We start from the raw sequence: 121896 nt of genomic DNA, 5'->3' as shown, positions 1-121896 counted from the left end.
CTCACGTTGTGGTGATAAAATTCTAATTTTTCCATGAATTAAAAAAAAAAAATTGCAGATCATTGAAGCTGGAAAACAAAGGGAAAAAAACCACCTTCATAACCAGAGAAGTAGAGGTGGAATGCTCCTCTGTAGCTTGCCTAGTTCCACCCCCCCTGCTCCAAGCAGACTGCCAGGTCTGTGGCCACTTGTATCTTGTCTGTCTCCAAGGATGAAGACTCTGCCACCTCTGTGTACAACCTGTGCCAGTGCCTGACCACACTCACAGGGAAAAGCTTATTTCTGCATCCAAATGGAATTGTCCAATACAATGGAATTGTATTGTAAAGACTGATGTAAGCTGTTAAGCATTCCCTTCCTTACAAGAAACTGCCCTTCAATTTTGAGATTTACAGTTTAGCCAGTGTGTCAAAATGGAGCAGCCTTAATAATGGAATGCAAAACAGACAGTGAAAAACAAGTTTGTTTATTGCAGCTGTGTCTGTTCTTCTTAACTCCTACTTTTTAAAATAACTAAATTCAAAGAATATTTTGGAGGGTTTTCTCCAAGTTTCACACTCCATTACTGTGACTCAAAGTTACTGGAACCTCAAGTACACAAGCAAAAGAGACTTAAAATACCTAAAAATATCTTACATATAAAACACCATATCACAGGGCTGTAGGGATGTCTCAAGAATCACTTATCAGGTGCACTCAGGTTCAGTGATTTTTTCTTTTTCCTTGCCAACACTTCCAACCCAGCCTGGGTTTCAAGTCTGAGGCTTGGCTGTTTCTTGCCCTCATGGCTAAGCACCTTCAGCCAAAGGATGCCTCTGCAGCACTATTTCCTGGCTGACTGCAGGGAAATTGTTTCCACTGAGAAGTTTGCAGCTGTGAAGTTTCCAGCTCACTGTTTCTCAGGTGTACTTTCAAGGAGCCTCAGCACTAACAGCTGTATAACAAGCATATACTGAGTCACACCAGGAAAACTGATGTAGCTCAAATCACTTCAGTTCCTCCCTCTTCATCCCAGGGGAAAAAAAAGAAGAGAAAAACAATGAACCAAACCCATCACACACAAGCAGAATCATAACTTTGATACATCGAGAAGAACTGCAGCTACATATTCATAGGGGTGCATTATGGATTTTTAATTGACTTGGTATTATGAAGTGTTAATTGTTTTTCCATGAACATTCACAATAGGAAAAGGATGAGTTAGAACAAAGCAATTACTCAACTATTTTTTCCAAGTAACATTTATTAATAACATTTTTAAGGTGATAACTTAAGAGTCATAAGGAAGGGGGCTGTTGTCAGTAAACATACAATGAAAAGGTAGTAAGATTTTTTCTACTGAAGTATGACTAGCAAGGCTTTCAACAGTGTTTAGCCCAACCAAATTTAATATTAAAACCATTCAAAATTGCTAGAAGTGTTGCAATCAGTTCTATTGAACTTATAAAACCTCATTTCAGTAGTCAATACTAACCTACTATTGATATAAAATTTTAAACTCCATTCATAATTTTTGTAAACAAAGCACCTAAGCATTTGAAAGAAAAACAAGTTAGTTTACATCCCACTAAACGGCAGCACATGTGTGAAACCTCAGGCATGATCAAGCATGGAGCATTATTAGGCACAGAACAAGACAGAGCTTCCACAGCCAGCTGCTGAATACACTTATGTTGCCAAAGATCTTTTTTATTTATACTAATTCTGTTATTACTTATAGCTGAAAATTTAATAAATCCTCCATGTGAAAGATTTCAAAGAGACAAAGAAGTCATCTTACATAGGTTTGTGAAGCTTCTGAGTGCTTTCACTTGTACATGATTTAGAATGAGTTATGACTTCTTTATCTGCTTCAGGAATTTTTAGAAACTTCTCCAGAACCACTGAACTTTGGCAGATACTGGGCTTGTCAAAGAGCATAACACATCAGAAGACACATTTTCAGTCTGCTATTAAAACACTGAGGTATGCTGTAATTTATTATGAAATGCCAGTTAAATAAAACAGAAGATGACCACTGTATTCTGAGGCTGTCAATTCAAGCTCGAGTCAAGTGGGGGGGGAACTACTAACATACAAAAACTGCTTGTTATTTCTGTTTTCTTAGGGAAGCTGCAAACAAGGTGAGTTATCTTACCCGTATCAACTGGCACCACGCTCAATCACTGTGAATGGCAACAACTGATATCCAGGCTGTAGGTCTGTCTGCTCCTGACTCTTGCAAACAAAAGTTTAAACTTGATATAAATTAGGTAAATTTCCAGAAAGCCTTTGTTAACTGCCAATACAGATTTTCAACTGTCTTAATGAACATACTTCCAAAGTAAATCTAGCTAAACTAGATTTAATCAGGGTAATTTTTTTCTGAGCTGACATGCCCCAAACTGACTACAAATGTCTAGAGGTGACCTTCAAACAAAGGAGGCACTTGCACAAGGCACTGCAGGAAAGCCTCCATAGTCACTGCCCTGCATGTGCTTACTCAGTTGTTTTCTCCAGGGTTCTTGAACTTGTACTTGCTATAGGAATGACATTCATTTAAAGAACAGGAAAAATGTTTTAACAACTACCTGACATTAGCACTAAGTGAACTCGGTGGTCTCCCCTTGTTGCCTTCTCCAGTTTTCTTTGGTGTCAAGTGTTAGCATTACAGCTATACAAGTTTTCTATGCCTAATCCCCCTCAATTTGCAGTTTCCTGAAAAAAGAACAGGTGTCAAACAAACTCAAACTCTTCTAAATGCAAACTAATGATTTAAACTATTTATCCTTTTTCCAAGTCTTTAAAAGCAAAAACAAATTAAGATTAAACAAGTTAAACACATGCATTTGCCTTAGCTAACACAGGTACTACTAGCACTATTCAAACCTGTTTTGTCTATCAATTGCAAAGAATTTTCAAAAATACTTCAAAAAAAGGTATGGTGCAGATGCAAAAGGTAAAAAAAACAACAAAAAAAATCTGTCCTGTCTTCCCCCACCCCTCTGAATTGATCCACAGCCAAATGAAGACCACAAATACACATCTACTCTCAACAGGTGAGAGAACCAGGCCAGTGTTAACATTTTATCCCATCCCTTAAAATAGCACTCACTGAGCAAAAAACCTCTTGCTTTTCACACCATCTTGCCTGTCAACTATTCCAGGAGCTGTACAGAAGTTTTCAGGACAACGTGTAAGTACCTCCCCTCTTTTATTATTTTTAAATGTTTGGAAATTTATATAATCCAAAGACTTGCATCAAATCTTAACAATTTTAACAATTAAGGCATAAGCCAGTGATAAATGAGGGGAGTGGGGAGGAAGAGCTTACAACCCCACACTCAATTTCCCCTGTTATTTATTTTATGGCTCACAATGTACATTGACATACACACTTTTTATTGAATTACTTGTAATGGAACTATAGTCACATCCTTCAGTTGCTATAGTTACATCACATCCAACTTTGCATTCAAAATCTGCAAAGAAATCATATGAAGGGTACTTTATTTTTTTCCAAAGAGACCTGATTTTTTTTAATCAAAACTTTTAAGGAACATTTCACTTAAGCTGATATGGGCAAGCAAATTTTATAAAAATATACTGTATAGAAACACAGTTGGAAAATTGCATAGAAAATATCCTTTTATTTAAATCGAAATAAGGCACGGTTTTACTAGCTATGGTTTGGCTGTAAAAATGTGACTATTTTGATTACTTTTATGTTATTAACAGTATTTTCCATAAAAATATAGGTGCAGGAATAAAAAACCCTTTTATACAGAGTGGGAAACACTCTATTGTAAAATTTCACCAAATTTACTGTAATTCAGCTGTCAAAAATTCAAATGCTATTTTAAATCAGGATCCCACATATTATTGTCCTCCGGGCTGTTCAGTGGCTGATGCTGTGCTTTCTTCATTTCCTGTGTAATCCAGGTGTTCCATCATCTAAAAAAGGAGGGAAAAAAAAAAGGGAAAAGGGATGGCTCTTTATAAAGAAATACTGCTTTACCCCATTGATCTAAAGTATTTGTTAGCTAAGAGAAATATAATTAAACAAGTGTTAGAGTGCATTTTAGCAGTGTACGTTTAACAGATCCTCTATAGGTCAGAAAAAATATTTAAGCCAAATAATCAAAGCTCTATTAGCTAATGCTTTCTACTACAAAAAAATTCTCCAACCAAGGACCCGAGTCCTCTACAAGAAAATAAACTCAGCAGTATCTCAATTATTAAATACAGAGAACCAAAAACAATTGGGCTTACACAAATTTTTCAAAAATACAGCTTGCACAACTGGAAGCAGACTCTAGGATCTTACCTGACATTTACTGGTAGCAAGCAATAGCTTGCAAATTTTCTCTTACCATGGCTGTAAAGGCTACCTATATTACAGTTAGTCAAAACTAACTGTAGTGATCACATATCTTTGTAAATTTTCCTTTTATTTTAAAAAGGATAAAGGAAATGGAACTGCATAGTCCTGCAACAGGACAGAATCCAAACCAGGTTATTATAGAGACTGATTGTAGCTGGCATTGATGTAACTGATTAGATTGCCTGAAATAACTCAAGACAAATTTGTAGTTGTCCTGACTACAAAGCAGCCTGTTTCCCTATCCACTATTGTATTGCTGGAGGTAATGAAGGCTCTGCCTCTGGGACAAGGCATTGGATGCATTACAGAAGTAATACACACGCTTGTTAGTGTGACAAACTGAGACCATCAGTTTGAGGGCTTCAGAACTAACTAACAAGAGGCCGAGAACTGGACAGTTTGGGTAGCTGACAGCCAGAGACAGAAGACACAGAAATAGTACAACTAATGCTGAAAAAACAAAATGTGCCAAGGAGCTCATATGCCCAGAGTAGCAGGATTATTAGGACAAGAGATAATGTTTTAAGCATCAAAAGGTGGAAAAGCCTACTTATGTTCTTTCATAGTGGCATATCCTGCCTGTCTTTCTGTGTAACAGCTGCTCACTGTATGGGTTCTGATCTAGGCTGGGCAAATTTCCATACAATTATTTTCTTGTCTTACAAGCACCTGCTCAGAATCCTTGCCAGGACAAAGCCAGGCTCTGAGACTGCTGTGTTGTACACGCTTTAACGTGGTGTAATTCTGTGTACAGGGTAAAAAGACTTGTTCAATTAACTTTTCTATTCTTTAGTTATGACCCAGCTCTGTGCCATTCCTTCTTTTATGCCACCAGAATTGTTTCACTGAAAGTACACAAACATACCTTATCAAAAGCACTTTTGCTTAAACAAGCTGTTTCACAGTCAAGCCACACCAGCATGCTGTGCAGTAACCCAGATGACAATTCCAAAAAACAAGTCAGTGGGATTTGGGTAAGGTTTAGGAGAGCCCAGTGGCCACAGTATCAATCTGACTAAGACCAGAAAAGATCTTTTACAACCCTCCCTTCATGTGCCAGAACCATAGCAGTAAGAACTAAGGCAGGCACCAGTCTTGCCTTGCCCCTTGCCAATAGACTTCAGGACTGAGTTAAGAGCAGCAGCACACTCAGCCCAGTAGTGAATACCCAGCTCTTGTGCTAATGACAATCTTGCATTTATTTCAGTATATCCAGAATTTTCCTCTAAACTGCAACCAAAAATCCACATCAAAAGTCACCAAAAGCGAAACACTCCCTACAATTACAGAACTCAAACCATCCCTTTGAATGAGGATTAAAGTATTCGTTTCCAGGATAAAACAAGAACAACCTTCTCCCAAAGTACCATATTACATCGAGTCATGCCATATCTCCTCCTCCAACCTAGGGAGAATCATCTAATAACTGGCATAGAGAAAGTAATTTTGCTAAGCATTTTTGCACAGTCCTTTCCTATTAAATTGACAAAATGCTTCTAGAAATAGAGTTAAAATTATTTCCAATAATTCAGTGTATTCCAAAGTCAAAAGATTCTTCTGGTAATCTAAGAAGCAAAAGTGTCTGGTAACACTAAGAAGCAAAAAATATACTTTCTTTTGTATAAATGCTGGAGACAGCACCTATATTTAAATTTTAAAGTCTCCACTTAATAATCAGATTTTGAAGTTAACTTTAGAACCAAACGCCTTGTAAAACTCTAAGGGTGTTGGAGGGACGGGAGAGTGTTTATATAAATGTTTCAAGGCTAAAAAAGCCACACCACCCCATTTTTAATTTTTCCTCCACACAGAAGGATAGCCCACAACTTAAAGCTGGGGACAGCAGGTGCCACTCTAAAAGTACAAGATGGCATTTAAGCAGCTTTGTCCACACTGTGGGTTCTCTTGGGACAACCCCTTCCTCAAAGCCTCAGCAGAAGCTGCAGGAATCTTTATGATAACCGCTGCAAGAGGAAGGCACCTTGCTACAATCCCAGACAAAGTTGTTAATTTAAGCTAAGAAGGAGGCAAAGCTAATCTGACTGTACATCATGGAGAGCTCACAAACATTTCTGAAGTGGAAGAGACTTAGAAGCTTTGCTCTCACATCTGATTTTCTGACAGTTTTTAAGGGGGAGGTGTTAGGACAACTTTGTAAGTAAAACATTTCTGTTTAACCTATCTACTAACATGGTGAGCTATTAAGAACTAAAACCAGCAAACTCACCCCCCAAAAAACACTTCCACAGAGCCAAACCAGGAATGGCAGTACAAATCTCTCCCTGTAAGAGCACGTAGTACCTATCCACGCAGTTGCTTGCAAGATTCAAGGCAATAATCTTGCATTCATGAAATTCTTAACAACTCCCAGTTATGATGGATTCAAGTCTCTAAAAATGTGATTATAAAACTTACTAAACAGCAGGTGCATGCTGTGTAACATGCCAGTGACGAATCTGTTGATTTATTATTTCAAAGAGAGATAAGAAGCGCTAAACACTTCAAACTGACAAACTCCAACAAGCTGCAAGACTACTCCATGTAGAAGACTTAAGTTGCATTAGGCCACTAGATTTTCCATGATTTTGCTAAAATTATTTCATAGATTATACTGATACAAAAACAAGTATTCTAAAATTAAATTAATTACTGGAAAATAAGTATGAAATTAGTTTATAATTAAGGCATCTATGAGGAGTATAAGCAATCCAGAAACTTAGATAAACCTTTATTTTACACTTCATACTAGCAATACTGGCCAGTAAGGTGGCAGGAAAATAAGTACATTATTCTTCCAAGAAATCTCTGCAGTTCAGTGAATAGTTAAAATGTTTTCTGTGCAGCAACTCATTATAGCTCAAGACTACACCATAAAAAAGCCACACAGAGCATAACAAGAATTTAAGACTGCATCATTATGCAGAAACAGAAATTACCTCAGCTATGAATTATGGGACCTCAGAGCTATCTTAGGGAGTTGAGCATTTGTCATATGTATAAAGCAGAAACTAAAAAAGTGATTTTAACAAACCTATCCAAGAACTCAAGTGCACACAGCAGGACAGAAGAATTGTAAGTTATAAAAATAGCTTGGCCATATGCTTTTAATTCACACTCAACCCCTCCCACTTCCTAATATCATCTTTGGTTTATATCTAATTTCTTCATTATTAAAGCTTGTTAATGAGACTTAAATTGTTGAAGTACTCTTTCTTAGAAGAAAGGAGCTAATGAGAAAAGTATTTTTAATTTGAGAATTTAAGACACAGGCAGACAGAATTCACCATTCCAAATTGCCTTCAAAGCAGACACCCTATATTTTATAAATACACATGTAACTCCCACAACTATAATTCAAGATTATATTTAAATGCTTAAATTCCATGAGAAGCTGAAATTTGAAAGCTTGCACTGCTCTCTGCAAGCTGTGTGGACAGCAAAAATAAATGCCATCAGTGTTAGCTGTCAGGAACTGCTGCCAAGAAAGGCCAAACCTCGCTGCAGTCCAGAAGTGGTGCAGCAGTGAGGTGACAAGGTCCCAGTCCCTGCTCCCCAGCCCAGTGCAAGCAGTGCAGACAGGACAGGATGAACATTGTGGAGCAGGACGATGACAGAAGGGCTGCAGACATGATTACTAAAGGCAAATTTATAATGCCCACCATTGCAACAGAAGTTACAAACAACAAAGTTGTTGTTCAGCACTAAGCAGGTTTCCACATCTATACAGTGACAGAAAAATCAGGTGAAGGACTGCAATATAGGTGACAGAAGAGGAACTAACACCAACTGCAAATACCTGAAGACAGTCCTATGGTTTGGGAAGTTAGAGAGCAGAGAAGCATACAAAACCTGCCTTTAGCTTAGGAATCACAGCTTCATTGATACTTAATGTTTTCCTGCACTCTTAAAAAATGAAAAACCCAAAAGAGCTAAGGGTGAATACAGATTGCTATCTCGTCTTTAGTTCCACCTTCTTCTATTGAGTAATTAATACAAAATTAAGAGGCAGATGCAGAAAAGACTGGAAAGATTAAGCAGAAGGGAAAAAAGGAGAAAAAAGAAACTGTAAGATGATTACTAAAGTTGCATTAAAAGAAGGCCATAATCACACCTTGTAGCAAAGGCGTCCTGGAGGAGTCCGATACCTAAATAAAATTCATTCCATTATTAAAATCATACACAACAAAACCAACAAAAAAACCCAGAAAAAACCCCAAACTCCAAAAAGGTAACTAATGGACTATTATTATGAAGTTAGTCACCTGATGCACTGTACATGTTCTTCTCCCCTACTCTTAGGACACTGCTCTAGCAACTCTTCAAGGTTTTTCTGTTCCCATGAGGGCAAAGCAAACCTCTACACAAGTCTGGCCACCCTTGTCAATGGGGCAGCTCTGCCTGAGCCTCAATCACTGATGTAGCAAAAACCTATCTTCTGACACCTCTGCATATCCTTCCTCCTCCGAGTGAGCACTGAAAGCTGGAGATTTCAACCCTAGAGCTGTGTGGGTTAGGGTTTGGGGTTTTATTTATTTGCTTGGATTTTTTTGCATGTTTGCAAGTTCAGTAAGAACAGTTCAAAATACAATTTTAGATAAGGACAATACATGAGAAAGATCAACCCTGCATCATTTCAAGAGTGCAATTCGAATAACACTCTGTGAACAAAAAATTAATATAAAAATATTCTTCAGAAAGTTATAGAAAAATAGAAGTTAGTAAAGTTACACAGAGCTCAACTGCACGGTCAATTACAGACAAGTCTAACTCAGGGATGGTGGAGTGGGGGTTGAAATCAACATTTTAAATTGTGCTAGAAATGAAGTCATCTGACTCAAAACAAGCTGAAGTTCAGAGTAGTTTTAATCCTTCACAAAACCAATTGAAAGGACATTAAATAACTACTATGGCAACATAATTCTTTCAAGTATGAGTTTTGCTACAAGAAGTGCAAGAAATTTTTTGTCGCTAAGGAGACCTGCCAAATTTACTTAGGCCAATCTTACTCAGAACTTAGGTGAGGAAATTAAATTGCAAAGTGTTTTCCCCACAACAAACCCAGAGTTACAGGGCTTCATAAATGCGACCTTGTTTATTTTAAAAGAGCAAACAGCCACCATTTGATATATAAATGCACAGTAAGCCAAATTAATTCTGACCTACAGAGAGACATTTTTATTCACTGGACCTATGAGAGGAGGTGTTGATTTTGTAAACAAAAAGACAGGGTATTTAGTTAAAGCTGAAAATCTCCTGAGTAATTTCACACCTAAGCCAACCTCCAGTTCAAGCAGATGTAGTTATTAAACCAACAAAAGGTAGCATTTTGCTAGTGATACTATAGGAGCTGGTGCCTGTGGTTTTATCTTTACAAGAGTTACTCTTCACTTCCACTGACCCACTTAAACTTTCCAATCCAGAAACTGAAAAAGCAGGAGCTGCTTCTGTCCACCATGAATTTGACACCCACCTTCCCCCCGAACAGACTATCCAAGCTCCAAGTTTAACATGACCTAGGTAGAGATGATGGTGCTTCAATTCAAATATTGAACTTAGGTCTCAAACAAAACACAGAGTAATCTTTAGATTGCTCTGTCTTATGATAAATTCCAGCTCCCAAGGGCTACTGGCACACCCAGTTACTACAGCAAGTCACATCAGGGGAAATATGCACGTGTCAGCAAGTGGGATTTTAAGAACTGCAATTCCTGGATAGTCACACATAACCAAGGAGGAAATAAAGAATATCCAAGACAGTGTGCTATGATTGGAAGCAGTTACACAACCCAACTATTTTGTTCCTGAATGCTCCATACAATCCTTATGATGTAGGCCATTGGTGATGCATGGAAAGTTTCTAAAGCTCTAGGTGATCACCTGTTTTTTGGAACTGTCTCTAATATAGAACTAGCACAGTTTGGAGTCTGCATGCTTAGTTCAGTGACTCATGTTATACCACATCAAGATGATAGATGAGGAATGTTAAAATACAAGAAAACATTTGAAGTAGATAGAACAAATTACTTTCCTTCCCTGAGTACTGAACCAGCTATTTCATCTCCCTTGAGTTTTGTTCCACCACGTCAACTACTCGACTAACATTTTCTAAGATTAAAGACAACTTTTCCTTATTAATTTCAGAAGATCTCAGGAAAACTTGCAAAAACTGGATTGCAGGTGATCTATCACCAAGTTTGTAGAGAAGCATATACTGAAAGGAATTAACAACAGATTACTCAAGGCTTCCAGCCTACCTGGTAATTGCTTCCTTTCCAAAACTTCTTCATCTCTTTGCGCCTCCAGGCAACAAGGGAGCTTGTGATGAGTGTACATGGTACAAGATACAGAAGGGCAGGCTGCCCCATCTTCATCAGTGCCAAAACAATGAAAGTCAGCACCATGCCAACGGCATAAGCTATTAAAAGACATTCATACATACACAATCAAGAACAGGAGAATTTTTAGATTAGGTCAATCAATTAGTAAGATAGAATTTCTTTTTAAGCAATATTTTCCTTGTTAATATAACTTTAGAAGAGAAACAATAGGCTGCCCTATATTTGCAAGATTTCTTAAAGCAACACACTAACATAAAGAATAGTCACCTTAAGTATAAGTAAGCACACTAAAAAGAGTTCCTAAAGAGATTCTGGACAACATTGAACCTTACCTGACGAAAACCATCTAGATCTGCCATTTTAAAAAAGCTATCATGAAGATCAACCATGCTGAAATAACACAATTTACCTATTGTGCAGGAAATGTAGTATACAGAAGATGATCTTGCTTGAACATCAAATCTTCTACAATAGGCAACCAGAAGTCCTTGAAGGGAAAAAAAAATTAAAAATGGAAAAGGATTAATGAAATGTTTAGTCATGATTTTTTTTCTTCCCAATTTTCCAAATGAAAGCAGCATAAAGAATTTATAGAAAAGCTTCCCATTATGGTATTTTATCTCCTTTCAGTATTTTTTCTGTAAAGGCAAGAACCAGTCTAAGAAATCCTACAGAAAGTCTAGAAAATCAAAACCATAATAGAAATATGAGCCAAGCAAGCTTGGAATTAGAGGTTTGGGGTTTTCAAGCAACCTAATTACATTGTGCTATTTTCAGCTCTCTAATACAGAAGTGTAACAACCTATTTTTAATACTTTTCTTCAATAGGATTCTCATACTCTTAACATTCAGCAATTTTTGCCTGCACATGCTTGATTAAAGTAATTTGCTCAAGACTCCAATTATAGCCAAATTCAGCTCTTCTGAGAAAGATGGAAAAACTTGGCAAAACATTTTACATTACCTCACCTCTAATTACATAGTTTAGAATATGAAAATCCTACGAAGTCACAGAATATTTGCTTTCTGTGAAACTTTAATGAAATTTAGTTAATCCTGACAACTAGATTTACCTATGGGACTTGTATTTACTCTATCCAGTACAACAGAAAATAAAAAACCTTTCACTATTTAAGTGTCCTGTAACATATTGAGATTTCTTCTTCCACTCTGACTTTTGTTGTATTTTGCACTGACTGATCAAGGCAAACTCCTGCATTTGATTTAGTAATTACCCTGTGAATAAATTCCACGAGTCAGCTGAGATTAAAACTCAAAATATTTATTCATAAGTTACAGTTACCAAAAATATTTGCTCACCTGGGACAATAATGTCTCCAAAACCCAACAATGAAAAGGGCAAGTCACAGAGTGTTGATGCAGAGTGTTCAAGTCTAGGCACTCTAATAACCACGGGTAACTGGAAAACATTATTTCAGAAGCCACATAAATCTCACCTAAAGCATTCTGGTGTTCTGGATTTTTTTTGGTTGCTTGAGTTAATAAACAGTTTAAGTATAATTAATTTATCATTAATGCAGACTTCAAAATAGGTAGAACCTGAAGTAAAAACCAGAAACCAACATAGAAAGTAGATAAAGCTTAAGGCAACTGGTAAGCTGGAATTTCAGATTTACAAATAATATACACACACACACACACAAAAAAAAAAAAAAGTTAAAACAATATTTAACCATGTAAAGGGAGTAACAAATCGGGATTATTAACCTAACTATAGAATACTGATCAATGATATCCAGGTCCTAAAGAGAAATTTGGACAGTAAGGTTTTCCCCAAAAGAACAGTCTTTTCAGAGGAAATAATTTAAAAATCCAGTATCTGAAATACAATCCTTACTTTCTCATGGGGAGCTGAGCGTTCAGTAGGGACTTCCACCAAGTTTCCATCACTCTAGGATCAAACCCAAGTCAACAGGCATTTAATACTTATAAGAAAATAGCAGAAGCTGGCTATATTTTGTGAGAAAGTTATGCCGAAAAGCACACTATGAATTAGCTACACAGAGTCAGTACTTTAATGCTGCACATATCACAATGACTGTTCATACCTTTTCACTGTTTCCAAAAGGACCAGCTGCAACTTCAACCATTATACTTGCCCCATTCTGAAATTTAAGTTATTTTTCAAAAGTTAGTGGTTTAATGAACCAGAACTTTCATACTACATTTATAGAAATTGCTTGTACCTCCACTTACAATTCGGGATTGGAAAAATCCTGAATATCAAAGGGAATGCCCCGGTATTGTACAGTATTATACTGCTTTGTTTGGCAATAAAAACATGTAGTCCAGCCTAAAATGATGTTAAAAAACCCCGAACAACAAGTCCACTAGATGTAGCTGGAATTTTAGATAAAAACATGTCAGCTTTTTCTGCCATGAGCTTTCTGCTTCAAAATTAAAGCAGGTTAAACTTGCACACAGTTCATACCACAACTGCAAACGATCACTGCAGAAAGTACTAGAGCATATTCCAATAAATGGCTCTTTAAAAAAAAGAAGGGAAAAAACTGGAGGGCAGTAACTTCTCATGATCACACTATCCCTCACACTAACTGGAGATGGTTTACTTTTAACCGTGTGATTGCCATAAAAATTTAGGCCATTGTTGTCTTACATGAGGAAAAATGGAAATCAGCTTTTCCACCTTGAGAATACTGCAAACACTGACCTGTTAAACAAAAAATACTCTCCCAATGACCAGACATTTTTGTTCTTACAATGAATTCACAGACATACCTTTGTGATAAATGGTGTTATGAAGACAAAAAACACATCATATAGAAGGAGGAGGCCTAGAAGTATTACACAGGACTGGCAAAAAAAATGAGAAGAAAATATTACTGTGGGTTTTCAAGTATCACACAGCTAGATTCTGGTACCATTACTGAAACATGTTTTAATCTGGCATAACATTAAAAACCAGATTAGTTTCTTTTAATAATTATTAAAAATGGTAAAGATTAAGTTTTTTAATATATATCTTTTGCATATTGAAAACCTACTTCCTGACTGTAAACTTGCAGATTCGTGGCAGAAAAGTATTATCTTAAGGTAAGCAACTTACAGTACCTTGAAGTTGGGCATTTTCAGTGTTTTAATGAAGTTTAGGCAGAAAGCAACTCCCAAAATATCTTGCAAAATCCAAGCCCACCTACAAAAAAAAACCCAAAACATTTTTACAGGTTGTTCAAACTGCTGCTGAAATTGAAATTTTTCTGGAAATAGCAAGGAGAATTTCTCAGAAAGCAAGAAAAAAAATTTCAGGATTACTGCTACCAAAACCACGAAAGTCCTAGTTTCAAGATGTTCAATTAATGCCAGCCTCTGATCATAAATAGGTAATTGTGCTGGCAATGCCTGGCATAGAGTTCATTTTCTTCACAATAGCTGGCATGTTTTGGATTTGTGCTGGAAATGGTGTTGATAACACAAGGATGTTGTAGTTACTGCTGAGCAGAGCTATTCCCTATGCTATTCTGCACCTCTTTTCTTCTGTGGCAACCATTAGCAATCAAGCTAGTTCTTCCTCATCTTCATAGTTTTTTGTAATTTCATATTACCATACAGCTCATTTGCATTGCTTTGTTCTCTATTACTCCCATGCTTGTTAAGCTTCAAAATACTTTCATGATTTTTTTAAATTGGCACTGGAGTTTAGAAGCATGTTGTGCTCCAGGATTAGCTGTATGATGGGAAGTTCATTAACACCAATTACTCACTCTACTCTTAAGTCAGAATGCACCACTTACCTATCTTCATTTCGAAATACTGCCCAGACAACAGCTGCTGCTATGCAGAATATAGCAAGAAAAATAAGCCTCACTTCAATGGTTTTGTTGGAACATGTAATCCTAAAAGAAAATAATTAAATTAAAAGAGAAAGCCTGCAACAGCCAAGACACACACCTGTGCTATCACACATCCTTAAGCTGACAAGGTGTTGTGAACCCAGGAGTTGCTCTTTTGCCTGTCTATTCTGTACAGATTCAGGTGGCATTGTGTTTACAACTGCAGTACCTCTCTGGGCTGCACTAAAAACCAGGCTTGGATGGCCTGTCCTCAGTCTAGCAAACACATCCAGGGAAGGCAGCAAGCAAATGAGTTGGTTTAATCCATTTCTGTCATGCAACAATTACACTGAGCTACATCAGTAAGCCATGTCAGAATTGCACAAAATGGTAGTGGTGAGAAAAATCAATTTTAGGACACTTAATACAAGATTAAAAATGAAGTAACCATGTATTGCAAAATTGTGAGCCCATATCCATTTCTACCACATACTCAATTTTCTGTGATAGTTTTTGAACTGACAACTGACAGAAGTAATGCCTCTCCTGCAGCTGACACAAAACCTGCTCTTTTCTACTTGATTACTACCTTTGATGGGTTACTGGATCACCTGACATGAATGTCCTACACTAAGCAACATGCAAATCACATGATTCACATGCAGTTCATAGGCATTGTTCTTTTGGGGAAAAAACATGTGTTGCATTAAACATTCAGTAAAAAAGTGAAAATGCAGGGAAGGAAAACAGGGACACTCCCATACACCCTAAAACAAGCAGGATATTTAACTCAGAGTGGTAAGAAGCACCTATGTGTGCACAGGTAACAAACCACCTAAGTGAAGACTGCAACTACAACCTTCTAACATGGGTGACACGAGCAATGTCTCATCCATGCTGAAAGTTAAAAATTGGCAGGTACAGTACAGGTTAAGAAGAGGGAAAAACTCTTCTGCTGCCTATAGCAGTACTTGCTCCAAACAGCATCAAATGTGCAGGATTCTCCCCTTACAGAGTTCCTTGAGGAAGAAAATAAGCACATATGACGGACAACCAGAATTTGGTAAAACCAAGCTCAGACAGCCAAGAGAGCTTTCAAATTTTATTACAGAATGCTTTAAAATAAAGGTAATGCAGCAAATTTACAACTATTTTAACTGTTGATTATGCTACAGATACCTTTAATATTTATTAAAGCAGCCTGTAATTTTCTTTTGTAACTATCCCACACATTAAAACCATACAGAAAATAATTTGTCAGACTGTTCTAGTATTTTCATGCTGCCTTGAGTAGCAACCAGGAACTACCCAGAGGAAGCCTGTCATTTTTAGTAAGTGAAAGGTGCACAGTACCTGCACTGCCCAAATGGGATTTCCCCTATTAATGCTGCAAGACAGTTGTACAGACTCATCGCAGATGCCAGGCAGAAGACTGATATTATAACATAAACTAAATAAAAACAATGAAGACAGGAATCAGTGACAAAAAATAGAAAACAGCAAATAAAAACAATAACATGCATTCGATATTTTGTGTTCAAGAGGTGTCTGGACTGGCACTGGGTGATGAGGTTTAAGGGTTACAATGACAGTACTGAGAAGACAATTGGAATGGATGATCTTGAATGTCTCTTTCAGCCTTGAGGATTCTGTGATTCGTGACATAAACTGTTTATAGTTACAGGAGTGCTCAACAGTCATTGGAGATCATAGTCAGCCAAGTATAGAAAATGCTGAGTTCTGAGTATCTCTGCTATGACAAAGTTCTCATCAAGCAAAAACTTGACTCAGAGATATAAAAATTGCTTTCTAGCCAAATCCTCACCAAAAAACTAAAACCAAACACCAAACTCCAACTAGCAAAACATGTTTTCATCAAGCAAACTCTAAACACTACTAGGTTGTCACTGCCATCCTCCCAAGAATGTCAACATCAATCATAAATTTTTTTTTGCTCATCATTAGTCACCTCTCCCCCACATGACTTCATTCAGAACAAGCAATCTCAAGGCAGTAAGACAGCTGAAGAAATCTCTCCTTTAAGTAGCAACTGCATCCTTTCAACCCTCAACTCATGCATGGAGAGAATAATTTGAAAAGTTACATTCATTTTAGTTTAGAAATCTAGTTTTTTAGACTTAAAACATTTTGTAAGATCATGTAGAAAAATAAGTCAAATTAGATTGTTCGTTTTTTCTTACCTAACCATTTGTAGAAGAAATAAAGTAATACCAGCATGACACAACAGATGACAACAAACAAGATAACTGTTAGAGGGGTGAAAGTAACATTTTCTTCCTTCTTCCATCGGGTTTCTCTCTCCCCAGGACTTGCTACTGCTTTCAGATTCTCACTGTTTTATGAAAACAACAAATACATTTACCTCAGATGACAGATCATGAAAACGTTCTACTATGACCAGAATTGAGGGTTATAGAACATTCAGACTGAGAAGGTTTCAGTTTAGTTCTTCATACTATTATTAGACTTAAACCCACAGAAAATGGTATGGTTATTGTTTGAATATCTCTCCATTTTTAATGAAGATATGCATTTCCAAACTAGCACAGATCACAAGGAAAAGATTAACTGCACTCCTTTCCAATGGTGTAATTGCCAGCTTTAAGGGAGCGTCCCCAACTGATCCATGTGAAGAAATGTAGTACTACACTCTTAAACTGCTTCTCAGGATGCACACACTGAGCTCTATCAGTGCATCACCTCTGACTACAAAATTTATTCGGCTAAATGTAGACAATCTGATAAATATGTCTACAATAAATCAAAATAATAGGTATTGCACACTCTTAAAACCTCATCTAGACATTAAGTGTCTGCAAAACCCATTCAATTCATGTGAGCAGAATGAAACTAGCTAAGTACTAGCTCTTTTACACCTTATAATTAGAGTAAGTGAAAGAGAGGTGGTATAATTGGGGATTTTCACTGGGAGTAAGATTTCTGTGCATACATACTCCATATTTATACTTCACCATGCAAAATAAGGAGACTTAAATTGCTGTGTTTGTTCTTTGAGCAGAGAGCTCTTCTACTCTTTAGTACAGACCTAGTGCAAATTGCCCATCAGATAGCGTGTTCCTGAGGAATCCCAGGACCTACCTACCAAATGCTGAATTCAGCACTGAAACAGCAACCTTCAAAAGAGAATAGCCCACAGGAGCAAGGCACCTTGTTAGATGAATCACCTTCTCAGAAGACATGCTTTGAATAAGCAGCTTTTTTTTAAAAAAATAAGCTTGCCCTAGATTTATGAAAGAACACTAACTAGTTTAATAACTTACATCTAGGTATTTTTAATATGGGAGACAGCACCACATTTTGTTATTTTAGCATTCTGTGCAACCACACCCTGCAGCACTGCAGGGTGAAAAAGAAGCATAATCAGATCCAACCTTTAAGAAAAGAAACACACACACCTCCCCTCCTTCTACTTCTTTAATCTCTTTTAAAAAGCTAATTTGTATAACTATGGGAAAAAGGAAACCGTTGTTATCACATACAATCCTCTCCTTGTTGTTCTGGGGAGCAAAGCACCAGAACACCACTGAGACCCTGAAGGTAGCAACACACAGTGGCCCATTTAGCATAGTTTAACCAGTTTAACCCCAGACTAGTAACAATTCTGTATGTCACTTAAAGCTGCACATCCCTCAAGGACAGTGCAGAAAGCCCCACTACCCATTGTTTCCCCTGCCTTTGCCACTTTGTTCTGGCCTGGCACTCCCTCTTCCCTCCACAGGGACTGCTGCTGCCTCCTTGTCCTTGCCCAGTCCTAGAGCTGCTCCAGCCCTGATAAAACACAAAGCTGAAACACATAAACCAGGTTGGATTTAACCTGGAGCCAGCCAGACAACCAAATTGCGTTTCCCATTGCTCCTGGTGACAGGAGTGCTGCACAACCAGCTGGGATGGAGCAGCTGCACAGATCCCTGCTGATGCAGACACTACATACAATATCTATTTACCTCCTGAATCACTGCACTTGAAAGGTGTAACTAAAACACCTAATTTCTATTGTGGATATTGGAGAATTATGATGCTAGTTACAGAGTATTTGGTAATTTGTCAAAATATTAACTCACACCTCCTCCCAAGAGCTGCATTATCCCTCAGGGACTGTTACAATCTGTGCTTAAGGTTTCTCAAAGACCACTGGTGATTTTTCAGAGGTTACAGTGCTCAAACATTTCATGACAAAGCAGCTAATTGCACTTAGATCTTCTAATTTTTTAACTACCAACCTAAAAGAAAATAATTTCTCACTGATCATAATGACAGTTTTCACAAGCTTTGCAGTGCATGTAATTTAAGCAGTTCCATTTAACAAACTTACAGTTCTGCTACTCCACTCCAGTAGCCTCCCAGTGCCACTGTAAACACAGCAATTAGGAAGATGACAACCATACTGTAGTCAAACTCTGGCAAAGGTGGTGAATACAGAGTCACATTAACTTCTTTTCCAAGCACCTGAAATACAACATACAAGCTGGTTCATAAGGAGAACAATATACGTGATTTCCTACTCGTAATCTACACAATGCTGAGAGGAAGTTTTCAACTCACTGCACAAGACATGTCATATGTCTGTCTAGCAATGCTTTCCATGCCACCTTTCAGGATGGTCAGGTTTGGAAACAAATCTATTACCAGTCCTGTGTAAATACAGAGATACCACAAGAGAAAATGGTACCTCTTTGCACTCTTTACACACTTCTGAGAAGTTGTGCCTCTAGCCCAAATGCCTCCCCAAAATAAACCTAGTGATATCAAAGACATTAGCTCTGCAGGAAAGCCCATCTAACTCAATCACCTTAAAATACAAACTCACAGATCCACTGAGGTATCAGCAGATCTGCCTCTAGCTCTCAAACCCACAAAACTCAGTTCAGATACAGACATGAGGCTTCAGACAGAACGCAGTGACAGCTCAAGGTGACAGAAAGTTATTTACCAACAGCTTCACACAAGCATGATTTGAGATGGATTCAAATGAAAAGAAAGCAATTTCAAGCTATTTAAAAAAATTTAAGACCTAAGGAAAAAAGCCAATCAGCTGAAGTACGCAGAAGAAAATCGGAGAGAACACTGAAACGTAACTGGTACTGAATTGCACAAAAATCTTGAAAGCAAAACCAAGGTGCTTCCATTTGACTGAAAGGTGAGATTTAAAAAACAAAGAAAGGATGATAATTTGACAGGAAATGGAAAGTAGTAGGGAAGACAAGTTTGCTGTTGCAGTCAAAGTCCAGACATCTAAAATAATTGTGCGGTGAGAACAGACTTCAGAGATGCAGAAAAAAAAACCAGATTTGTTTACAGTCTGCATGTGAGATAAAAGCAAGACAGAAGAACATGCCAGACAGGTTTGGCTTCAGAAAGATCAAACTGGCACTAGAAAGACTGAATGGGAAGCCCAGTAATAGAGTGGAATACATTGGCCACATATGAAGAAAGCTGAATCATTTCAACATCTAAATTTTCTAATTGCAGATAATAACCTTTCTGCAGGCTAAAGAAGTCAGAATCATTCTTTTTGCCTGAAGTTATGGAAGTTCAGAAAACAAGGAATAAAATTAAATACTAGTGAAACACTGCAGTTGTATGAAGTGGAGCATAACATTAAAGGGAAAAAAACTCTATTCAAATTACAGCATCCTCCATGTAAAAAAAAAAAACACAAACCAACCCAGAAAAAGAAACAAAAAACCCAAACAAACAACCCCAAACAACACACACACAAAAAATCCAAACAGCAACAAGAGCCAAAAAAAAGCCAAAAAGAGGCCTAAGAGACTTATACATTTTTAGTATTCAGTTCCATCATATCTTAATCCATTTTTTCCTGTAAGTTTCATAAATCTTACGAAGTATAATTCACATTAAATCTAGAGCAATTGTTTCTTTTTCTCCTATTGTTCCTCTCTTCACTAAAAACTTCCTAAATCTCAACTTCCACCACAGGGAGCACTAGAATGAAACAGAGTGCATCAGGTAACAAATCTGCAAGACAGCTATCCACTAACTAAAAGGTTTGTAACACACTGCTACTGCTCTCAAGACTCTTAACAGACCTGGCTATAATGGTGAAGGCTAGCAAAGATTAACAGATATATAACAGAGATTATTTACTTGTCAAATAAAAAGAATGCTTATATAAACTACTTGCCCTCAGAATGGTGCTGTCTCTCTCTTCTAAATAAAGGGAGGAAGCTAGAAGCTTTAAAGTGAGTTAAACAAGAAATGCAACTGTAGTAGGAAGTATACAATGGCTGCTGGACTCCAAGCAGAGCATATCATTCAAAATAGCAGCTGCCACTGACATGACAGAAAGCTTTGGCAAAGAAACGGAGGAGAACCAGGAAAGATCACTTGCAGTCTAGGCTGGTTCTCCACTACTTTTATGAAGGCAGTCTCATTATGAGACAAAAATGAATTCTTTGATTCAGCAGCAGTAAGAGACATCACCTGGCACACCACTCTACAGCAGAGGTGCTTTGGTGAGTTACTCCAGCTGTACAGAACTGATTCTAAATCACACCACTCCAAGCATAACTGGGCAATAAAAAAGAAGCACAGAGAAGATCCAGACCTAACTTGCCCTAGGTACCTTTCACGTTAATAGGGCATTCTAAAATCACTCAAGCAAGCAAACACTTATCTGACTTGAGGAAACAAATCTGAAGACAGAGGACAGCCTGAACCCAACCACAGTACTTATCAAGGCTGTGGCAGTCTGAAGACAGCACAAACCCTCAGTCATCTCAGTGCTCAGCAAGTACCTGTCTTTAATGACGACAGTAAACAACCAAAGTCCTACAAATCTAGGCAGTTTCAGTTTTCATACTTACCTAAGACAACCTTCCATGGCAGCTCTGAAGGTTAAGAGCAGAAATGGTGAAGTGAGATTGTAAATTCAACTCAAGAAACTAAGACTACACAGTGCTAGCCTCTGCTATCCCCAGAAAAACATGTGCAATGCAATTCCTGCTTAGCAAAACTATTCAACACTAAATAAAAAACCCAAAAGAACAATATAATAACAGCAGAAAAAGCCACACTGAAGAAAAACTGTTTTCTTTAAAACCCCGTGCAATGTTTTGTTATCCTAACATTCCATGCCAAGGAAAAGAAACTCCAAATACTCCCAAAACAAACTCCCCTGCTTATAAAGTGTAGGAGATACCACAACTGCTGCATTTTAACAACATGCATTTGGCATCTCACCATCAACTCACCAGCAGAAACTCAAACTACACTGCCTAACCACTCTTTAGCTGATGCTGTCACACTATACAGAGAGAGCTCATCATCTAGCAAAGGCAAAAAACCTCTGTCTTTCCTCAAGACCCAACCTGCTCAGGTGCTGCTTGCCTGAAAGCTCTGGTACCAGTAGCTACAAGCTTCTGCATTAAAGGAACAGCCCTCTCAGGCCACAGCTCTTCATGTGTGTCAGGCACCTGCACCTGTATCCAAATCTAATGGAAGAGACAGCTTATCTTGTTCAGCAGGAAACTTCTAAGGTTCCCCATCTCCAGTTAGATATTGTGTTTCCCTTTCTTAGTGTTCTAGTCAATCAATCTCTCTTGTTCACCTGATTGGGAAGACCAGTAATTCCAACACTAAATGTCCATCCTCTCTTAGGAATGAAAGCAGTATCTAAGCATATTCAAATCAGGCAGACATCCAGACCTGACCTGAAATTAATCTCTGTTCAAATACCTAAGTTTATACAACCATAACATGCTGAAGTTCTGTACTTACCAGCTGCATATCTACTATGTCATTATATCTTATAAGAGCAATTGGAAGAGTCACATCTTCAAAATCAGTCTTGTTATCTGAAATACCAGACTAAAAAAGAAAGCATAAGTGATAAGTATATTGAACCTATTTACAAAGTTTTAGATCCCTAAAAGCAGATTTTATCTTCCTACAAATAAACTGAAATTGAATTGATAAATCAAAAAGGTCATTCATCACACTTTGTAAAAGGTTAATAAAGAAAAATGTGCTTAAATCAAACCAGATGATACTACCAGGACATCTGAAATCATACAGCTCTTGTGCTTCTATCGTATGACAAAAGATAATCAAAACTGTTTTTAATTTCTACACTTCTAAAGCAAGATGAACTTTCTGTGATAATCACACAAATTTGTAAATTGTACATACACTTTGCAGCTGCAATGGAGAAGAAAAAAGCAATGAGGTATCACAAGACCTTTTTTTATTTCCAGTTTTGGATTACATTTCCTAGCTTATTTTTATCACACATGTCTAAGCCAGTATCATCTAAGTTTACAAAGAGTTCAGAAGGCACTGAAATTAGGGAATGACAAAGACAAGTATTTGGATCCAGAAACATGCCTGATGTTTCAAACAACAAAGATACAAGGAACATTTGAAAATCCAGCTCAGCTGTAGCTCCTCTGAGCTGATGTGAGCCAGCACTGCACAGCCCCTCCAGCACACAGCTCTGTGGGAAGGGTAAATGACTCGTGCTGAAATCCCACACGTGGTCAGGGTCCTCTGCTTTTGGGGCTTCTCTCAGCTAACACTGCACAAGACTGCATGGGACCAAACAGACAAGACACTATTTCAGTACAGAAGAAAATTGTTTGTTGTAACTTACCAGACTAGATTTACTGGCAATCAACAGCATTTTAGCACCCAAGCTTTGTGCAATTCTTGCTTTCTCCAAGAAAGTGCAGTTTCCTCTCATCACTACAACTGCTTTGTCTTTCATTAAGCCAGAAGGAACTTCTGCTGAGCTGCAGAGGACTGTAGAAGTCAGGTTTTCCAGAGTCCAGAAAGTCTGCAGAGAAAGAGGGAGAAAAGGTTTGTGATTAAAGTAGGAAATTTGATATTACAAACAAATTATTCCAGATGACTACATTACTATGCTCTTTACCTGGAGATATGCCAGGAAGAGGTGTAACAGAAAAAAAAATTAATTCAGGAACATAAAATCACAGCAGCAGTTTCTGGAACCTGCAATACTGAGGGACATTTATAGCAGCATAGAGCTGAAATAATCTGGCTATTTCTAAATGCAATTTCACAGAAGGAGGTATTGTAATTTAAGCATAAGAAACTGATTACACAGAAAAATCACTACTTGTAGTTCAGTGGAATCTGGTGTACACTCTGTGATATTTCCAGGCTTTACAAGCCTAAAGAGCACTGATGGATACAACATAATCAGGTCCAAAGTACAATGCTTGTTTAAAACCAGCTGTTTAGTCTAATAATGTATTACTTTACATCATCATCTCCTTAGCTGAAGATTTAATTTCATATCGACAATTATCTTGAAATGATTGTCAGTTTTCTTAATTTGGTCAAGGCATCCCAGTGGCAAAAGTGGCACAGCAAAGACATCTGGGGCAGATAAATGATTTTTACTATGCCTTACACTGAGTTAGTCTGCGAAAGAACAACAGAAGGGAAAGCAGAGTGCCTTGATCACTCCCAAACACAAAGTATCTCCTGTTTATAAGAATGCCTAAAGAATATTTACTTCTGCCTCACACCAACACATTCAGAAAATATAGCATCATAGTACATTTCATATGATCTCCTATTACATCACCTGTTTTCAAGACATTTAAACAGTACACCAAACTGATGAGCCAATATAAAAAAAAAGTTTCAGAAGTTTACCAATTTTTGTAAACAAATAAACAGAACTTTAACTCACAAATATAAAACTTAGACATAAAGATAACACCCAAAGGGAAAAAAATTAACAGGATAAAATTAATAAACACATAAAAACTGGATCTAAGCACAGAGAGAATATTCTCTTTGTAAACTCTAGAACCAAACTCTTTAAAGGATAGAAATGTTCACTATAGTTGTCTGTTTTTTGGAGTGGGCTGGGGAAGAGGACAACATGAACCAAAACGGCAAATATTCAGTATAGCATGCATTTAACTCAAAACTCCAAAGACCAGTTTTAGTTGACTCAAATTCATATTGCACTCTAGTTTTCTCAGAGGATATGTCTACAAGCTACTTACAGCATTGTCCAAGGTTTTTGGAAGAGATACCCAACTAGAATTGTAGATGATGCAGTATTCCTTGGTTACTGGAGGCACTCCACTTCCAGAGGCATGCAGGATCCCCTCATCAGCAGCTACCTGCAATAAATCACAGTTTTCTAAATTACACTAAGTTCAGAATATCAGTTATGCAAACATTCTTCTAAAAAGCTTAAGAAGAGAAAGAACTATTAGGAGAAAAGGAATTTACTCAACTCATTATTTTACATAATGACCGATTCCATGAGAGATGGGGACCATAAGAGCAGGCTGGAAAATTAGTAAGAACCTAGTTACTACATAATACTGCTAATCTTCTTTGTAAATACAGTGTATTTATGACATACACAATTCATGTCACCGAGCAGAATACCAGCAAGAAACCAATGCAAATTACTTCAGATTTTCTATCTTGTGCCTTCAAAAAAGTGTGAAATTTTACATGGAAAGCAATTAGAACAGTACATGGAAAAGAGATGAAGTTCCAGAGTTTTCCTTCCTCACAGACTCTATAATTTTCCCTACTAATAAAGTAGGGGCTTATATGTATTTCATATAGATATATATGAATCATATGACAATTCCCAAAATATTTTTGTCAAGTAACTGTAAACACAAAATGATCAACTAGTGTACCTGAAGAAGAATTTGTGTAGTCAAGGAAATACTGGTGATTCTCAAGATTAGAGTCCCTCACATAATATGCTTCCTGTTACTTACAAATAGAGATGAATTTTAAAATTTCTGATAATGTTAGGAATGTATACTTCTCTGAAAATCTTAGGAATGTATATTTCTCCCCAAGCAAAAATAATGGTCAGGTATCTAAATGGATAAATGCACAGACTAAAGATAAGATGCAGCTACAGCTATAAAGCAGTGAAAACAAATGAACATTATTTGCATCTCAAAGAAGTGTTGTGTAAAAAAAATGGAAGATGTTCTTATTACAACTCTTTGTCTTGAAACCAACCTCAACAGCAAGAAGCATCATCAGAGTAAATAAAAAAAAATTAAAAATCCTGCTGTAAATTTCAGATTTGTGTAAAAAGCCACTAACATACTAAGCTAGAAGTAGGGATGGGTATGGGGGAGAAGCCTAAACAGTTAGATACACAATGCTAAGCATTAACAGAGCTAGAGAGGCATTTCTCCTCAAGCTAGAAGATCTGTATTCTGCAGAAAGGGAGAACTGGAGAGAAAATAAAAGCATGTGACGATATTGTTTCAGAGGTTTATGTCTGCCTGGTTTGAATAGCAAAAAACCTTCTTCAGAGGAATCCATTATATTGGCCCCAGCGCACGAACATCTGCTGGGAGAACTGTGTCAAAGGGCCTGAGCACATTAACTGTTTAATACAGAACAGTTCTTCAGCTGTCAGCTGAAATAAATTGTTCCATGATTTATGATCAGCACAAAAATGATCAAGCCTTCCTCTTAAGTGCATTCATCTAGAAGTACAAACTAATGGTGAATTAAAAGCAGTAAAGACTTCAACAGGTGCAAACCCCAGAGGCTTACAGCCATTAAAAGCTCTTTCTGCTTCACCAAATAGAATTATAAGTGTTTTCTGGGTTCCAGGAAATCAAGTGTTAATGCTACACAAGCATAAATCTACCTAGAAGGAGTGATTACTTGCTTATTTGATATGCATGTTTTGTTTGGCAAGCTTCCCTTCTCTGGGGATTAATCAGGGCACACAATTCATCCTCATGAGGTGGAGGGAGGCAGGACCTGAGCATGACGTGTACCCACACCTATTCATTGCTGAGCTCCAGAGACAGCATTTAGAAGTTAAAAATTAAAAGAAATGCTACATGATGTGCCTCACTTGGAACATCCCCAGGGAAATCCTCTTGCATCCAGCTAAAGTCCTGTTACTTTCTAATCACTTCAGTATCCTTTCACAACAGACAAGGGCTACTGGTTTGGGTACGTGGCCTTGCAGTTGGCTATGTCACTGAACAAATCCTACTCTCAGCATACATACAAAGCTAACATTTCTCACCAAGCACATTTTCAACCTTATTACTTAGGAACAAGACTAAGTGTGTGATCACAAAAACATCTCTTGAAAAGATTAACCTGCTTCCCTAGGCTGATTTGCTCTGGCATAAAAGCATTTCCACATGGAGAAGAGGCATGACAGCTGTCCTTACCTAAAGGGGTATCACCATCTCCTTTCATTTCAGGTTCAGACAATTCACAATGGCCCCTCATCTCCAAACAAATTCCTTCCCATTTCTGACACATAGTCTCATCATATTTCCTTCCCTTATTACCTTCAAATTTTTTGTTGTATAATTCCTTATCTTTGATAGAGAAGAAGTCTCATTCTGTCTCTTAATCCCTAGTTTTCCAAACGTGTCCCTGTCACTGCAGGGATATAAGCCTGGGCTGACTACTGAGCTCTGGAGTGTACCAGTAACCCCACCATGCAGAATACAGAAAATCAGATGAACCACTAGACACAGAGACCAAACCAAGCCTATATCTATAATACCCACTACAACCAGTACCTAGATAAGACATATAAAAAGTCAAAGGTACAGACTAGGGAGAAGATAGTCTGCATGGAGCAAGAGACAACATAAAACCCACAAAAACGTAAAAAAGCAGGGAAAAAAAAAGCCATGAACAGAACAACCATCACATCTCTGTTCTGCCGGTGACTGTGTGACACACACAAATTGGCCCTTCTCCCTCCCTCCAGGCACAGTGACCCAGGAGAACAGAAGCCCATGCTCAGAGAGCAGCAGTGATCCTTCCCCAAACCCAACTCCCCATGCTGTTGATGTCAAGCGACTGCTCCTGAGGCAGAATAACCTGGTCCAATGCTCACCACTGCTACAACTGCATCTGTAGAGCAAAGAAGGAGGCAAGACATAGGGCCAGGAGTCTTGTAAGAGGGCAGAAGCACCTTCCCTTGTCAGCAGCAGCAAATCATTGGGTTAAAGAGCAAAATAACTCTTCAGAAAACCCCAACACACCAGTGACAGCTACGTGGGACTCAGGAAAAGCAACGGAGACAAGTTACTTCCCCCACAGGCATTCTCAAGGTAGTAACAGATTGTGCTGTGCACCTGTTGTTGAGCATATTCAATGGTGACTTCCTACACAGGCAAGAAGTATTCTGCATCCTGTCTTACCAAAACAAGATGGACTCCATTAAAACTAAGTACACAACAAAACCTCAAGAACAAAACGATTTCGTGGAACAGCATTTAATGCACGCATGCCCTTTATACTGCCTAAGCAGATTATGGAGGTTTCTGACTTCCCCATTTCACTACCCCATTGGGTACAAGGTGGTCTGGCAGATTTCCACAGCAATGTACACCTGCAGAGAGGGAGTAACTGCGAATATGTGCCATACCGAAACCAAAACTGAAGATAAACGAGGCCAAACTCAGGACACATACATACACTAGAAGCTTCCCCCTTCCCCAAATTTAACCACCAGGTTTATCCACGCAGATACCCGTGAGATTTGTTATCTCAGCTCCCAAGGCGTGACCGGAGCCGGCCCGGCCTGAGCTTCCCGGGTCCGGTGGGGGGAACCGAGAGGCCTCGCCCGAGGCGCGCCCGGGAGGCCCAATCCCCCGGGCCGCACTGCAGCCCAAGCCGCCCGGAGGCAGGGGCAGTCCAGCCCAGCCGCGGGAGACGGGAGCTGCGCGGGCCCTGCCCCCCGCGGCCGGCGAGCTCCCGGGAACGTGCCCGGGGATGAGGCGGGCGGAGGGAGCCCCTCGGCCGGCAGCGAAGGGAAGCGACAGGCAGCGCCATCCGCCAGGGCCGGCCCAGTGGCGCCGTTCGGCCCCAGCCGGCTCGGCAGCGCGGCCCCACGTCCTTACCAGCGGGAGCAGCAGGGCCCCCAGAGCGGCCCACAGCAGCCCGGCCGCCCCCATCGTCCTCCGCCGGCTGCTCGGGGAGGAGCCTCCCTGGGCTCGGGCTCCGCACGCCCCCGCGGAGCCTTTCACCGGCTCCCGGAGCGGCGCCACTTCCTCTTCCGTCCGCCGCGGCGCCGCTGCCGCCGGCCCGGTCCCGGGACGCCGCGGGCACGGCGGGCGGTGCGGCCCTCCCGGCGGGGCGGTGCTGTGGGAGCAGGGCGGCCACGGGGCTGCGCATCCCCGCCCCCGCGGGTCTTGGTGCCTCTGTGTCCGTGTGTTCTTTCGCTGCGATTCGCAGGGGGTCCGCCCAGCAGCCCCCGTTGTTTACGTACTGGCGGGCTCACTGAAACTCCTCAGAGCCCTTGCAAGTGAGAGGACACGGCCGTGTTTGCCCCACGTCTCCCGACACAAAGCAATCCGAGTGTTTCGCCTCTGTCCAGCTCTCGCAGAGCCATGGGATAGAGGTGTGGTGAGGAAAAGCAGGATGTCGTACGTGAGAGCAACAGGTACAAGAAACAGCAAAGTGTGACCTATAACACGAGATTGAAGAAGTTGTGTTCTTTGCTCTTAAAAAAAAAACCAAAACACAACAACAAACCAACAAGCCCATTTCAGAGATGTCTTCCAGGTTTCGAAAATATTAAAAGGGCTGTGATGCATCAGACGTAAGAACCAGCAAGGATTTCCAGGAAGGACATGGGCTGAAACAGCTCTGTGATTTACCATTAAAGGAAGCTGTGCAACATCCCTTTTTTCGCTGGAGGTTTTCTAGCGCTGGTTCCGCGATCCGCCCCCTGCCCCTTCCCGGGGCTGCCGAAGAGCCAGCGTGCACAGGGGAGAGGAAGGGGTGAAGAAAGATTGTAGTAGTAGGTAGAAGGTAGTTCCTTCCTAGGCAGGCAGATATGGAAGGGTGGCTATCAGCATTAGGTATTTTACAGAAACATTGCATAATTTTTTGAGGACTAAGATTGCAAAAGCAACTGGACTCTGCTTATCAAATAGTTATGTCACACAAGAATCAGGATGGAGGGGATTTGGGATTCGTTGATCAATACACAAGCTTCAAAGGGATTAAAGGATTTTAACATGTATTCATTTCTAAGAGCTAAGAAAGAACACTGACCCAAATGCTGCACATATCTCTAAGAAAATTAGTAGGCAGTAGAATAATAGGACAGAATAAATCAGGTGATGAGGAAAAGGAAATAGCTTAAACAAAAAAAATTTTACTCTGTCCTATAAATTCTTTCAGTGCCTCATATTTTCACAGCTTTTTGGCTGGAGTCTGGAACAAAACAACAAAATAACACTGTGAAACCTCTTGATTAAATGGGTACAGGAAACATTGTTGCTGAAACCTCCTGTCTCTGTGAGACAGGCACACATGCTGGTTACAGGGGCAAGTGCAACAGCCCCAGGGGACATGTGTGTCCTGGCAAGAGACTGATCCAAAACATACAAAGGACAGCATTTAAGAATTATTTATTAATGCAAGCACATGTTTAGCAACTTTTCCCCATGTACCAACAGTATTATCTGAACACCTGTAAATATTGATTTCTACAAGGAATAGATACCCTAGTATATGAATATTTTTAATATTATGAATATTATGCAGCAGAGAGAATAACTAATTTAAATGCATTTTCAAGGTAATGTTTAAACTAGTTGAAAGAAACTAGTGAAAGCCTTACTCATACACCATTATGCAGCAAGGCCCCATTAGCATACATTAATGAAGCACTGTAAACCTTACTTTTGAATTACGTTGTTAAACTTGTGATACACCCTCAAAGGCATTGAGTGAGGTTTTAATATTTCCTGGTGGTAGACATTGCAAGGGTAAATGTGGGTAAACTGCATTTAAAAGGGTATTTCTTTCACCATTAATCTGCAGCTTCAGCTCTTGTGGAGTCCTGACCTTCAAACTTCCATATATTAGACCAATTTTTTAAAAATAGATTTCTGGCTAGAATATATGCCATTGTTTTGTCAGATCTATGAATCCTTAATAACACACAGGTCACTAATTACTATTATTAGGGACAGTCTTCATTCACCTTTAGACTCAGGTAAGTTATGTAAAATGCATACCTATTTCTTAAGCACCAGCCAGATCAGATGCATGTAAATAAACTATTATATATAAAATAAAAAGAATCCTGTAACACTTTTTCTAGCTCTTTGATGAAGAAATATGAAATTAATTAGTCATCCACTTGTACAGGCCAAAGTCAGCTTTAAAAGTACATTAAATTCTCTCCCAGTGATTTAAATGTAGATTTTAAGTCCATTTTAAAAAATTTCAGTAAGTCAGAATAATCATACTAATTTTAGTTTAAAAGAATGCCTTATTTCCTTACACATTACTTGAGATGAAGGTCTAAATATATACATATATATTAAAACATACATATTAAAACAGTGAAAGACATAATTCAACTTTTTTTTTTGCCTCTGAATAAGGATGGGCCCTTAGTAATAATAACCTTGGTTTTGTTCAGTTTGGATTCATATGCAAATATCAGAGGAAACTTAAAATTTGTTAGAATATTCTTCCCATTTACATTGTTTTAATAACAACAAAAAATTTAAAAGGTTCACTGAATAAAGTAATTTCAACACAGTTTTGTGGCCTTGGTTTCATGAGTAATTAATTGTACAGGTCTCAACAGACATCTCAAAGCTGTTGTTCTTGTCCAGCCATTACTACTGTCTCATATGAAAACCAGGTTAAGAGAACTTCCATTTAAACTAAAGGTTTGGATAACATTTCAGGATATTGGTCATGTTAATGGGATACACATAAACAGGACATACGGAACAAGTGAGAGCCACAAGGTGTTCAGTAGCCATACTGCAACACTTGATAAGCTGGGTTTAGGCAGTGCAGAGACCACAGCAGCCCGTGCCATGGGTGTCCTGTACACCTCATTCTCCCTGAAAGGGCACAGGTTTTAGTTATGAGCTTCTCCCTCTCTTAAGTTCCCAGGTGAAGACGGGAGCTGTAGTTCAGTATCAAGCATCTCAAGCTGAGAGCTTTTTTGGCTCCAGAACACATACTAGTAACATCCCTGTCTACTCAAATTGCTTCACTATTTTGTTTCATCTTTCCATTCTCTACATAACAGCAGGAGAAAAAGCTAAATGGAAATCCAGAATAGCCAAGGTGACCTGGCATCTCAGTCTGCAGAGTCCAACAAACTGTCACCCAGACTTCCTTAGGCACAAGGAGCTCTTCATGGCCTTTCACTCCAACCTGTTCATATCCTCCCAATACCTGGAATCTGAATATCAGATGGATCTAGTTAATTTCCCAGAAGTTTTGGCAGTGCAGTGGACCAAAGGCAGGTACCCTTTTACTATTGCTATTTTGTATTAATGCTAGTTTTTATTTGGTTTGTGTTCCAGTGGGTTGCAGCAAGCCTTGGCATTTAGAACGCTTGCAACCTCACATGTAGCAGAAAGAAAAAGAGAAAAAGCCCTCTTGTCTTTCAAACATAAATGTGACATCAGTCTGCAACTGCTGAAACCAGAGCTACCTTTGTGGGTGGCTCTGTATTTTCTGAAAACAGCTTTGTAAGCCACTGCAGGAAGAGGATACTACCATTCATTAAAGTTATATTGGCAATCTGTGTCTCAAAGTCCCAGCTTAGTCATGCATTTAAGTGCCTAATTTCCTCCATATACCAATTATGCACATATTATGGATATTTTCCGACTGATATCAAAGCTGTCTTGTGCATTGCAGATAAGAAACGTCAACATGAGCATGTTCTGCTCCCTGCTCCTTCCTCATTAATGTGCACCACATTGCCTCTCTGTGGCGAAATCTCCCTCACTTCCATACCTCATTTTTTCTGTAGTTCCTGATCAGCCTATTAGCTCTTCAACACCTTCCCTGCAGTAGGAAAAGTTAAGCAATAACAAGGGGACTTTATGCTTTCACATAGCAAAGTATAAAACTGGCTCAGAACTGTGTGTGATGAAAAGTTTAAGTAACTCCACAGCTCCAATAGGCCAGTTCTTAGAGAGGACCTATTCTGTACAGGATGAGAAACCTTTTAGATATACACTGTAGCCACATTAATATTATCAGGAAAATTACTGGTGTAAGTATCTTGGGCCTTCTGTGTCAGACAAATCACTGTGTGTGAAGGAAGGATAGTTTATCTGCAGAAGTCCAGGCACCAACCACTTACAGCATCTCTTTAGGCACTCAGAACTTCACCTTTACAGGTAAAACTTTGAATTTCAAACATTAACCACAAAGTACCTGCAAGCCTTACAGGAACCCACTCACCAGAGAATATCTTAGCACCACTGTAAAAAAGCAGTGTTTTCTTCCTGTAGTTCCACAGTGATTATGAAAAGCAGACAAGATAGTTCTTATCTTCAGCTGTTGGCTTTTCAGGGCAGTGTCACAGTGCTGATAGCACAGTAAATCCAAACATAGTCAGGAGCATTCATTTAATCATCTTTTACTGACAGATTGGAGTTTATTTTTCCAGTGATACCATATTTAGTAACATATAATGAATTTCATGAGCATGGAATTTAACACTGTTGAATTGTGCTTATTCTTGCTGGCAAAGCAAGATAAAGGGTATTTATTAATCTCTTAACATTTTTTGTCTATACACAGTGGAAGCTACAGCAGCACCTGGTAGTCCAATATGGCAAGAGCATACAAAGGAACAGTACCATGTGTGTGGGCTGCAAGTTATCATATCACAGGCTAACTTGGCACATAGCATTGACACCCTATAATTGGTATAAAGCTGCTCTGCAGGAGATAAAAAGACATATTAAGTTGTGAAAAAGACAAATACCTTTTCTATATATTGACCACAAGTGTATGCAGTATTATGGGACAGTCAGTAAAGCCTAGCAGGAACATCAGGGGATAAGATAGCCAGAACTGAAAATACCTCCCTATCCCACTTCTTTTTTTTTTTTTTCCCCAAGGAAGCAAACATGCCAAGACTCTGCCAGACTACATAAAAAACAGTTGATCCTGCTCTGCTTGCAAGTTATTTTACTTCTGACTAAAGAAAGGAACCATAAAATGGCATCAAGCCAGAGCGGTAATGTTTCTTGATTGTCTTGATGTAAGGGTTTCACAGCCTACAACATGGATCAAAAAGTTTGATCAATTGGTATCATTTCTGTATTTTATTTCAATCAAGCGCCAAAAACCACCAAACCTCACAATGGAGTAAGAGCTTGCATAGAACAGAGAAGACTTGATGTAAAACTGTGCTCTCTAGTGGAGAAATTTCATTCTATGCAATAAAAGTTGAAGCCATGCTGATCCATTTACTTATCCAACAGGTTTTCAGTGCAGAGAAAATATCAGGATTTTCCACAATATGAAAAGGGTGAAAATTCCCAGTTCAACGCATTTATTATAACTAAAATAGGTTCACACTGAGTTATATGACAGATTAGAGGTACATAAGGTTTCTAAATATAGAACAAAAAATATCTAAGCCCTAAAACGTGTTTATGTTTGTTAGATTTTTAAAAGTAATTACACTTCTAATGTAATAGCAAAACATTTCTTTTTAATGATCTTGCACTTTATTATGGTCTTACATAATACTATATAGTCTGATGAAAATAAGTTAGTTTCACACCAGATAATGCTACTCAGTTTACATGATCAAAACTAGGATTTTTCTCTAAATAAGTGTTTAACAACAAATTTTCTGTTCATTTATCTTTAGAGAGAAGAACTGAAATATTCACCAATTCCTTTATTTCTAGTTATACCACTAATTTTTAATCTACTGAATGGGTCTCTAAGAAACCCTAACTTTTCTTCAATGTGTTTTCTTACAGTGTTAACAAAACACAGCCCATTTTCTCCATGACAACTGCCCTATCACCTTTTTTTCTGGGCAGGTACAGATGACTGAATGCATTAGCCCCATATAAAAGCAGATGAATTAGAATCTATTCTTTCGAACACCTTGGCCACTTTTTGCTTTCTCAACACTATATAGGATCTAGCTTTTTTAAACTCTGTATTTTAACTAGGTTGTTAGAGTATATCTGAAGTTAGAAGACAGAAATGTAAAAGACTTGCAAAAGCTAAATGTACAGTTAATTATGCTAATTTTAAAATATATTAAAATTTGGTGTGCATTCTAATTGAAGAGTAAGGATCTAGCAAGACATGGATATTAGGTTTCTCTTATGTGGTTTCAGAATGTTATGATCAGCTGTTGACCGTTACAGAAAGCAATAATCCCTTTTTGGACCTAAAAGATAAAACATGGGGGAGGGGAAAAGCTGTTTTTTAAAACATATACAGAAACACAGAGCTACCATTCATGTTTTAAGTTCCCTAGTATATTCAGAAAAGGCAGCCTAGTAATATTCAGCAAAGCCATCAGCCTAGATTTAAGAAGTATGACAACTACAAACAGAATCATACAAGTTAAAAGATTTTCCAGCTATAAATTTTTTTAAATGGAAAAATATTTGTAACTGATCTTTTGCCTAGAGCAAGGACAGTTTGCTGACTTCCAGCATAACTTGTGCTGATATGGCAGCACTTTAAACACTTGTAATTAGTTAATCCCAAGAGAGCAAGCAGATTTCCTGTTTCTGCAGTGGTAGTCATACAGAATTTTGAGCTGGGGAACAATTGTCAGTGATTGGGTAAGAGAAAAACCTAGTTCTGCTTCAGCAGTTTTGTCACATCACTTAATAGAAAGATGAATAAGAACTAAGTAATAAACTGTAGTTTGAGCATGTCTAAGTATTTATGTCTGTTTATTTAAATATTTATGAAGTGCTGGAACTCTGCAAAATGCTGTTTCCATTTAATACTCTCCTGCAACTTTTCACAATATTCCTTAAATGCGTGTCCTTCACATGGCTGTATCACTTACACCACATGCAAGAAAAGATTAATTTCATATAAAACAGACAGTCTTTAAATTAAGGAGCCAGAAGGACAAGCAAGATATCCCTTGAAGTCCTGTGTGGCTAACGTTATAGAAAGGTAACAAAGGAGAAATCTTAAATATGTTTCGTTTAAAATTCAATGGTAGTCATGCAAAACTAACACACAGTTGTGAGCATATTGTAGCACCACTAGAAGTTAACTGGTAGGAACAATTAGCTGTGTTGCAGTAATATCTGCCAGTCACAGCAGTGTGTGTGCACGGATGGGAGGCAGCCCAGTCGCTGAGGGGCACATGTCTTGTTCTCAGCCTCATTTGAGAGTCAAAACGTTTGCAAAAGCTACATTTTTAGATACAGAAGTGTTATCTTGGCAAGGCAGAAGTTTCACCATGTTTTGCAGACTCAGCTCACTATTCTACATTAGAGTTCATTCACTATCAAAAAGCATTAAAAAAATACCAAAAATTTATGCATTAGGTTGTAAAGCATCTAAAAAACAGGTCCAAAGTTATCTGGCAACTACAAGGTCATACTTAGCAAGTCAGTTTAGCCCATGTAAGAAGTGAAATCATGTGATATCTTCCAATTAAATCTCCTCTGCATTTCCTGCAAGGAGAAAAAGACAGATGCCAAAATCCCAGGCAATTCATACTGACTTGCAATCCCATTTTATATGACAGTTTTGAGAGGCTTTTGGGGCAGAGCTAGGAAGTCATCCACAGTGACAAATTACAGTTGCTACTACAACACTATCATGACTGACCATTTTAAGGACAATTTACAATAACTCCTTCAGAAGACATTGTGCAAAGAACACCAAAGTACTGTACTGACCTACTTTTAATTTAGGTACTCTCCCTACTCCATGATAACAAGGTTTTAGAGAATATGAAAACACAGTCCAGGGGATCCTCACAAGACAGAGCAGATTTCAGCCTTCTCTCAGTTTCCTATATTTCAACAGTTGCAGAAGTGCCATTTGTGTAGCCACCTTTAGACTTCATGTGGTCCTGAATTGACACAGCCTAGGGAAAAAAGCTTATTAGAATACGCAACTTACAAATTCTGGTTGCCAGAGCAATTATTAAAGGCATCAATTTGAAAGAGTAGATGGGCCATATGTTTACAGTGCTGAGTCCCAACTATAATAAGGAGAAATAATAACAAAATCCAGGACTGTTAAATACAATTTTAAGTCAGTGTTTGAGACGCATTTTGCTATACAAAATCCACTTATTCTTACATCCCTCAACCTGGCCCAGCTTTGACTTCAGGGTGATTTAGTTCTAGTATCAAGTGCATCCATAGAATCTATATCCAAAAGGTTCTCATCATGTGTAAAGATACTGAGGAAATGAGCACTTCCTGCTCAGTGTATCTCCCACAGTATCTCATACTTACAAACCAAAAGACAATTCTGTTCTGATGCTACTCTATTGATTAAAAAAAGCCCAACCTTCAAGGTTTTTCTCTCTCTTACAATTATCTAGTATTTTATTAGCTACCTCTCTCTGCAGGGAGATGTGTGTTTTCCCAGAGGTGCACACTTACTGAGGAATAGTCGCTACTCATGTCTCTGGCCCCAACATGCGCGGTGTGTACAAAGTTCATTGGCTCTCCTATCATATTCTGGTCCAGCCTCCGACGCCTCTTCTGTGAGGAAAAAAGATATCTTAGGTCTCTATTCAGAAAACATCAGCAGCTTTCAGCCAGAAACAAGTGGACAAGATAAAAATAGATAGCCAGGACTGACCCTAATGACACCTCATGGCAATCAGGCTGAAGTTTCAGACCGTTCGCAGTAAGACACAACGAAAGTCACTTTCATTACTGCTAATTGAACTCTAGCAAAAGCTTTATTTACTGTTGGAAAGTCAGGGCCTGAGAACTACAAATTATACTGTCTAAGTTTCTGGCAAAGAACACACAGTTCAAACATAGCTTAACAGGAATGGTTTTAGCTTTTGCATTTCTTTGCCCAAACTAATCAAACCAACAAGATAATGTTTCCTGTGTAACTGGAAAAAAAAATTGAAAATCTGATAAAGGGTGGCAGCTATGCATCTACCTACCGGTGGGGGCTGTTCACCATTGCACCAATTAAAACAAACCAGGAACTCAGTCATTATATTTCTCAGTAGGTAATAAGGTCTTGTTAAATACAATTCTCTGGGAGTTCGAGCAGTTCAAGGATCAAGATGCAGTTCCTAGAGTGAGCTTAGAAAGGAATTGCTTGTGCAGGTTCACTGGTAGATTTCACAAAATGCATCTGATAAGTATACCTGCAAAGAGATGAATATTTAAATTTATATTAAAATATATCAAAGTTTTGTAACAGTTATTGAGAAATAGGCAGTTCCTAAGACTAAACCAAGATTGTTACATTCTTAAACATAACTGCAGAGGAGAGAAGCATTAATTTAAAATTACTATGTTCAAGTCAAAAAACAGGGTTAAGAATTCTGTGTATTTACTCACAGGGAGTATAGGAAGTTCTTTATAGAAATGTAATAAAAACAATGATAGAATTAAGTCAAGCCTTGTTTAACAATCTGTGATCGTATTGTAGGCAAAGCTAACCAATACTTATGTTTTATTTACTCTTTTTTAAAAAAACAGCTTTGAACATATTGACCTGTTAACATTTACAAACCAAGGCCTTACGTATGATACAGTTACTCTACTTAGATAGGGAAAAGCTCAAGGCAAAGAGCCTTCTACAACTCCAAATAGCCCTTAAAAGAGAAAAGAATAGCCTTGCATACCAGCAAAGGAAACCATTCATCAGAGCCTAGAGCTTCCCAGAATGTATAAAAATATTAACCTAGAAATCCTGACCTGGAGACACAACCAGGAAAATCATGAAGTACAGTGAAGGCAGGAGACAGCCCAAATCCAGTAGTTACTGATTTTTTTTTTATATTTTTTTTTTTAAATGTGTCTTCCTTTAAAGCAATCCTTGGGTTATACAATAGCCTTTGATATCAACTTTTTCATACCCCAGATCATTAAAACAATATCACAACATGTCAATTTAAATAAAGTTTTGTTATTTTTTTAAAGCTTACAGATTAACAGAAGTTAAACAGTATAGTTTAATCAATTCAGTCTTTCTGAGCCTCCACTAAAGCTTTCACAACCAACCAGCATGAGTTTCCCCCTTCATAGGCATTTCTTATGTAGTTCCACAATTGTGTAATTAGCACATCTATTTCTTTCACCTTTGTGGTTTTCTAACATGTCTCACTTCAAGCAGATTTCTTAAACTTCTGTGATTTATCTTTCAAAGCATTTCTTATGTCTGCTCCTTTGTTTTAAGTAGTCTATAGGATAAATTTCTGCAGAATATCTTGTATTATTCCAGTTTGTCCTAGGTGGTTTTAATACAACTCATTATCTGCCTCATTTTTCATCTCGTCCTCTCACAATGGTCTTCACCACCGGAAGGGACAGTGGTCCACACAACCATAGAAACATGCAGAAGTCAAAGCTTTTACCAGCACTTCACATTAGTCGCAGATTTTTTGGTTTTGTTGCATGCTAATGGGACCACATCAAAGCTAAGATTTTCCTAAGTGTGTCACCGCGCAGAGATCACCTATTTGCAAATGAGACTGCCTGATACGACACCATGCCCATCCCAAAGCAACAGCTGAACTCCTACCGTCCTCCTGCGGTACCCCCATGTGTCCATGTCCCTCCGTGGGGCTCCGTACCTCGGCGCTGCCTGCCGCTCCCGGAGAGTCCTGACAGGATGGTGCGTCCTCATTCGAGCGCTGGCACACACCCAGCTCCCGACTTGGCAGCTTCAGCACATTTACAGTTCATATTCCTGGGTTATAATTAGTCCTGTTGGCTAAGCAAGAACGCTCCGCTGCGCTCCCATGCCCTGCGGCGGCTCCACCGCTCCGGGAGGTGCTGCACAAGTCTCTTGAGCACTTCACGCGTCCCTACAGGTGTCAGAAACGCAAAGCGGAGACCAAAAATAGAGCCTTGGTTTGGCGTCAGATTTGTGCAGCCGTGCAGTTTTCTCAGCACTCCCCATGCAGCCTGTGGCTCACTTCCACCCCTGCGGCAGCTCTGCAGGTGTCCTGCTGGCACACAGCGTGCTGAGCGCCTTCCTGTTGTCTTTTACATCAGAACGCTTCTTTTCCTCTGCATGACTCAGAGAATCATCCCCCAGGACAGGAATGTTTGTGCCAGGGCATGGGACACCACCTTACTCCCAGAGACTCAAGATTTCCACTCTAACTAGAAGAATTTTAAAAACATCTTAATGTTTTCAGGCTCGCCCAAGACAAGTAAAAGCCAACAAGAATCCCCGAACCAAGGAGAAAACAACATTTTGTCACAGTTGGCACGCAGAGCAGAACGGGACAATATCCTGTTGTTCTTTCTCTCTGTTTTTCACCATGGCAGCAGTATCATCGAGGCGAGGAGACAAAGGGCCTGGGAATGGCTAGCACGCGCAGACACGGGTGCTGGATGTGCTGGCAGGATGCACAGCCCTGCTGGAGCCTGGGACCTTAAAGCACCCCAGAGCTTTGGGAATGTTGAGATAAACTTCACTGAGTGTAACAATCAATTTCTTCTACCACTGCTGTGTATTAAAAAGTATTCAAAGTCTTCTTGTATTTTACTTACAAAATATAAATGGAAAATATTGGCCTGAACAATATCAAAAGAACCAAAAACCTGAATCTTTGTATAGAGAAGGGAGACACATGGTCATGTTGATAACTAACATCACTAAACACATTTATTCTTCCCAACTGGCCCTTAGACTCAAGGTTAGATCATGTAAAACCCTTGCCTTGAACTCTTAGTGCAGGACAATGAGGGTATGGTTAGTGTATATTGTCACAGGCTGCCATCCTCCTGCCATCATTCAGCATTAAACTGGGATTACTGCTGGGCCCACTTGTCATTTTCATTCCAGCTCTGTCGATAGTAAGTTGGTGCAAGGAGCAGTGTATTTTAACCTAAATGCCTTTCTAAAAACCACCATGCTTCTAATTTGTTCATTTGACATCAACATCACATTAAAATACTCAAATGGTTATAGGTTTACATATTTACATTTTGAATGACAAGGTGTGGCAAAAGACAGCAAAATTTGTATTAGTTTTAAGCATGAAACTTGAAGAGTGCATCTTGCTTGGTAAAAAGGTGAAGAGTACAAAACAATTATTAAGTCTTTGGAAGAACCTTGGGGCCAAACACATAAAATCTTCTGTAGAGTGAGCTTAGCTGCTTGGATGTAGCACCCTGATTTTACCAATGTGTGTACAGATTACAAGGATGCATTCCTCAAACTATATAGTAATGCTACTATGTATCATAAATGTATATCTTGGTCTACCATCCTGGAGCTTCACAGAAAGCTGAGAATAAGGTTTTACCTGATCCCTTCAATAATCTAGGTGAGTAGGATTTTTAACCTAAGAAATTGGGGTGTACTCTATGAGGATATCCTTCTTTCCAAAGCTATGTAGACATAAATATTTGAAAAATAACTCTTCAAAACCCAACAAAAACAAAACTAAAACAAACAACCATAAAACTCCCTCATACATAAAAGCCCCCCAAACCACAAAGGCAGCTCCTGTGTTTCAAATTGAAAATGAGCTAAATTACCTTAATCTTGAAAATAAAAATTTATTTTCAACTAAGTATCTGTTCCATTTCAAATAAGAAAAGCCAAAAGGCCAAATTATGTGTTTGGAAGTTAAAAGCAACTGCAAAAGAAATCAACTGAGGTTGCCTTGCAGTTTTACCAGAAAAAAACCACTAAAAATCACGAAAAGCAAGCAAATGTTTGGCAACACACCCACCACGGATAATGTAAACATGTTGAATGGATTAAGTGGCTTGTAAATGATGAAATTGAAAGTTACTAAAAAAAAGCCATGATCATAAATTTCCCTTCTTTACAGAAGGGAAAAAAGCCTTAACAAGAAAAGGTAGAGTTCCTTAGGCAACATCTGAGGAGCAAACATGACGGCCAGGGAAAAGCTTATGAAGAAAGCAGGAAAAGCAGGAATTGGCCCCATTTAGAGAAGGCTACAGAAGAGATTCCCTCCGTGTCGATGTCGCGGTCAGTATTCTGGGGCCTCCCCCGAGGCTGCGGCCCGGCCCGAGGACACGCCGTGACCTTGACCGCAGCGATGCTCGCGGGGCAGCCGCGCTGCGCCCGGGACAACGGCAGGGGGCGCCCCGCGCGGCCCCCGCGCTCGCTGCCTTCCCGCCCCGCCGCTCTCTCAGGAGCTTCGCGCGCCCTCACGGGGAGCCACGGCCGGTCCTGGCCCCAGCGTAGCTCCTCACTGTAAAACCGGGCCGGTGTCCGGAGCGGGGCCCGGCCGAACCGCCCGAGTGCCCGACACTGCCGCAGCTCCGCCCTCGCGGGAGGGGAGCGTGCGGCCCTGCGCTGCACCGGCAGAGCCAGCAGGGGGCGCCATGCCGTTACCTTTTGGCCTCCACCCGTCCCCGGCGCGGAGGCCGTCGAGCGCCTTCTAGCGGCCGCTCTGTAACACGGTCGGGCGTGAGTGAGCGCTCCCCAGCCAATCGCCGCGAGCCGTTCGCGTCACGCCGCTTCCTATTGGCTGTGCGGAGGAGGCTGCCGCCCAATGGGCGCGGCGGGGCGCGAGGGGAAGGCGCGCGCGCGCGGGCACCGCCCCCCTTTGCGGAGCGCGCGGCGCGGCGCGGACCGGCCCTGCTGCTGCTCTGAGCGACCATGGCGCTGCCCAGCAGTTGACGTTTGGCTTCTCCCCTCTCCACCTTCTCCTCTTTCTCCGGCCCCTTCCTTCTCCCTGCCCGGGTCCCGGCTCAGGCACGTAGACGGCCGGTACCGGAGACACCGGGTCCCCCCCGCCCCTCAGAAACAGGCAGTAGGAGTCGGGCCGGGCGGCCGCCGGACGCACCATGAACATCATCATCGGCATCGGCGGGTGAGAGCCGGGACCGGGCGTGGAAAGCGGCTCGGGCTGCGGGATGGGCACGGGTCTCTCACCCCGGCCCCTCCCGGTGCCGCAGTGGGGGTGGGGGGGTGGACGCGGCCCCCACGTGGCGCTTCCCGACGGCCGCGCTCTCGCCGCAGGGTCACCAACGGCGGCAAGACCACCCTGACCCGCCGGCTGATGCGGGCCCTGCCCAACTGCAGCGTGGTGCACCAGGATGACTTCTTCAAGGTGAGCGGCCCGCCGGCCCCTGCAGGCCGCGGGAGGGCGCGGGGTGACCCCCGCGAGCTTCCGCCCGCGCTGCTGGCGCGCTGCCCGCCCTGCGCCGCCCTGCCCGCGCTGCCTGGCGGGGCCGTGCGGCGGCCGGATAAGCCCGCGCGGTAGCGGGTCCCCAGGACTTTCCGCGGAGCGCTGTGCTCGTGTCCGTGGGAAGATAGAGGAGCAGGCGGGTTTATCTGCATGCAGAGGAACCTGGTGGAGGGTTAAGATTCCCCTTTGTAACTTCTGGGTTTGGCTCTTGAATCTTGCTTTGAAATGGGTATTGACCTTCTCAATAGCTGTCCTGACCAAGCAGGTTTGTTTTTTTTCTCTTGTTACTGTTTCAGCCCCAAGATGAAATAGAAGTTGAAGATGGGTTTAAACAGTATGATGGTAAGCCTTTGTTAGTGTTATCAAAGCATAACTTAAAAATTTAAGAGTATTTTGATTCTTTATGTGCACTGTTTTGTACTGACTGTATCACTAGATTATATTAAATTACTGCTTAATGATAGTTGTCTGTTTTATCTTAGTGATTAGTGCATTAGATATGGAAGCAATGATGAGTACCATAAATGCTTGGATTAAAAACCCAGTCAAGTTTGAACGTTCTCATGGGATCAACAACACACTGGATGCCCAGATCTTGGAAGATAAGGAGGGAGGAGATGAAACAATCCACATTCTTATTGTTGAAGGCTTCCTACTTTACACCTACAGGTAATCAATTGTGCCTTCATACATTTTGACTTTTACATTATTTTATGTAATGGGCAATCCTCCAAGGTAATAAAAAGATGTGTTCTAAACTAAGAGTTGGCATCTGACGTTGACTACTGCCAAGTTTAGGTGTCACAAGTCTAAAGGTCGCTGGAAGTACAGGAAATGGGTGTAGTTTTACTTTTTTGGATTTTGCTACTAATTAGTTGAGGTGTAACCAAACGGGTATCTCTTTCAGGCCACTGATTGATGTGTTCCACCATCGGTACTTTCTTTCCATTCCATACGAAGAGTGTAAAAGGAGGAGAAGGTAAGTTTGTCTGAGTTCTTTGCTAGCCCAATAACATTTTACTCCATTCAAGAGTTCGTTTTTTTTGAAGCTTTTAATGAGAAGCGATAAAGCAAATGTAGCTGCTAAATAGAAAACCATAGTTTCTTTCACCAAACTGACCTAAATCTTTGCCACCAAGCTATTGTGTCATATGTGTAATGCTCAGTTTCTGCACACACCTTTCACTAGGCTTTCTCTCATGATGGTTTTCCAATTATGCAGTTGCCAGGTCTCGAACTATCTGAGGTTTTACATTTGGCTGTATTGTTGCACACATACACTGTTCTTACTGTAAATGGAAACTTCAATTACATTTCAAGAGGAATAAGTAGACAGCTATTTTACCAAAGTTTTGCTAGATCTTTTAAGAATTTTAGATCAGGCTTGTCCCGGGAACTCCTTTTGCATTTTAAACACTTTGGACTTGCACATCAAATTTCAGTTTATTTGCATACCTTGATACTTGCAGCCCTTGCTAACTACTAACTTTCAATGAGCTCAGAAAACAGACTGGAGTCATTTGGCTTAGGCTAATGTGTAGGGAACACCAATGAATGATCTGTCATTTTCCTGAATTGTTATTTGACTACTTGTGAGTAACAGTGCCTTAATTTACAGTTCAAGGAATTACACTGTACCGGATCCACCTGGATTGTTTGATGGCCACGTTTGGCCTATGTATGTAAAGCACAGGAAGATAATGGAAGAACTTGGAGTTGATGTGGGTAAGTCTTTAATGATAAAAGCACTTTATGAGATTGCTTTTCAAACCTGTGCAATACATACTGGTTAGATGCATACTGGTTAGTTGAATGAAGCAAGTGGAGGTATTTTTCTGATACCAGCTAGCTGCATGCTTTTTAAATTAGGATCTGTCAAGCTTACAGAGACATTCTATTATAGCTCTCTCATTTTACTTTCTTTAAGTGCATTTGAATGGGACAAAATCAAAGGAGGAGCTGTTTAATGATGTGTACGGGCAGATCCAGAATAAGATTGAAGAATTACTTAACACCCAGGTATATGTTCATGCTTATAATTGCAATTCAAAGGCAAACCTTTTAAAACCTCTGTTGGAAAAGCATGAAGCTGTAAATTGAAATATGTTCACATCTGTCTTTCTGTTTAGAAATAAGCTGCTGCTGCTGATTCTTGAGTGAAGATGATTCCTGTTTGCTCCATGCTGCCTACCTGACTGCCTCTAAAGTTCCAGCTTCTGTGAAGACTCAACCCTCAAATTCAACTTTGTTCAACCTTTCCCTTGAAAACTGAGTTCTATATGGTCATAATTAAAAAGCACTTCCCCCTTGTCTGTGATCCTAAATTGTGCTTCTGTCTAATATGTGTTCTCAAGTGGCTCTTCATGATGGTCTTAGTGTAACAGGTTAAAACACTGTAGTGGAACTGATGCAAAGTGGCTCAACTATCCTAGAAGAGTGTGTGTGTGTGTATCCATATACACAGACACTGCTTTGACTTCTTTGCTTTCAAAACTCTGCATGCATTCTTATAATAATTAGGCAGCAGGTATGCTTAGAAATTAGTATTGATGTTCTTCCAAAATAAGAGAACAGAATAAGAGACTTTCAGGCCATTTTACTAGTATTAAATCACCGTTAAATCCAGTGCATGCACTGATCTTTGATGCAGACAATTTAGAAATTTTTCAAGAAGAAAATTTTAAATACACAATAGCTTTGAAAATATTGATTGTTCCAGCAATTTCTGTAGTAATCCATAGGGTAAGGCAAGGTCAGATTCCTGTGTAAATATCAAAGTAGTTTAAGGCCTCTTAAGGGAAAGTTTAAGGCCTCAGGGAAAGAGCACTATGAAGGCTTTAATCCATAGTGGGAGGAAAAGTGAATTAGTGACCAAAGCTTGATTAAAAAAAAAAAAAAAAATGTCTGTCAGGTATTCCAAGAGGAAAGATATGTATTGATCCAGTGTGAGACCAGTCCACTTCTTTGGAAGGTTTTAACCAATGCCAAGAACCAGCAGTTACTTCAAGCCCAGATGCATTAACTTCCTGACAGGAGCTGGTCCTCCCCAGTATCCCCTGGAAACAGAGAAAGTTCTTATATATACTGTCAGACTAGGGCTTGGGAAAAGTTTTTTTCTTGTAAGATACTGTACTGTGAAGAGAAAGGCATTAGGGGGTTGTTCTGGTCACAGCTGAGGATGTACTTTGCTTCTATTCTAGCAAGGAGCTAAGCCAGAACAGGTGTCCATACCTGATTGTTTTTCTTCAGTACTTACTTAAGTAGTGCATTCCAATAGAGCAGAGGCATCATATCAGCTTTCATGTGGTACATGGTTGCACTCTCCTTACTCTGGTCAATGGGAAAGGTCTCCAAAGGCTGAGCATTGTAGTCAAACTCTGCCAGAATCACTTTGTTGTATCCTGTTACTAGTGGGCAGGAAGTGTATCCATCATACTGCAATGAAAAATACCCACTTATCATTCTGAACCAAAGCCTAAAGTCTGAGGTTTTACAAGCCATGGTTAACATTCACATTTCAAAATAACTTCCTAGGAGGTTTCTGCATTTACAGTGTAAATACCAGTGAAGCTGCAAGGCTGCTAAGCCAATTCTGGTTTATTAACCATAATACTAAGCCACTCTATTTCAAATGTAGATCTGCTTAACAACATTGCTTAAATTAGACCTAACCTAGAACAATAGGGCATAATGTTATTCATTAATGGTTGGTTATTGTAACTAGTGAAACAGGTGACCAGCAGATCAGGATGAGAGCTGGTGTTTACTTAACAATGCAAGAGGATCTTTAGTGAGAATTTCCAGAGAATTCCAAGATATTCAGGTTAGTGCCCCAAAAAAGCCATGTCCAAAATAAAGGCTAAAGGACAAATTTGACAATATGTATAGGCTCAACAGCTGTAGTACAGAAGCTTCAGTTTAACTCCTTAAAAGATCATGTCCTGCATAGGAGAAGCGAGTTTGCAAGACATTTTCTGGAGCAGGAATTAAGTAAATCACTTGCACTGAGTATAAACCCTGACGAATTAGCCTCTAACCTTCTCTGAACTCAGAAGTCAGGGAATGGCAGTATCATCAACTGCAATTCCATTACTACTCTCATATGCAGCATGTAACCACTTAGCACCACAACTGCAGAGGCAAAGCCTTTCTTGCCTTCTGGTTCACACACAGCTGCCTGCAAGACTTCCTGTGTAAAAAGGGAGAAAACATTCAAGAGAATTTCTCCCTAAGACAAGAACCATAAGTACCTTTTTAACTGGCAACTCATTCTTCATTACCAGAGAAATGGTTTTATCAAGGACTCCAGACTGTGCAGCTAAATAAGAAAGAAAAAGAAGTGTACAATGACTGTTTCAGCCAGCAATTATTGTCATTACTAAAGCAAACAGTAGTAGCAAGGTATTTTGTTGGACAATTCAGCTGCAATTGAACTTGTCCCAGATTAGAAAAAAAGAACTAATGCTTTGTCCTCACTCTTTCAAACATGCTAAAGCTTAATGAAACTTGAGCTGATATTTTTAGCCTATGCCATTCTCCTATGATAAATTATATTTGTTCAGTCTTATCAAACACTGAGGTTCTGGCACACTGAAGTTCTGTTTCATTCTGTGTGCTGTAGCTGTAGATCCATTTATTGAAGTAGTTAAGTACTCCACTCTTTCATTACATTAATAACATACTGTATAGCCTGTTTTTTTTTCTACTCTTATTTGCCTTTTATCAGTTGTGAGACCATAAACTTAAAGTATTTTAATTGTGGAACCTGTGGCTACAAGGCCAGAACATAGGATTTTTTGATAGTGACTTAACAGTTAGGTGGCACATGCATGAGGAGCTAAGATAAAGCAGAAAGGTTCATTACTGAATGATGTAATACAAGAATAGTTCATTCATTAAATGACATTCTGTGAACACAAAAAACAGAATTAGTTCATCTGTGAGGCATCTGGAACAACAGAACTGTTGGGTTAGTGGCATCAACATGGTCTGTAGCTGGCTAGTTGGTCCAAACTAGCTAACTAAACTTTTTGGTTCCTAAAAGACTCTGGTCTCTTTGAAACCTCAAAATTCAAGTCATGGCCTCAGGAGTAGCAAACTAAACAAAAATCTTACTGTCACTCCACTCTTGTCATTTACACACACAAACATACACATGCAACTTTACCTACAGCTGCAGCAGTTTTGGATGTTGGAAGGTTGGTGCAATCTCCAATACCAAAGACATTAGGATACTTTTTATGTTGTAGAGTCTCCTTATCTACATCCACCCAGCCGCCTTCATCTGAGACAGGACTGTTGACAAGTACAGCAGGTGGCCCCATTGGGGGTGTGACATGAAGCATTTCATACTAAACAGAAAGAAAGGTACTCAATGGTTAGTTCACCAGAGCAAACTATCTGTTGGCATAAGGCAATAAACACAGTGTGGAGAGTGTCTTGGGTTTGTGTATGTTTTGGTTTTTTAAACGAGTATATAGAATGAAAATCTGCTCTCAGATTTCAAGTGCATCCTTTAATTAACATGAACCTTATCAAGCAACTCCATTAGCAAGCAATTTGCCTTCCTCCAAATACACCTGAGACATTCCCACAGCATAAAGTAATCCAGGCATAATTTATGATATATTTTTCCTTCTCTCTACCTCGGTTTCAGAATTTTTCATGTTCTGCTAAAGTTAGAGATCGTACTCTGGGTGGGAACAGCAATACACAACAAAGCAGACTGTGTTATAACAATGCAGAAGTTACTTTCCAGTACACAAGGAAAACAAATAGAACCAAATGAGGGGTCTGAAAGCTCCTGACCTGATAAACTTCAGTCACTCCAGGTTTGTCCAAGTTTTCAAACACAGCTTCTTGCTTGTCTGCTCGAACTTCTATGAGGTTGCGCTTGTAGTTTACAGCAAGATTCCTGTCCTTTATTACTTCAAGCAATGCATCAGCATATTTCTTAACACCAAAAATCACACCAAGTGAGGTGTTGAACATGATGTTTGCTTTGGAACGTTTTCCTGTCTGCAGGAGGAGATCCAATTACCATTTTCTATTAAGAAACTGTGACAAGAAGAGACAAAAGAACTGTGCTGCACTACTAAAGAGCTGATAGAACTATTCATGCAGTTCAATTATTAATGAATATTTAATTAATATTTCACAGCATGTTAGAAGGTAGACCATTTCAGCATGAGGTACTGAACATACCTCACACAAACGACTGATGAGAAGAGGTGGCTGCAAGGCACTGAAGAACTGCTGTATGCAGGTTAAATTCTTGAAGCAGTTTAATGTTAAAAAAGCTTTATGAAACCCACACTTCTATGAATAATTCAGGTATTTACCCAGTAGGTAACTCATGAAACTTATACACATATGAAGCTTGACACTTCCACCTGAAGTTGTCTTTTGATTCCACTAAGCTTGCTTTAACAGCCAGGCTGAGACTCCTCCTGATGCTGAGACAATACACCCCAAGGAGCAAGCAGAGTCACTTTTCAGACTAGTAGACAAATGGCAACAGGTATTAAGTACTTAAAGTAACAAGAATTACTTCATCCTAGCCAGTGTTATTTTGGTGCACCACATGAAGTTATAAATTAGGCCAAGAACAGTTGTATCTGAAGCTCACCAGAAGCAGGGCAAGCAGTTCTTTCAGTATGAAATTCTGAATTAAATTTCTGAATTCTACAAGTTTCTCTGGGATTAAATATATGCTAAATATTATGTACAATCCATTTACCTGCATTCCTTATACATTAAAAATAGAAAAAGTAACACAGTCACTTTAATAGTCCTGAGTCACAGCATTCTCACGTGGTTTTACTTGTTTCAAAGATAATATGAAACCCTTAGAACAAGCCTTCCTTCCAACTGTGAGAACAAGCACTGGCAGAGAGGGTAAAATACTTACTTTTCTCAAGTATGCATCTGATAAATACATGATCTTCTGAGGAGCCCCTGCACACTTCACTGGAGTATTTGGAAAAGTAAAGATAGCATTTCCTTCCTTAAAATCTTGTAAAGCTCTCCATGTTTTCTCTACTGTCTGGACTGAATAATTAGAACCTATTTTAGGGTGTTTAAAACCTTCAGGCAAGCCTTTGATCTAGGAAAAGAGAAATTAAGGTTTCAGGTACAGATGGCAGAAGTTTTGTCATCATTGACAAGTATTAAATACAGACTGAGAAATAACTATTAAGAAGTGTCCATCAAAAAGAAAGTCCATACTTACTTGCTAGTTGGTATTTTTAAAAATAGGCCTAGCAATAGAACAGGTATTTCCTTTAGAATTCAGTATATAATTTAGTAGATTTAACATTTAGTGAAATGACAATATCTGAGCGTAAGTCTTCAGTGCAGACCCAGACCCAAGCTTTTGCAGACTGAAATTCAGAGCAAGAATATACAAAATCACTGCAGCATCACCACAAGTAAAATAATATAAAAAAAAAAGCATTATGAAAATTTTTAAGGTGAATGAAACTTTTCTGCTGTCAGTTGTAGATACCTGTATTTGCCTAGGGTCATTTTGTTTTAACTAATCCGCATTCAGTAATTATTTCCCTATTACTCCTACTATGACCTGAGCATCTGCTTGTGAGAAAGGAAGTTGTACCCATTTCAAAATAATGAATTGCATTAATTGTGAGAATATGGAGTCATGTTACACGTACTGCAATGTGTTTGGGATGTTCCAGTCTGCACCAGAAGTACACTGCTGGTGAAGAGAAACCATCCCTCTTTTACAATTGTCCTCTTTTGTTTAAAAGTTACTATGAGTTTTCATTAGAGAGTGTGATTAACTGTATTATATGGCTTCTACTAGTGAACACTGAATTTACTTTTATCAGCTTGTTCTGAAGCAATAGATATGAAGATTGAGAGGAGGGTCACTGGACAATCTCCTCATTCCACAGACCTAATCACCAGAGTTTATTTGTGACTGCAACTAACTAAGACTGCAACTAACTTTCAAGATACATGTTAAGCTCTTGCTTAACATGTATCTCGAAAGCTTTTCAAAGAGATACTTAAGTACATTGTCAGGTACAACATCATATTCAGGTCAGGGTAAAACCATGAGAGTCAAATTGCTCAGACATCTTGCCTTTGTGTTTTCGGTCTCCCACATACACATCACTGTGGTCACTCTTGCACCAACATTTTCCTCTGAGTGCCACTGCGTGAACTGTACAGGAAATGCTACACAAGGAAAGGGCCCCAGGGTCCTTTTTAAACACAAGCCTGGTAACTCAGCTGGCTCCTTTTGAAGTGCATCCTTTAAGAAAGGTGAGGGTAGGTCAAATTAATTCTGCAGGTCATTACTGACTGCTCCTCGTCAGATTTTACTGACTGTGTTCCTCATTCTGTTTACATCAGAGGTGCTTCAGACTACAGTCAGCACATCTTATTATCTCATCATTACAGGATGCCTTAAAGTTCTAGATTCAACTTGCTGCCCTGTCTGCTGATATTGTCACAGAGATGCAACAAAGTTGTTGTAAAAGTCTTTTCCAAGGGTAATTAGGTTTATTACACAGGGATCTGTAGAAGGAGGAAAGTCATTAGTCTGTCTTCTATCTCTTTAATTCATAGTGTTCAATACCTTGCAGTAAAAACAGTACTGAAAAGCCATTTAATTTAAGGAATGTACGTGATGCTATTACAATTAGTAAAAATATGGTTATTGTAAAACAAGTACCTTTTCATAATGCAGACTAATTCCAAGGGCAATTATCAGATACTTGTAAGATACCTGTTGTGCAAGGAACAAAAAGTATTTTAGACAAAGAAACCAAAGCATTATCTCAAAGTAAATTTCAGCTATCTGACAGCAACAGTCACAAGGAAGGAGATATAGGGAGCATTAGTAACATAAATTAAGCTCTAAGAATTCTTGTTAAAATGCTAACTGCATTATGAGTTACACAGCCTTTGTTATACACAGACTCAGGTATCTGGAGCAAAATATTCTCTCTTTTCTGTTCAGTTCACCATAAACGGGGCATTTTAAGTATTTTAAGTTGACGTTATTCTAACCTAGTTATCTACCACAAGTTTTATTAGAAAAAGATTTTAGGACCGAGTACATAAGACTAATTGGAATTTCCCAGCCTCCTAGATGCTGGAGGTCTTGATCAATGGGCAGTTCTAAGGGGATCTGCAAGATGTGGACAGACAACCCCTGACATTAAATAAAAACCTTTTTTTTCTGTTTTTTGTTTTACATTATTACCTTGATATCATTCTCCAGCCAGACACAGTTCTTATCTGGATCCAATGCCATAACTTGAGATTTGATCCACTCAACACCTTTAGGCATTACACTTCCCATTGGACGTGCAGAAACTGCCAGCTGCTTTGCACCAGCACCAACCAGGGTCCACAGTGGCTGATAGTAATGAGTCTGAAATAAAAGTTCAAATGGACATTTCAAAACTGTTTAAAAGGATTTAAAGGCACATCACTCTGAATGGGAGCAATGTGCTTTTAACATTGTATTATACTTAGCAAAGTAAGCTGTATAAATAACCAAGATTTTTCCATGACAAAAGTGCAGGGATACATAAATCTCATGGAGAAGAAAGTGTCATACAAAACCTTTTGAAAGATGGTTTGTTGGCTTACTTTCCACAGTTAATAACATGTGGTGCTAGAGAGGAATGAGACCCATCTGGTCACATGTAAAATGCTTATTCTTTATCAGACTCACCGTACTTGGCTCAACAACAGCCACATTTCCTGCCCCCACTTTCCTCTTCATCCGAGCACTCATGGCGATTCCACCAGCACCTCCACCCAACACAAGTACTTCATAATAATCCTTGGCAGCACACCTGGCTGTTGTGTGTAAGCCCAAGGAACTCATCTTCTGCATTCCTGGTTTCAGCAACCACACACCAGAACGGAGACAGGAGCAGGACACCGCTCCAATTGCTGACATCTTTCATTAAGTGGGAAGCTAGGAGATAAGGAAAGGTACCAGTAACAATTATAGGAAGCAGAATTTATGGTTATTTAAATGCCTAGGTTAGTTTTCAGGGCAAAAATTATACTTAATTCCTTGAGTCGCCAGGCAAGAATTACAGCTTCTTCATTTATTTATTAATTATTTATTATATGGTGAACATTAATTTCATTTATGATACTCATAGACCAGAGTTTCAAAATTACACCAGAAACCTCAAATATTTTCAAGAAAATCTTCCAATGTCAGCTTGAAAAATTCCCCACTACACTAGAGGTACTTGAGCAACTCATTCTGTACCTTTCTGTGCTATCCTGACACCCCTCATGTCAGTGTACCCTGAATTCTTTATAATGCCCCATTATTAATGCTTACAGTTAGAATTTGGGACTGAGAGGGGAAAATCCCAAACACATACAATGTAAAATAAATGTTAATAATTTTGTTTGACATGTTTCCAAGATGCAAACATCTTCATCTCAAGCCCTCCCCAGTCAGAACAAAACACGGAACTCCGCAGTAAGTTAGTTTCAGTTTAGAAGGCTGTTTATCATCTCTGCAGGCAGCTATTTCAAGATGTGGACCTCCATTCATAAATCTCTTTTCCTTTTCACTCTAAGGCTATTTGTCTGCATGTTTTTAGAATAAGTCTGTTTAATACTTTAGAAAATGCATTTTAAAGAAATCATAGTTAAGCAGGAGAGCTCAGTACCTCAGTATCTCAACTACAGCCCAGGGCAAACACCTAACCAAAGCACGAAGCACGGCAGTTCGTGCAGAGACCGGACAACTGCAGTTTCTTCCTCTCCAGGGCACCTACCGTATGCTAAGCTCTTCAGACTGCCTACTTCATGGAACCAGTTTACTGAAGGAAGTTGGAATAAAGTTAAGGAAGTCATACTGGCAAGAAGTACAGATCATTGCAGCTATTCTTTAAGCAGCTGGCCATAGATGGGCAGTTTAAGCATTGCTCCCATGCACGTGTGCGCGCTCGGCGGGCAGCTCCCCAGCCGGCTCCAGCGCCTGCGAGCCCCTCAGCTCAGGGCACAGCAGCCACAAGGGCCCGAAAGCCGCTGCTGCCCCGCTCCCCGAGGCCAAGGGACACGGCCCTGCAGGGGGAGCAGGGCCCCGCTCCCGAGGCTGCGGCACGACCCGTCAGCGCTCGGTGAGGCCGCTGCGGCCCGCAGGCTGCCCCGCCGGCACGGCCCTCCCGCCGCCTCCCTGCTCGGCCCAGCCCGATGGCCCCGCTACCTCACGGCAGGACGGGCCCCCGGCACCGCTCCCGGCTCCGCACTTACCGCTCTCTGAGCCGAGCAGTGCGGGGAAGGACCGCGCCGCCGGCCCGGGTGCGATCGGCTCCGGGAGCGGCGGGGCGGAGCTCGGGGCTCCGGGTGCTGCCCGGCCGCGGGCAAAGGGCGCGGGCCGGCCGGCAGGGCAGGGCAGGGCAGGCCGGGCAGGGCCGGGCCGGGTGTGCGCCGCCGCCGGTGATCGCGGGGCCCCCGCGAGGAGCTGAGCAGGGCGCTCCGCTCCGAGCAGCTACCGGTGGCACATACAGCTCCAACGCCGTGCTTCCCAAAGTTTTGAAACACCAGTCCTAAACCTGGCCCCCTGCCAATCCCAGCTGCGCGTTCGCTATTGGCGAACATCCCAGGCAGCAGCCCAGAGTCCCACCTAGACACACAGCACAGGTCACTCACATCGGGCTGACCCACACCAGAATCACTACAGTACCTGCGATGGAGCAACTACTGGGACTTCAATACCTAAACTTTCTCAGGTTACCTGTATGCTCCAGCCTTAAACTATAATCTAGGAGCCCTTTTCTATAGACAGAAAAACAGAAAAAATATTAAGCTTAATAAAATAACATCAAAACACTTACTAGATCAATAATTAATAGTAAATGAGCTCTGATGGAGTGAATCCTCCAGTGACAGGTAAAGGCTGCCTTTTCAAAGCTGAACACCCACAGTTCCTGAGTTTTACTGGACAGAAAATGTACTGAAAGACACAAATTGGTACCTTTAAAAGTGTGACATGGAGATCAGACATTTTGATTAATACAAGAGACTTCTCTAAGAGAAAAAAGCCCCAGGGTTTATAGTGACATCCTTTAAAACACCCAAACTGCCCGTTTTTATAATTTGTATGCATTTCTCAACTTCCTGTTTCCAGCTGCGTTTGTATAATCAGAGTGCAGTCTTTTTTTCCACACTTTTTGTTCTAAGAGGTTGATCTTTTTCTCTGCTCATGAGAAAATTATTGGGCTGTTTTATTAAACATGTATTTTCAGGATTTTCTTTAAACACTACAGTACTTTCTTTAAGCTCCCATGCATATTTCTCCACAGACTGCTTACAGAGATAGCCTACAGTTTTAATTCAAAAAATTACTCAGATGAATTCAGTAATTCAGAAACATCTCACAAACCAAACATAAAGAAACTCCTCACCTGTGGCACAGAGGCCTCCAGCAGCTGCAGGGAGCGCTGCCTTAACCTTTCCAAAGTCCAGGCAGGATGAGGGTGGGAGCTGCTGTGTGAGGGCTGGGCACACACTGCCCAACCCTAACACTGTTCTACCACATTTATCTACTCCTTAAGTAACTTTATAAAATCGAGCAAGACTAAGCATACACAGCAGTAGAACTGCTCACTCTAGCTGTGCATGCTGATGCAAGCACATATTTTTAGATATCAGTATTGTTACATTCGTCCAATGCAGCATTTACAAAAGTAAATGTAAATGCATTACTACTGAAGTAGTTTCAGAACACATTAATACAAGTTATGTAAACGGAACCAACTTAATCCTCTATGTTTTTATTAATTTTCTCCCCTTTATTACAAAAAGGTCATTTAGTAAAATTAGATCCTTATTCATAGAAAACCCAGATCTTACCACGCTTTTGTAGGAAAAGTTAATAAATTACATTTTTATGTATGCACATGTGACTCCTCAGGTAAGCACTGTCAGCTTTTATTCCTTTGACTGGAAATTATTCCAAATGCTGAAATGTACCAAATTTCAAAAATATTCAAATTTCTAAGAATTTTTTAGAATTCTCTAGTTTTAGTTAAAATAACCATGATTTTTTGGAAACAAAACCAAACCCCACAAAACCACAGTTCTTTGGAAAAAAACACAGTTATTGACAGAGACAGAGAATACAACTTGACACAGTAAACTGGATTCTATATGAGGACATACAAATCAAGAATATCAAAGGAATTCAATCCTGATTTGGATACTAGAGGCATCTAGTTTCATGTTATAGTTTAATGATAACAGTCTCAATTCCCAGAATCTGATTGTGAAATTACATTACAAAATAAAATACTTAAGACAACATTTAATTATATACATTCTGCTCCAAAAAATGGACTGTGGAAATTCTTTACATTTCTCTTAGAAATACATACAAACCACAGCAGAGGCCAACAATCCACAGGCAATTAATAGCCATGAGTCAATTTTGGGGAAAAATACCTGTGGAAAGTTTTAATCTAATACTGGTTCACTAAAAGCATTTCAGTGTCTCTTCAGACTGCTTTAAGTAGTTTGTTCTCGTTGCCCCAAATCATTATCCCAGTTTACTTTGCATGATGCCTGGGTACTTGTTAGAGTGCATCTTTCATGGAAAAATATGACAAATATTAAGGACAGAAAATTAGGAGTTCAGAAAATTACAATACAGAAAGTCCAGGCAGGCGTACACTGTGTGAGTCATCTAAAAGAGAGTGAAAAGTAAAATTGACTGTGCCCCTGTGATACCTTCCTCTGCATATTTTATTGGAAACTTTACATAGCTTACCCTTTATCTTACTTCAAAACACATCATTTACATTATTACTTAAAAAGAAACTCAGCTCTGAAATAACCAGTTTGTTAGAGTGTAAGAACAAATAATTTAAAGCTCTTTTAGCAGTCTAGCCAGCTTGTACATTCATTTGAATGGGAGTTCACACCAAGTGCTGCAAGACAGGAATTACATTCAGAGAAATGGACATCAAGCTTCATTCCAAATTTCTCATCAGCAACACTAGTAATCATCAATCTGGATGAGGACAGTGTAACAAAAAATCACTTATATAGCCCCAATGTGCAAATGATTCATTTGTTATGGGAAAAAACCACTAAATGCAGTAGTTTTCCCACAGGTGGCTGAATTTCACATGAAATGGAAAATTTTAGTTTTGGTTATGTTTTATTTCGTCACACAAGATGAAGAAATTATAACTTTTAATCCCACAAAAATATGCTTAGACCACAAAAGTCTTCCTAATAAACCCTTACAGAAGCAACAGTTTCCTGGTTTGACTTAAATGTTTGCGGAAGCACAATTTCTTTAATCTTTGTGTTGTGCACACATCAATTTTGACAATGTTTAGTGTTCTGTTTCTCCCCTGCCAATCATTTCAGCTGGGAACTTATTCAGAAGTCACTTTAAAGCTGTTCTTAAGTTACTTGATGACAAAAAAAAAAGATTGCTGCAATGAAGTGTACTTTTAAGCAAATACACTGCTATTTGCTTCAGTTCATTAGAGATGAACCAAACTAAGGCTGCACAAGAAATCAGTATTTATGACCAAAGACAGATCCCAACTGCATGAAACAAAGCAGTTTCAGTGAAAATACAGCCAATGAAGTCTGGTGATGAGAACTGAAATCTGAGAAGTATTCTGCATTTTGTCTGAAAACACATGTGCCAGTCATGAAATCTCACAGAATTCTAAACACCAAAAGAACAGAACAAAAATGGATAGGTACTTAAAACTATGATGCCTAGTTCTCCTATATACATATATATATATATATATATAAATTAACTTACATTATAATATCAAACTGCATAGCATTACAAAAGAAGGCAACTTGAATGGCTGAAATTAAAAAATGTGAATGTTACCAACTCTATTATTACCATTCTGGAATTTATACCATAGAGTAGACGTGCTAGCAACAGAATTGCTAGCAACTCTGTAGCCCAATTTAAGCAAACTCTGCCTTAATTCCAGTTAAAGAAGAAATCATTAGTTCAGACAAGTAGTTGTATGCTCTGCTTTCAGGTCCTCTTTGCAGGTTTTGCTGTTAATTGTTTCTCTCTTTCAAGTTCCTTCTCACGTTGCTGCTCTCGTTCCAATTCTTCCTTCTGCCTCTTTTGTTGCAGCTTAAGTGCTCTTTTCTAAACAGAAAAGACAAGAAGATAACTGTAAGTTTTATAAATATATTTAAGTTGGAGCAACAAACAAAATCTCTCCCATTCTCCTTTCCTCCAACACACCCTCCTTATGACTGAATGCAGCATAAACTGTTCATTTTTGCTTCGTCCTTCCCACCTTCAGCTTACTGTTCAGAAATGTGAAGTTTGTGGTCTGCACTGGGAGAACACAAACTCAAGCCCCTTCAGTCTCACTAAAAGTTATCCTTTGGGTATACCTGGCGAGATTCTTATCAGGCAATTTACTGCCTCCCAGAAAAAATTCTCTTGTTGAACATACTGAAGGATTAATATTGCCATAATGTAACCAGGTTGTCTGTATAGCATGAAACCAGTGAACTTAAGTCACTATTAATGGTACATTAAGCAGAAGGAGAAATTTTTACATTTGTAACAATCTAGTTTCCATTGAAATGAAAGTGAAACAACAAAGACAACTACTTGAAATAGAGTTGACTAAGCAACAGAACAAGGCATGATTCTTACACCACCTAAACCTGAAGATGACACTTAAAGAATAGTTCAGATGTGTAAGTTCCTTGAGCACCATTAGGAGCAAGTGAAAGGTTAAAAAAATGCATGGCTTGGAGCTACTGAAAACATCCTTTTAAGGTAAAATTTTATTTTAATCAGAATTTTCAGCATGCATCCAAAATAAAAGTTGGAAAACAATAACACATAAGTAAGTATCTGTACTGGAAAGTAAAAATATTTACCCCACTTACTTTTAACTTTGATGTCTTCTCGTGCAGCATCATCATTTCATTTCTAATATTCACTAACTTGTTGTGATAGTATTTAGCTTCTGAAAACTTAAAACCCATAACTGTTAAAGCAGTAACTGTCAAGTTAGAATAGCTGTTTTATAAAGCAACACAGACAAATAGCAATGAAAAACAGTGAATACCAGACCAGTTTGATAATGGAACAAACACATTTACGTTTATATATAAAATTTACATATCACATATTAATATAGAAAATTTCAAGAATTACAAACTGTAATCTACTGAGTTAAGATTCATGAAACAGACCAAAAATATTACAACTTTATGCACCATACATGAGTATTTCATGGACCCTTCCTGCCAGTCTGGGGAGGTGCACAGTGCCCATGCTGGAGTTTTAATCCTACTGAAAACACGTGTACATCTGCTTTGGCTGCTGGCTTTGAACAGCCACTGTCACCAGTGCTGCCTTGACTGAGCCTGCACTCTCTTCCTGCTGCCCTTCCTATTTAAGGGAAATATGCTGGTTCCTACCCTCTCCAGGAGTTTTCCCCTAATATCTGAACTGGTTTTCCTTCTGTAGGTCATGAAGAACAAGGAAAAGACACAAACTGCTCGTAATGCTTCAGCAAGAAAATCTATGCTAGTCTAGAATTTAAAGGCATTACTGGTACTTACCAAAGCATTGATATCAACAATGGAGTTACACTCTTTGAATTTTGAAATTTCTTGTTCTAATGTTTCTAGCAGTACCACTTGGTTCTGTCTAAAACAAAAAAAGATGCATAAACCCAAAGTAAAGCACCACATATGATTTTCAAGCAGCCCTTTAAATAGATTTTTAATCAAAACATTATCAATACACGCTTCCCAATTCCAGATTCCTCTGATGCACTGCTAGGTGATTTCAATAAAAACATGAGTAAATAACTAGAAAAATCCAAGCTGCTATTTGTTACACAAATTCAGCCAGCATCTTACAGCACATGGTTATCCAGGACAAATATCCCAAAACCCCTGAAGAGGCACTCTCCAGGTTGCAGTTGTTGACTGAAAGGAAGAACAATTAGCTCTTGACTTTCCACTTGGGTGTCTCTGCGTCATAAATTATTTCTGTACAGAACTTGTGTGGATTCCTGGGAATTATTACGGCTCTCCATCCCACAAAAATCAGCTCAAGTCTTTCCAGACAAAGGCTGTCCTTGGCAGGAGCATAACCACATCATGCATAGTGAACCCAAACTAAGGCACCCTGCAAAACCTGAGATGGATATGTGTAAAGCTCTTTCCAGTATCTCTGTATCCCTGGCAGATCTGGTTTGCATGTGAAATCAACTACTCTGTTATCAGTGAGGTATCAGTGTACAAAAAAATCTCTTATCTGTTTAGCTCCTTGCTTGTATTTTTCAAGTGTTTCATAATACGGTTTAGAGACTGAACAACACACAAAATATCTCACTACAAGCTGCCCTGAATACAGACTACATGTCTCCAAGCAAAATAAATCCAGCTTTTAGCACACTTTTCCACTAGAGAAGTGAATAAGCATTCAAGAAATCTAAGTCTTCTGCTCTGCCTGGCTTAGGGGATTTTAGTCTTCTAGTGTTACACATTCTTCAAAGTGCTCACAGGCTACACTACAGCTTATACACACACCCCCTGGTACTCCCACAGATCACTGAATTATTCAGGCTGCTTGAGTCAGGACACTGAAATGCTGATAAACTATATTCCAGTTAAAGGGAACTGGCACATTTTTGAAAAGAGCAGCAAACCAAGTAGGCACGTGTATGAAGTTGGTTTCAAAAAATCTGCTTACGTAAGTTCCTGCAGTGCTGATTTTGATCGCTGAAGATCGGGCAGATAGTGGGAAATCAATCCTTCAGTTAGCTGCTCCACAGCTTTCTCATCTATTAAAGGCAGATCTTCTACAACTCCTTCATCTGGAGATGCATCACTGGGACCTACACCAAAGAACAGCAAGGAAGAATGTGAGAGGTCAGCACACCCTTCAAGTTTCACCTGGAGCAACCATATTTTCCTTTCCAAAAATTAAAAGCATTAAAACACATTAAAATTCTCTGCACTTTTTCTGCTAAACTGGACTTTCATATTCTTTATTTTTCCTTTATTCTCAGTCATGTATCACAAGCTTCCTGGTAAACCCTTTTATGTGAACAGCAGCAGTATAGAAAGTGGGAAATATAATTGTGCCATAGGTATCTTAAAAAAAAATGAAAAATCGAGTACTCCAGTCTACTGCAGAAAAAAATGGGCAACATCAGTGTTCTGACTATGTATCAAGAGTACCTGAACATTAACAGCCCCCAACCTTTGCTTTCAAAGTCTGAGAACAAGCTAGGCTATGAAAGGTCTTCGCCTGTCACTCAAAACACCAAGACTTGCCGCTGAACTCCAAGAACTGAACTTCACAGCCTGTACGTTTCGTACGGGCACGCTATGACTATTTTTTGTCTGCAGCGCTCGAGGAAGACAAAACCCTTTCACCTACAGGCCCCCGCACGGGGGAGAACGATGCGAGAGGCAGCCCTTGGCCTCGGAGGGAGCCCGGGCCTAGCACCGGGGGTGGCGGAGCGCCCTCCTCCGGCCTCTACCGGGCCGGGCAGCGGCTCCAGCCTCTCCTCGGCTCGCGCCGCACCCGCGTCCCGCCCGGCCCGGGGTCTCGGCTCTCCCCGCACGTACCCAGCGAGCGCCCGGGGTCACCCGCGGGCGCCGCCTCCTTTCCCTCCGGTCGCTCCGCGCCGCTCATCGCTGCCGCTCCCGGCTCCCTCCGGCAGGGCAGGGCAGGGCAGGGCAGGGCAGGGCAGGGCAGGGCAGGGCCGCCCGAGCCCGCGGCAGGCGGGTCCGGCTGCCCTCACCGAGCGGGCCAGCCCGGCGCCCCCCGGGCCGCGCTCCGCCGCCGCCGCACCATAGAGCCGCCGCCGCGCGCCGGGACTGGGCCGCGCGCTGGGCGCGGAAGTGACGCGCGAGCGACGATGGTGGCGTTAATGAGGAGAGCGACGGCCGGGCTGCGGCCGCCGGGGCGGGGCCGGTGTCAGCGTCGGGAGCTCCTTCCCGCCGCTCCCCGGAGCGTTCGGAAGCCGGTGGGGTCGGCGCTGAGCCTTGATGTGTGCGGTTGCAGCCCCGCGGAGACCCCGCTTGGACACGGGCCTGACAGAGCAGAGGAGCGGTGGCACCGTCCCGGCGTGCCGGGCCACAGCGGCTGCCGGGCCGGAGCAGCGCAGCCCAGAGAGCTCTGCTGCCACGGCAGAAAACAGCTGAAATCACCGCAGGTGCCCTTTCTTGGGGACATCCTTGCTCTTGTGTTTTATAGATTTGTATTCTCCAGAAACCGTGCAGTCTTTACACTACTTGTAGCTGTTGTTTCTAGGGAAATTAATAATTAGCTTTTGTGTATGCGTCTGTCTCTGCATCTCCTCCAACAGTCTGCAAGAGCAGTAATAACTTCTCACAGAATCGTAGAATATTCTGAGTTGGAAGGGATCCAGAGGGATCATTAAGTCCAGCTCTTGAGTGGCCCATACAGGGATCAGATTGCCACCTTGGTGTTATCAGCACCCTGCTCTAACCAACTTGCAAGTATATATATTCTTTAATGAAAAATCATTTTTATATGGTATTGTAGGATTTCTATTTTTTTCCTCTTTTGCTTATAAAGACTTATAAAGGTCTTTTCAGGAAATGCAGGTGCAACTATAGAAAGAAACTAATGAAGGACCACTCAGAAAGTTTTTTGTTAATGCAGTATTTTGATATACCCCCAAACCTTAAAAATTAAAATAAATCCAGGCAGTCTCCCTAATGCTCCTCAGAAACAGAGCGAGGCAAAAAAAGGGGCTTTTGAGTTGATGCGTCAACCTTAAAATTAACATTTCTAACAGCAAGGTTATTGAAATTTCATTTTCATTTTTCTTCATATGCATATTCTAATTAACTTTTGCTCACAGTTATATCACTATTCCATCATCAGATTAAAAACTAACTCATTTTTCTGCTTTTTTTTTAAAAAGAAGCAACAAGAGTAAGTTGTTAAGTAACTTGAACAGACTCAACTCAAATTCTGAATTCCAACTAGTTAGCAATTTTACTTAAAAGTTCCTTTTGGTAGGGGGGGAAACCTACAACTTTTGTTGAAAGTTTCACTGGGAAAGACTTCTGAGCTTCCAGATGGAATTTCTAGTAAGAACAAGTGAGATAATGACTCTGAAATAGTCTTGCTTGAGATGTGGGAGTTTCAGATTTGTGTTCCATGCTCCTGCTTTGCCTGTTCCAGGCCTTCCCACGTCTTGCAGAAATAGACTAAGGATTGGAATAGAAAACTGGTATCTGGTTTTCTAGACAAATTAAAGTTTAACTATTTGTCAACCCAAATGTTCCAAAAAAAGAGAATGATAGAAAACTTTTCTTGTTCCTTCTGCAAAATCTCCCGTTTACCAGTAACTATTTCCAAAGTGCCTATGTATGTAATACTGTTAACACCACATAAACCTGTTTCATTTTAATTTTATTGTGTAGCAGCTGTGTTCAGAAACCTTTAATGCAGCACTGTCACATAGGTATTTTGGATTTTATTGTTGGAACTGATTTAAGCAGTTACATATATTGTAACCATGACCCCCCCTGGAAATGTGAGTGAAAATGGAGTTAACTTGAATTGTATAGCAAATAGATGTTTTAAACCATCAGCTTTGGAGGTGCCACATGACTTCAGGGATGACAACATGAAAAGGAAATACTTCACATTAATAGGTAATCTCTTAGAGACTCTCTGTCCTCATTAAGTAAACGAGACTACAGGAAGAGTAGAGCCTTGGCTGTTACAATGAAGAAATTGAGTGTAGCAGGCTGATACAAACTGTTCTGTTCAGCAGAGGATCATCTTACCAATGTATCAACTGGTTCTTGATTTGACAACACTTCTGATCTTAGTTATTCAGTAAAAGGTGAGCTGGCAAACCTTGGTGCACTGATTGAGTGTGTTAGTCCCCCTAGCTAAATACCCCTTCTCACTGCTGGAAGTTCCTGTTCCTGTAGAAGTGGCAAAGTTCCAGTGTAAAGCCGAATTTTAAGACAATTTTAAAAGCAGTTCCTTTGGTGGTTCCTGGAACCTGGCTGCTCATGTCTGTGTGTCCACCCTCACTTGTGCTGGTACAACTGCCGAAACACAGAGTGAGTTCAATCACCCAGAGAGAAGAGAAACATAAAAATGGGTGAACTGGAACACATCTGGGAGCACTTTCCTAGGCAGCAAGGCTGGTTTAACTGGTTCCCATCCTTGGCTGCTCATTCTGACTCCCACACAGTTTGCTGCCCCCTCGTTGTCATATGGATGCCTGCGCGAGTTGAGATCATGGAAGCAGTCTCAGTTACACATACAAATATCCAAATCCCTCCCAATACGCATCGTTTAATTCTGACCCAGTTCAGGGATTCAGTTCCTTGGTTGGCCCCTGAACAATTGTGCTGGTAACAATGCCAGGGGAATTATGAAGTGGGTTAAAGGAGATGGCACCACTTTAAGAAAAGCACCATTTGAAGAAAAATAACCTGAGATTACATGCTCAGGAAAGCAGCCACGTTGTAAAGAGGCAAGGGAGCTGAGATAAAGCATCATACTGTCTATTTTTGGACATCATTAAGAGAACAACAATAAGCAACCTCCACCCAAGGCCAGTTTACCACAGAGGACTCCGCTCCCATGGGGCCAGTTCCAAGAAGGAGCTCGCTCCTTGTCCTGCAGCACTGCCCTGATACCTACCAGAATCTGCTATCAGCCCTTGACCAGAAAAGGAGTTCCCTTCTCCAAAATCCTGCACTTCTATTACAGCTCTCCAGTCCTCACTTGGTAACTTCTTTCAACCAAGTGAAAAAACAAGATATGTACCTTCACTCTGATGGGCATGATTTCCCAGAAATGTTTATGGCTTAACGAACTGACTGAATACAGCAATAGAATTTGGCCATAGGTACAAACTGATGCGGAACACATATAGGCTGAAACTCAGAAGAAAATTTCTAGCACTCTGACCAATGAGGAGCAGGAATAGCCTCTCAGAAAAACTAATAAAGGCAAAAATCTAATTACTCTTATGTTAGAGCAGAGTTATGAAAGGAATTATATAACAACAGGGTCTCTGGGATTTGTTTCTCCTTACATCCTTTAAGGAATGCTCAGAAAGGCATATGATTCCTACAACTCTACCTTTACTGAGTTATCGAAACAATGCAAAGAGCTGTGACTGAAGAGAAAGAGAAAAGCAACTAATGCAAACTTCTGCCTTTCAAAATCTGAAGCCAGAGCACGGAACTATGCAGTTCAGGCTTCCAGCGTAGTGAACACAGCTTCCTGGCTATCACGGACCACCATACCTGCACGGTATGGCTTTGGCAGTTCTTAGCCTCTGCCTCGCACGGCATTTCATACCCACTGAACACAAGCGCACGGAGGGGCGGGAACAGCCCCTCAGGCCACCCCGAGGGGCACGAGGGTGTCGCCGCTGCACCAGACAGGCCCCTCCGCTCCCCGAGCCCCGCAGCGCGGTCCCCCCGCTCCGCCGGCAGCGCGGCCGCGGCGAGGCGGCAGCAGCGGGACTCGAACCCGCGGCCATCCGGCGAGGGCGGCGCAGGCGCAGTGCGGGCGGGGTCCGCGGGGCGCGCAGGGGACACGACTCCCACCAAGTGCTGCGGCCGCCGCGCGCGGGGCGGCCCCGGGAGCGTGCAGGGATTGCGAGGGCGGCGCGTTGCCCGCCCGCGGCGCTGCGCGGAGCGGAGGGATGTGACGCGCACGGCGGCGGCGGCGCTCCCCCTGCGCCGGCAGGGAGGCGGCCCCGAGCCGGGCGCCGCCTGCCCGGCCGCGGCGTGACCGGGGCTGCGCCGGCTGAGCGCTGCGCGGGGTGACCGGGGCTCCGGCGGTGCCAGCGCCTCGCGGCGCGGTGCCCGGCGCGGAGGCGGCGCTGTGGGCCGGCGGTGCCGGGGCGCTCCGCGGCTGAGCCCCGCGCCGCGTTCCGTCCGGCCTGCGCGGGGCCCGGCGGGGCGATGTAGGGGACATGCCCTGACGGGACGACGAGCGGTCGGGGCGCCGCCTGCGAGGGCACAGCTGCGCCAGCGGAGCCACCCGCGGCGGGTCGGCCGCGCCCGGCCAGGCCCCCGAGCGCCGCCGCTATGGCTGGGGCCGGGCTCTGGACGAGCATCAAGTCCCTGCTAGGGAGGAGCGAGGACCCTCTGTTCCTGAACGACTCCAGTGCCTTTGACTTCTCGGACGAGGTGGGGGACGACGACTTCCCCAGGTTTAACAAACTGCGCGTGGTGGTGGCGGACGATGGCTCGGAGGCGGCCCCGGAGACACCGGTGAACGGAGCGTCCCCGGGGCTGCCGTCCGACGACGAGTCCCTGCTGGACCGGGACATCGCCCTGCGCAGCGCCCGGGCCGGCCGGCCGGACCCCTGCAGCGGCTGCAGCAGCCGGCGGGAGCGCTCCAAGCAGAGGAAGGTGAAGAAGCGGCTGACGCTCGCTGCCCTCCTGTACCTCCTCTTCATGACGGGGGAGCTCATAGGTGAGTCGAGGGCCTTCTGTGCCGTCCCTCCGGAATGGTGCCTCACACCTTGTTAGGTTGCTGTGGCCTTGGCTTTGAGTATTTACTGACAGAAACCATCAGTCCCATAGAGAGACCAGAGAGATGAGCTGCACGTGCAGAGAGTGAGAGGGAATAAAGTCCATCTGTATTTTCTGTGCAAGAATTTGCAACTTCCCTTACCTGAATGTCTCACCGATTCCCCGAAATGGCGTAAAATATACAAATTTTTCTTTGTCTAATGGATTTTTTTATTTCTCCTTGTAAGTTTTAAGGTGTTTTTTAACAAAGGAGAAGTGGCATAAACAATTTCAATCGCAGTATTTTTTTAATCAACGGCCATAAAATCTTGCTGTGTTTGCAACAAGAGAAGAAGAAGAAAATACAGTTTCAAATGTGACATTTACCATAATAATGAAAGTAATACTGCGGGGGTATTTCACCAGATACAACATTACACAGTATTACTTAAATCTGAAAAGAGAAGTCCTGAGCTATCAACAGCAATCCAATGAAGACATCACTTCCCTGAGAACTTCTTGATGTCCTACTGTGCTCTGGACTAGCATGTGCTCCATCCAGACATAAATCATATGAGCACGGTCATTTAACGTGATAGTTATTTTAACACTTAACACTACACTTATTTCAACTACTTTAATACTACAACATATAAGAATACCAAGTAGTTGCATTAAATTATTTGTGGTTTTTGTTTGTTAGTGCTTGCAGAATTACAGTGAGGTTTTACCCAAAAATGAGTTCCTATATAAGCACCTGATTGTTGGTCAGAAGAATGCACCTATTGCTCAAGTTCAGCTTTTGTTGCTCCCTCCTAACAGCTGTGCTGTGCAGGATGAGGAGGACCTGTGCATTATACACCAGTCTGTACTGAACAACTGTGCTTTATCAAATAGGCTGTAGCAGCATAGTCTTGAAATAAAATGTGAGCGTCCCTGAGATGCATAGATGCATAGATTAGCTGTTCAATGTTACGCCTTTGCCATTGTCTAATCATTTTTACAAAGTTCACTACTTACCTTTTAATCTCTGTTCACTTACTGTGTCCTCGTAGTGTCTGTATTTTGGATACATCCATGCCATGCAGTGCAAGTGTCTGCTGGGTGTGACTCAGCCTCCTGAAAAATGCTTTAATGCTCTCATCCACTGTGTCCCGATTTGGAGTTGTGGGGAGCACTACACCTTGCCTGTACATTGATGTGTATGTTGAGCTAGGTCTCTCCATAGCAATTAATTGCTTTTAAATTTCTTAAATTTCAACATTCAGTTCTGAATCAGAGATAATCAGATTAATTACTTGCCATAATTCAAACACATACAAAAAAAAATCATAAAAACTTTCTGGAAGGGAAGAACAGTAACATGGGACCCACATCCTCCTCCTGACTTCTGCAAATTGAATCAATTGAGTACTCCTGTGAAGTGAGCTCATGCTCTTGCTTTTGCTAGAACAGTTGTGAATTGTATTTTTAAGACAAACTTGTGCAAGATGGACAGGAAACAAAATAATTGCTAGAGGATAACTAATGCAGTTTGTCCCACAGCTGTAGTGGGAAAAAACCCTAGAAGAAATGTTCCATTTTTCAGAGAGATACCAGATTATTGACTGTGTCTGCACCAGTTTATTTGGGGCCTTATTTCAGGAATGTGGGTTAATGGAAAAAAGTGGTTTTGCCTTTCAGCATGTCTCAGTGTGTGGCTGATCATTAATAACACCACCACAACACATCAGCTTATTATGGCTAAGGACCTATGTGTCAAACTTCTTGTGGGGATTTGGCTGAATGCCTCCATTTGCCCCCTGGCTCCATGTTTTTTCTCTGGCTGAGATTTTGGTTCAGCATGAACTTAGGTAAATTTGATGAGCAGTAGTGTTGTATTTTAGGCTTAGATATCCTTTAACATGAGAGTGATGTTAGTTGACTATATTCATATCAGAGTTTTGATGTACACTGAATTTAGTTCATCTGAAGGGTCTCTTACTGAATAATGTCTGAGCTGTTGGTTGGTAGGTTGATGCTCAAGTCATTGGGAGTGTTTCTGTTTGGGGCTTCAGATCTGATTCATGCTGTTGGAGACCTCTCCATAGCTAGCACAGGGAGAGCTCTAGAAATAATAGATGTTGAGGGTAAAAATACTCTGATCAGTGTCACATCATCTGTTGTTCTTGCCATAGAGTCAGGACTTGAGCAGACTGGATTTGTCTGTACAGAGTTTGTGCTGTACTGGGGACTTGTCCTTCTCAGGTCTGGGTGTGCTGTTTCCAGACATACTTAGTTCTTTGGGTACAGAATCAGAGAGCACTGAGAGCCAGACCCATCAAATATTCAGGCATTCATCTTCCACAGAGAATAAATAGAGGGTTTGGATATCTCTGTAATTCTGTTGATCTCAACCTGAATGACTTGTCACAGGTCAAGTAACCATCAGCGTAAGAGTAATTAGAAATTTATCCCCCAAGTCCTGGGAAGTGCCCCACCTGTTTAATTTATTTCACTCCAGCCCTGTACTGTGTTGTCTTTAGTTGGTTTCAAATTTCCAAACTTTATGAATTGATCTGAAGCTCAGTTATTTGGGAAACTCTGATCGTATAGGATTTTTTAACTGATTTCCTTCTATGATCTTTGGCAGATTTAAGTTTCTGAGAAGAAGGTAGACAACTCTACCAGATATTTTTTTCAGTGAAAATCTTTATGGTGTCTTTTAGCAATGTCAAGATGAAGGAAATCTTGTTACAGCAGTTTTTTTTGGTGAAATCTTGATTGGCATATTTTTTTCCAAACTCATTACTCCAGCCTCTCAGTGTTTGTTGTTTAATTTGATGAGCAGTCAGATAACAATTTACACCTTGGTGAAACCATTGTGCATCAAGAAATGAAAAACATATTGCAAGTCCTAGTTAGCTTTTCTGACAGGGTTTTGATGTTTTCAGCTATGTTTAGAGATTTCTAATTGATCATCCATGAGCAGAACTGCTGTCCTTCATGGGTCACTGATAGCAGTGGTGAGCCATCAAGCTGTCTATTTGTAAAGGTTATAGATGTCTTTTTTTCCAAGTTGCCAATTGTATTTAAACAGCCCCTAGGCAGTACCTTTAACCAAGTGATGAACCGATACCTTTAGAAACAGAGAACCTTTGATTTCAGGATTTTGTAAATGTCAATTATGTTTTCTTAATCCACATGCTGCATTATGCTTAGCTTCAGTATCTGAATTCCTTCCTTATAATTTTATTTTGAAAGTCTTTAAAAATGAGAGGCTATCTGAAATGGAATAGACTCTTCTTGGACTGAAGTGATTCTCAAAATAATACATATGAATCAACATATATACTGGAAATAATGCTATATGTAAACTGCTGAACTAAATGTCCTTACATATAAATTATTGTTTTTTCTCTGATGACTATAAAAGAGGCTGAGTTACATTTTCTAAATTTTTTTTTTTTAAATTATGGGAGAACACAAATTAATTCAGAAAGGAAAGGCGTTCAAAAAGTCACTGAATTGCTAAATCTTATAAACCCATTGTTTTTGAGCTGCGATGGCCTTTTGGAGAATTTCAGGCTCAGAAGAATTTGACATAGAAAGTTCTGAACAACTGAAGAGAGGAGGAGGAAAGGAGCTGTTTGAAATGTAGTGCATTTGTAGTTGCCCGCAGCACAAACAGTACTGCAGTACAGCTGTGCTTCGTGTTTGGCAGGGGAGGAGAGAGTAGCTCTGTTTGCAGGTGTGTACATAAGAACACCCATAGCCACACACACACAGGTTTTATGGCCAGTCTTAAGAGCAGTCAACCACTTGTGAATTTCTCTTTGCTACTTCCTCTGGTCAGCCTCTTCACTAAGACAATTTTAATTGTATACGAAGATTTCTTTATTTGAAATGTTAGTTGGAGCCTGAAGCCTGCCAAATGGCACACCAGCTGCACGCTTTGCTCAGTACAATTTACAGGCTGCAAGACAATCTCAAGGTAAAAAGAGAAACCAAATCATAGCTGAGCTGATACTGAAGATGTGATCTTTTCTGAGATAATGGGCTTACCTTCAAGCATATGGAAGACAACACAGCCTGTCCTTGATTTCCCTTTCTATGAGGGATACTTAAGTGAGAGATGCGTTGTTTAAATCTCTCACTCATCAAATAGTAGCACTAGCAATTGAATTGGAACAAAGATATTAACCTTTGATCTTACGTTATTTGTCTTAATGCTGCTCATTATTACAAGAAAAAGTTACGGTAATAAATAACAAAGAAAAATTTTACACAAGTGAAAGTCATTGTCTGCAATAGATATTGCCAAAACATATACACTCCTGCCAGGATGGGGAATAATTAGGGTCAAAAGCATAATAAATAATAGCATAATAATAAATAATGGCATAATAAATAGCATAATAAAAAGGGGACAGGGTAAATTTCCTGGTCATTAAATCTTTGGAGTTCCGTTCGTGTTCTGTAATGTCAGAGTGTTTAACAGATGTAGTTTAACAAAAGAATCAGTTGATTAAACACATGTGCAGTAATACGTAGAGAAAAGATACAAAATTGTTTCGGACCTGATCTTGCAAACATGATGCAAGTAGTCTCTGTTAGAATAACAGGAGTGAATCCTTTCTGTGTTATTTTTAATAGAAAGTACACTTGACTGCACTTTTAACTGTGGTAGCTTTAAATTATAGTGTGGCATTTTGCTTGTAATGGCAAACCCCCCTCCATGTTCAGTAAGTATAAAGAAGGGCTCCCAAATACTTACTGCACTATTCTGAAAAGTAATAACTGCAAGCTATGCAAAGAGGATATTATGTGAAATAATTAAAAATGTCATGTGTCCTGACTTTTCCTATTATGTTTTCAGGTGGCTATGTTGCTAACAGCCTAGCAATTATGACAGATGCACTTCACATGCTAACTGACCTTAGTGGTATTATTTTGACCCTCCTGGCTCTCTGGCTGTCTGCAAAATCTCCGACAAAGAGGTTCACTTTCGGATTTCATCGCTTAGGTATGATGCTATCAGATTTTGCTGTTAAAGAGTATTTTAAGCAACAGCTGTAAAGAGCACCTAATTTTAGAAGAACAAGTAGCTAGAAAGAAAGTAGCAGCAAACCTAAGAGCTGCTTTAACTGGCTCTTGGTGTCCTTTCACTGGCCATTGAGGATACACTGCATAGGTTGTATTGCCACAAGGGAATAGATTAAAAAAATCAAAAAACCAAGCTCGGCCAAAAGTTTGACGGCAGAATTTCATTCACTGGGAGCAGGGTGAGTCTCTCCATCACTGTGGAACTGGCACTTAACAGATTCAGAGTTAAATTCTGAATGCTTGATTCATCTGTCTTGAAGAGGAAAGCTGGGGAATTGAATTCATGATTACATTGTTGGTGAAAGAGCTGTGCATGTCAGCCCTTTGTTATTCACAACAGATTATTGCCAGTGCCCAGGATTTACAAAATCTTGTTGACTTCAGCAGAATTGTGATACTGGAAAAAGGTCCTATTCAATGTGAAAAAATTACATTTTAATCCACAACTAAGAAGTTATGTAGAACATATTATTAAAGAGCTCTGCCCTGCCAGAAGTTGTATAAATCAGTATTTCTTTTGCACTCCTGAAAGCACAAAAAGCTGAGGTCAAAATGACCTATGGTTTGCAAAATACAGTAAATTACTTAACCTCTGTCCAGTTTAGGTGTCTCTAAAAAGAAGCATAAACAAAATTATGGACTAACTCTTGTATGAATATTTTCAGGATTTATTACTTCACGTTTGAAAATGTATTGATGATTAAGGGTTTTTTCATGTGGTTGCTAACTGGATATAATGTACAGCTACAGGTCTGTAGACATTATAACAAAATCTTCAAAGTATCTTTTTCATGAAATAGATAATTTCCAGTGTCCCAGTTTTCTACCTGTTTTCTATAACACTCTATAGCATACCTTTTTTCAAGGAATTTCATTCTTGTGTAGTCACTATTTGCAATTCTTATTTTGGCTGCTAGAACAGCAGTAGAATTCAACAACTCCATCACTCCTTGTCATTTGTCATCAGTTAGTCACTAGTGCATGAATGCATAACTCTGTACACTAGCTAAGCTCTTTGGGGCTCTAGCAAGAAAGCATTAGCAATGCCAGCATTTCCCATTACAAACTTTTCTTTCATGAAGTTTTAATTTTGTGATAGGAGCTCCTCTGATACTGAAACCTGACCTTGAAGGTATGCCCCTGGCATTTGCTCATACTCTTCAGGAGGATGTTTGTTAGCATTTATACATACTTTAACCCTATTTCAAAATAATTTGGGTAGTTTATCTTTGTAACTTTTTAAAAACCAAATAGCACATACCTTGAACGTGCCCTGGCCTAGCTTAAAATGGCAGTTTATCTTAAGGAAAATAAAAGAAACTTACATAACCATTAAAATCGTACTCAATTCTGTAAATTTTCACTGCTTTTTCAATTAATGTGAAAGAAGAAATCCCTGAGGATTCCTGCCACCTCATCTTCTACATATGTTTTTCTTCCAGTTTACTGCCAGGAAAAGTACTAGCCAAATATTAGCCAGACTGATCCAGTGGTGGTCCATGGGCCAGATGTGGCCCATAAAATTAATCTGTACTGCCTTTCTCCCTAGGAGCAGCTACAGGGAGCAGCCTCTCAGTTCTGCAATAATTGTTCCTTCTTTTCTGCTCCAGTGCCAGCAGGTGGTCAAAGAGTAGAACAGGTTGTGGAGTGTCCTCAGCTGAAAATACATGAAACCCTCTTGGAAGCAGCCCTGAGCATGAAACCCACTGTAGCTGACCCTCCTTTGAGCAGAACTACACAGTTTCCAGGGGTTCCTTTCTATTTCAACCATCCTGCATTAGTATCAGCAGTGTATCTCCCAGGAGGGAGGAGGAGGAGGAGGGCCTGGGGCTGGGGAGAGGAGTTTCTGTGCTGCTGGAAGGAAGCGAATCAAGGCCTTGCCAGGGACCCCCAAAATACAGAAGATGAGATGGTTCAAAATTACTACATACAGTCTTTTTAAAAATCCCATTTTTGAAATTTATTTGCCTAATTTTAGGCATCCAGTCTGAACACTGTAGCCTGAGGGCCCAGTTTCACACATCAGTGAGAGCAGTTTCTAGAGTATATCCTCATTGTAACACATTTTTCCAAGTAAGCTGTATGCAAGAAGCTTGTCAGCAAATAATATCAGTTTAACAATAGCTTAAATTACACAAGAGAGATGTTAAACATGTCAGGATGTTAAAAGTAGGGTACAGATTGGGCATCTGTCACAGAAAAAGATGTGGAGCATTTGTTTAAAGCTGGGAATACATGCAGGAACTGCATCACTGACCTGCATTAAGTTTTAAGATGATCCGTACATTCAGTATGCATGAAAATCTTGTAAAGAACAATGTTTCTGGTACTTGTCATTTTTGATTGCAGAATGATGAATTTTCAAACTTACTCCCATAAACATTGCTTTGTAAAAGCAATAGACCTGTTAGTTGTCTAGTCAAATTCCAGAAGGAAGTAAGCGCTAATTTTAATTTATTTGAATTCTCTTTGAATACATAATATATAAGTTCCATCTTCAGTTTTATTCAGTTTTCAGTTGTGAACAGGAAGCTGACAGAATCAAGAACGGGTTAGAAAAGTGAAGACAAAATAATGGAAATTGCAGTCATGTCAAAAAAGAATAAAATTCTTGAAGCCAAAAATAGTTCAGTTTCACCACCAAGTGCAGATACCTCCTTTTCAGCAAGACACTGAGCAGATTTAAGCATAGATATGGAACCTGGCACTCATCCATTGCTGCAGAGACAATGTTAGTAATGACAGAATCAGACAGTCCACTGAGACCGTGCACAGTTCATTTCACAAGAAGTGAAAGGTCTCAGCACAAATCCACAGTGCTGACATGACAGTGAGTGTGGAAGAAACTGCAAGGAAAACACTGGTTTCCACTGCAGAAAACATGGGTTTAGATTCTAAAAGCACATTATATTGTTTCTCTGGTAAATGCTAATGTGCTATGGCTTCACAAGTTTCTAAAAAAGCATTCTGGAAAACCTAAGCAATGTATTGTGTATTTTTAAGATTGTTGCCCTGAATAATCTGCCAGCTTCATAAAGATCACTTTCATTTCTGTGGATATTTCCAGGATTTTAAAGTTGCTCTGAAATCATCTCGGATTATGACAGTTGCCTTTCAGAGCCTTGTTACTGCCTGGTAATGCTGTTCCTCATCCAGGCATTGACACACTTCTCAGCAACTGAATGTGTTGGTGTTTCTTCTCCCATAATGATGTTAATAATTCAGTGCATGGATCAACTGATTCTGGGGACATTAAAATGCTGATATAGCTGCATGGGTTTTTTTCTGTAATACTCAGTAAATAAAATTAAAACACTTCTGTGTTAGAAAAGACATCTGCAGTAACCCAAGTTGTACTGCAGGCTGACAGATTCAAAGCAGAGGAAGAAGAGAGCAATTCTCAGATGAGTGTTCTCAGAGCTATGGTATAGCCAAGGGCAGAATTTTGCCCTTACTGGGGAATAAATCAGGGCAACATGTGTGGAACTAGGGGGAAGTGCAACCATTACAATTTCAAGTAAATTAATTCCACCTCTGATCTTTGAGTTCACAGAGGAAGGCTGAGATCCCAGTGATCCATCTGGCAAGTGACAGTAATGAGCATTACGCATAATGATTGCAGATTACTCAGGCATGGCTGCAGATTTACATGCAATACAATGGAGAGAGCATTAAGGTTTTCCCAGGGCTTTTTGTAAAGCCCTATATTAACTTGTTTATAACTGAGACTGTCTTTAACTGGGCTAATGTTTTCTCTGCCAGCTGTGTTGCTTTTTTTGTTTTTTAAGTTTCAGCTGCTGCAGGGCAATAGATTTCAGAATTTGAAGCTAGAGGATAAAAGTACATTTATGATGAAAGCAATCTAGTGGCCCATTTGGAAGTATCTATTTTCTTTATAGTAGGACCTTAAAATTTAGTGTGGACCCATCCTTCTCAGGTTTGTGTGCTATTACCAGGACAATTTCATGGCTTGAGTACTGAGGCAGCACAAAGGTTCCAACCTAAAATACTTAGCCCTGTTTACTTCCCATCTGAACGTCAGGAACCTTAAACCTTGAGAATTTTAACCACTTTCCACAGATGTAAATAGCAGCAGAAATTACAGGACAGTGAAATATTTTTATTGGTTTCCTATTTTTAATCTTTATTTAGATATATGTTTCCTTTTGAAAGTCCCTGCTGATCAGGTAAAATTCCTATGCCAAAATAATGGTCATAATGCTCTTTTATGAAATAATATTTGGTAAATATTAGATAATGTTAGAACAGCATATCACAGCAATACAGAAACTTACATTAAGCAAGCTGTTGCAGCTGAAATCTGCCTCAAATAACATTTATGAACACATATGTCAAGGAGCTTAAGAGAATCATGTATGACAAGTTTGTATTGTTTGATTTGTCATTTTATAATTTCTTCTCTATCCTAAATACAAAATGTTATATAGAAATAATTGCTAAACCCAGCTTAATACTCCAGACAGTTAAAATCAAGGTTTCCCTTATTCATGGGTAGGCTGGTAAGGTTTGAGATCACCTGTCCTCCTGACTCCTGGACAGGATCTTTGCCTGTGACTTCTCAGGCAAATGTTCTGGGTTATTTGAAAAAATCAGGATCATCACCTGTGCAGAAGTTTTCAGAGAAAACATAATTTGAGGTGTATGCTGATCACAGTGACATGTGAAGGAGTGGATTAGAACAAACTCTGCTGGTTAACCCTGTTTTACAAGTCTTATTTGACAAACAATTTGTTTGTTTATATTAGGTATGATATGGATAAAGTGGTTAAAACTACTGTTAAAAAAGGCCCTGTCCATATTCTAATTTGGAAATAGAAATGGATCTGAGACACATTTTTATAATGCTTTTTTCCTTTCTGTTTGCAGAAGTACTGTCAGCCATCATTAGTGTACTGCTGGTCTATATCCTTATGGCATTCCTCTTATATGAGGCTGTTCAGAGAACTATCCATATGGACTATGAAATAAATGGTGATATTATGCTCATCACAGCAGCCGTCGGTGTTGCCGTTAACTTAATGTAAGATCTCTCTCTCCATTAACTGTCATAAGTGTATTTTTCAATAAGTTGCTAATTCATTCATGGCCTGTAACTTTGTCATGGGATGTAATTTTGCTGGACCTCTTAATTTTCAGAAATAAGACAAGAACTTACACTGAATATTACTTTTTCAATTCTTTGGTTTAAAATGAAAAAAACCCAACAAATCCTCTCCATCCAAAAAACCCTAAAGCCTGTTTCTTGAAGCATTTCTCTTCTTTCACTTTCAGAATGGGGTTTTTGCTGAATCAATCTGGCCACCTTCACTCCCACTCCCATTCCCAGCCTCACTCTCACGTACCTCGGCCGAGCTCTCCGAACACAGCCCAGGGCAGCAGCCATGGACACAGCAGCCTGGCCGTGAGAGCAGCCTTTGTCCATGCGCTGGGGGACCTGGTACAGAGCATTGGGGTGCTTGTAGCTGCCTACATCATCCGCTTTAAGGTAAGGAAGGGCCTCTCCTGGAGGCACACAGAATTCTTGGCATTTCTCTGGTGATTAGAGTTAAAAGGGACCTGTTTTTATAAATTACTAAAAATACCTTTTTAATGATATGTTATGATAAGCTTCATACATCATACAAAATAAGCAAAACTGTCTCTACTACATATATTGTAATTTTTCAAATTAAAAAAAAATCATGAAACATGGAACTAGAAGTAACCATATTTTCTGAGTCAAATTTTTGTAAGTGATCTTGTTTTCATACGTCCTTTGACATTGTGAAATTTCCCTTTGCAGCCAGAATACAAGATTGCTGATCCTATATGTACATATGTATTTTCCATACTGGTGATTTTTACAACAATTCGAATTCTGTGTGACACAGGAGTTATTATTCTGGAAGGTAAGATCTCTGCCCAATCTGCAGTACTTTACATGGAAAATTCCAGTTTTCTTGACATCATGATCCCCATGTCTATGTGGATTGTACCTGGAGACCTGTCTGTCTTAGTGCTGCCTTAGTCTGCAGGTTCTTTATGGCTCCTGTAAATTGCAGCAGTTTTTAGGTGTCTTTGTGGCCAGAACAACACAAGTCCTATGTCTGCATACTCTTTACCATCAGGAGATGCAGAAGTGAAATGTACAGAACTTTCTTGTGTGTCTGCAGTGACTCTCAGCTAAATCAAGTGAACATTTGCCCATACTCAGTTCTACACTCTCACTTCTCTTACTTGTACAGTTAAAGTGAATGTGAATGCAGGTAGAAGGAGGCACCAAGCCTAGGAAACAGCTGAACACGTGGTTCATGCCTGGCCTGTCTTCCCCTGTCCCACAAGTGCCTTTGTATAACTTGTGTGTATCTGCTGTTGCCATAGGGGAAGCTGAAAATTAAGAGTGGTGTAAAATGCAGAAAAAAAGAGGGAAGAAAAAGCTGAACATGGGTTGAAGGATCTTATCTTGTGTGACATATAGGGAAACATGTCAGCAACATCCTTTGCTTTATTACAGCTTACATGCCAACTACTACTGCTGGATCTAGTACTGTTACTTTATAAAGTGAAGATGTTAGGGCTGGGAGAAAAATCCAAGTTTTAACTGCGCATTCCTAACTGTCACATGTGAATTATCATTGACTTTACTTCTATTATGTTATGAGGTTAAATCAGAAACTTCAGAATCTTCAGTCAAGTGATTTTGCTGTTACTTAAGATTCAAAAAAAAAAAAAAAAATCCAACAAAGTAGAAGTTCACTGAGAAGGCAAAAATGATGAGATTTGCTGAAGAATCCTCAATTAGCTCTAAGGCAATAGATTTAGCTGAAGAAAACAGACAAGATAAACTAATGAAGTATCAGATTCCAGATGTTTTGATTTGTAGCTGTTTGCATAGGTATCTCAGCTGTCATAAAAATCTCCAAGTTAATGATGTCGGTAAAAGTGATGATACGTGGGCTTTGTGCATGCTAGGGAACTTTTCCAACTCAAATTCAGGATCTCAACAGAATGGACTTGTGTTTATACTGGAAACTGCTGCTGCAACATCTAGGTCCTTGAAGTTGTATCCGCTTTTGGTGTTAACTTCAGTTTCCTCATTATAGTAAGAGTGCTAAATTAAAAAATTAAATAACTATCCAACACAAGCAATGAGATTCTAGCTTTTAATATTGATTTATAAGGCAGAATAGAAGTTTGTCAGAATGGAAGTATGATGTAGATACAAGAACTTGAGTCCATTTTTCCTGGGAAAAAGAATGACGTATAAATACAAGACAGCTAGTTATTTATCAGCTAAATAATTTTTGATGGTCTCCACTAGAAGGAAGATTCTGTTTCATGTGAGATAGTCCCGTTCACTGAACTTTCAAAAGAGATAGTACTGGAATTAATGTCATTTGAGAGACAGTAAGGCACCAGGTTCAGAGAAGTCATGTAAAAAGTCTGAAAAAATTTGAGAAGCAAGTGGCTGAACTCCTCATAGTGTACATAAAGAAACTCCATGAAACTAGAAGATAAACAATAAAAGCTACTGTAGAATCAAAACTACTCTAAAATTTTGGTTTTGCCCTTTGTACAGATAAAGGATGGTGGTGGTAAGTTAGAGATGTGCTGCTGAAAGTACCAAAAGGACTTGATCTCTGATTTGCAGAGATACACACTATAAAAATCAGTCCTCTGTGTTGACCATGGCACACGGATTACTGTAGCCTGTGAATGTGATCTGAGGTACCCAAAGAACAGTTTCAGGAGACAGGCCCTAGCATTTTTTTTTTTAACAGATTTTGACCTTAGAGTCTGGCCTAAGCAGTTACTGGGGGTTAGAAGCTGCAGTAAAGTTGTCAACAAAAGTACATCATTACAAAGGATCTAAAGTTGGCTGTTGCCAGAGTGTGGATTCTGGACAGGACAGATTCCAGTTGAGACAGCTTTGCAATTCCTGTACAACCTCTGTATCCACACTGGACTTAACAGGCCCATTTCCATGTTACTTTCTGTTGATAACATGGAAGTTACTAATCACTTCCAACAGCACAAATTCTAATTTTTTTGACATTGAGATCTATCATGACATTTTAAAGGCTACTGAGACTGTGCAGAAGACAAAATTAATTTTATCTTATGTTTGGTATCACAGGAGTTCCAAGCCACTTAAATGTGGATCGCATCAAGGAAGATTTGATGAAAATTGAAGATGTTTATTCTATAGAAGATTTAAATGTTTGGTCTCTCACTGCAGGAAAAACAACTGCCATAGTCCACTTGCAACTAGGTGAGCTGCTGGATAGCATAATTCTAAATTAAATCCAAGTTTAGGAAAAGCCCCACCACTTCCTCTTCAGATTGTTACTTAAGTTGAACCAAGAAATATCATTATGGGAAAAGAAAATCTATTCACTGGTTTTGTACAGCAAGGAATAACACCTTGGTCAAGAAAGACGTGGTCTAAATGAAAATCGTGCAAATAAAATGTATTCATACCAAAATGACCAGTGCAGATTCTTTGGGTAGAGGGGAAAAAAAACCCCCACAAAATTTCTCCTCAAATTTTCTTACATGTTTAGGGAAAGAAAGGTTGAAGTTCTAATGTGGAACAATGTAACATATAAAAAATGAACGTTTTGCAAAAACACGTGCTGACTCAGACATCTAACTCTACTATGAATATCAGTTCTTAGTAAGAAAGCTCAGGTTTTTGGGGGAAATTGTCAGACATACATGGAGTTCTATCAAGAGAGGTGTAAAATGATAGAGTACACAGTGACCACAAGAACAATATTAAATTAATAAATGAGTGTGAGCAAAAATTATTCTCATCAGTAAAACTGTGATAAATTTGAGAACATTTGCATTGCCCAGGTTTCTTAAGGAGTGAATTTATTATTTTCTTAATTTTGCAGTTCCTGGTAGTTCATCTAAATGGGAGGACGTTCAGACCAAGGCCCGACAGCTGTTGCTGAACACATTTGGAATGTACAAGTGCTCTGTCCAGCTTCAGAGTTACAAACAGGAAATGAGCAAAACCTGCGCGAGTTGTCAGAGTTCCAGTGCCTAATTTCATACGTTTTGGGAACTGCTGCCTTATTCTTTACCTTGTGTAGTCAAAGACTGAGAGCAATAAATGCAAAATTAAAATTATCCAATAGTAACCATTAATATGTGGATTTGTACCGTGGGACATGCAGCAGGGAGAACTGGTGCTGCAAAAAGTGCAGCGGTTGCCCTACAGAACATGCATTTCACTCTCCGTTGTACTGGTTTATTCAATTTGTTATGATTTTGAGACAAAACTGGTTTTGGATTATTGTTTACAAACTGGAACGTGGCTCTGCAGATACCTCACAAATTACAGTCCAATATTGTCCTTTAATCATTATGTATCACAAAGTACCTGCGCTCCAAATGGAGCATCGGGTATTCAGTATTTCAGTCAAAAGTCTCTAAAGCTGATCATACCAGGGTTGCACAATCTATCATGATCCCCAAATTCATTATGCAGTATTTTTGCAATAGTAGTTTTCATACAGTATCTCAAACTATTAACACATACATTAAGTTGAATTCATGTGGAAGCTGTCTCTTCGGAGACACTGCAAAATACAGAATTTACTGTACCCAGACCAGAAAGTTAGCTTTAATCTGGGCATTCAGAGATCCAGACAGGAAGATCCTTGCCCGGACTTCTGGTATTTAACTAGAGACCCAACACTGGACCCAAAGTGTTTTAGGTGATCAGTTACCATTAATGTATTTTAGAATAGGGTTTATACATTAGAAACAGGTTATTTATTTTACAAAGTTTTGACTTGTAAGAAGAATTTATTATTAATAATCTTGAATGTCTAAACTATCATTTGATTCACGTTAAATGGCCAGTTGATTAGCATGCATTCTAATTGTAATTAATAAATGTCCTGTAATTGATAATTTTTCCATGATTGTTTTGTTTTAAAAGAAAAGGCAAATGATAGAAGTGATATTTGACATGGAAATACTCTCAAATGCAATCTTCAGATACGTGCATCTAACAGGAAAGTGGGGAGCAGAAGTTTTAGAGATGCACAGTTCCATCCATCACAATCTCTGATTTTTCATCTTTGCTTTGAGCACAGCATGGCAGCATCCTGACGGGAATGCCACTGCGATAGCAGTTCCCACTACTTAGCTTATGAATAAAGCAAAATCCAAGCAAGCTCAGTAAACTAATGGTGTTGGACAACAATATCATAACAACCTACAGTGGCAGAAAGGCTTTTGTATTTACAGAGAGGAGGCATCCTGAAAAGACTGTGTATTCATCTGGACAGCTCAGAGTCCACAAAGTGGAACAGTTTGGCCTCATTGTGGAACCTGTGTATTTTGAATGTACACAAGATAATAAATCTTTACACTAAACTATCATACACCTACAAGCCCAGATTTAACCTGTTTCTGAAGTCATTGGCATTGAAGAAGCAAAGGGCAGCAAGAATATGACCCACAAAGTTCAGAAGATCAGAAGATGGCTTCAAATACATTTTAATTCTGTACTTTCATCTTATGCAGAACTTCCACTGACATGAAAAGTAGTTCTCTGTGGAAAACTTTTGCCCAGTTACGGTTATTGTGATATTCAGCTGTGAATACTTCAGCTATTGTCTGTTTTGAAACTCGCTAGGGTTTCACATTTTCATTAGGCTGATTTGTATCTGCATTTGGTGGTAATAATTTTGGCTTCTTTTCTTCCCTTTTTGGAGGTAAGGGATCAGATGATGAATTTTTATTGATGAAAGCTGACAGCACATTGTGAATTTGGACAGAGTGCACATGACACTGGATTGTGTTTGTATCTGTTTGGGCAAGAAATGGGAGCACTCATGTACAGCATGGGAGCATGTGCAGCTCAAAAGCAGCACCATGCTTGGGAAGGTAATGCTGCAATACAAACACTATCATTAATTAAGCCATATCACAGTTCATGAAAAATGTGCATCCCATCCTTACAAACTTACTGGCAAAACCCACAAACAAAAGGTATTTTGCACATACTAATGCTCAAATGGGTTTTTAATTAAATTGGAGTTTACCGTTGATGTAATTAGATGTTGAAGTACAGTAGACATGTATTGTATTTGCAGTTTTTTAATAATTTGCTATACATTTGTTTAATTGAAACAAAAAGGTGTGTTGTTTTATTGTGGGTTTTATTAAATAGATTATTAAACTTCACATTGTCTTATAAAATACTTGTATTTCTCTCATCATCTTAAAATTCTTACAGCAATGTGATTCTTAGGGCAGTGTGTTTTGAAATGTCTGACCACTCAGCTTTAACTCACTTTGCAGATGCTATAGACAGAATTAATTGTCTCTGTCTTTAGTCAGAACAATTTAAAACTTGTGATTTTGTATGCAATAATTGCACTTAAGAAAGTATAAGCTGACAAAGTATGGTGAAGGATCACCATAAAGCAACTGGCAAAACATTCCTGAAACCAAACATTCACCTTTGAGGGCCCTAGTTACCAAAGTCTGTAGACTGGAAGGTCACAGAAAAGGCAACAGAAGACAAAATGAGAATAAAGAATAAAAGAATCAGTAAGTTTTTATAGATGCTTCAAGATCGTTTTCAGTATCAGCTTAGAGAAAAGGGGCATTATTATAAATAAGGTCTCGTGTTTTTCCAAGCCAGATTATTTCATGTGGCTAAGATAGTTTAGACACTCTTACACTATTCTTTTCCTTCTAACTTCCTTCTTTCCTTCTTCTTTTCCTCTGTTTGAAATGAAAATGCATGTACTTGACAGGACTTCTTTCTAAGCAAAAGACTTCCAAGATCTGAGCAGGTTTCCACAACCAGTGTCCCTGGTTTCCAGAGTTGTGCTGGAATGCTCTTGCTGACTGACCAGATGAAATCTCGAGAAAATTCTGCCACTTCTGGAAGTCCACACTGGGAGAAGGTTTTTACTTTCTAAATCTATGATTGTCACCCACCCTTTTCTGAAGCACAGATACAGTTTTGATGACAACCTACTCATATGAGTCAAGAAAACATTTTCATATGAGTAGACTGCAAACCCTCACATCCCACTCTTCCCTTCTGAAGTGTTCTTATCCTAAGAAGAAAATTATCAGCAACATATTTTGTTTCTGAATGTTTTCCTTGCTTAATTATGTGGTTTGGTTTTTGTTTTTAATTGTGTTGACATTTTGTCTTTTCAATACCAGCAGCATTTCTTTCTTCACCAGCAGAATTACCATTTAAAATGTCATACTTGAATCTGGTCTTCAATTATCTCACTACTGTACATATCTGCTATTTCTTGCAGAATCACTCCCAAGTGGCAGAATGACTCAGAAAAGCAGAAGGCTGGCATTTAAAAGTAATTTTCTGACATAGAACCAAAAACCCCAGAAGACACTGATAAGTAATGAGTGGCAAGGATTTTGCTCAGGTATTTTGGTGGGATCTCATGAGGACACTGCACTGATGCTGAACAGGGCAGGGCTGTTAAAGCATTATTTATCTCTAGAAATAACTATAAGAGTGTAATAAAGATGGGTAGTTGGGTAAAAGACATGATACATACTGCAGCAGCTTCCTAGTCCAATAAACTAGTAAACTAATCCATTGCCAGAGAAGAACTTTCCCTAGGATCTCAAGGGAAGGGGGCAATCCCCTGGAAATATCCAGCTTATTTCCTTCTAACCAAAATGGCATTGCCAAGGTCTTTTTTCTTGCTGGTTGCTCCAAACACATTCCATTTTTCCAGGAGTGAGCACATGTAGCTCAAATGTCATGTTTCACCAGCTCTTTGCAGTATGCCACTGCTCTCAGCTTCCCTCTCTGTTTTCTTGCATATTCTGCCCTCTCCACTGTTTCATTAATAATGTTCAGCTCACATCTGGGCACCTGCTGCTTACAGGGTTGCCAGGAGCTTCTCTCACTGTACCAGGTGTAGAACACACCCCAACAATGGTGCTGTTCAAATACAGGCTTGCCTTTGCCAGAAGGTCATTTCCTCTGTCATCAATAGGTTAAAAAAAAGGCTTCTAACAAAGTTTCTAGTTCACTGGAAAGACTTAATCTGAAAGCCTCTAGATTCCCTTTCTACTATAAAAAATTATAAATGTCCTTCACATTCCCCACCCTTAATTCCCTTTCCATTTTCACCCTTTCCTCCCCTCTATAACAAATCATGCTGGATACTGACAGTCTCTGTGGTCTGGAGCTGGCAAATCCCCTACTGTTCTACTCTGCTTATTCCATTTTCCACAGCTGAATGCCCTAGGAAGGACCCTACATGCTCTTTCATTCTCTGAAATACCTGACACAACTTTGGAAGCTACTAGAATAAATATGGATCCTTTAAATTTATTGTTTTGCAGCCACCACAGCAATGTGCTCTTAAAACACTTCTGTGTGTACAGATGTAAAATGATAATATCCACATTATTGTATTTGCTCTTTTGAGTATTTTTATTATTTTATCTCTATTTTCATTTTCTACATAGTTTTCTCTTAGTATTGCACAGTTTGAAAGTGACCAGTGCTAAATATGCAGGATAAAATAACTGCTTTTTTTACAGCTATGAAGCATTCACACCTTTTATAGCATCAATTTTTGTAGGGAAAAAAAGCCATTTCAAAAGAAAAAGTATATTTTTATCCTTAAGATGACTGCTTCATGATGCCTTATTATTATACATGGTAAAAAGACAAGTTGTTTCTCCAGAACCATTATCAGCCAGTACATGAGGGTACACGAAATCAGTCAGTTCTGCCTGTCCAGAGTGCATTTTGCATTGTTTTATATAGTAAACTAAGTGCTGATACTCACAGGGATTTTTACTTCAGCTGATGAATAAACAAAAGGACCCAGACAGCAAGCCGACTAAATTTTGCTTTTATCAAAGGTGCATTAAGAACACCCAAGTCCCGGCAACCTTTCTATTTCTTTTTCCCAAAGCACACACAAAGAAATTATTTAATAAACCCCTAAATAAACTGATGAAATGTGACCTTATAAAACTAGTTACTGTATAAGTCTAGTATCTGGCCTCTTAATTGCAAAACAGAATTTTTGAGAAAAGCACTGTAAAAAACCATTTTCATAGTTAAGATGATGCTCCATATTTCAACGTAGCATACAATTATTCTGCATTTTTTTACAGATTTCTCATGTTCCTGTTTCCAAGCCCCCCGTGAGAACAAGTCTGACACACCTGTATGAACAAAGATTATCTTCACCTTCCAGGCCGTTCCCGGCTTTTCCAGACGATGGCGCACCGCCCCCAGCGTTAACAAGGAGCCGTGTGCTGAGCAGGGCCATGGAGACTTCCCGCTGGCAAGGGAATATATTTTATTACATATTCTAGAAGTGTCTTATTAGTAAGTAAAGAAACAATAACACAACTCCAAATCACCCTCCTCACCCTAAAATAAACTCCTACAAAACCCTCTTATTTTTCCACAGGGGTTTTAACTTTTTAATGGATGCAATAGGGAAAAGCACAAACCTAGCACAGACTGGCTGATCAGTTACTGGGAAGGAGTTTAGACACCTCTTGAAGGCATATACTGGTAAATACCATGGAATGTATGCTCCATTGCTTTCCTCCAGTTACAAACATCTAAGAAAAAAATATATCATATGAGTAGAAATTAGTTGAAGTGACAGATATTTGAAATGTAATTAGAACAGATTATATTCTTTAATGTAAACAAGGTAAGTTATCACGCCAGCCCTTTGTTTCTATGAAAATAAGTATTCCTTCTTTGGGTGCTGAATTCATGTTTCCAGGACAACAGATGCTTCCATCTGAAACATTCCTGACTGCTTTTTTCTGAAGAACCAGAGGACACTTTCAATCAAAAACATAAACCGAGGGGAAATAATTCTGTTTCAGACTAGGCAGGTACAATTACAAATGGCGAATATTGTTGTGTTTACGTGCTACAATCGCTAGTGCAGTAGTGTTTTTGGATTTAGTGGAACAGACTACAGGGAGAGAAAATACAGATGAGAGAGGCTGCTGAACTCAGAACCACAACACCCTTCCAGTAAAGTCTTCTTTCATTTCTTGAAGCTATTAAGCAATTCTGTATTTTCTAAGCTATTGCAGAAGAGACACACCTTAAACTGGAAACAGAAATTGCCCAGCCAGTTACACACTGGTTTCTATTTGCTTGAAACAGAATCTAGATGAAATAAATGAGGATGTTTTTTAAGCAACCTAGCTTCCTCAACTTGCCACAGAGCAAGGTTCAAGTCATATAATAGAAAATTCAATAGAAAGTAACTCTCTGCTTATCAAATGTTAAAGGTTCACGGGCAGTTAGCTGTAAATGAAGATATGCTTTAGATATGCACACTTGTGAATAGCTATGCAGGGTACCTGGTTACATTAGCTCCATTAACTGTCTTTGTAAAGCAGCAATGAAAGAGTATTTTTCTTCCACAGACTTACTGAGATTGCTCTGACAGGAGGATCAAGAGAAGAGCTAGTTCCTAATTTTAGCTGTCAGAGCTAGAAGGAAGCTGCTCATGGAGTTTGAGTAATAATAAAATGAAACCCTACTAATGAGCACACCACCTGTTATGGCTAAGTAGGGATATTCATACTGCAGGATTGTTTTCTTGGTTTTGTATTTTGTTTTAATTTTTTAATTTTTATTTTTTAAGAGTCTATATATTGTTTATGATGCAAGGTGTGTTTTTGTGCAAAAAAAAAGGAAGGAGGGAAGAAACAATAAAGCCAGGTCATATGGGTAATACAGATATCAAGTGGGAAACATTAGACTCCATTACACTAACATGCAACCAAGTATGGAACATACTAATGTACCTGCAGCAAATTGTGGTGGTCAGAATGGAAGTCAATACCAATTTCCTTTACAGACTGCAGCATTAATTGATCTGTTGTGCAGTTCAACAAAGACATCTGATGGTTTTACAGTCACTTTTCTCCTAAACAAGGTAGGTTTTACTTTTCAGCCCATACCAAAAACTTTGATTATTGTATGAAAAAAATAATATTGGAGTGTTGCCCATATCTCCCTTCTTTGTTGGGTTGCTATTAATTCTTTTATCTGTCTAGTGAAGAACAAAAAAGGCCAGTAGATGAAGAACTTCACTTAGCTTTTGCTTTTTGAAACTGATTACGCTTTGTTTCAACAAATGTTCTGTAGCTACAGCAATACCCTGTGCTGTACTATTCCTTAAGGAATGCAGGTTATACCTGTGGCACTGCCAGCCAGACAACTGTGAGGATTTCTAGAAGCAGATAGGAAGGTCAAACATTTTGGTTCTTTATTGAGGGAATCCATCTATGACTTTGGTGGTAATTCTGTTTACTGCAGAGGGTGTGTACACCTGTGCCCTTCACACCTACTGAGAAGTGACACTCTCAACAGTATTTCCTCAACCACAAACCTCCCTGTAACACCCTGTTTTGTGTAGTGGAAACACTTCCTCTGTGAACTAATAAAAATACAGGAACTTGAGCAGAGACATACCCAGTTCCTAAACATTTTAATTTTTCTTAAGAAGAAAGAGAATTTTCAAAAAACACATACTAGTACATATACTCAACCACCACAGTATTTACTGTATTAATTCCATGTCTCCCTGAAATCAGTATAAAATGTTCACATAACTCCAAACTAATGTTTTTTCATCTACTTTGTAAAACATGCTATTGTAACACAGGAATTATGGCCAAGAGTTTGGCAATGAGGCAATGACTAGAACTGCAAGTCATTGTGCCTAGGATTGTGCTGTGGATTTCTGCTTTAGGGAGTGAGGTGGATACTCCAGTCTTGAAGATTAATTAATTTTTTCTGACCACAGCATGTTTCATTCAAAGTCTTTGCCAAGAGGAAAAATAAACACAGTAATGGCAGTATAATGCTAACATATTTAATAATGCTAACAGCATGGGCAGCATAGTGATAACAGTCAAAAAATATTTAGGCTTTACTGAATTATAAAAGAAGTCACAGCAGAAGGGAAAGATGCATCATTAAATGAAACAGTTTAAACAACTTCAATAAAAAAAACACGTCTCCCTTTGTTTCAATGTAGTGAACTGGTGATTTATTAGCAGTAGATGACTTTGCTTTTCTTTGGCAAACTGATAAGATTTTTCTGTTACTACCAGGGATCAGGACTTTCTGCATTTACTTCCTTGTTTGTGCAGTGGTAGCATCAGATCAAGGACGGTGTTTATTGGTTACCTGCCTATTGGAAATACATTTAATTGAATTAAAGAAGTGACATCCAACTGGAGAAGAAGAATATGATAGTTTTACTAAAGTTGAAATCTTAAACACATTTATTTACATGAAAGAAGTTTTTCAGACTTGTGTGGCTTTCTGACCTCTCAGCTAATACAGAACTTTGCAATGAGAAATTCACATAGTGTACAATACTGGAACAGGAAGGGAAAGAACTCCAGCTTTTCACTAACATTAATGGAGGTGAGTGTTCCTTATTTACACCTCATGCCATGCACCAGTGCTTTTTGAAGATAAAATGCGGTTCTGTGCAAAAGGCTGATGCAGCCCTTGAACCCACAGTTTACCTCTGGAATACCAGAACAGTCTGGTCTCATGCCAAATACTGTAAAAATGAGTAAAATGATAGAGAGTGGCTTGAAAACCAAAGAGTTCTACAGAACTGGAACCGTAAAGTGGGGTGCAGGCGGCTCTGCCTTGGGACTGCATGATTTAATGGTTTAGGATTTTGACAGGATTGCTACAGAACTCTGGTCCCCACGGTCCATTTTTGGTGGTCTAGCCTAATGACTTATCCTCCAGAGTCTCTAGATTCTCAGTTTACCATCCTCTGGTAACAGCAATGTCTGTGCAGAATTCCAACGCCCTTCAGCAGGGAAATCTGATTTTAAAATCAATGTCTGTGATGAAAGTCCCAAGTTCAAGAGCTATCATCTCCTCTTCCTGCTTCAGCAACACTTGGGGTCAATGAAGTGAGCAAATATGGCTGAGGGAGAGCTAAGGGAGTTTGAACTTACAGAAATTATGTCTTCTAATTACTCAAAAAATACACAAATGAAAAAAAGCTGTTTCTCAGCTTCTGCGTGGGCTGGCACTATCACGGTCTGCCAGCCCACAGGAATCACTATGATTTATAGTGCTTAGGATTAAAAACTGCCAGACCACTTCAAGTTTGGAGTTACAGAACATGAAGAAATTATTTTACCATTTACTTGCAAAGAAACAACCAGATGAACAGAATTTCAGTAACAGAACAGCCCTTACTCAAAACAAAAAGATATCCACATAGAAGTGGGGAGCAAGAGCCTCCCATAATATTATTAGCAGATATGGCCTTTATTTTTCTGTAACAGCATAATTCAGAGAGAGCCCTCAGTGAATTGGACCCTACCTACCAACATAATGTTAATTTGTTAACAAATTTGAAGAAAAACTGCAAATGTTTTTATGTGAGTCTATTGAAAGATAATCATGTTTATGGCTTAAATTTGTACTTCATTTTTCAAAAAATGGAAAAACAATTTTTAAGTAATTTTGTTATTTATGGATATAATGGTGCCTGGAAATGTTTAGTTTATGTATCCCTACTGTTACTAGTAAGGCTCTGCCTTTTTTCAACCATGATGCATTTATTACAATCCATCAGCATAAATAAAGCAAAGCAGAAGAGGAGAGAGGGAGAAGGAAGGCAAACATTAAAAGCAGGTCCTCTTCTGCTTAATTTCTTACTTTAAACCATCAGCCCAACTATATTCTGATCTACTCACTTGATGTGTAACTTTTTAAAACACAGTGTAGGTCTATCAAGAAACAATAGTAATAGAGAAATAATTAGGCCAAGAAAAATTTAAGTTTTTCTGATGTGTTTGTTTGATGGGTGAGACAAAAGAGATTTGGCAAGAAGAAAACAAGTGCCAACAAGTGAAAAAAGGAATGAATCTCAATAGAAAATAGGGAGGAAGATGTGAAAGGCAGCAAGAAAGTAATGCCAGAGTCTAGAAATATTCTATATTGAATATTTCAAGTTGAATGAGTGATTTTTCTACTTCTCAACAGCCAGTAAAACTGGAAGCACATCTATCTGAATTCTAACTGATGTTCACAAGTACTTTTTAAAACTTATGGAAAGATAGTCATAAAAGTGATTTGCTTTATCTTAAAACATTGTATGATGAAGTCTAAGTTATTTATATGGACCTTTTAGGGAATGTTACACACATTCCAATCTTGGCCATGAGCAGAAGAAATGGCATTGCCAACCAGGACAGGAGCACATCTGCCAGCCCAGCACCGCAGTCCTGGCTGTTGCTGCTGCTGCTGCTCTCCACACACAGAGTCACCAGCCAGGAGAGCCTGGACACCTCCAGGGACTCCAGACACAGCCTGTGCAATGTTCCAACCCCCAAACAGAGGCCATGCAGCTGCCCTGGTGCACCAGGCCAATCCTTGGAAGGCTTAAACATGAAAACCAACACCAAACCAAACGCTTTGTCATGCTCCTCTTGCTAAGAGACGAAGGTTTGTTTAAATTAATTTTGTAACCTGGCAGTGAAGGCCAGTACTGTCCTATATCCTGATACCCAGACAAACTGCTACCTAGGGCTCCCAGCTACCCCCATGCTTACACCTTGCCCACATGGCCCTCAGTCCCCACACTGGCACCATGGTGATGCTGCAGGACAGCTCTCACTCGTTAGGGTGAAATCTGTCCCAGGCCCTGGGCTCCCTGTGCTGTGAGGGGCTCTCTCAGGTCCTGGGTGAGCCCTGAAGGGCAGCACCTCCCCAGTAATGGCTCTGGCCAGAACAAAAATTACACAACAAAATTATCTAAAAGTAAACGTTAATTAAACTAAACCCTTTGTTCATCTGGGCAAGGTCCAGCATAAATAGGGTTGGCACAGCCTTGGTGAGGGTGTGTGATCTTTGGTCAGGGCGAGGCGCACAGGTGAGAATGCTTTGGATGCGGTGTCAGCGCACGGCTGCGCAGGGGCCATTACTGCGATGGCTGCTTCCTGATGGAGAGAGCTTTGGGCAAACAAACTGCCTGCTCCCTGTTCACATCAGCACCTGAAGGGCAACACTCACCAAGTCCAACCCCAGTGCCCAAGGCCAAGCCAGAAGCATTGCTTTTATTTCCATTTCAGCTACACTTTTTATGGGATTTCATTGTCCATGTGCTCACGTATGGGCAGGGATGTGCCAGAGGCTTCAGACAGCAAATGAAAACCGTGCCATATTCGTTTAACCTGAAAGCTTCTTTGGGAAGTGTCCAACACCAAGTAGTGGCTGGATTCAGTGAACCATTCCCATTACTCTGTTTTTCACAGCTAGTCCTAGGGACCAGGACCAGCGACTCGGCCACTCTCTGCACTAACACAGACAAATGCAGGATGAACTATTTCCTTCAACAGTTGCATCAGGCCCCTCTGTATGTTACTATTTTCTGCAGAAAGCCACCACTGAAGTAACCAGACAGTGCAGAACTACAATAATAGCACCTTGTGGCAGAGAAATGCAGAGGGTTAGAAGGAGAAATGCTGACACTGGGGCTAACACATTCAAAGAAACCGAAAGACGCAACACGGCTCTCTGATAACCACACCACCCAGAAGATCTGAATATTTTGATTTCTTATATTGTGTGAAAACCCGCCCCAAAAAATCTGTATTAATAAAGAAAACCAGAACAGCTTACAAAGCAAAACAGTTTTATTACCAGAGCTGTTATGCTGCAGGATATGGTAAGAGAAGCAACAACCTGTGACTGACAGCAGTCACACTGCTTAATGTGCTACTGGAAACATCACTGAAATGTGGCTAAATACAAAATGAACTAAAAATTACTTGCACTTATTTTCCCAATGTTGACAGATACTTAGATCATACTATTTGTAGCCAAAGAAAGTGACTTACTGAAGAACAAAATCAATTAATACACGAACTCAGAGCACAGCACTTTGTTTTTGCTACAGTCCAGTAGAAATATGGGAATACAGAGAAATATAGTAAAATATTTTCTGTTTTAAAATACTTAAAACTTTCATTCCTCAGCACTGTATTTTTTCTATTTCTATGCTATTCAATCTTCTTGTAATGTCATTCCTTAAAATGGAAGCTAAGGACTTATTCTAAAGACTAGTAGTTTCTCTTACTCTAAAACATAAATGCTGCTGAGTCATCCTTACTAGATAAACAAATATTTATGCAACGTTAAGATTATTTCAAGTTTCAGTATTTGCAGCACATTAGTTTTGACTTAATCTGTCCCCACATCTAACATTGACAAGGAATGCAAGGCTACTTTATGACCACATTTGCTGGCATACAAAGACCTCCTCTGACTATGACTTTGGTCTCTATATAACATTGAAATACAGAATAGAAAGCAAGGACAACAGGAATCCCAATTAAGAAAGGCTTATGGGCAATTTAAATGAAATGTATAAGTTTAGAATTTATTTTATTACTAATTATTTAGAATTTATTACTAATTAATTAGAATTTATTTTATTACTATTAAACTAATGTATTTTGAAAGAAATCCTGAAATTCTATAAAAACTATGAAGGCTTTTTAAATTTATAATTACCATCTGAAGACTCAAAAAATTTACATCAAATGCTTATTGAAAATGAATATTTTGAGTCAGATTTTTGGACTATGTGGATGCTGTATGCCAACTTCTAAAGCAACATGAAACTCCTCATCCAGAGTCAAAAAAAATGTAGGGAGACCCTAAAAATGTAGCAGAAGCATTTCCGCACACTGATTTCAGTAGTCAAGTTTGTGCAGAAGTGATTCCACTAGATTCATAGGGTACCTTTTTGAGGCAACAGAAACTTCTCACTTCGTAAGTTTTTTGACCTCTTCCAGCTCTTCTATAGGTTGCCACTGCTGATTGATTGTTACCAGCTGAAAGAAATGGAAAATATGAAAGTTAGTAGGATCCCACTGAGCATTTACTCCACTCCCACATCCCCCCATATCAAACATAAACTTATTGGTGAAGTTCTAGTAGCTTTCTATTTTCTTTTCAGAAACATGCAACAGATGACATAAAAATTTGTTGAACACAATCACTTAGATATTAATTAAATAATAATAATGCCAAAAAATTAATTTTTCCTTATCCTAAGTGCTCTATTAAATTAAAGTATTTTTCCTTCAGGCTGTATTCAATACAGCCTCAATTCTGTAATTCAGGAGAAAGGTAAGGGTAAAGAGCACTTCCTCTATCCTCCAAGTTTCCACTGTAATCAATGGAATTGAGTAAATGGATGTTTGGGGTGGGAATTGACATAGGACAACGAGCAGAAGTATGGTATGAATTTAAGATCAGACCTACAGTGTAAGAGCTGAATCCCTATCTACATCATAGGGTGAAGACATAAAGTAATGAATGAAGCACTTGTTTCCACTTTTAACTAGATATACATCAACTTTACACTTACTTTCTCATTTGTATTTTGCTAGTTCTTACACTTTAAAAGTAGTGATTCATTGTGTTGGGAATTTATGCTATTTATACATATATTATATGTACAAATTACCTTCTGAGGCTTGGCAGGATCAATAGTTTCCCATGGCTCTGAACTGCCAATCTTGTGAATGCTTTAAGAGAAGACAAAACAGGTTATTATGTTTTAAGGTGTGCCCTTGCATACATTTTCATATGAGCAGCCTATTGTCAGTAGAGCTATTCAATTAAATAAGGAGCTCCCTAAAACACAAATTCCCAGATTTGGGCATTATATTTTAAAATCTGGATAGGAATCAATGACGGCTTGCTTTATTTGCAGCTTCCAAAGCACCAAGCAAGCCACCCCTGTTCACATATCATTATGAGGGAAGCAAGGTGAAAAATCAGAACAGAATAAAGACACAAAGTAAGGGGACTTTTACCCTGACAATTAAAATGCCTATTCCAATCACTTTAAAATAAATAAATAGACTCCAAAAAGCTTTAAGAGTACAGGATTTCACTCCAATTATCAGCCAAGCCATTGGAATACTATCTTAAGTTAGTACTATCAAACACTGTTCTTTATATACAAGTCGATAGCCTGGTTGCAATCTCATCTACCTATCAGATTATATTAAATTCTTGATTAGAACATTTAGAACTTATACCCAAAGCAAAGAAAAAATGTAATTATTAAATCAAAAGTTGGGAAATAACTTGGATTACACTCCAAATTAATTTTCTCACTATTTACAATCTGAAGATACTTTAGTCATTACCAGTACTCCCAGTACTCTGGAACACATGCCTGGTGCCTTTTATTTTTTTTTTATTTGTGTGTGTATGTAAAACATTATGGTCAAATACTCGTCTGAATAAAAAAAGTTAGGGTAAGCTTCAAGCACTAAGGTTTTGCTTACATCACGTCAGATTTGCTGAATAGGGAATAGAGACAAAAAGAGAACGCCCCAGCTGCTGCCAAGGACAATATTCCGGCCAGGGGAATGAGCTGAAAGATAAAATAGAAAAAAGAGCTGAACCTACGTCCCAGCTACAGACCCACGAGTAGGGGAAGCAAGGGTTACACAGAACTAGGGAGGGATTACCTGTTCATGTATATTACCTCTATATTACTCTTTACACCACTTCACTATTAATATCTGATTTTCACTTTTACCTCTATATTACCCCTTCTCCACATCTCACTTTCCATACATGAACATTACGCGGGTCCCATTTCCTCGGGAAATCAAGTGGCAACCCCCGTGCGGTCGCTCGAGCCCTTCGTATCCCTCCCCGCGCGCGGGTACCACGGCCCCGACCCCTCAGGCAAACTTACTTCTTTTTTCGACTTCAGCATGTTCAAGATGCCCTTGGCCATGGTGGCGGCGGCTGCGGAGCGGCACAGGTGTCGGCGGTACCGCACCTCGAGGGCGGCAGGAGGGTGCAGGCGGTGCCGAAGCCGGGCCCACCCCGCGCCCTTCGAGCCCCACGGCGCTGAGGGGCCGGGACAGCGCGCCCCCCAGCGGCCGGCGCGGAGCGGCCCGCGGCCCGACAGCGCCCCCGCGCGGCCCGCAGGTGCCACAGGGAGCGGCCGGACAGAGCGGGATGGGACCTGTGCCCCTCCCGCGCCAATTCTTCTCTCTCCGTGACTGCAGCGCAAAACTCAGCTTCGGCATTTCTCCTTTGTCTTCGTCCCCTGCGCCAGGCAGCTGCCCCAAGAACGGGGTATCTAGGCAAACGCCCGGGTGACGACCGAGCCTGCCTCTTCAGAGCTTGGAGAGGTGCCTATAGTGACCAAAAGAGGAGCCCAGTGTCACCATGTCCCCTTGTGCTGCAGCAAAAGCTCAACCCAGGCCCAGGTTCTCGTCATACTCTTGTGTTCCACAGCTCCTATCACTTCCCAATATCCCTGTCTAAGAAAAACTACCAGGGCCAGGCTGGAGGTGAGAGCAGGCGAGTCCCGTACATTGGTTTCTCGCCTTCTCCCTCGCCCACTGGAAAGCAGTCAGAGGAAGGACAGGCTGCCTTTACTGCATGTTCTGCTCACTCCCTGCGGCAAGGAACACACCTGACAGGGCACAGTCAGCTCAGCTGGTCCTTCTAGGGAGTGTGGAAAATTAAGCAGCAGCATTTTTAAGGCAAAGGAGCTGGCAGCATTTTACTGTAACAACTTTCAGGTCCAGCAATTCCAATGTAAATTCAAACACGGTAAAGCAAAACAGTTTTCATACTTTTTCTCAGCACTGCTGCTGAGAAACCTTTGTGTATTTGGGAAGGTCATGAGCGCTGTCTATTTGTTGCCACCAATAAAACTACACGATGGTCCTTTCTATACATTGGTGATAAAAGCCACCAAGCTGTAGGGCAGTTTTTTGTACCTGAACCCTCTCCTAGGTTACAACAGCTTCTACTACTGCCTTTTGCTCTCTTCAGTCACCAACTGCCTTGGAACTTCCTTTTGTGATCCATCTCACTACAAACCACTCTCAGTGCAGTCCCTAGTTCAGCTGTTACAAGAAAGAAGTATTTGTTAATGGGTTTTTAACTTCTGAACCTCAGCTAAACTAAGGAACTGTCTTTGACAGTGCTGTATTTTGTTCACAAGCATTTTCACTGGGAAAAGGAAAAGAAAATAAAAAATAATAAAAAACTTCCTACTCTGTTACATACACGTATTACCGATTTCCTTAGAAGTGTCTGTGTATTTTAGAAGGCAACCTACAAAAATGTATTGACAAGGAATGGTTGGGTGGGGAAAATAATTCTGCAGAAATTGTCATTAAGCAAGCTCCCATTTCTAAAGAAGAAATTATTATAGTTTGATTACATGTTATCTGCTTACTCAATCCAAATGTTTGTACAGTAAGCAGTAACTAATGTAAAATTAGTCTCAAAACCCCTGACTTCCAAACCTGGACGAAGGAGTTAAGCAGTTACAACCCTTTCACTTGCCATAGTATTTTGGAATCTGCATGTAAAAAAGTAAGCCTGTAGATAGGCACATATAAAACACCTCACATTTTATACAGAATGAGAGTCTGTCCTATTTAATTTCCTGAAAGCTTTTGTATTTCTTACATATTTGCTGTCTTTTGGAGACTTCACAACGCATTTTAAATTTCCTTATTATGCCATTTTTGTATTTAAAATACTGTGGAACAGCTTAGTGTTACTATACTACTACTTTTATCTAAGTATCTCAATTACTTGTTTCATCAGAGGTAAACCTACCCAAAGCAAACAAGATTTTAATTTATTATTCATTATTGCAATTACAGAATTTTCCACATGTGATGCTTTACTGTATTTCATACACCTGGAAAACTACAGTAAGTACAGTATTAAAAAGCAGGAAAGATGCAAACCTTTTCAAAATCTTTGTAATATATTTAAAAATACTTATGCCGCTCCTTTTTAGATTCAAGAGGCTAATTCTTGATTAGAGAATTTTTCATAAAATTCCAAGTCTTTTATGATTAAAGATGGTTTTACAGTCTTCAACGATTTCACAAAATGTTCCTGTTTCACAGCAGTTGCTTCAAGTCCATTCTCTTGCAATGCCAACAAAGCAGCCTTTAAAAGAAAAAAAACCCAACTACTTAGACCTTATCATGTTTTAAATTGCAAAGAATACTGCAAGTATTCTAAAATATTTTACAGGGAACAAAGTGTTAGTTAAAGCATCTGAAAACAGCATTGTATAACTTACAGTTATTTAACAACATATAAAAATCCACCTAAGGTTACCACAACATTTTCACTCACTTTTTCTGTCTGGATTAGACAATACATCTCTTATCACTTTTATATTTGGATTTTCTTAGTTTCTAGTCTTCTGTCTTTTATACAAGTCAACTCAAATTCTGGATTTCTCTTCTCTTTTTTTTTTTTTATCTCTAGCCTTGACAGTTGCTAATTTCAGCTTGCAGTACAAAGAATGCAGTTCACCTAGATGTGAGCATGGATTAGACAGGGCCACATGAAAGAAAAGGTAGTACAGTTCCTAAACTTCTGGTAAATTATCACAGACAGACTTTATTCTTATTTGGCTCTTTTATTTAAAGAATGAACCCTTGTTCAGTTCTCCTGTTTTAATAATTTTCTTTGGATTTTCAATGTAAACAGGGAAAGAACCTATACTACAGATGGCTTAGTAACATCTATGAGTTAGCTCTCTTTTTTTCACTCAAAGCTGTTTTTTAGAGTTTATTTCATGGATGAACCAGGAATATTTCTTACCTCCTTGCAAAGATTTTCAATATCAGCTCCAGAGAAGAGGTCTGTTAGGACTGCCACATCTTGTAATGACACATCAGTATCTAACGGAATTTTTTCAGTGCAGATTTTCAAAATGGAAAGTCTTCCCTGTAAATTGGTGCATATTATGCAAGAAAACGAAGCCAAAGAAACCAAAAATTAGTCTTTCTCCAAAGCAGTACCAAACTTGAAATCAGAGCCAAGGAAAATCCAGAAAAGTACCAAAACTGTCTGGTTTTGGTGGAAGAATAGAATGCTATTAATGGAGGTAACGCACTTCTGGTTATCTCATATATTTAAGGTCTGTTACTCACAGTCACTCCTTGCTTCATGAAAACACAGTATTTTAGGCTGAATAGGCCCGATTTGGCATGCTTTGGGTCAACTTTTTTTTGTGAAGTTGAGGACAAATAGCTATACTAACCTTGGGAACAGTACACAAAAAATATCTGAAGCAAGGACAGACAACTTATTTTGGTATTTCCTGAATTGTAGCTTGATTTTGTAAACACACATTTTCCCTATTTTCCATATGCAATACTATAACTACTGACACCAGTTAAAATGTTACTGGTGTTTAAAATACAAATATTTGTATTACTTTTAAAATTTTTTCATTGTATCTTGAATTTAGTGACTGATCTCCAGTGAAACACCCATCACTTGTTAAGTATGTTACAGGAATATTCGCCCTTTGCTCCTAAAGTATGCTGGCAATTAATATCCCCCTTTAAAGCCATTTATGGATGTGTAATACCTTCAGATCTGGAGGTGGAATATAGATCATCTTGTCCAGCCTTCCAGGACGGAGCAAAGCATCATCCAACATATCTGGTCTATTTGTTGCAGCAACTACCATGAAATCTTTGTTCAAAGTTTCCTGAAACTCTAGCTAAGTAAGAGATCATGTAAACTAATTAGTGCAACATGGCTGAGATAAATATTATCAAAATATATTAGTTAACTACTAATGAGAAGAGGGGAAGGGCAAAAAGATCACGTAATTTAACATATAGTTATTTTCCCTTCAATATTAGTATTTTATCTCTCCTGAGATTAAAAAATGCCTTGGTGAAGGGCAGATTACATGACGAAGAAATATAGTTATTATCTGCCTTGGCAATAAATAAAGACTTTTCTTTGACCAGATTGTAACAAAGAACTTTTTATATGCAAAAAATTCAGTATCCTACAATTCTGGAATTGTTTTCTTTATTATTCCCCCAAAGAGTATCATCATAACAGGAAATCTATATACAAAAAAGCTAAACATTAAATGTTGTGAACAATTCTGACAAGTGAAGGTACAAGTTTTTGTTTAAATAACTAACTGATCATAACTGCTGCTTTTGTATGCATTATGTGTGAGAAAGTACTGCAAATGAAGTAGAGGAAGTACATATAAAAAGTAAGCTCAGGGAGGAACTTAAGAGTAAAAACAGCACGATCAATCTAAAAAATTACTTTAGTGTAGAGAATAGGATTTTTGTGTCAGAAGATGAACACCCAACTAGTAATGCACATTAGTCAGTGTGGGTATTTTGTTCAAACAAAGCCTCATGAGGAACAGTGTATGTAAAAACAATCAGCAGCCTATATACACTATCTTCTAAAAACTAGTAATTATGACAGAGTAAAAGAGCTTCTTGCATGTTTTTGAGTTTGAAGATTTTAAGTTTAAAATGTGAATGTCAACAACTAAAATTTTTGAAACAACTGGACAGGACTTCTCATTCCTCCTATACAGAAAAGGGAGCATAAATACCTTTCTTTCCTCGTCACTTTGTTCTTGACACTGAGCCTCAAGCTGTAGCTTGCATCCTCTTCTTTCTGTAACTTTCAGCCCAACCCCATCCAATTCATTGAGAAGAACAGAAAGAACCCGCTCTGAGACACCATGGCCAGTTCTGCAGTGTGCCCGAGATCCCAAGATTGATTCTATCTCATCTAGGAATATTATTGCTGGAGTATTTGCTCTCGCTTGGCGAAAAACCTTTTCAATGAATGTTAATAAAAGAAAACATTAATGCCTGCATTCTATCAGGTAAGGTGAAAAAAGAATCCCACTTACATATACTCTGTATTTTACCTAACTTTAAAGGTACATTTGTAATGATTCTTAAGAGCTGTTCTGGCTTACATTGACTATTGGTAAATTCTGCTTATTTGTATTCCTAAATGACTGAAAACAAAAGGCTATAAATACTTCCAAAGTTTAACACTGGTATAATTTTAGGGATGGATTCTCACTTTATCTACATGTGAACCTGTAAGCCATTTCTATTTTACAATGAGATGAGAGCTCTATCATCTTTTCAACAACAAAATTTAGGTCTAACTAATACTTTACAAAACTGAAGCAAAAATGGACTACAAAGCCTTACACAAATTAAAATGTGTACCTGAGACAAAATCTTCTCTGAATCTCCAACGTAAGGTGAGAACAGGTCAGCACCACTTACAGAGAGAAAGGAACAGTGACAACTTGTGGCCACAGCTTTCACCAGTGTGGTTTTGGCACAGCCAGATGGCCCATAGAGAAGAATACCCTTGGGATGAGACAGGCCCATCCTGGCAAATGCCTCAGGAAATTTCATAGGCCACTCAATACTCTGTCAATACATAAAAAAGGGATTAAATTCTTAGTAACAATCAATAAAACTGCCAAGCACATTATTTCTTCATCTTGATACAAACATTAATTGGAAACCAGAGAATACTGATTTAGTCTTTCTTCATATAATGCCCCCTGCTTAAATTTTCCACTTGAAACAGAACTAAAAACAATCCTGAAGAGGTAAAAGCCAAGAGCCATCCCTGGATAAATATTCATGAATGGACAAATTATCTGGCTACAAGTTAAGTATTTCTCAGCTACCAGAAACATGCCTATTTCCCCATGATATTACTATGCTTGGTGGTGATATCTTGTGACTGCAAGATTTCTAACTTAAACATTGTAATAACACTGCAATAATGTTAAAAATACAATTTATAATCAGGTAATTTGCAAGAGAAATAATTTTCATAACACAGCATACAAAATACCATGGAGTACATATTAGAAATTAGACATTTATTTGAATTAGTTTAATACATTACCTGTTTTAACTTTAATTTCACATCTTCAAGACCACCAATTTGCTCCCAAGTCACAGGTTTACACTCTGTTAGTCCAACTGCACTTCGAAAAGAGGATGGTTGAATTTTTTTAAAAGCTTCTTGGAAATCTCCCATATTAATCACGGTTTCACTTTCAGCTGAATCCTGAAAAAAAAACAGATAGAGCATATTAGCAACATTTTAATGCAATACTTAAATGCTTTATTAATATGCAAAACACTTCACGTAAAGCTAAATACAACTAATAAGGAAGTCAATTCCTGACCTAATGAGCTTAAACACTGCAGACACAAAAATGCAACATAAAGTAAAATATAACCTCTTTAATAGCAAGTTTTCACACAGGAAGAAAACCAATTTTAACAGAAATTAATATTTCAAAGAAAATTACTATTCCCTAAATTATAGCTCCATTAGGCTAGTGATCTGCTAAATCAAAAAATGCTTCAGGATTAACACATATCACATCCTACAATCTTATGAATAGAAATAAAAAAGTTGCAAAATCCATTTTCACCACACACTGAAGAATGTAACATATCTCAAACAGGCTATAAAATGCCACTATTAAGCAACAGATGCAGTAATAGAACTAAGGTGAGAACTGAAATATGAACAAAAATAACATATTTATATTTACAATATGCTCGGTGTGAGTCTTCAATTTGTTGAGCTTTTCAAGTAAAGTATTAATGAGGAAAGGGTAGTACAAATATTACTGACATTGTTCTTGAGTGATTTGCAACCATACCAAAGAGCTGTGGGACACAGCCTGCATAGCAGCTTCTCTGCAGAGTGCTGTAAGGTCAGCTCCAACATACCCAGTTGTCATTTCTGCCAGCTTAGCCAAATCAACCTCTGCAGAAATGGGCATATCAGATGTAAGCAACTGCAGGATGGATCTTCTCTGTGTAACTGTTGGGGTCCCAATAATAACCTAAACCAAACAGAATAAACAGAGATTTTATGTAGATAATTTGCCATACTCATTTATTTTATAGACCTAGGCAAGCAATTTAGTCTCTGCTCTACATTGGCTACTGAAAATTTATATATACTTATACCCCAACTAAAGAGTTTTACAGGAAACCTATTACCAGCACTATACAAATGACAAGTATTTATAACACTATTTACTTTCCAAGTGAACAGTGTTTATATAGTTGTTCATAAGACACTGACAGATACTGTTTATCAAGTCCCAAAACACTGAAAGAATAATTTCCTTATATCACAAGCACTAAATTAGATGACTATGATAGAAAAAATTAAATAGATAAATATTTATACATTATTGAAAACCAGGTGAAACATAATAATAATAATAAAATAATAATAATAAATAAATAATAGTAATAAATAAATAATTATTAATAATATTACAATAAGAAAATAATGAATATTACAATTATGAAATCATTAAAGAACTTGATTAAACTGGTGACCTAGGAGTGGGTTTAGGCAGGGAAATAAACAATACAAGCACAAACACTGTGTTGCATATCTTTCTTCTTTGGACTACTAGGCTAATGGAAGTTTTCATAGACCCAACCTCTGTTACTGAAACCTGAGTAGGTACTGTTCACACAACAGGTTACTAGTTCTCTGTCACAATAAATTTTTAAGGAGAAATGCACAGATCTTCAATCTAGGATTTAAATGGAAAAAATCCAATCCTGTAAAGCTAAGCAGCTGTAAGCAAACAAAGCCCCTCAAGATCAGGTCAATGTCTTTATGATAAAGAAGCAAAAAAGACCCCTCCCATCCATTTCCACGTATATGGAGCTCTCAGTGTTCAGATTAAAAACACCCAAAACAACCATACCCAAGTTGCAGCAAACTAAAGATAGAAACAAGACACGTGCTCCAACCCTGTAGAATCCCACTATGAACAATGATTAGAAGACAGCCCCCTTCCACCTCAACAAGGAAAGAAAAATGTGAGTGTATGAGTAACAGGATTTATTTACCTCTCTGTCAAATCTGCCAGGTCGTCTCAGTGCAGGGTCTAAGGCATCGGGCCTGTTTGTCGCTGCCACAATGACCATCTTACCCTCACTCCCTACACCATCCAACAGCGTCAGCAACTGAGCAACAATACGATCTTCAGGAGCATTGTTTGAACTTCCTCGCTTTGGGCATAAAGAATCAATCTCATCAAAAAAGAGAATGGTTGGGCCTTCGTTTGACATCTCTCTGCCCTTTTCAAAAACTCTTCGCAAATTCTCTTCACCCTCTCCTGGTCTTGAACCATGGAGGGCTGGGCCACTGATGCCAAACAGATAGGCACCCAGCTCTTTTGCTACTGCCTTTACCATCAGAGTTTTCCCTACACCGGGGGGCCCAATTAATAGCACTCCATTAGGGACAGAAAGTCCAAGCTTCTTGAAAGTTTTTGGAAAGCGGAAAGGCAGATCAATCATTTCTTTCAAAGACTTCCCCACATCATCTAGTCCTGCAACTGAACTTTTTGCAGTGTCTTCTGACAGATGCCTGTACCATTCTAAAGTGATCACCTCCTTAATTTTTATGCTTGTTTGGGGAGTTATCAATCCAGCTTCCTCCTTCAAAGGAGATGCAGATAGTATTTCAATATACACCACAGGATTTTCGGGACTCGGTGCAACAGTAACAACATAACGAGGCAAAACGTATACATTTCTTAGCAGCTCTCTGATTGTCTCCTGTAACACCGCTCTGGGAGTCGACTTTTTCAGCGCGGCGCTCTTGAGGACCACTCTCAGAGTCGCTGTTCGCAGCTGTCGGGAGGGCAGCAGCTGCAGCCGGCCCAAGCTCAGCGAGAGGCCGCGCAGGTCCCGCGCCCTCAGCCCCGCGGTGCTGCAGCTGAGGTCGGCCTGCAGGTACCCGTCCGCCAGGTCGTGCCGGGGCCACGCCGTGCACACACAGCAGCCGCCAGGCACAGAGATCCTCAGCGGGGCGCCGATCCTGGCTCCCAGGAAGGAGAGCGCGGCAGGTCCCAACCGGCACCGCTGGGTGCCCTCATCTCCCGGGTCCAGCGGGAGCAGCTTTAAGACTGCCGCCTCCATTGCTGCCACCGCTAGGGAGGGCAGCAACCCCCGTGCTCTGCGCGGGCCCGTCGGCTCCTTACTCACCGCGCCTCGGCCTCCCGTGGGGCTCCCGCTGTGCCACCGCCCGGCGCACGGCGGCCGCCCGGCACAGCCGACCCGCGGCGGGCGGGACGGGAGCCCCGCGCTGGGGCTGGGCGGGCCGGCGCGGAGCGGAGCCCCTCGCGCGCTGACAGGCGGCCCCGCGCATGCACCACAGTGGAGCACGCGCACTGCGCCCCGCCTCAGCCCCCAGAGCGTCACGGAATAAATCCGGTAGGAATAGAGCTCCAAGATCATCGAATACAGCCTGTGTCCCAACACCGCTGTCTCAACCTGGCCGTGGCACTCAGTGCCACGTCCAGTCTCTCCTTAAACACAGACAGGGACGGTGATTCCTGGTTCATTCGATATATAATCGCCCTTCCTGATAAGATTTTTTTTCCTGATGTACAACATAAACCTCCCCTGGTGCAGCTTGTCCTGCCTGGGAGAAAGAAGCCAAGCCACAGCCTCCTTTCATGGAGTTGTACAGAGCGATAAGGTCCTGCCTGAGCCTCTTTCTTTTCCAGGCTGAGTCCTCTGTGTTCCCTCAGCCATTTTTCATAGGATTTGTGCTCCAGGTCCTTCACCATCTTCGTTGGCATTCTCTGGAGCTGCTGCAGTTCCTCAATGCCCTTCCTGAATTGAGGGGCCCAGAACTGGCCCAGCCCGATGTCTGCCACCTTTCTCATGCCCTGCCTCAGCCCGTCTTGGGCCTTCCCTTTTGAAGGGCTGTCAAAGTAATATCTGTGAGGTGAGTGCTGTGTATAAGAAGAGATTACTTACACCCTCATCTCACAGACAGAATGCACTGACTCCCTTTCTAGTTGCCATCCAGCTTGTTCTCCACAGAGCTGGTCATGATAGGCCTTGTTTGCCATCTCATTTCTTTGCCCTCCTTTTGTCTCCTCAGTGCAGCCCGCTTGTTCGGTGCTTCTTAAACATGATTGCAAATGTTGGGCTTCCCCACTCCTGTGCCCCAGCCAGTGCTTCCTTCTGCTCCTTGTCACCAGCAGTCATGGTTGAATCAGCTGTGGCTGCTGGTTAAAAAAAACGTGGGGAGCCACAGGATTGGCTTGAGAAGCTGCTGATACAAGTAATTAAGACACAGATATTCATTCAACCTTCAGTAAAACTGTTGTAGTATGCATATATTGACATATTCTTAAATGCTTACTTGGCATTTAAGAAAAGTTTTGGTCCCCCACCTTCTTAGATTGTGCCATGAATTGTGCAGTATACTTTTATAAAAACTTTCCAGTTCTGCCAGCATTGTGGACTACAAGATAAAATTTTGTATGTACATGGTTTTATTCTTGAAAGTAGCTTTGTTTTAAATAAAGTCACACGTGCTGAATACACACAGACTTTGAGACCACAGACATACAAGAACTGGGATTTCAAATGCTCAGTGTTAGTCAGAGACACAGTTAAATTCACAGAAAACCCAGAGAAGGTGGTTTACAGCACAACTACGATCTGTCCTGCCTTGTATTCTGAAGGCCTCAGGAGGGGCAGTGTAAGAAAACCTTTGTGATGGTGTCCTGGCTAATCACATTCCTAACTGAACAAGGTATTTCAGTAAGCCATATGAATAAAAGCAGGCAATGTTAAGAGAACCAGTTCATAATAATTCTAAATGCTGTTTAGGAGCTCACAAGAGTTTCATAGACCTGCACAGCATGAAAACCAACAAGCCTTCTCTTTCAGCCTAATTATATGCAAAAGGGCCTGTAATATACTTCCTTTCAATTCATGACCAAATTTTCTCATTTCAATGTTTATTTTCTATTCCTCTACTTCTGGATATCTACTTAATCTTTCTTTCCATAGCACGATTCTGTACTGTACACATATGCAAATGTTTATATGTAATATGCATATACGGAATATGTACCAGGTATTTGGTGTAGGACATAATAATGTCTGTCCAGAGAATGTACAGACAAAAGATTCTAAGGAGCTTTCATTCCAAGAACGCAAATGTATCTTCAAGCCAATGTCTTATTGTCTTATAAACATATTCTCTTGTTTTATTTCTTTCCATCAAAGGTTTGCATAAACATGAGTGCCCTCAAGTACATACTCAATTAAACAAAAAACATACTCTGTTTAAAATGGCAGATTTGTGTTTCAGTTTCAAACTGTAAGTAGTAGACCCTCTGCTTGGTTTTAGAAAGTTGTGTTTAGGAAAGAAAAGTATGGAAAATTCTATATTTGCAATGAGCTCTGTGTTTTATATTCATATAGAGTGGTTCCTTCTAACAGTCTTAGAGTAACATCTGGAAAATCTGGTTTCTTATCAGAAAGAAAACATCTGCAAATCTAATCTTACATAACAAAGTAACTAAAGTTGGTATCTAATATAAGAACTCTGCTGTTGTTGCTTGATGAGCACATTTCAGTAAATTTAAGCTTCTTTTAAGTTTTTACTGTATTTTATTGGTGTAATACTTATTATTTTACTTTAAAACACTGATACTCCAGTTATTTTTAGTATAGTGAAATGAAGCCCCCCAAAAAACTAATATATTCTATCAAAAGACCACAGGATTGGCTTTTTTGGAACAAATTGTGCAATCACATATATATTATTAAAATATTTTCTTAGAAAACTTTGCTGAGTGACATTGCTCTCATTTCAAATGCATACTTTTTAGTTGCCATGCTTCTGAATAATTTACTGACCCCAAAATTTACAAAGTGGCAACAAATATTCCACCATGAATCTAGTTTAAATTGACAAAAAGTTGAAAGTAATGTTTTAAACAGTTTTCTCACAATTCACTAGATGGCAGCTGATCTTCAAGAATGGCTGTATTTCTCCTTTCAGATCTGATGATTTGGAGGGAGTAGTCATCATTTCTTGGACAAATCAAATATTGCTGTTTTTGTTCCCAAGTCCTCTCAGGACTCAGAGTGTGCTGATGGGCCTTAGTTACCCTGGCCCCATTTACTGGGGCTCCCCACCCACACCTCTGCCCATCAGCCCCAAGCTCTATTTAAGCTCAGGCCTGGGCCTTTGCTCAAGGATGGCCTGAGCTGTAGTTTTGTGTCTTCACATCTCTGGAATTCCTGATTTGTTTATGGATCTGCTCTTGTTGGTACAGGTTTGTTTGATGGCCTGGTCTCTTGGGCATTGTTCCTATGCCTGTATTGCTTGGGTTTGGGTTTCTTAGGCTGTGTCTTGCAAGCCTTCGTATCAAATTTGATTGCTGGTTTCTGATCTCTTCCAGAGCTGCTGCTCCTTGATGTTGTTCACCAGATCTGTTTTGTAACATTGCTGAGGTAGTATGTATAAATAAATAGTAAATAGTATGTAGCAATGCATACATTAGAACTTTACATATATGGCCTTCCTTGTTTGGGAACTGTTTCCTTGTAAGGTTTTATGTTTTACTTGCATGCTATCCAAGTTCTCAATAAACCACTGTCAGTTGGTGTGGGTTTCTGAAACTATTAGAGTTTTTGAGTAGTTACCACGTACTGTCATCTCCTGTAACTTACTGTTGTGGAGTCCTGTTTGCATACCTTTAGTCACAGTTTAATTATCTAATGGAATGTAGAATATTCTATTCCATTTTAAAAATAAAGAAACAAATACATTCTAGAAAGTATTTGTGATTAAATGTTATTATTACTATGTTTGGAGAGACCCTGAAACTTGTGTCATTTCTGTAATGCAGCATCCTTACAAACCATGTTAATACATGCCATAGCAATTTTTTAGTCTTTTATTTATGCTTTTATACAAAGGGTGAGGGAAAGTACAAGAAACAAAGCATTAATGTAGTATTTTTTCACTGGGAAAGAATTTTGTTATGTAATGGTTATAGTTAGCAGCTGCATCTAGATATAATTTTGAATAAACTGGATAGAACTATTCTTTACTTATTAGCCAATTCTCTTTCTGTGGAGAGGTATATGAGCACCTTCAGCTTTCTGAGACAGATGAGGGCTTGCTATTATCTGATAAATGCTGATTAAATTGGCAAAATCTGACTTCACCTTAGCACCAGTAATTTCATACATATATACTCCATGCAGTAGTAAGTCTTGAATTCTGTTAGTTATACTATTGTGTTCTCAACTGATTGCAATTTATTTGTTTTTTCTGCTATAAAAATTGTCTTTCAGGCATCAAATGTGCATCAGTATTTGTAGAAGTCATCTGTGCTCTTTGAGAGGATGCTCTCAAAGCATCTTTGCTTTGAGAGGAGCAAATAACAGGGTAGAAAGGAACTAAGAAAAAAAAAAAAGGTAAGGGACCTTGGAATAGGTTCCATGAGAATAGTATAAAGTTGGAAAGACAGTATGAAGGGAAAAGCAGGCATTCTTAGAACAGAAACCTGCAATTTCTCTGTCCTTACAGTGATGCATGTATTCCTTATGTAAATATGAAATGATTCTACAGATATTTTTGAGTTGTTATATATCAGAATAACTGTTTTATCCATATTTATGCACATCTCTTATGCTTTAGCTGGAGAGGTATTTTTGAAACTTTGGAGAGACAGGCGATCAAATTGTTGGTAAGAGGAATTGTCTTTGAGGAGTATAATAATTTTATTCTCTGCCTTTAGGAGGGGTCCTATGCCTTCAGCATTCCTCTTTCCTAGAACAAATATCTTGGAACATAGTCATGCCCAAATATTAACATGTCTTCCCTTGTAATCATCACTTAATTAAATTAAGTATTCTAAACTTGTATGAATTTTCACTTCAGTGTCTGTGTTTTTGCATTTCTGTTTTCAAGCTGCCTCGTCTTGTCTATTAAGGTTTCAAAATAATTAAGGCTACTGGAATGAGTTGCCATTTGTACTTCCCACTCCAGTTGTTGATGATTTATTTACTGATGTGAAATATTGCACAGAATGAGATCTTCTCTTGTAACATGCTGACTTTCAGATGCCAGTGGTTAAGTAATGTCACCCAAATGCTGTCATGAACAAAAATGGAAGAAAACCATAGCAAGAATTTTCAGTGATCGACTTCCTTAGCTTCTGACTGTAGAAGCTGTAGGATGCTTATTTTTTTTTTCTAACAAGAAGAGATTGAAGATTCACACAGAAATAAAGACTAGAGTAGTATTTCTAGATTCCTAGGTGTGATATAAAATTCCGTAGACTGAGCCTGAATGGAAAAGAGTTCGATTATTGCTTATGCTGCTCCATCTTTAATGTCTTTTTCCCCATTTATTCTCTTTTGAAGGGTATCAAGAAGGGTTACTTCAAACGGTACCCAGTTCCTCAGTACTTGGGTTATGTTGCTTAAAATTAATTCCCTGTTACCTTAGCTCATGTTGTGGAAATTCAATTAAATTTCTTAGCTATCAAGAAATGGAAACAAATGTTTAGGTTTGTAAATTAGTAAATTATTCAGTGGATATAGAAAATATATTTAAGGTATTGGGACTAACATGAATTCCGTGTATTTTTCTGGCCTTCAAAAGGGCAAAACTGAACCTGGAGAACAATTGAGCTACTGCTTGCATGAAAAACTTGGAGGCATTGATGATTGTAAGGCATGAAGTTTGCAATTACTTTGAATTTACATCAGTGTTCAGGTGTTACTAGGGGCCACCCCTGTTCTTTTGTAAGAACTGTAGCAATGTGTTACTTTGAAAAATTGCAGTGAGGATTTATTTTTCCTAATAAGGGAGTATTCTTTTCCTTTAATTTTTCCTGATGGAAAAATTACAAACTCATCCTGTTTATAATGAGATCAACTTAGTGCTGTGATGCAGATGTCATAATTAGACTTTGATCTTAGCTCAAGTAGCTTTTTTCATTCAAGTAACTAAGCAACGTTCTACTGATAGTGTCTGTTTGGGGATCTTGCCTTGTGCTTTAGGGAGCTGGCTGGCTAAAACAGTGCAAAAGATGATTTGATTCAGATACATACATGTTCTAACTGTATTCAGGTAGGCATGGACTTAGAACTGAAAAAGGGGAAGGCTAAAAGTATTTGCAATAGAAATACCTTATTCTGCAAAGGTTTAAACCTTTTTAACTGTGCAATTAATGGTCCCATTGAAGTTTCAAGTCAGAAGCTTAAGAATGCTTTTCCAAGTTCATGTTACATGGATCATTGGCAGAGAAAACTTGTACTGCTTGTGCAAACAGAAATGGAGGCTGACCTTGTATTTCAATCAACAACGTGACCATAGGCGTGGTTTGTTACATCACCCAAACTGATGGGGCAGCTTGAAAAGCACCATGAACATCAGTAGCCTGAAGGAAATGTTGTTATTCCAGAATCTTTTCCCAAAGGAGCTTCTTGTCAAGTATGACTTCACTGTAATTGAAAATGATGATTAAAATTTGTGGAAGATTAAAGTGAATAACTAAAAAATAATGAAGCCACTTGTCAAATTGAATCTTGCTAATGGTAAGCAGCTGTTTGTTATTGTGGTGAATGTAGGTCTCTGAAGCAATATCAGTGAAATAATTAACCTGTTGAATTTGGTGGAGTTGCAGCCAGTCACAACAGATTGAATTATGAATTCAAATGTTCTTGTTGTATTTGATCATTAGCAGAGTATGAATATTTTCCTTTCTAAAATGCAGTTGGATAAAATGATTTTTTTTTTCATAAAGGCGTAGCCTGAAAAGCAGGACTATTGAAATTAAAAATAGATCAATTAAACCATCTTTGCTATCTTTATTCAATAAGATGGATTCTTTAGTTAGGAAATTCTTGTTGGTCCGCAATTTGAAGAGAGACACTACAATATCTCAATTATTCTCTAAAGAATCTTTCAACTTTTTTCCCATTTTGGGAAATCTACAAAATCAGAACTTCTGAAATAAATTAGAAATTAAACTTACGTTTCACATGAATCACATTTTAGAGACCAGAGCAGTCATCTGATGAAGCAAGATGGCATAATAACTTATAGCTGAGTACACTGTTAGTAATTTCTAGTGCAAATGTCCAGGAAGTATCCTTAAAGCATATTAAGTCATGTGAATTGTGACTAGGAAATTAAACCCATGAGATATGTGATTGTTCTCTCCCATAAATCTACAAGACTGAAAGTGACTACTGATTAAATATATCTAAAGATTAATCCTTTCTGAAGGATTTCTTTCCTAATTCTTTCCCTCTGAATGGTCTGTGTAGATCTGCTTCTTAAACAAATGCTTTCATAAAACTAAAGATTCTATTTTGGTTTTTCCAATCTGTTATGAAATTAAACATCTCGGTAGAAACACTTTTCCTGAAGTCATGCAGTATGTTTTACCCACAGTGCTTTGATTGTTCGCTTTTTTTGACTTTATTTTCCCGGCCATTTTCAAAGTTGTTAGAGGTTGGGCTATTTTTAAGATCTTCATTTTCACTTAAGAAAGCTAGAAATCATGCTGGATCTCTTCAAAGCTCTAAATTTACTTCACTGAAGCCCAAAGCTACATAAGCCATTGTTGTTTCCTATGAGTTTAATGAAAAGAAGAGGCTCAGTAATAGATTGCTTGTAGATTGGAACCAGCCATTGGCTGAATTACCTTTACCACTCTTGCTAGCAAGAGGTTGAGAGCTAAAGTCTAAATTTGTAGAATTCTGTTTGTTTCATTGCATGTAGAAAACTTTTTTCTTAGAAGTAGCTCAATAGGGGATCAGTTATCTCCCAGGGAATTGGTGGCATTGTTCAAATTAAGTATTGTGGGAGTTGGATGGGGACATCCATTTAGGAAAAGCTGTACTTTGCACAGAACAGAATATAACTGTTCAAAGAATATTTGTGTGAAGCTTGTGGAGTTCTGCTGTGGAAGAATCTGTGTAAAAATTACTATATGTATTTTCTCCTCATATAAGTCTCTGCTGATCAAATTATTTTCCACTTTAAGAATGCATTTTTAATTATTTGCCTTGCTAAAGGCTCTGTTCTAGTCTGAGATTTGAAAGCTAGAATGCTTCCAGCTTGTGAAGTCACTAGTAATCACAATTTTCCTTTTCAAATTCTGTGTGTTCTCTTCCTTTTCTTTTTTTTTTTTGTTATCTGAAATATTGCCTTTTCCTTTACAAAAGGAAATAATTTTGAAAGGGGTGCAAACAGGGAGATTGCAGTGATTAAAGTATTTTCATGTACTTGTTTTTAAAGAGGCTCTGAGGACCTGCTCAATCATGTGACATCTCTCCACTAGAATGACACTGAATATAGGAGGAGGGGTAAGTAGCTTGTTGGTACAAAGCAATTGCAAGACCGCCTACCTGGATAGATGCCTATGTTTTTGTTAAACCCAGGCTTGACAAAGTGAGTGGACTAATAGTCTCCTGTTGAATACCTGGAAGAGCACTTTAAAAAAAGAATAAAATTACAGTAGTCTGAAATTACAGAGGATAATGCATAGTAGAATCATAAGATAAATCAAATGTATATCCTAAAAGGAAATAGAAATCACAAGACATGTGAAAATAAAACTTTAAAATTGGAATTTATAGCTGTTGTAGTAGTTAAACTAAAGCTATCTTGTAAAAAAAGTTTTAATGAATTTAAATGATTCATAAGATTGCCATTTTATGGGCAAGGAAACCTGTGCAGTTTATGCTGTACTTGGAAATTCTTTCAACATATGTGCCTTCTCTGTACCTGCCTTGCAGTGACATCTGCTGGGAAAATCAGGAAGCCTTTATTGTAATTACAACAATTTGGAAAGAAAGTTAATCTGAAATAAAATATAATCTTTTCAAGCATGTGTATATTCCCCTGTGCAAGGATCTGATATCATGAAGAGATGTAAGTAATATGGAGCATTCCAATACTAAATTTTAAATGAAATTGAAATCAGTTACAATGGCAGTTTTTTGTTTCTTATCTACAGCCATATGTATTTGTTGACATATTAAGGAATAATTATGAAATACCCATAAATCTAATCTTATATATTAAAATATTTTAATTGCCATACTGATAAATTTACAGTTGATATAACCCCATTTTTTTCTGAAATATATTTTGATATTTTTTAATGAACACGTTTTGATCTGTTTCATATCTGTGTAGCTTAACACATTGCTTTAAACAAAAATCTTCTGTGTTCAGGGATAAGTGGGCATTCAAAGATCATTAATAGATGACTGAATAGACACTAAATCTTTCTGGTATGTGGTGGTACTTGTGCAAAGCTAACACCAAAAAGATTTGAGAAGTAGAGAAAAATCTAAGTGATGTAGAGGAGAAACTGCCTCTTTTTCTTTTTCTTTTTTTTTTAGGAGAATTTCAGAAGTGAAAAATGCCATGTTTGGTAGTCAGGCAGTGTGTTGAGATGGAGACAAGAATTTGAGTGGTCTCTGTCCTCAAGTGATCTGGTGAAATTACAGTATTTTAAATAGTGGAAATGGGTACTTTAAAGGGGGAAATGCTGCAGTATATGATAGTTATGAATGCTATGAAGTAACATTATGAAAATACATTGAAAGTATTTTTTCTTTGCTTTTATCTGCTGGTGTTGGAGCTTTGCAGATATGCTGCTCATCTCTTTCACTGGATAGAAAAATAACCATGAATGATACCCCAGAACTGCAGGTTTGGATTATTCAGCAGCTCAGGGCCGACATGTGTTTGTTGCGTGATTTAGACCCATTAGAGCTTCACTTGAACTGCCTGAAGGTTACATGTGGCTCAAGAACCACAAATTGGCCATGTCTACATTATGTGATCATAATGGAGCTTTCTGGACTTTATATAAACAGATAATTCTAACTTGCTCCAATTTTTAAAAATGCTTCAGATTTTTAACAACTGAGATTGATTTTCCCCATGTTTTCTCTTGAATGCCTCTGAAAACCAATAAAATACATAACAAAAGCCAGCAAGATGTAAGAAAAATCAAACACTTAAGATATTAGGGGGAAGAAAAAAGTCTTCTGTACATTCTTCCCTGTTTATAGAGAATTTGTGGTTTCTCTTCAGTGTGGACAAATCTGTCCTGCCCACGGTGAGAAACAAAGTAATTGCTCTTGGCAGCAAAACAGGTAGCTAGGAGTTGGGGTCTCAAAGGTGTGAACAAACACAAATGAGTTTTAATCTTTGACAAAATATGTAAAACTATCAAGTTTGCTGTGGCAGAATAGAGCCCTGTAGAGTGCATGAGAATGAAAGCCAGAAACAGTTTTCTGTGCTGCTACACACAGGCAGTGTAGAGGCACATGAATTTCATGAGAAGCCACCTAGTCTCCAAAGCCACAATTTCTTTTAGAAAGTTTATTGTTTGGTTTAGGAATTCAGCTCCCATAGCTACATTAACAGAGCTTTACACTAACTGTGCCTGCTAAATAAAATTATGTTGGCTTAGAACATTTAATTTGACAGGAAACTCAAACAAGCTCCTTTTGTTACAGCTGCAGTTGCTGTGGGATCAGCTATTAGTGTACTTATCTTGCATTATGTAGCTCACCATCATAGAATTTAATGTATCTAGCATGATTATTTCAGTGCAAAACTTAAATATTGAATTGAATTTATAATGTAGACTTCTGTTATGACCTTTCAATGTACATGCTGGGGTGCCCTGGATAGGTGAAAGTAACAGCATTTTTTTCTTGTGCAGGAGGCAGGAAAAGTACACATATGGAAATAGTGAAGTTGGTTCTGTCTCTGTCTAGGAAGATGCTGTGTAAGTGTTGCAAAGCACCACAGATGACAATCCCACCACAGAGCATCCTTCTGAATGCTGTGTCCTGAAAAAAGCACTGCAGCTGGCAAACTTCCAGGTCAAGGCTTTGTCTAAAGTTACAGTAAAATGTTATCACCTGAGAGCTGTAAAGAAACACTATGGTAGGTATCATGTCAAAAACTATTTTTCTGATACATCACATTTAAAGTATTTGTGGGGAATTTGAGACATTGGTTTTGAGAGAGACATCTAATTGGAAAAAACTCAGCAAATGAGAGGAAGCAATTTTCTTTGTATTTCTTTTTAAAGGAAGATAACTTAAAAGTTATCTTTATTTCTATCAAAAGTGATTTGAAAAGCAGTGTTGCTTTCTATTTTGTTAATGTGTAATAGCAACGTAGAGAGAATGACAGTAATAGATTACTTTGGGAACAAAATCTTGTTTTAGCAAACCGTTTCTCAAAAAAAAGTAATTTTATGTGTGCCAGCTTCAAAGAAAGTAATAAAAATGTAATAGTTATTGGATGTTGGGCTGAGAATTATTATTTTTAAATAAAAAGTATCGACAGCATGCGTGTTAGAAATGGAAAAAGCCTACTGTAGCCAAAGAGTTCAAAGAATGTTGGAAAAGGTTCTTCAAACTTAGAAGGAACAGTATATTTGTTCAAAAATAGGCTTATAGCCTGAATAATTATAGGATTTAGCCCTTTAACCTGCAACTGGGTTGCATGATGAGTGGAAAACTGCTTCTGAGAAATGTCAAGAGTTTTTTTAAATAATAGTGGTAAACTAGTTTGGAAAATATGTGGTATTTGGTCAGTTTTTCATAGCAAACTTAAGTTGCGTCCCAAACACTTGGCTGTAGGTTAATTAAATGAGAGGTGCTTTTTAATGATCTAGAAAATAGTAAGTAATTTTATAGAATACTTAATGTGCTTAGGTTTGCATTCAGAATGAACTCTTTTTCATCTTGTAGGATGGGATTTTGTGTCTTTAATGGAAGTGTTACCTATTTCCAAAATATTTTTCTTACACTATTGTTCACTTATCTTCATGATTAGTGTTGCAATTTTGCCATAAAATGATAACCAGGTGAACAGCTAAAAATCAGAAGTGTTCATTGGTGACAATATTATAGCTAATGACTTAATTTTAAACTATACGTTTATTTTACTAAAGTCTAATAGCTGTTTATTTGCATTTTATACTGTTGAGTTATACATTTGAAATTTCAAGAAGTGTTTTCTCAGTTTTAATTTTGAACAAGTTTATAAAACAATTGTGATGAGAACTAACTTTAGGTCATTAAAATGCAAGATCTTTTAGTTTATTCAGTTGTTTCTGTGACACTGCTGCTCCTGAACAGACTGCTTAAGGCTCCTCTCATTATTATTGTGTATTGATTTGGTCCTGTGAAGATACTGTATTTTTCTGTGTTGTGTATAACCCTACCTTATTCTTTTCCAAAAGATAAAACCATCCAGATTTTTTTTTCAATACATACAGCAATTTATCTTGGCTTTCCATGTTTAATTCTCCTTTTATTTATATTTATAAGGCAGTTAATGAATTCCTTCAAAAATGAGTCACAAATACAGTTGTGTGTGGTACAATGCCCACCTTAGCAAGTGCAATGCAATGGTAAAAAAAAAAATGAGATTGCAGGTTGGGAGATAATTCACATCTTGCTGCTCTTGTGACAGTCCTCACCTAACCAAACATTTCATATGTGCATCTGAGAATTTTTTTTTAACTGAACTTGGGTATTTCAGCGTGCTTTAAACAGGGGGGATGTCTAAAAGCTGCGCAGCAAACTTCTTGAGAGAGGTATCACCCGTTCTTTTTCAGCTGTCCTTGATTTTTAGTGGCTCACGTGTAATAGTGAATCATGTTTGTGTGGGTTTTATATATAAACTTTTTTAAACAGAGGAGGTTAACACTAAGAACATTACAATCCATGGTATTAAATTTGTAGTCATTGAAGTCTTTATTCCTTAAGCCAGGTATAAAAATAAAACAACATACCCCATCTTAAGTGATGTTTAAGAAGCTTGAGTTTAAACATAAACCAAAATTACTGCTTTTGTCTTGCAGTGATTTATGTGAAACGATGTATTCACAAAGAATTCACAGAAGTCTTAAATATATATTAGTGAGTAGAATTTGAAGCTGATTTTTTAGATGGCCCAGTTTCAGAAATAGACTAAAATTTGGCCTCTTAGTCACTTGATAGTAACTGTTGTATGGCCAAAGCAGATGGACTGCTTGATGCGCAGCAATTTTTCTTGTTTCTCTGATGTCTTGCCCTTAATCTTTCACCACTTCTACACCACATGCAGCAGACAAAGCATCCATCAATGCAGTTAGTCATAACCAGATAAGTGAGATCAAAATTCCTGACTTCAGCTCTACTTTATTTGCAAATTTTTTGCTTATAAACAGATGTTGGTGGTTATTGTTCAAATCTTCTCTTAAAACATTTTGCCCAGCATACTGTATTAAAATCATGCTGCTGTTGTTATTGACACATGCAAGTCACACACTGAGCAATAATGAAAAGCAGTCCAATCAATATTGAATTTTGCATGCTGTCATAATTGCAATTATATTCTTTGCATCATACAAGTGAAATTGGAAAATAGGGTCCTTACTGGGATTAATTTTATGGACAGTTTCTATTCCTGTACTTTTTTTCTTTTTGAATGTTTCTCAAACATCTCCTCTAATGGGTTTGACAGAAATAGCAACACATTCACTTTTTCATTAGCAACAGATTCTCTTATTAAATAGTTTGAAAATTGAATAATACAGCTCTTAGATCCACTGTCCTTATATAGCAAATGATGTGGGTAGTTCTCAGTCTTCAAAAGCAGTTTTATATGTGAATATATTTGAACATCTGTCCACATGCATTTGTGGTGTAAGTGCATCTGCCCAGTCAAGATGAATTTTTTCTTTCTAACTCTCCTCTTAGTGCACAAAGATAATGATAATTTCTCATTTTATTAATTTTAACTCTTCTCATCACTTTGGTATCCATCTCAGTATTATGACAGATGTGTGACAATCTGAGACTGGCTCCCTTTCTGTTGAGTCTTTCTCCTCTAGGAGATCAGTGTGAAAGCTGAACTGATGCTTGGCTGTTACAATGAGTAGAGATTTCTCTTTGTGCTGTCCTGGCCCTCTGTGTTCTTCCATGGGGTTTGAATAACTTTATGCATGGCAATGTATTTTTAGTACCTTACTGGTGAAGGAGTCTCTGGGATTCAGGAAGAACCAAAGTAGAATTACTAATGTCTTACAATATTTTGTGTAATGCCAACAAGGCGATTGATCATGGGCTTACTGAAATAGTGCTTCAATTTGCACTATTAAAGTTAAAAATATTTTTTTTTTCTTTATAGAATGGGAATGTATTTAAGATTATGATTTCTGATGTTCAGTATTATTGGTTTTAGGTCATCTTTAGTTTTTAATCAAAGTATCTTAGAAATTTTAATTTTACAATGACCTAGGAACAGTTGCAGAACAAAATACTTTTTTTTGGAGAGCCAAGATCCTTTGTTCAGTTCACTTGGACATTAGATTTCACATGAGACTGTCTTTCTGCTGCAGTATTATATGTACAATACTGTTTCATTCAGTGATTGCATCAATAGCTGTCATAAGACTGAGCTCCTCTGTAATCAGAAAGCAATCAAGTATTGCATCACTGGCAATACCAAAGATTATGCATTCTTTGCATCTAAAGAAGAGCCTGCTGGAGGTCATGGGCATTTTTATAAGGCATCATAATGTAAGAGATGCACAGAATCAGTTTTATATTTGGAAAAGTGGTTCAGGAGTTTCTGTTCACATGGAGGACTTGATATCACCTAAAATAATTTTGACTACATGGGATTTACTTCTTGCCTATCTAGTGGTGTACATCCACTTAATTATAAAAATTAAACTCACTAGTTTAAAAATTAAACTCACTAGTCTCACTACAAGATCTTGTAATCACGTGCTTCACTTGAGAGTCTCTCAGAATCTTCCTCAGATCTTTTTGTTTCCAAAATTTTCTTTGGAGAGTGACCTGAGGTAGTGCCTGGTTCACTTCACCCTAATATGCTCAACATGGGGAAAGAATTCAAGTACTCAAGTAACCAGGCAAAGCTTCCTTTGGACTTGCCTAAAAATCCTTATTCCTCATACTGAGGGCATATGTTGAATGAAGGGTTATTCATATAGTTTCCTCAAATGTTTTTGTTTTGTTTTCTTTTGTTTTAAACAAATTGAACTACAAAAGAGAATTTAAATAACTTTAAGACTTTTTTTTTTTGCGCTTTCTCTCAATTAAGAACCCTATAATATTAAATAATATGTTACAAATTTTGAATACATTTTCTAGCATTAAACTTAATTTTTGTTCTTGAAGGGATAGGTTCTTTTACAACCACAGCATAACTGAAATATTACCACCTTTGATCATTTTGTATATGGGTTAAAAGTTTTTCTCCAAAAGGTAAGTAATATTGACAATTTTGAGTATATTCCTGTAATCATCTCCCCTATCTCTTCTGATAGGCTATTCATAATTTTATTTTAGAGTTATTTTGTCTTAAAACACAAATATTCAAAACTTAAAGCTCGCTCTTCTGCCTCTTAAAGTGTGCTCAAAAAAAGATAGCCAAAGTACTGTCCTCTTGATGCCTCAAAGCCAGAAATTTGTACAGTGCCTGTTAAAGGGCACCTTGCTACAAAGGGAAATGAGGAAAGGTGAGAGGATTCAGTCTGTACTTGGATACTGAAGTGATAAAACTAATTGTGTTTGAAACTGAAGCATTTTGTAATTGCTGTAGATTTTTTCATGTCTCAAACATGACTGGTTGCAGACCTCTAGAGTGCTGGACTTTTTGGAACTCGATGTGCCCAGAATAGCAGATACCAATTCTTCTCTGTCTTGTCCTATTTCATTCATGTTTTAAAAGTCCAAGTTGTTCAGCTGCCTTTAAGTATTCCCATTCTGTAAAAACATTCAATTCCTTGCTCTTGTGTTAGTAGGACCAGGATGCCTGATAGCACCAGTGCTGTTTTGTCTGGCATTTATTTAGTGAAGCATTTAGCTTGACCAAAGTTTGGTTGGGTTTGCATAGGTCAGTTCATTGCCTTTTTTCTCCCCTGTGACTGAGGGAAGACTGATTTTGGGAGAGACAGAATCCTTGTCCAAATGTGCTTGGTACACAGGATGAAGTGTAGGGGGCAGATCTCCAGCTGAGGATTTGCTCATTGGAATCTTGATGATATACAGACAACTTTGCTGATACTTCTGGGTTTTCTTTGATCCAAATTCTTAGCTCATGAGACATCAACACTTATTTCTCATTTTCACATCAACTGTTATGTTTTCACTCCAAGTCCCTGACAGCTTTAGACTGTCTGGTTATACTATAGGAGGAATGAAAATAACAGCTTTATCATGGACGGAATATCACTGGTACTGTCTCCTACTGCTTTTCCTGTTTCTTTTGGAATGGAGGACCTATTTCAATGGTTTGTAGGAGGTTGATGGGCCCCAGATATCTTTGGGGAATTAATAATAAAACACAGAAAATATAGCCTGTCTTGAAAACTTAGGAGAAAGCTGTTTTATTATATGAAAGGGATGCCTTTTCTTGTAAATTTGAATCCTTCTCTCGTGCTGTACTCTAAAGTAGGTTTGCTCAGAGCTAGAGGAGGAATTGAATTTGTAAAATAAATTAAAATAGACTGATTTAAAGTGTATGAAGCCTTTTTATAAATTTTACCAGAAAATGAATGAAAGATGTTTCTGCATACTTTTAATTTTTTTTACATGCTGGAACATTATAATTTTATGAGCATTCATGAAGCTGTGTTTTGCTTATTGTTACTTTCTAGTAGAAGTTTGGCTGGAATAAACAGTAGTGTCATTTGGGCTATAAACAGATCAAAGATTTAAGAATTGGCCTGCTGCATATATTTAATTGGAATACAGCTAGTTAAAAGCTATAAAACTATTGGAATTAATTAGGTTTTATAGAACTTACTTGAACATATTCTGTAAGTTCTGTGGGTGAGGAGTGCTTTTAGTCAGTTGTGAGTCCATTCCATTTAGGAATAGAGCAGAATGAGAAAAAAATCTTTTGGATATAGTTAGTACCCTAGGATCACAAGTGCAAAGTTGTCAAAATATTGTGTTGCAAAAGGTTATCAGTAAGTTTGCCAAACCAACCAAGGGAAAACTGGTAGTTTTACTATGAATAAAAGACTTTCATAGTCAGAGGTCTCACTCTTTAGGTAAATTTCTAAAGGTTTGTTTATAATTTCTCCATTTATAGATGTTCCGAATATATAAAATATTTCTTAATGATTTAAAGGAACATGGTCTAAAAAAATGCTTACTGAAAAACAACTTGCTTAGAAGGTGTTTCCAGGGGTGGGAGGTGTAAAGGAGCTATTGCAACTTAGAAAATCATACCAGATGAGGAAAATGAATTCAGATACTGTGATGAGGAATACCTGTATACAGAACTGTGGATAGGCTGAGCAGCCTGTGCAGGCCATTCCAGTAATTAAACTTGTCTGCTTCTAAGTATGGATCAGTAAAGAAGCAGTTCATTTAGATCTTGCTGCTTGGCACTATGTTGTTTTACATCTCATGAAAAGGACTGGATGGCTTGTGTTGAGCTTTGAATGTCTTATTCAGGAGCCTAATCATTTCCTGTGTGGAAAAACTCAAAATATTTGGTATTTCACATGTAGGAATACTGATTTTCTACTTAAGCTGCTGTGTCTAACTGTTCTCAGTCAGTGCTGATGTTTCAGTGATATGGTGCTTTCCAGTTTGACTCTCCTGTGGAATTTTATGTTAAAAAGAGCAAATAAGATGTTATGAACTGTTTTTCATAGTAAACTTCAGACTTGGACTTTTTTGTGTTAGAGCCACACAGAATAATAGTTCATATAAAGATGGTTGGAAGTATGTATTGCATTTTGAAACTTGTGGGTTCAAAGGGCGTAATTTCCACACCATTAGAGGAATTTTCTTTCTTTTTGAGTGAGCATGAAC

At 39.2% G+C, this 121896-nt stretch overlaps 8 protein-coding genes and 1 long non-coding RNA gene across 19 annotated transcripts; 2 read left to right on the top strand and 7 right to left on the bottom strand.

Moving 5' to 3' along the window:
* Positions 1-1218: 1218 nt before the first annotated feature.
* On the bottom strand, positions 1219-28656 carry SPPL2A (signal peptide peptidase like 2A). 4 transcript variants are annotated; one of them, XM_015639207.3, is made up of 17 exons: positions 28430-28656; positions 24557-24676; positions 23167-23349; positions 22296-22385; positions 18868-19001; positions 16715-16866; positions 15867-15963; positions 14475-14576; positions 13795-13876; positions 13462-13536; positions 12771-12827; positions 12560-12613; positions 12022-12121; positions 11111-11188; positions 10618-10778; positions 8475-8508; positions 1219-3933 (listed from the first exon to the last, which is right to left on the bottom strand). In XM_015639207.3, exons 1-17 carry the CDS (start codon positions 28481-28483, stop codon positions 3902-3904), a joined length of 1605 nt encoding a protein of 534 aa, XP_015494693.1. In that variant the 5' UTR covers positions 28484-28656; the 3' UTR covers positions 1219-3901. The 4 variants fall into 4 exon arrangements, with proteins under 4 accessions (XP_015494693.1, XP_015494692.1, XP_015494695.1 ...); XM_015639206.3 differs by lacking the exon at positions 8475-8508; XM_015639209.3 differs by lacking the exon at positions 12560-12613.
* Positions 28657-29932: 1276 nt separating this feature from the next.
* On the bottom strand, positions 29933-39953 carry LOC107209543 (CDC42 small effector protein 2-B-like). 2 transcript variants are annotated; one of them, XM_015639411.3, is made up of 4 exons: positions 39100-39953; positions 37456-37665; positions 36935-37036; positions 29933-36408 (listed from the first exon to the last, which is right to left on the bottom strand). In XM_015639411.3, exons 2-4 carry the CDS (start codon positions 37507-37509, stop codon positions 36334-36336), a joined length of 231 nt encoding a protein of 76 aa, XP_015494897.1. In that variant the 5' UTR covers positions 37510-37665; positions 39100-39953; the 3' UTR covers positions 29933-36333. The 2 variants fall into 2 exon arrangements, with proteins under 2 accessions (XP_015494897.1, XP_015494896.1); XM_015639410.3 differs by having other exon boundaries at positions 39048-39952.
* Positions 39954-42043: 2090 nt separating this feature from the next.
* Positions 42044-44972, top strand: LOC107209456 (nicotinamide riboside kinase 2-like). The gene is made up of 8 exons (XM_015639229.2): positions 42044-42330; positions 42480-42570; positions 42945-42990; positions 43131-43317; positions 43556-43627; positions 44267-44373; positions 44576-44667; positions 44778-44972. Exons 1-8 carry the CDS (start codon positions 42305-42307, stop codon positions 44781-44783), a joined length of 627 nt encoding a protein of 208 aa, XP_015494715.1. The 5' UTR covers positions 42044-42304; the 3' UTR covers positions 44784-44972.
* Positions 44973-45224: 252 nt separating this feature from the next.
* Positions 45225-54606, bottom strand: SQOR (sulfide quinone oxidoreductase). Of its 4 annotated transcripts, none has more exons than XM_015639225.3 (10): positions 54498-54606; positions 52361-52609; positions 51884-52054; positions 51350-51403; positions 49559-49753; positions 48457-48666; positions 47816-47999; positions 46899-46966; positions 45905-46083; positions 45225-45704 (listed from the first exon to the last, which is right to left on the bottom strand). In XM_015639225.3, exons 2-10 carry the CDS (start codon positions 52589-52591, stop codon positions 45647-45649), a joined length of 1350 nt encoding a protein of 449 aa, XP_015494711.1. In that variant the 5' UTR covers positions 52592-52609; positions 54498-54606; the 3' UTR covers positions 45225-45646. The 4 variants fall into 4 exon arrangements, with proteins under 4 accessions (XP_015494711.1, XP_015494714.1, XP_015494710.1 ...); XM_015639228.3 differs by having other exon boundaries at positions 52485-52609; XM_015639224.3 differs by lacking the exon at positions 54498-54606 and adding an exon at positions 53914-54023.
* An 814-nt stretch (positions 54607-55420) lies between these two features.
* Positions 55421-61465, bottom strand: BLOC1S6 (biogenesis of lysosomal organelles complex 1 subunit 6). 2 transcript variants are annotated; one of them, XM_015639230.3, is made up of 5 exons: positions 61267-61451; positions 60383-60527; positions 59242-59329; positions 58561-58647; positions 55421-57799 (listed from the first exon to the last, which is right to left on the bottom strand). In XM_015639230.3, the coding sequence occupies exons 1-5, from the start codon at positions 61331-61333 to the stop codon at positions 57680-57682; spliced, it is 507 nt and encodes a 168-aa protein (XP_015494716.1). In that variant the 5' UTR covers positions 61334-61451; the 3' UTR covers positions 55421-57679. The 2 variants fall into 2 exon arrangements, with proteins under 2 accessions (XP_015494716.1, XP_033372982.1); XM_033517091.1 differs by lacking the exon at positions 58561-58647 and having other exon boundaries at positions 61267-61465.
* A 4135-nt stretch (positions 61466-65600) lies between these two features.
* SLC30A4 (solute carrier family 30 member 4) lies at positions 65601-81183 on the top strand. 2 transcript variants are annotated; one of them, XM_015639387.3, is made up of 7 exons: positions 65612-66136; positions 71033-71179; positions 76147-76300; positions 76552-76765; positions 77063-77168; positions 79397-79531; positions 80160-81183. In XM_015639387.3, exons 1-7 carry the CDS (start codon positions 65746-65748, stop codon positions 80312-80314), a joined length of 1302 nt encoding a protein of 433 aa, XP_015494873.1. In that variant the 5' UTR covers positions 65612-65745; the 3' UTR covers positions 80315-81183. The 2 variants fall into 2 exon arrangements, with proteins under 2 accessions (XP_033372978.1, XP_015494873.1); XM_033517087.1 differs by lacking the exon at positions 79397-79531 and having other exon boundaries at positions 65601-66136.
* A 3941-nt stretch (positions 81184-85124) lies between these two features.
* Positions 85125-90257, bottom strand: LOC117244957. The gene is made up of 2 exons (XR_004498983.1): positions 85759-90257; positions 85125-85583 (listed from the first exon to the last, which is right to left on the bottom strand). It is a non-coding gene; the product is annotated as an uncharacterized LOC117244957 (long non-coding RNA).
* A 1690-nt stretch (positions 90258-91947) lies between these two features.
* Positions 91948-95967, bottom strand: C10H15orf48 (chromosome 10 C15orf48 homolog). 2 transcript variants are annotated; one of them, XM_015638360.3, is made up of 4 exons: positions 95058-95206; positions 94639-94727; positions 93807-93867; positions 91948-93168 (listed from the first exon to the last, which is right to left on the bottom strand). In XM_015638360.3, the coding sequence occupies exons 1-4, from the start codon at positions 95097-95099 to the stop codon at positions 93100-93102; spliced, it is 261 nt and encodes an 86-aa protein (XP_015493846.1). In that variant the 5' UTR covers positions 95100-95206; the 3' UTR covers positions 91948-93099. The 2 variants fall into 2 exon arrangements, with proteins under 2 accessions (XP_015493846.1, XP_033372983.1); XM_033517092.1 differs by lacking the exon at positions 94639-94727 and having other exon boundaries at positions 93117-93168; positions 95058-95967.
* A 976-nt stretch (positions 95968-96943) lies between these two features.
* SPATA5L1 (spermatogenesis associated 5 like 1) lies at positions 96944-104373 on the bottom strand. Its single transcript, XM_015639484.1, has 8 exons — positions 103072-104373; positions 101853-102038; positions 101081-101245; positions 100381-100590; positions 99744-99971; positions 98736-98870; positions 97961-98086; positions 96944-97294 (listed from the first exon to the last, which is right to left on the bottom strand). Exons 1-8 carry the CDS (start codon positions 104146-104148, stop codon positions 97142-97144), a joined length of 2280 nt encoding a protein of 759 aa, XP_015494970.1. The 5' UTR covers positions 104149-104373; the 3' UTR covers positions 96944-97141.
* Positions 104374-121896: the final 17523 nt, after the last annotated feature.

The sequence above is a fragment of the Parus major genome, chromosome 10, assembly GCF_001522545.3.
Source record: "Parus major isolate Abel chromosome 10, Parus_major1.1, whole genome shotgun sequence".
NCBI lineage: Eukaryota > Metazoa > Chordata > Aves > Passeriformes > Paridae > Parus > Parus major.
The sequence above is the reverse complement of the archived record's forward strand: the minus strand, read 5'-3'. Positions and strand labels throughout refer to the sequence as shown.

Coding starts and splice junctions, on each gene's coding strand:
- LOC107209543 (XM_015639411.3), bottom strand. CDS start 37,509: ATGACTGAGTTCCTGGTTTGTTTTAATTGGTGCAATGGTGAACAGCCC. Junction 37,037..37,455: donor ATGGTGAACAGCCCCCACCG/GTAGGTAGATGC, acceptor TTTTCCTCACAG/AAGAGGCGTCGGAGGCTGGA. Junction 36,409..36,934: donor TGAGTAGCGACTATTCCTCA/GTAAGTGTGCAC, acceptor TTTTTTCCCTAG/GCTGTGTCAATTCAGGACCA.
- SPPL2A (XM_015639206.3), bottom strand. CDS start 28,483: ATGGGGGCGGCCGGGCTGCTGTGGGCCGCTCTGGGGGCCCTGCTGCTC. Junction 14,577..15,866: donor ATCCCATTTGGGCAGTGCAG/GTACTGTGCACC, acceptor ATTTTCTTTTAG/GATTACATGTTCCAACAAAA. Junction 13,877..14,474: donor GTATTTCGAAATGAAGATAG/GTAAGTGGTGCA, acceptor TTTTTTTTGTAG/GTGGGCTTGGATTTTGCAAG.
- SPATA5L1 (XM_015639484.1), bottom strand. CDS start 104,148: ATGGAGGCGGCAGTCTTAAAGCTGCTCCCGCTGGACCCGGGAGATGAG. Junction 102,039..103,071: donor CTGGCAGATTTGACAGAGAG/GTAAATAAATCC, acceptor TGTTTGGTTTAG/GTTATTATTGGGACCCCAAC. Junction 97,295..97,960: donor TTGAAAATCTTTGCAAGGAG/GTAAGAAATATT, acceptor TTTCTTTTAAAG/GCTGCTTTGTTGGCATTGCA.
- BLOC1S6 (XM_015639230.3), bottom strand. CDS start 61,333: ATGAGCGGCGCGGAGCGACCGGAGGGAAAGGAGGCGGCGCCCGCGGGT. Junction 59,330..60,382: donor TCAGCACTGCAGGAACTTAC/GTAAGCAGATTT, acceptor TTTTTGTTTTAG/ACAGAACCAAGTGGTACTGC. Junction 57,800..58,560: donor AGAAGACATCAAAGTTAAAA/GTAAGTGGGGTA, acceptor TTTTCTGTTTAG/AAAAGAGCACTTAAGCTGCA.
- C10H15orf48 (XM_033517092.1), bottom strand. CDS start 95,397: ATGCCGAAGCTGAGTTTTGCGCTGCAGTCACGGAGAGAGAAGAATTGG. Junction 93,868..95,057: donor TGCTGAAGTCGAAAAAAGAA/GTAAGTTTGCCT, acceptor CTTCTCTTAAAG/CATTCACAAGATTGGCAGTT.
- SQOR (XM_015639225.3), bottom strand. CDS start 52,591: ATGTCAGCAATTGGAGCGGTGTCCTGCTCCTGTCTCCGTTCTGGTGTG. Junction 51,404..51,883: donor GGCTGGAGAATGATATCAAG/GTAATAATGTAA, acceptor CTTGCACAACAG/GTATCTTACAAGTATCTGAT. Junction 46,084..46,898: donor ATGAGTTGCCAGTTAAAAAG/GTACTTATGGTT, acceptor TTTTCATTGCAG/TATGATGGATACACTTCCTG.
- LOC107209456 (XM_015639229.2), top strand. CDS start 42,305: ATGAACATCATCATCGGCATCGGCGG. Junction 42,571..42,944: donor ACCAGGATGACTTCTTCAAG/GTGAGCGGCCCG, acceptor TTACTGTTTCAG/CCCCAAGATGAAATAGAAGT. Junction 44,374..44,575: donor AGAACTTGGAGTTGATGTGG/GTAAGTCTTTAA, acceptor ACTTTCTTTAAG/TGCATTTGAATGGGACAAAA.
- SLC30A4 (XM_015639387.3), top strand. CDS start 65,746: ATGGCTGGGGCCGGGCTCTGGACGAGCATCAAGTCCCTGCTAGGGAGG. Junction 66,137..71,032: donor CATGACGGGGGAGCTCATAG/GTGAGTCGAGGG, acceptor TTATGTTTTCAG/GTGGCTATGTTGCTAACAGC. Junction 77,169..79,396: donor AGGAGTTATTATTCTGGAAG/GTAAGATCTCTG, acceptor TTGGTATCACAG/GAGTTCCAAGCCACTTAAAT.